General features: G+C 41.2%; 2 protein-coding genes across 2 annotated transcripts; one reads left to right on the forward strand and one right to left on the reverse strand.

The window, feature by feature from the left end:
* Nucleotides 1–30,397: 30,397 nt before the first annotated feature.
* On the forward strand, nt 30,398–33,554 carry LOC309960012 (UDP-N-acetylglucosamine--peptide N-acetylglucosaminyltransferase 110 kDa subunit-like; the record flags this gene model as incomplete). The annotated part of the gene is made up of 1 exon (XM_082836557.1): nt 30,398–33,554. One exon carries the CDS (start codon nt 30,398–30,400, stop codon nt 33,536–33,538), a length of 3,141 nt encoding a protein of 1,046 aa, XP_082692683.1. The 3' UTR covers nt 33,539–33,554.
* Nucleotides 33,555–46,959: 13,405 nt separating this feature from the next.
* Nucleotides 46,960–86,487, reverse strand: LOC309958863 (ferritin light chain-like; the record flags this gene model as incomplete). Its single annotated transcript, XM_082835005.1, is given in 5 exon segments — nt 46,960–47,432; nt 47,435–47,495; nt 83,279–83,475; nt 86,128–86,331; nt 86,415–86,487. Coding segments are annotated over 5 exon segments (1,008 nt in total).
* Between the last annotated feature and the right edge of the window lie 51,844 nt (nt 86,488–138,331).

Genomic DNA, 138,331 nt, shown 5'->3' on the forward strand with positions numbered 1-138,331 from the left:
ATATCCTGTAACAAACTGTACGGGAAAAGAATCTGAAAAGGAATGGATATATGTATAACTGAATCACTTTACTGTACACCTGAAAGTAACACAATATTGTAAATCAACTATCCTCCAATATAGAATAAAAATTAAATTAAACAAAAAAGAGGTTCTGTGCTCTGTAGCAGCAGAACTCACTTCTTCCAGAGCACTGACTCCTGTGCTTGTGTTTACTTGCTGCCCAGTAGAAGGGAAGATTACCTAGGGCAGAAGCATCGTCTCCAGCAGCCCTTGGTTCTGACATCTCATTCAAGTGCCAGGATACTTTACACACATAACCTGCTTAATTAATTCTAAGAACCCACAGAAAGAGTGATTTTTAATGTCATTTTACAAGTGTGGGGATTGTAGTGCAAAAGAAACCTGTCCAGGCCACAGAGAGCATCAGCCCTGGAATTCAAACCCTAAGCTGCCTTGACACCGGTGCTCTTTCCACTATATATGATACACCTATTGAAAAAAAATTTTTTTTTCCTGAGCCCTGTTTGAATGGAAAGGAAATGAAGCTGGGATATATCCATTTCCTAATCGCTTTGGTGTGTACCAGGCAAAGTCATTCAACAGACCAGGTAACATCTGTGCAACAATTAACGATGCTCCAAACTGTGCTAAGTGTTCTACTTTGTAGAGTCTAGAAGCATTAACACAGTGCATCCTTGTAACCGCCACAGAGGCTGGGTCCTGTGAAGCCCATGCTACAGATGAGAACACTGAGACCTTGAAGCCTTAAGGCACTCGGCCGGGGTCACCGAGCTGGCAGGAGTCCTAGGCCGCACGCCCCGTCTAGTGCACGTACACCCGGGCACTGGGCACCGGTTCTAGTGCCCACCCTCCACCGTTAACCATTTAAAACCCCGCTTCTCAGCGCCCACACGAGGGCCCCTGGAAGCGGGAAGTACAAACCTGTCTCGACAAGCCGTGGCTGGAAGAAGCTCTGGATACAGATCAGGGGCAGAGGGTGCTCAGGAGCGGCGCCCAGTCTACCCGCGGAGGCAGAAGGCGTTAAGTCCAGCAGGCCCTCCCTCAGGGAAGCCCGCACGGAGGGCAGAGGCACCGAGTCCTGCAGCGCGCACAGGTCCTCAGAGCGCGAGAAGGAGTCGGCCGCGCTGTCCGGGCGCAGCTTCACCGAGTGTTCATGGCCTGAGCGCGGCCTCGGGGACGCTGGCTGCAGACAGGATGCCCACACCCTCCTGTGGGTCCCGGCTCGCCTCCAGGCCCCTCGGGCGCCCACCGCCCGGCGGCTGCGGCCCGAAGACACAGGGCCACGGGCCCCAGCTAGGCCGGGCCCTCCATGCCGCGCTCCGGAGCCCACGCGCGGTCTGGTGTTGGCGCGGGCATCAACGCCCTCCCGAGCCGCGGGGCTGCGCTTTAAGCCTCCGGGCGGGCCCGTGGGGGCGGGGCTCGAGGACTTCTGCGCGCTCGCCGTGCGTCCGCACGCAGACCCGCCTCCCTTGACGACGCGGCCTGAGGAGCAGCACGCAGACCCGCCTCTCCTGACGACGCAGCCTGAGGAGCGGTGTCGGCAGCCTCGAGACTAGGGCAGCGCGAAAGGTAGGAGGTGTGGAGAATTTGGGGTTTCCAAAAAGCGTTTGCTGACTGATCCAAACAAAAGTGAGACTAGTTGTATCAGCGCATTTTAAAAGTAGTTAAACTCCCGCAAAGTGTCTGTGCTCGCCCCGCCCAGGAGAGAGCGTGAACTCCGTGAGGGACACAGGAAAGGCTGAGTGAACGTCTGCCTGTGGTCCCTTACCTGGTGCACGGGTGTGTGAATTTCTGCGGAGAGCTCTTAATTTCTGTCGTTTCTGCTGGCTTGACACGGTGGTTGGCAAACGGTGACGTGTTCCGTGCATTCAGGACATGATCGTGGTTCCTAATAATCACTTTGTTTTGTCCTGACACCTCCACAGAGAATTTACTACTGAATAACCACTTTAGAGAAGAGAAAGTGAGGCGTAGGAAGTGAAGTGACCGAGTAAGAGGAAGGACTCAGACAATTGGTGTTAGTAAATTAACCCTGCAAGGAGGCCGTTAGCCTGCGGTGGCTCTAGCGATGCGGCCGCCCACTTAAACCAACCCAAATCGAAGCCTGTCAGCGCCTCAGGGTGACGAACACCGCTGAGGACACCCAGTCACAAACCACCAACTAGGCGTTAAAGCCATAGCAAATCACTCGTTTCCTTGCTTTGCTTCTGCCCTTTTAAAATAAACATCTGTGCAGCTCCTGTGGCTGGAGTGCTCCTCACCTCTTCCGCTTTGTGGTGCATGAATTGAATCTATTTTTGCGCACATAAAGTGTTAAAATTTTAAATATGCCTCAGTTTGTCTTCTAGGATTGGCCGTAGAAGTTGGATTTGTGTCCAGTTTCTAGAGCGGTGGTCGTCCTCTGGTCAGGCCTTAGGCGTTACGTGTACAACGTTCCTCTTCTACCACCACCTTCTGGATGCCTCCACCCACTACCAGCTCCCACGCATCAGTTCCCCTAGATGTGGTCAGCAATGGCTTTTACATGCAGCGTGCTCACATTATAACATCGCAGACACTCCTCCGTCCTCCAGCCAGTGTGTGAAGTGAAACATTACCATTCCTCTTGAAGAGTCTCTGATGTGACCACTTTCCCAAACACAGCCACTCCCCAGCTGACCCTGGGTAACCACTCTTCTGAACTTGGTCTCCATCAGTGGCATGGATGTCTTTCTATGTGTGCTACATGTTTAAGTAGTCTTAAACTGCATATCGTATTCTATTTTGTTTTCTCTTGTTACTTGCTTTATTTAGCGTTATCTTTGCTAGGTTCATCCATGCTGACACGTAAAGATCTGTCTAGTTCATGTACTTTCCTTGCTACGTAGGATTCCCATGTAGGGAAATCCAATAATTTATATGTGCATTTTCCTGTTGATGGACATTTAAATTGTTTCAAATTTTAAGTATGATTTCTTTTTTAAAAAAATTTTATATCCTATTTAAAGGTTACTTTACATTTACAGTTATTACAAAATATTGGCTATATTCCCTGTGTTGTACAATACATCCTTGAGCCTGTCGTACACCAGTAGTTTACATCTCTCACTTCCCCACCCCTGTATTGCCCCCTCCTCCCCCTCCACACTGGCAACCATTAGTTTGTTCTCTATATCGGTGACTCTCCTTTTTTGCTATATTCGTTCAATTGTTGTATGTTTTAGATTCCATTTATAGGTGATATCCTACAGTGTTTCAGAGTTCAAGACTCTCACGACAGAAGCCAAAAGGTAAGAGCCATTTTACATTGATAAAAAGCATTTTAACTATGTAGAAGCAGAAAATGAAAAGAAAGAACTTTGCATTACATTTAATAAAAGCTTAGGGAGATCTTTGTGGTATATTAGTGAACTTAGTTGTGGAAATTCAGCCATGTACATTGTGTTGGAGAGGCACCAAGAGTTCAAGAACTCTCACAATTTGAGTACACAATTGCCTTACTTGTAGGCATGGTGGCAGCCATTTACATAACAATGATTTGGAGGATGTTGTGTTAGTCAGCTCTTGCTGTGATAATGCTTTGGAACAAATCGACCCAAAACTCAGTTCCATAAAGAAGAATTGATTTTTCTTGGACCTATTGGCTAGCTGCAGTGTCTCTCTTTTAGACCTCTAGATGGCTGGTTTTGCTCCGTGTTTTGGGTCAGTTTGAGGTCTGTAACACACATCTTCCTCTGGAGCCCAACTGTGAGGCCGCAGCTCCCAGGCCCTGTCTTCTCACAGAGTTCACTGAAACATAAGAGGTGAGCCCAAGTGCACAAGCCCATTTAAGGCCTCTGCTGCTCATTGAAGGCCGTCATGTCTGCTCACACTTCATTGGCCAAAACATGTCACAGATCTAAGCTGTATTTAGAATATGTGTATTTGTTTAAAGTTGGGTGCCCTCACAGAAGAATATTGCATTTTGGACAGTGTTACCTTAGCATTTTCATTGGCATTTGCAAACGTGATAAACGCCGTGTGCACTTTTTCACCTTTGAGAACTTTCTGAAATTGTGGGACCATTTCTATTGGAAAAGAGGAAGGTACACTTTAGAACTCAACTCTAGTTACGGCATTGTTGGGAGAAGAATTATTGAGATAAGGTCAATACAAGTGAAAGATTTGGGATCACATATTCATCATTAACATTAGCATTCTACAGAACATTCCTGGAGAATTGTGATGCTTGCTTTATGTGATTTCTATCATAAATCATTAGAATTTGACCAAGACACTTCAGTGAAACATACATCATACAGCACATCGCATTTTAGTTTTTCCCACCACTCCACAACTTATCATCAATACTTCACCATAACTCAGAAACAGAAACTGAGTGAGTTCATTGTTAGCAGACGGGCTTCACAAGCAATACTAGTGGAAGTTCTTCAAATGATAGCAGACAGTAACTCAAGCCATACAAACAAAACAAAGAATGCTGACTAGAGCAGTTGTGTAGGGAATTATAAAAGATACTGTAATTTCAAATTTCTTCTCCTTTCTTCTCTTAACTAATTTTAAAAGTAAGTGCCTAAACAATATGACTATATTTGGATTGTTCTCTATATAACATAAAAACATATCATATATTTAATGATATGGCACAACGAAGGCAGTGAGAACAAAGCTGTGTTAGAATAAAAATGACAGTAGATCATAAGCTGAATCCGCAGGAAGAAAGGAAGAGAACCAGAAATGGTAAACAGATTAACCCGACAAACTCAAAAATATTTATTTGCTCAACTTTCTTCTCTAAGCTCTTTGAAAAAATAAGCTTGTGAGAAGTAATTATTATAATAATATGTTGTTAAGTATGTAACATATATAAATGTAATAAAAACAAAAAAGAGGGGAAGGCATACAGCTCTATAAAAGTACAGTTTCTGTTTCTATCTGGAATGAACCTAGTAAAAATCTGAAGAGATTCTGAGATGTATTACATAAGCCCTAGTGCAGCCATTACTCAAACAATGTGGTTAAAAATCATTAAAGGAATTACATGTTACGGTAGAAAATATCTACTTACTATAAAAGGAAACTGGAGGAACAATAACAAAAAAGCAAAAACATGAGACATGTAGAAAACCAAAGGTAGAATGATAGACATAAATAAATCCTACCATATCAATAATAAAAACTAAATGTAAATGAATTAAACAATACAATCAAAAGGCAGATATTGTCGAACTGGGTATTAAAAAATGTTTTCTATAGGAGACACTGCTTGGATTCAAAAGTCTAATGTGTACAAAGTAAAAGGATGAAAAAATATATATCATGCAAATAGCAACCGTAAGCATTGCTGAAGTGGCTATACTAATACCAGAAAAAATAGACTTTAAAACAAACAAAAAAGTTACTAGATATGAAAAGGGACATTTTATGATAAAGAAAGGGAAGATACAAAAATCTTTACCCTATTTGCCCTGAATAAGGTAAAACCAAAATACACGAAGAAGAAAATACCAAAATCCATGAAGAATTGAAGGAAGAAATAGATAATTGCACAACATTAGGTAGAGGCTTCAGTACTCCACAGTCAATAATGGATAGAACAGTTAGGCAGAAGATCAACAACGATATAGAAGACTTGGACAAGACTATGAATTAACAAGACCTAATAAATGTTTACAGAACACTCAACCAAAGAGTAAAATACTCATCCTGCTCAACTACATGTGAAACGTTTTCCAGCATAGATGACATGCTAGGCTGTAAGAGAAGAGATTGAAACGCACATACATTGCTGGTGGGAATGTAAAATGGTGCGGCCATTTTACAAAACAGCTTGAGAGTTCCTGCAAGTGTTAAACATAGAGTTACCCTATGACCCAGCAGTTCCAGTACTAAATATATACCTAAGACAAATAAAAACTTATGTCTGCACAAAAGCTTGTACGTGAATGTTCATAGAAGCATCTTTCTAAAAACAAAAGGTGGAAATAATTCAAATGACAACTGGATAAATGAATAAACAAAATGTGGAATATCCATACAATAGAATAGCATTCAGCTATAGAAAGGAACGATCTACTGATCCATGTTACAACATAGATGAACCATGAAAGCATTATGTAAAGTAAAAGCAGCCACTCACAGAAGATCACATATTGTACGGTCCCATTTATATGAAATGCCCAGAATAGCAAATCTGTAGAGACAGGAAGTAGATGAGTGGTTGCCTAGGGCTGAGAGGGTTGAGGAGATTGAAAAAAGCTTGTTAATGTGTAATGGGTTTTTTGTGGGGGGACAGAAATCTAAAATTGGATTGTTGTGTTGCTTACCCAAGTCTTTTAGTGGTTACACTCAGAACCACTGAATTGTATACATTAAAGTGTTGAAATTATGGTATGTAAATTCCATCCCAATAAAGCTGTTTAAATTATGATAATTTTATATTTATAAATTTGAAAATTCATCGAAAATGACAAATTCTTTAAAAATGCAAGCTAACAAGACTAACCCAAGAAAGAAAACATATCTCAAAAACCTATATCTACTGCAAAAGTTGTTTGTATAATTAAGTACCTTTACAGAAAATGATTTCCAGGGATAAATGGCTTTCCAAGTAAATTCTTCCAAATATTTAGGGAAGAAATATTGGTAATCTTACATAAAAATCTTCCAGGAAACAGAAAAGTATATATTGCTCAAATATTAATAAGGCCAACATAAGCTTCAGATCAAAACTAAAAAGAATATTACAAGAATAGAATCACAGGCCAGTTTCTCTTTTGAACATGCATGCAAAATGTGTAAACAGAAGCACAAACTGTATCCATGGTATGTAAAACAATCATATATCACAATCAAAGTAGCTTTATTCTAGTAATGCAAGGTTGGTTTAATGTTCAAACATGAAACTGATCCCAGGAATGAATTAGAGTGGGGAAAAAAGTCATTTAAAACAGAAGTCTTGGGACTTCCCTGGTGGTCCAGTGGTTAGAACTTGGCACTTTCACTGCTGGGGCCCTGGGGTCCCATTCCCGGTCAGGGAACTAAGATCCTGCAAGCCATGAGGCAGGGCCCCCCCCACGCCAAAAAAAAAAAAAGGAAAAAAAGAAGACAACCAGGAGAAGAACAAGATCGAATAAACATAACAGATAACACCTTATGAAAAGTAGGTGAAGATTATGGAATATTCTAAAATTTTAAAACAAAAAGAAACATTTAAAGATTCAAGAGGATGTGACAAATATTGTACATAGGCAAAAAATAAAATAAAATAAAATAAACGGATGATGGGAGCCCAAAAATCCAGATGCCCATGTCCTGTCTCTGAAAATTCTCATTCAATGGGTTATGGATTTCCTCTATGTTTAAAAACGTACAGGTGTTATAAAGCAGAAACTAACACACCATTGTAAAGCAATTATACTCCAATAAAGATGTTAAAACACAACCAAACAAACCTACAGGTGATTCTGATATGATGCACAGACAATGTAAAGCTTCTGCTTTACAGGAAATAATACCAGATTATTTTGTTATTTTATAGTTATAGTAACAGGTTGTACTATTGACCGGTAAGTCTGATGTCAAAATGCACTCCCCACTAGGGATATAAAAGGAACTAATAGTCTGTACGGCTACTTGGTGGCAGCATGCATGTATTGCAAGGGCAATTATTGTAGGAATCCAAATGAGTGGAACATTTTAGAATTGGAAGACTACATACAGATCATCTAGTCAAGCTTCCAACTATTATAGTTGTGAAAACTAAGGCCCATATAAAAGAAATGATTTATCTCCAAAGAGCGTTAGTGAAAGAGTATGAAATTAAAAATATCTCTGAACTTTTAATTTAGTGCTGTTTTTATTAATCTCATGTATTAGCTTAAACTTCAGTGTGACAGATTTGGGATTGAATTCTTGCTCAGATTTACTGATTGCGTGCCTTTTAGTAAGTTACTAAAACACTTTAAAAAAAAAATAGATTTATTTATTTATTTTTGGCTGCGTTGGCTCTTCCTTGCCATGCGCGGGCTTTCTCTAGTTGCGGTGAGCAGGGGCTACTCTTTGTTACGGTGCGCGGGCTTCTCATTGTGGTGGCTTCTCTTTGTTGCTGAGCACGGGGTCTAGGTGTGTGGGCTTCAGTAGTTGTGGTTCACGGGCTCTAGAGTGCAGGCTCAGTAGTTGTGGCGCATGCTCTTAGTTGCTCCGTGGCATGTGGGAGCTTCCCGGACCAGGGCTCAAACCCGCGTCACCTGCACTGGCAAGCAGATTCTTAACCACTGCACCACCAGGGAAGCCCTACTAAAACACTTTTAACTTCGCTTTTCACATATGTAAAATGGTGAGCCTTGGCTGATATAGAATATGAGATAACCTAGCACTGTTCTTAACACATACACGTAGTTAACATTTTTTGGCTCTCATCCCTCTTAAACAGCCTCTATCCTCTTAACAATGAAAATGTGTTTCAGCTAGCAAAGCACCCCAGAGCTGACCACATTCTGGCAAGAGATACAGGATTCTTTTTCTTGCTGGTGGTTCTTTATACCTGATATTTGAACTGCACTGAAACATGAACATCTCTTGTTTATACTGTATTAATGGATTTGATAGATGAATTTTAAAAAGTAATATGCAGGAAAAAAAAGTAATATGCAGGAATTGAGCTGCCTTACTCTCAAGAAATATAATTCGATAGTGGTGGCTAAAACGATAAACAGTGTTTGCACAGGGAGTCCATATTGGATGTGAACTACCTGTACTCCCATTCGTCTATTAAGAATAAATAGAATCCTTTCAAAATCTGTTTTAAAGCGCAGTTATTTCCTTCTGACTCATTTAAGTTACCTGCAAGAAAAAGACAATCTCCTGAATCCTTGCTTAAAAGGCTTTTAATATAAAGCAGATAATTTTTTGCAACATTTCCCAAACTTTTCATTATCAAATTGGCTGAGGCTTCTCAACGATTATCATTTCACAACAATATCTCCCTTTTCACCTTCTTTAAAAGAATTGGCCTCGTAGATATGCCCTTAAAACAGAGCTTCACTCTCAACTTATTTTAAATTTTGTATTCAAACAGTATGAAGAAAACAGGATCAGGGAATTCAGCCATAAAAGTGAATGGATTACTGATACATGCTACATCATGGATGCAACTAAGTGAAAGAAGTCAGGCACGAAAGGCTCTATATTGTATGGTTCCATTTATATGAAATGTCCAGCAGTGGCAAATCCATACACACGGAAAATATTATACATTAGTGGTTTCCAGGGGTTTGGAAGAGAGGGAAATAGGGAATGACTCCTCAAAATGGGTGTATGTTTCCTCTTGGGGTGATGAAAATGTTTTGTAGTTGGACAGTGGTGATAGTTGCACAACATTGTGACAGTAGTAAATTCCACTGAATGGTACAGTGAATTGTAAAATGATCAAAATGGTGAATTTTGTGTTATGTTCATTTTACTACAATAAAAAGGAGAAAGAATTAGGGAAAGACTTAGACTTTGGGAAACTAAGGTGAACTGGTCAAGAAAAAGACAGCTCTACTGTTCAGTGTTCTCTCAGCTCTCCCAGTGCATTAATCCTCAGCAAAAAGTAGCCTGAACTTGTCGATGATAGTCATTCAACACAGTCCAGGGAAAAGTAAATAAAATAAAACCCAACTCTTCTTCTTTAGCACATCTATGAAAGGTTAACTTGCTGCTCAGCCACGTGGACATTCATGAAATCGTTTCACTTTAGGTGTCCTCTACTTCAGTACTTTACTCACAGCTCATTCACACCTGTAGGCAACAGCATTCCTTAATTGGATGGAATCTGCAGTGCTGGTTGTGATCGGTCTCATGAAAAGAAAAGGGAAGGAGGAAAAAGCCTCCACATTGACTTGGTGGTCTTGACAAAATGGATGCAGAAGACAGCTTGAGTGTCAAACTGGAAAGTGTTATTTTCCTTTTCCTTTTCTTTTTATCTTTCCTATGAGGTCTTCTGCCCACTTCCCACCCCCTTCTCTCAAACAGGAAAGACACTAATTAGCTGCTTTTTTGTGTTTTTGGTAAAACACCTATTGTTTTGCGTTTCTTGTTGTTCGGTTTTTACTGCCAAATGAGCTTCAGTGGTTGATGTAGGGGGTCTCTTGGGAACTTAACGTTTTCCAGTTTAAGTGGAAAAGCTTTTTTGTTTGAATTGGCTTTTACTGGGTGCTTCAAGGTTTGCTCTTGGCTCTTTGAAGGGGGACTGAATAGCACTGTGTTTCCTTTGAGGTTCCAATGAAGAAAGGATCCTATGTCCTGGGCACTTTTTGTTGATTTTGCTGTGTGTCCTCTCTAGTAGCCAGATGCAGATTCCAGGAAAATGACATATAAATGAATATAAGTAATCTAATATTTTTACAATTTGCTTTGGCCATACTCCTGGTCTTATTCTACTTGTAGCAGATGGCTTTAAAGAGCATTAGCTATGTATATATTAAAAATAATATAAATATACCAATATTAAATATTATATTGATGTATAAATGTAATATACTAATATTTATATTAGTGTATAACAGTTATGTATTATATTAATATATTTTTTTGCCTAGCCTATATTATAGACAAAATATATGAGTAATGAAATGTATTTATATCGTTAATATGTTCATAATATTAATATGATATATCCTGTAATATTGATTATAAAACAATTATATCATAATATATAAATATATGATTATTATTATCTGATATAATACACTATAGTTAATATATTCTATATAACACAATATATAATGTATTAGTATAATTGTATTATATAATATAAATATAATACATATATAAAACTATATATCTTTTGGTTATACATTACACATACGAGTATGTATAGCTAATTATAATTTTATTTACATAGGAATCTGGTCATCATAACAATTGATGTAAAAATATGCAATATTTTCAATCAAATGGGCCTTAACCTCACTACCTACACATAACTACTTTTAAAATCTTGAACCCTGTCTAACTCATGCTTCCATATCTCTCAACCTGCTTTTCTACACATGCACGTAGACACACATTTCTACACGATATATATGTATACTACCAGTTTTCAGTTCAATGTATATAAATATATAATATATAATTATATTCCTGTGTATGTATACAAATATAAATCAAAGGTATGTGTATAGGTATGTATTTCATATGCTTATATAAATATATCATACAAATAATGTATGTGTATATAAATACATGACTGTATACATACATACACAGAAATACACTTATTTAAACAAAAGGGACCTAAATAAACATAGTTCTCTAAGAATAAAAGGTTATGTCTCACTCTTTCAATAACAGTTTATAGTTTTCTACTGTATGTTCTTCTATAATTGTTATGAACATTTCCCATTTTTGTTGAATGTTAAGTTGTTTTAATTTTTTGCCTTTTTTTGTTTTTTGTTTGTTTTTCTGGTACGTAGGCCTCTCACTGTTGTGGCCTCTCCCATTGCGGAGCACAGGCTCCGGACGCACAGGCTCAGCGGCCATGGCTCACGGGACCAGCCGCTCCACGGCATGTGGGATCTTCCCGGACAGGGGCACGAACCCGTGTCCCCTGTATCGGCAGGCGGACTCTCAACCACTGCGCCACCAGGTAAGCCCAGTTTTTTGCCATTATTAATGAAGTTCTGAAGAATACGGTGGGCAAGATTACTTGAAAAACTCTCCTAAAAGAAAAGGGTTAGGTATGCTAGGTTAAATGTACACAACTTATTTTTAAGTGCGTGGTTGATTTTGGAAGTGTGCAGTCGAAATGTGCAGGACCCATGAAGGAAGGGTGGTCCATGTGTGAGAGTGATAGCTCTATTAAGAGTGGATTGAAGATCTTGATAGCTTAGAACAGAAGCTGGAAATCCTGTTTTTATGGAGCCAAATGGCAAATATTTTAGGCTTTGTAGACCAAAGAGGCAAAATTGAGGATATTATTTAGGTACTTAGGTAACCATTTAAAATGCTACCAGTTAAAACGTGAAAATTATTCATAGCTCATAGGCCATAAAAAATAGGCAGCTGTCTGGATTTGGAATACAGGCCGTAATTGAATGACACACCCGGTATAGAGACTTGTTTTTAAATGGCCATGACCACATGGGAGGCAGGAGGTAAGACTCCATCCCTACTAGATGGGAAGTTAGAACTAAAGCTATCTATCCCTGGCTTCACCTTTAATGAAAGGGTGTGCCAGGAGAAAAAAATATCTGCTGGCAAAGGGAGACTAAGAGCAAATTCTCTTGGCCTCTGCTCTGGGTAGGAAACAGGTAGGAAATCTTGAGAATTCTGAACCGCAGATCTGTGTTCACAGTGTTTGGGTTGCAAATTTATTTGCGGTCTTGCAAACAGAAGCTAAGAAATTAATTTACAATGCTCCCAAATCGGTGGTATTCCAAACACAAAACTAAACCCTTTCTGGAGAGGTAGACCTTCAACACAGGCCTGTAGCGTTCCCACAGATAAAGTTTAGCTAAACGTGAGCTCATGATCTAAATTTACACAATAATGAAGAAATCAGCTACAAGTGGAGAGAATCAGCAAAAACAATCAATAGCAGAATTAGATTCCCAAGGCCATCCATCAGATGTTGGAATAATCAGGTGCCAGGCAGAAAATATACATAAAACTAGAACTGAAACAAGGAGCAAGGATGTTTTAAAAGACTGGGTAGGATCTTTCAAACATTTTTAGAGTACATGTCATTGTTAAAGCTAAAAACTCGAAGGTCGTGTAATACAGCAGATTAATCGTGGAGAAGAGTGAAATTATGCTGTTTTTAAAAATATGGCAGGTCAGATTTCCTGCCTAATTATATAAGTTGATTTATCTTAAAAAATACACAGTATTTTAAAGACTTATTGGCTGTAAAATAAGTTAAGGGTATTTCAAAGGGCTTCTCTGCAAAGAAAAGTGAGAAGTAGCAAAACACAGAAAGTCGAGGGGAAAAAATGTCAATATATACATGGCTATAGGGTGAACTAAGCCTTAGGCCAGCAACTATGAGGAGGAGCTGACCCTTAGATACGTACAACTAAGCTGGAACCTTCAAAAAGTTCAACTGTTTATAAGTCAAAAGATTTATTAAAATTAATAACCAAGTGTTTTAATTGACATCAGAAGAGTAAAACAATAAACCCTGAGAACATAGAAAAATAGACAGTAAAGATATGAGCAGAACTTAATAAAACAGAAAAAAGTATAAAATTGAGGTGATTTAGTAAGTCAAAGAATATTCTTTGAAAAGATTTAAAAAAACAAACTTTGATTAAGCAAAACAAAAACGTAACTAAACAATATACAGAAAGAATCAGGACAATGTTATAGCAGAGAGTACAAACAGAGAATATATGAAATGCCAGTAAATTTGAACATTTCTGTAAAGTGGACAATTTCCTAGCTCCTAAAGTTTACCAAAACTGACACAAGCGGAAAATTGTAGCTGGAGTTCTTACACCAGTAAAGGAATTAAGTCAATAGTTTACAAGCTTTCACCAAGAAAATACCAGACCCGGCCAGATCATTTGGGAGGTGAATTCTATCAAACTTCTGTTAAACAGATAACATCAATATTAACAAAGAAAAACTTCTAGGGAGTAGCAAAGAAGAATGCTCCTTTATTCATCTTATGAAGTCTATATAATCCTAATACTGAAAATAGATTAGGACTGTAAGGAAAAAGAAATTTACAGGTCAAATTTACTTGTAAATATAAAAGGAAAAATTTTAAACTATGCTATTAGCTACCCAAGTTCACTAGAGTAAGAAAAAGCACGAGCAAGTTAGGTCATCCAATGTAGTTTAATGTCAAGAATATATATCAATAGATTGAAATCACCACATTTTATTTCTTTCATGTGTCTCTTTAACAAATTGGGAAGTACTTATATTGATCTCTCTTGTACTAGGCACTGTGCCAAGTCACTTACATATTTACTCCTTTAAACCTTCTATCATCCCTGGGGGAAAGTTCTATTTTGCTTCCATTTCTTAGCTAAGACTCTAACCCCCAGGAAAGTAAAGCAACATTTGTAAGTTTTTGTGGATGGTCAGTGACGGGACCAGTACAGGAACATCCAAAGTCTGTGCTTGGAAACAGTGCCCCATGTTGACACTCACATTACAGATGAAAGGAAAGGAACCATGCACTTACCATATAGATTAAATCTCACATTACAGGTTAAAGGAAAGGAACCATGCACTTACATTATAGATTAATACCCACATAACAGGTTAAAGGAAAAAGAAACATGTGCTTCTCTCAAAAGTTGTAAAGAAGGCATATCCATTTCTAAATATATTTCCCAATTTCTTTTGCTTGTTTTCTGACCTTTGTAGTGCATTTTGCCATGAGGAAAATTTTAATTCTTATATAATTAAATGTATCCTTTTTTTCTTTGTATCTTAGAAAGGTATTCCTCATGAATAACTTATTTCAAGTCTCCCAGGTTTCTGATAGTTTTACACTTTCATTATTTTTTAACTTTTAACTGGTTGCTGTATCTAGAATTTAGTAATTCTATGATAGCCATATTTTCCCACTTTTGTTGAATAATTTTTGCTACTGATCCAGAATGTGAATTTTATTTTAATCTCAATTCCCTTACGCTCTTGCATCTAATTTTAAGATGCTTCCTATTCCACTGGTTGTTTTGTCTATCTAAAACAAAATGCTACCTTAAAAATAATGAAATTATAATATAATAAATGTCATTAGTAAACAGAATACAATATATAATAAATAGCATAATATAAAATAACAAAATATAATTTACCATATAACAAGGTCAAAGGAGAGCAAAAGTATACAATCATTGAAATATCCCCCAAAAGATATTTTATAAAATTCAATATTCATTTGTAATTTAAAAGAAAGAGTAAAAAAGGGATTGATGAATGCTTCCAAAATAAGAAGAAATTATATGTCTAAAAGAGAAAGAGGTAAGTGATAGACTTTAGTAACACTGGCAATAAATGCAGGACAAGATGAGGATGCCTGATATAATGTTAAAGAAAAAGTATTATGTAACATTGTGTTGCAGCACTGATGAGTTCAGTGAAAAGAGAATCTCATAGAAAAGAGTATCTCGTTCTTCTTAATGTATGTACACTTGTCCATTGCATGAACATAACAGCTTATTTAACCAATATGTTACTGATCTGCATCTGGATTTCTAGGTTTTCATGGAATTTTATTATGCACAGTTGTTTCAAACACTAGGACTTCCTCTTATGTTTATATCTTTTGAAAGAAACAATATCTCCACAGATGATTTATCTGTGCTGGCTGCTAGCTGACTTTGGGTACTACTCAGTTCTTCCCTTTACCTTCCTAGTCAATATGAAAAGGGAAGGCAAGAAGGTCTCCTGTTTAGAGACTGTAAAGATGGGTCTTGGTGATAAAGTCTTGGTGGTAAAGGCTAAAAGTATTAACCCAGAACAAATGTTTTTCCAGCTGTAACTGTGTGTGATTCCCTTGGCTTGATTCCATAGAGGATGTAAGACAAGACTGTAGAATCTGCCCTCAAAGTGCTTCCAGTAGGATGAGCTAAGTCAAGTATGGTGGCATATCCAATTCAAGACAAAATATCACGTCTCCTTTTCTCTCCTGGCAAAACTTGGTGGAGTGAATGTAGAAGTCACTGTATGCTTTAAATTAAAGCAACACAATAAATCTTGTATTGGAAGGTGATTATTCTGGTCTGTTTGTGGAGATGAATTGGAAATTGTCTAGAAGAAGGAAAATTAGGTTAACCAAAGTTAAACTCATAAAAAATTGAGCATTAATTAAATATCTGTGGTCTATGTTTCTCTTTGATCATAATTTCTCCCAATTTATAGACCTCTTTGATACCTGATTAATCCTTGTCAAAGATGCAGTTAACAATGATTATTACTGTGTATTAGGTTTTGCCTGGGCCCTGAAGAAACTATCCTAAATCACCAGCTATGATTGTCACTTGATTTCCTCACAGAGAACAATCAGAACTCCTTGTCTTAAGTGGCTTGGGATGTGAAACTAGTTAGTCTCTTAGATACTGTTAGAGGACCCTACAGAGCCCATTGGTGAAAGTTTGGAAAACACTGGGCTTCTTAAAATTGATTCTTGTAGTGCTTCAGGAAAGATCACTGAACCAAAAGGATAATGGTGTTTCTGGTTCTGTTGTTAGTGTTCTCCATGGAAACATTGCTGAAGCTTCTGCACTCAATTTCCTTCCCCATGTGTGAATGTCACTGAAAATATCCAACTCCACTCTATCCCCATGTAACTTCAGAAACTAAGCAAAATGAAGACTCAAAATTCATTTCAAATAATGAAAGGAATATATAACGTAGAATGGAAGTGGGAAAATACTTGGTTTAAATTCTGGAAAGTACCAACTATACAATTCTGGATAAGTTGCTTCATCTTGCTTAGTCTAATTTAATGCCCATCTCACAGGATGTTATGATGATTAATTTAATATCTTTGTATAACGTACAGTGTTATGTAATTTCTTCTTGTTTTTCTTGAGTAAATTCATATCCTTAAGCAACTCACTGTAAACAATAGTTAGTTACTTGCTTAAATTACTCTTATCTTCTATTATCAGCTGAATTGTGTCCTGCTCTAGTTGATATGTGGAAGTCTTAACCCCCAATACCTCGTAATATGACTGTATTTGGAGATAAGGCCCGTAAATAGGTAACTGAGGTCAAATGTGTGGGCTCTAATCCAATGACTGGTGTCCTTATAAAAAGAAAATATTAGGACACAGACATGCACAGAGAGAAGACCATGTGAAGACAAAAGGAAAACATGGCATCTACAAACCAAGAAGAGATACTTGAGAAGAAATCAATCCTGCTGACATCTTATGTCAGATTTCTAGCCTCTAGACCTGTGAGTGAGTAAATTTCTGTTGTTTAACCTCCTCAGTCTCTGGTACTTTGTCATGGCAGCTCTAGGAAACTAATACAACTTTTTATGGCCTCCTTGTCTCAAGTTGAAAGTTCAATATTTGGCATCATAGCTAGGAAACAAAAATATCATCTACATTCCTTGTTGTAGTCTTTCTTCCCCATTCTCATTGCTAGTAATTTCCATATTTGGGTCTGTTTTCTGTGCCTTGTAAACAGAGCGTTACGCTCATTTCTGGTCTTACTGCTAATATACAGTAAATGTGCAGATACTGAATAGATTTTGGAGAAGTGCAGCATATAGTTGGCACATGTGTGTATGTGTGTGTATTCATATAATTTATACTTTTTCTCTATTTTCTTCCTTTGGTGAGCTAAGATTCTCTGCTTTTGTGACTAGTACTCCTGAATACTAATCCCTGAATTTAATTCACCAAAAATTGCCAAAAATAATAATAATATGGGGAAAGAGAGAGTGATAGAGGGAGAAGAACAAACAATCAGGCAAGGGCAGTACTGTGAATTATTAGGGTCTTATTAATAAGATTATATTAGTCTAGAGGAAATGACCGTAAATATCATCAGTGAGCCCAGTTGGTCTTTACTGACTGCTAGACACATCCCTGAGTTCTGTTCTTAGTCTCCAACTGTGTGATTACTACTGTCTGGAAGTATCATTTGAACAACTAAAGTCACTTAATGGAAAAGGAATATGTCTTTAGAGAATCAACAGTAATTTTTCTATCTGATTACAAAGGAATGTTGACTGTCTGGAAACCTCAGTCATATTTGTAAGCAGGAAAGCATTGGCTATTAAAAGTGGATGATGTAAAGAGATGAGCAGAAACTTTGGCGATAGGTATACCTGGATTTAATTCTCACTCCTACCGCTTGGCAGCTGGATAACATTAGGCAAGTTTCATACCTCCCTGAAATTCACTTAATTCAGTCTGTAAAATGGCATAATAACTTATTATAGCATCCTTTTAGGAATTTTAAATCAGTTATTGAAATAAAAGTACACAATATATAGACAAGTATGGATTCCTCAATAGGTGTTTGACCTTTCATTTCTCCAGTATCCCACCCGCATCAAATAAAGAAAAATACTTTTTAAACTTTACGAATATTTCATTGTTCTAAAGTTAAAGCCATTAAAAATAGAAATAATCAAATGGCCTACTATCATACCATTAGAAGAAAAAAAAGTGTTCATGAGAGTTCCAGATTAGAATACAAATTTTCCTTAGGCACCTGTTGATGTATGCTATTCTGCTCTTTACAATAAATAATTAAATTTAAAACACTTAATTCCTCACTTTTAAGACCTTATTAGTTTACAAATTACATATTGACCTATGCTAAATTTTATACCGACCCATGCTAATGAATTCAATACAGAAAACAAAAAACACTGCACTCAAGCAAACTACATATATATATATAGATATAGATATAGATATATATATATATATATATATATATTACCTAAATGCATTTATATCCTACCATATCTCATAAAGCATTGTGGTAACTCACCGGAATACAGACAATCAAATATAATGGCAAAAGCACTTAATATAAACAGGGCCAAGGAAACATAGAAGATGAAGAAAAGATGAGGGAAATGTGAACAGGAGGAAGTGTAGTTAATCGAGTTGTATGTTTTGACCTTAAGATTCTCTGTGTGGGGACTTCCCTGGTGGCACAGTGGTTGGGAATCCTCCTGCCAGTGCAGGGGACATGGGTTCGGGCCCTGGTCTGGGAAGATCCCACATGCCGCGGAGCAACTAAGCCCGTGCGCCACAACTTCTGAGCCTGTGCTCTAGGGCCACTGAGCCACAACTACTGAAGCCCACGTGCCACAACTACTGAAACCCTAGCGCCTAGAGCCCGTGCTCCGCAACGAGAGAAGCCACAGCAATGAGGAGCCTGCACACCACAATGTAGAGTAGCCCCCACTTGCCCCAACTAGAGAAAGCCCATGTGCAGCAACAAAGACCCAACACAGCCAAAAATAAATAAATTTATTAAAAAAAAGATTCTCTGTGGATAAAACAACATGTAAATAATTGGTTACAAAGCCATGTTATTTGAAGGTGCCAGACTGCACATTAACAGTCTGACACAAAGGGACAGCACAGGAAAACTATTCAAAGATAAAGATTTTTAAATCTTTGCAGTTTGAAACCTTTTAGAGCAAGTATAATGAGCTCGACACACATTTCAACACTCCACGTGTTAATCACATTTTCAAAGCATGTCTCAAAGTCATTGGAAATAGTTGCTGTCTCTGTCTCTGATATGTAAAACAGACCTGTGATGTGTAAAACTCAGGAGGTATTGATATCCACTTTTTGGCATCTGAACAGGAAACAAAGTTGTTTCGCAGTGATAATAAAGAATGAAGTAAATGCACCAGTCAAATAAAAGACAAAGTACTGAGGGAATGTATTAACAAAACGAATCCAACTAAATTCTGGTTACCTGGGGCCTACGATTGTACACACTGCATGGAAATACCCCAGCCTAAATACTGGCATAGGAGGAAGGGTACTGCTAAGCCCATCACAGTATAATCCTTTTAAATGTCCCTTTCAAGGTTGTCTCCACTCAACACTGAGTATAGGAAAACTTCCCATCAGGCAGAAACACTGGCTGTGCAATGATTGACCAAGAAATTAACACACTAATGAATAAATGATGCTAATTTATTTCTATCCCTGACAACGGGAAACAGCACACACTCTGTGTCAATGGTATGTCCTCTTTCCCACTTTTCTAAATGGTCAAGTATGTTTTTCCCTTCATTGCTTTATATCATGTGTGGCAGGCATGATGGGAAATGGCTACCAATGGTTCTGTTATTGATTTCTACCTTCATTTCACTGTGGCTAAAGAAGATACTTTGTATGATTTCAGTTTCTTAACAATGTATTGGTACTTGTATTGTGGCGTAACATATGGTCTTTCCTGGAGAATGTTCCATGTGTACTTGAGAAAAATGTGTATTCTGCTGTTGTTGAGTGGAGTGATCTATATATGGCTGTTAGGTTTAGTTGGTTAAATGTGTTATTCAGTCCCCCTACCTCTCTACTGATCTACTGTCTAGATGTGTTATCCATTATTGAAAGCAAGGTATTGATCTCGAACTATTATTTTAGAAGTATCTATTTCTTCCTTCAATTCTGTCAATGTCTGCTTCACATATTTGGGGGATGTTTGGTACATATATGTTTATAGTTGTTATATCTTCTTGATAGATTGAACTTGTTATCAACATATAGTGGCCTCCTTTTCCTCTTGTGATAGTTTTTGATTTAAAGTTTATTTTGTGTGATATTAACATAGCCATCCCAGATCTATCTACCTTCCTTCCTTCCTTCCTTCCTTTCTTCCTTCCTTCCTTCCTTCTTCTTTCTCTCTCTTTATTTCTTTTTGTTACTATTTGCATGGGATATTTTATTCTGTGCTTTAACTTTCAACCAACTTGTGTCTCTTGAAATCAAGTGAGTTTTTTGCGGACAGCATATACTTGGATTATGGATGTTTTTAAGGTCCATTCTGCCAATATTTATCTTTTTATTGGAGAGCTTAATCCACTTTTTCAAAAATTACTGATGAGGAAGAACTTAATTCTCTCTGTTTCCTGGCTGTTTTCTGTATGTCTTATGCATTTTTTGCCCCTCATTTACTCCATTACTGACTTCTTCTGTGCTTAGCCGATTTTGTTGTAGTGAACTCTTGATTCCTTTTTCATTTCTTTTTGCATATAGTCTATTGATATTTTCTTTGTGGTTATCAAGAAGATTACATTTACCCTTCTAAAGTTCAACCAATATCCTTTGAATTGGAACCAACTTCAATAGCACACAGAAACTCTGTTCCTCTACAGTTCCATTCCTCCTCCTTACATTATTGTTGTCACAAATTACACCTTTATACTTTGTGAGCCCAATAACATGGATTTATGATTATTTTATGCATTTGTTTTTTCAATCATGTAAGAAATGAAAACTAGCGTTACAAGCCAGTAGCACAATACTGGCTTTAGTATCTGCCCATGGAGATTTCTATTTCTTTATACACCTTCGAGTTGCTGTCTAGTGTCCTCTCATTTCAAGCTGAAGGTTCAATTTAGCATTTTTCATAGGGCAGTGTTAGGAAGTTGTAAAACAAACGCCCTCAGCCTTTGTTCATCTGGGAATGTGTTAACTTCTCCCTAAGTTTTGAAACCATTTTGGGCAAATATAGAATTCTTGGTGGACAATTTTTTTCCTTCAGCACTTTAAATATATATGTCTGGCCTCTTGCTTCCGTGGTTTCAGATAGGAAATTAGCTATGAATCTTTTTGAGGATCCCTGCTTTGTAACAAATTTGTTTTTTCTTTCTCCTTTGGGAGTAGAGATTCTTTCTCTGTCTTTTGGCATCTGAGAGTTTGATTATATTGTTTCTTGTTGTGGCGTTCCTTGAGTTTCTCTTAGTCCTGAAATCAGGCAAAGATTTACAGCAACCAAACACATACTGAACCAGGGAAGAGGCAATTTGAAAATGGCAGGAAAGCTTTGTGGCATTTTTACTTGCCCTTGCCCCATCTACTGTTAGTGTAGTGGTGGTCTTAAAGTGGTGGGGTCTTAATGCAGTGATAGTCTTAAAGTAGCAGCAGACCATTCCTAGTATGGGACCCTCAATCCTGCTTCAGGAGGGAGCAGAAGAGACCATACTCTCGGATTATTATGTGTATCTGTTCTAACCTGTCTTGGAGTTACCTGAAGGACTGACACAAGATGCTTATCTCTGTCTTAGCTAACCTGGAACACAGTCTGGAAAAGCAGCGGTCATTGCTCAAAAAAAGTGCAAGGTGAACTGACAAAGCACAGATGGCTGGGGCAGAAGACTGTGCATTGAAATACAATAGACCACATAAGATGCAGGAGCAAAAGTTGGGGGAGATTCTTTGGGAACTTAGAACATACAAAAAGTACACATGTGTCCAGAGAAATTAAGAAAGCCACATGCATACTCAAGATCAGATGCATGTTCTGAAAACACCAGAGGAGTCTCTAAGCTTTTACCATGGGCTGAGCCCTGAACTCAGTGCAGGTCAGCTAAATGTTGAAGGAGTGATCCAGCAATCTGCACAATGGGGAGAGGTGTGTGGTTTTGAGTGTGCGTGTGGATGTGCTTGTGTATATTTGTTTTTGTTTGTCTTAGGTGCAGGGATTCAAGGACATCTCTGTCAAAACATTAGGTAAACATGAACTAAAGGAACAGAGACTTCAGTGCCTACATACGATAAGGAGTACACTCATTGCAAAACTAGTTTGGAAAGGTCCCCAAACAAACAGACTACTACAGCCTTCAACAATCCAAAGCCAAGAAAACCCTGGGAAAGTGGGAGAATCTGATTTCCATAGACACCACATTATAATATTTGAAAGCCAAATGTTCAACCAAAAAACTCACAAGGTATACAAAGACATGGAAAAGTATGGTCCATTTAAGAAAACAAATTAATTGATGAAACCATCCCTAAGGAAGCCCAGAATTTTCTCCATTGCATATTCTTGCCTCCTTTGTCATAGATTCATTGACATAAGTGCATGGGTTTCTTTCTGGGCTCTCTATTCTGTTCCAGTGATGGATGTTTTTGTGCTGGTACCATACTGTTTTGATTACTGTAGGTTTGCAGCACAGTCTGAAGCCAGGGAGCATGATTCCTCCAGTTGTGTTCTTCTTTCTCAAGACTGTTTTAGCTATTCAGGATCTTTTGCGTTTCCATACAAACTTTAAAATTATTTGTTCTAGGTCTGTGGAAAATGCCCTTAATATGTTGATACAGACTGCATTGAATCCGTAGATGTCCTTGGGTATGATGGTCATTTTAACAATATTAATTCTTCCAATCCGTGACCATGGTATATCTTTCCAGCTGTTTGTGTCATCTTTCATTTCTTTTACGCGTGTCATATAGTTTCCTGGGTACAGGTCTTTTACCTCCTTAGGCAGGTTTATTCTTATGTATTTTATTCTTTTTTATGCGATTGTAAATGGGATTGTTTCCTTAATTTCTCTTTCTGATAGTTCACTGTGAGTGTATAGAAATACAAAATTTATATATAGAAATCTAGTGTATCCTGAAAATTTACCAAGTTCATGTTTGAGCTCGAATAGTTTTTTGATGGTGTCTTTCAGATTTTCTATGTATCATGCCATCTGCCAACAGTGACAGTTTTACTTTTTCCTTTCCATTTTGGAGTCCTTTTATTTATTTATTTTTTCTTGTCTGATTGCTGTGGCTAGGATTTCCAAAACTCTGTTCAATAAAAGTGGTGAGAGTGGGCATCCTTGTCTTGTTCCTGATCTTACAGGAAATGCTTTCAGCTTTTCACCATTGAGTATGTTAGCTATGGGCTTGTCATATATGGCCTTTATTATGTTGAGGTATGTTCCCTGTATGCCCACTTTCTGGAGAGTTTTTACCATGAATGGATATTGAATTTTTTCAGAAGCTTTTTCTGCACCTATTGAGATGATTGTATGGTTTTTAGTCTTCAATTTGTTACTGTGATGATAAGAGACCTAAGATAGCTACAGAGGCTAAGTGACCTTTCCTTCCCTGAATGGGTAGGTATCCTTGTTCTGCCTTCTAACTGAGTTAGTATCTGAGTAAACAACTGCCAGGTGTCATTTAGTTCACAATACACTGCTGTGGCAATATAGAAATGAATTTGCCTAAGTCATTTGGCTTTTCTCAATTATAGTAAATGAATATACTGAATGAATACTTCAACGTAAGGAAATGTTCTTAAAAATATATTAATGTAGGCAACTTCAGTGGAGAACTGAAAACAAAACATTCAGGTAAAGGGCTGAAATAAAAGTACACTCAGTTGTATCCAGTTTCCTCTTGTAAATCTCTCTTTTTAATTTGAGTGGACAGTCACTTGAGAATATCTGACTTGGGGCTAAGGAAATCTAAGCCTTCTTGGCCACACTGTATTCTCTTATGTCATTTACTAAAGACACCAGGTGGGCTGCTGAAAAAAGAGTGGGAAAAATCAATCCCTCACATCCAAAGGGCGGCTCTTGAAAATATGTGTGTTGTTGTAGTTATTTTGCTCTTCTGGCCTCAGAAGTTCTAATCTTAACCTTAGCCCCTCATGGAGAGAGACTTTGTAAACGAATTCCCACATTACTCATTATGTGACCGTTGAAAAAGAGAAACCCAGCTCTTTCCCTGTGCTTTCAACCAGTTATCTTCTTCAAAAATCTGTTTGGATTGTTATACCTTAATCTTGCCTGGCAAGGGACTTATGGGAAGGTTCTTATTGTTTGAAAGTTTGGTGCCAGTATCTGCAAAGAAAGAAGAAAGATGTGTTTATGAAACATCCCAATAGTGAAGGTGTGTGAAAGCAACTTTTGAAAAAGTTAATTTGTCAGAGTTTAGCCGTATTATTACATTTTATTTTATTCATTGAAAATAAATAATTATCAATGAATCCTTTCTACATTTTCTAGTTTCCCAAAGTTCCCTGTATTCACATTCTAAGAGGAAAAATGGTATTTTAAGTCACTGCTCTCCACCTTATATTATTTATAATCACTCCTCGTGACCTCTTCCTTCCAAGAAATGTGATCCTGAGAAGTGTCCTTTGTTTGTCTTTGTGGAATAAGTGATGAGGATGCATCCTGGAGACCTGTGAGATGTTTAACTTGTGGCATAATGAAAGTAGGAGAGTTCTGGAAAGATCTGGAAAGGTGGCTGGTAGAGTGTGGCCAGATGTGGTGGGGAGAAGAGAGACATACAGAGAGAGGGAGAGGAAATTTTCAGAAGGAGAAAATGAAACAAATAATTAAATAAGTTTTGTTGTGTGGTATGGGACGCAAGCCTTTCTCTCCCCCTTTCCTTCACAATGTCTTTGTTAAAGACTGTGTTTTTCATTAGTTTTACTAAGATAGGATTTGCCGTTTTGTTTGGATACTGAGAATGGACCCATGGAAACAGTTACATTTGGGTTATCTCTGACTGTCTTTAATGAAGAACATAAATATTGGCCACACTATCCATGCACATGCTATCACCATGTCTTTTTTGTTCTCTGTTCATATATCTAAGTCCTCTTCTTTCTTTAAGGTCAATCTCAAATCTCATCTGAAATGTACATTTATTGATAGATTCAACCCATAATGAACTGTCCCTTCTTTGTCCTCCTTAGGCTCTGATTATTTACAAAAACTCATTTTTGAACTTAGAAACTGTCCAATATGATATATTAGTTATTTCACAGCATATGTTATATCCTCAACACAATTATACGCTTTTGTGGGGCTGGGATCATACATTCTGTAATTTTTCTCAGTACTTACACTTACTTTGATAAAAAGCGCATTCATTCATCTAAACATCATTTATTGGGTGTTAATTAAATATCTCAACTCAGTAAATATTGTTTGAATGAATGCATGCATGAATGAGGGAGTATGCAATAGGTAGCCTAATGTACCGCCCAATGTGAGAAAACCAAAAACATAAACACAAAAGCAAGCCAAAAAGTGGACCAGGACTTTCTGTAAAATATCCTGCTTTTTGTTGGATGATGCCATGAAAATCAAGATGCTCCTGAAAGGTCTTAATAGCTGACCACGAATAGTAAACAATTGAAATTCTCTCAGGCTTCTTCAACCCTATCACTGGACACATTTATACCTCTCAGGAGTGGTATTAAAAGAAGAGATTAATAAAGCTTTTATAGATGAGTTGATAAATCTCTAAAGATTTAAGTCTTCATTGCCTGCTAGGTTTTCTCTATTTTGGGTTTCCAAAAGATTTCAATAAACCACAGGATAATTAAAAATTAGACATTATCTTTCTTACCTTGATGTTTTTTGATGGTAAATACCTTTTTATTGTCTCCATAGTGCTGCCTAGTTTCCACCAGTACAGTACTTAAGTGAATTTTGCTCTGGATATTGAATATTACTTAAATAACTAAAGTAACTTCCTCAGAATTATTATTCTATTCTGGTTAGGATACTATCTGCTCTGGTTTGTTAAAATTTCCCTTTAGAGTGGTTTTAATTTTGTTTCTGATAGGGTCCTAGGATTTATTGCCACACCCATCCTGCATCTGTTTTTCTTTGAATTACTCTCCTTGCAGTTTCTGATTCATACAGGGCCTTACAGGTTAGTGACAACCTGGCCATCACAACGCTGGGAAGGACAGGCCTACTTTTCAGAGGTGTTGATGTTTTCTGTACCTGAAGGTTTTCAAGAGATATCAATCTTCCTCACCACCGCCCTTGGCCCTCTTAATGGACTAAGCAGTTCCTCATGAAATTTCTGTAGGATATCTGTACCAACTTCTCAATATTGTTCCATCCTGAGTCTATAAATTCCTGGCCTCAAGGTAATGTTAGATTTCTAGCTCCAGCCCCTATTTACATAAGGCCTATACTAAGGAACGGAACCCACAGACATCAGTCCACTCTTCTTTCTCTGGATTTAATTTCTCTGTTACTTTCTGAAACATGCAGGTGTTCCTTTCTTTCTTTTAATCTCAGCTATGTGCTTTTAACCTTTTCAAAATTGACCCAGAATTTACATGTGTCTCCAGTAAGAGTACATTAAATTGAGCTTAGTCTGTTATTCTACTGGCATATTTGAGATCCAGATAATTTGCTACTTAACTGGATTCAATGACCTGTATATTTCAGGCATCTAACACTTACCATGTTCCAAATTTCCCTCCTTATAGTTAGTAATTTTCTTGGGAATCTGGATGACATAAAATGGAATAAAGTTAGTGAGTGGCCCAGGAATGCCTGAAAGTTTGTTTGTCAGAGTGGCCAGGGAAAGTTAAGCAAGGAAGAAAAGCAAATGAAAAACAGAATCCCATTATTATGGCTAAGTTTACTCCCAGGATTCCATGCAGAGCTCTCTGTAGAGCTGGGTTGGGTTATAATTTATGCCAGAGCTCTACATGGGGCTGACACCATCTCATGCCAAGCTCTCAGTTCTGGGCTAACGTCATCTCTGGTCCACTCTGTGGAGTGGAAACTTTGGAGGAATGGCCAATGTGTTCCGTGGTGTAGGAAGAGGGAAATTATGAATGTGACTTTCTAAATTGTGGAGGAACTAACCACTGTAAATGTGCCTTGAACTATGTTGTTTAATTTGACCAGTCAGATCAATGACATTCCCCTTGAATGAAATGCTGCTACGTATATGAGCAGAAAAACAAAACTGGTATAAGGAATAGATAGCTAGTGGGAAGCTTCCGCATAGCACAGGGAGATCCGCTCGGTGCTTTGTGACCACCTAGAGGGGGTGGGATAGGGAGGGTGGGAAGGAGGGAGATGCAAGAGGGAGGAGATATGGGGACATATGTATAACTGATTTACTTTGTTATAAAGCAGAAACTAACACACCATTGTAAAGCAATTATACTCCAATAAAGATGTTACCAAAAAAAACTGGTATAAGGAGATGGAGAGACTGGGAGTCTTATTTTCCCACCAATTAACTTTGCCTCTGACCATGACCTTCCCTTTGAGTCTCCTAGACCTTGGGGATGATCGCAGCCCCTTGGGTTGGGTGACGGCAACCCCATCTTCACTAGAACCTCTATAGTTAACTTTGATTTTTCCCACTCCGTCTATCCATCCCATGTGTGCAGTCAGACATTTGATCTTGGACTTTTCCTGGCAAAATATGCTTGAATATAACCATTTCTTTTCACTCCCACTGCTACTGTTGTCACTGCCTTAACTAGGGCTTTATCTTTAAGTTCTTTATATAAATATATAAATATCTATATATAAATATACAAATAAAATATAATATTAATTCTGATGATTTTAAAGTCTTTTCTTGATAAAGACTTTTCCTGATAAAGATACACAATATCTTATGTAAATATTTTTGTATTATCTGTTCTTTTCTTAGAAGTTTAGTCATATGATTCTATCTCTTGGTTTGTCTAGAACTTTTTGATTGAATGCTGGCTATTTTATTTGGCTTTTTTTGTTTTTCTCAGTGGAAACGTTGTTTTGCTTCAAAATATTTTATTCTACCTGGAAGTAGCAAATCTTCAAATTACAATTTTTTAAATGCTTTCAAATATCAATACTATAGGTGTCACAAAATCTAGAAAAATGACATTTAAAAATGAACTACTGCCAGATGTGTCTCTATAAAACTTTTCCCCCACTCTTTTAGCTATATATTCTTTAACTGCCTCCTCATACGACAGTTTATGTATTTTCGAAATCAAATTTTAAGAAATAAACTTTGTAGTTTTTAGACATAGATTTCTTGTACCATGGTTGATTAGAATTTGCTTCTAGTTATTAATAGTTTAGAAAAGTTTATTTCAGCTTCACAATTTATTATTGATAATGTCACATTAATTTTCATTGTTAACTTTGAGCAAACCTCTATGGATTACTTCCTCATAAGTATTTACTATTATAAATGCATTACTGATTTCAGTACTGCTATAGGTTTGTGCATTACAGGGATTCTGATAAAATACTCATTCATACCATTCCATTACACACATTGTTGATGGAGTATATTCATTCATTCATTCATTCATTCATTCATTTATTTATTTTTGGCTGTGTTGGGTCTTCGTTGCTGTGCGCAGGCTTTCTCTACTTGCAGGGACTGGGGGCTACTCTTCGTTGCGGTGCACAGGCTTCTCATTGCGGTGGCTTCTCTTGTTGCAGAGCACGGGCGCTAGGCACGGAGGCTTCAGTAGTTCTGGCTCGCAGGCTCAATAGTCGTGGCTCACGGGCTCTAGAGCACAGGTTCCGTAGTTGTGGCACACCGGCTTAGTTGCTCCGTGGAATGTGGGATCTTCCCGGACCAGGACTCGAACCCTTGTCCCCTGTATTGGCAGGTGGCTTCTTAACCACGGCGCCATCAGGGAAGCCCCTGGAGTATATTCTTGACAGAAGAAAATTTCCGTTTTGACTAAGCATTGATGAGAACTGAATCTTTGACTTATCTTTCACATGCCTGATGATTGAAATAATTTTCCACAGATTAGCTTCTGGTTTTGTACTTTTCAGTTCTTTTTTTCTTCTTCAAACGCACATGCTTTGAGAGCTGTGAAGTGCAAGACACGGCTATATTGTAAGGTGGGTTTTGTCCTTATGCTTCTGTGTCTTGTGCTAGGTTAAGTCAGTAGAGCAGTCAGTATGAGTACTGGAAGTTATTCCTGTAATGCGATAGTATATAGTCAATTACATATGGCGGTGTCTGAAAATCACATAATAGCCTCACTTAAAACATCTCTTTAGGGCTTCCCTGGTGGCGCAGTGGTTGAGAGTCCACCTGCCGACGCAGGGGACACAGGTTCGTGTCCCAGTCCGGGAAGATCCCACATGCCGCGGAGCGGCTAGGCCCGTGAGCCATGGCCGCTGAGCCTGTGCATCCAGAGCCTGTGCTCCACAACGGGAGAGGCCACAACAATGAGAGGCCCGCGTACCACAGAAAAAAGAAAATCTCCTTAGCCAGATTTCAAAAAAGCCTGTGGCCATTCCAATATGATCCAACATAGCGGAATATGATAGAAGGAAAATTGGCAAAGAAAGAGACGCTGGTCTTACCTGATGGAAATTAAAATATCTCACTTTTGACAATTTTGCAAAAACTTATAATTCCATGAACTAATTTCTAGGGTTCTTCATAGGACCTAAAAAGGAACCCATAGAGTTGTGGAACAACAATAGAAGCTGCTGTGATGAGAAGCCCAGGCACTGCAACAAAGAGTAGCCCCCGCTCGCCACAACTAGAGAAAGTCTGCACGCAGCATTGAAGACCCAACGCAGCCAAAATAAAAATAAATAAATAAAGATAAATAAATTTAATTTTAAAAAAGTAATACTCAGGTTTGAGGCATGAGAGGTATGATGAGGAGAAATTAGCTAATCCTTTCAGAACTTTTAAAATATCAAACTCAGTCTCTAAGATTTTAGCATTATATACAACATTGGTTACTTATTAGTGGTTTGGGAAGGCCAATTTAAAATTTTCTGATCTTACTGTATTGAAATTCACGGCCCTAATGTTTTCCACATTGATTATATGAATGATGAAGTAAAGTCAATCATGTATTTCCTTTCCAACTGGACAGAAAACAAAATTTTAAAAAGTGTTTGGACTACTGACTTCTGATTTCTTCTAAGGCAAGTGTATAGGTAATTTTTATTCCCTGATGAGGAGAAAAATGGTGGAAGAGGGCAGGGTTAGGAATTAAGATTTCAAGAGCGTGAGAGGTAGATGGCCAACCAGAGTTCCTAAGGTTCGGTGCCTGTAACTGTTGCCGCCGCTTAAGCCTGCCAAAGCAGTGGTACGGCTGCTGCCCTCGTATTTGCTACCTCTAGAAACATTCTTGCCAGTACTGGCGGCAGCGGGACTCAATTACCCCCTTTTATCACTCTCTGCAGACCCTCCAGATGACGTCTTCTGTGGGCAACGTGGCCGACAGCACAGAACCAACGAAACGTATGCTTTCCTTCCAAGGGTTAGCTGAGTTGGTACATCGAGAGTATCAGGCAGGAGATTTTGAGGCAGCTGAGAGACACTGCATGCAGCTGTGGAGACAAGAGCCAGACAATACTGGAGTACTTTTATTACTTTCATCTCTACACTTCCAGTGTCGAAGGCTGGACAGATCTGCCCACTTTAGTACTCTGGCAATTAAACAGAACCCTCTTCTGGCAGAAGCCTATTCGAATTTGGGGAATGTGTACAAGGAAAGAGGGCAGTTGCAGGAAGCAATTGAGCATTACCGGCATGCATTGCATCTCAAACCAGATTTCATCGATGGTTATATTAACCTGGCAGCCGCTTTGGTAGCAGCAGGCGACATGGAAGGGGCAGTACAAGCTTACGTCTCTGCTCTTCAGTGCAATCCTGATTTGTACTGTGTTCGCAGTGACCTGGGGAACCTGCTCAAAGCCCTGGGTCGCTTGGAAGGAGCCAAGGCATGTTATTTGAAAGCAATGGAGACGCAACCGAACTTTGCAGTAGCTTGGAGTAATCTTGGCTGTGTTTTCAATGCACAAGGGGAGATTTGGCTTGCAATTCATCACTTTGAAAAGGCTGTCACCCTTGACCCCAATTTTCTGGATGCTTATATCAATTTAGGAAATGTCTTGAAAGAGGCACGGATTTTTGACAGAGCTGTGGCAGCTTACCTTTGTGCCCTAAGCTTGAGCCCAAATCATGCAGTGGTACATGCCAACCTGGCTTGTGTATACTATGAGCAAGGCCTGATAGATCTGGCAATAGACACCTACAGGCGAGCTATTGAGTTGCAACCACATTTCCCTGATGCTTACTGCAACCTAGCCAACGCTCTGGAAGAGAAGGGCAGTGTTGCCGAAGCAGAAGATTGTTATAATACAGCTCTGCGGCTGTGTCCCATCCATGCAGACTCTCTGAATAACCTAGCCAATATCAAAGGAGACCAGGGAAACATTGAAGAGGCAGTTCGCTTGTATTGTAAAGCATTAGAAGTCTTCCCAGAGTTTGCTGTTGCCCATTCAAATTTAGCAAGTGTATTGCAGCAGCAGGGAAAACTGCAGGAAGCTCTGATGCATTATAAGGAGGCTGTTCGAATCAGTCCTACTTTTGCTGATGCCTACTGTAACATGGGAAACACTCTAAAGGAGATGCAGGATGTTCAGGGAGCCTTGCAGTGTTATACTCGTGCCATTCAGATTAACCCTGCACTTGCGGATGCCCACAGCAATCTGGCTTCCATTCACAAGTATTCAGGGAATATTCCAGAAGCAATTGCTTCTTATCGCACTGCTCTGAAGCTTGAACCTGATTTTCCTGACGCTTATTGTGATTTGGCTCATTGCCTGCAGATTGTCTGTGATTGGACAGACTATGATGAGCGAATGAAGAAGTTGGTCAGCATTGTGGCTGACCAGCTGGAGAAGAATAGGTTGCCTTCTGTGCAGCCTCATCATAGTATGCTCTATCCTCTTTCTCATGGCTTCAGGAAGGCTATTGCTGAGAGCCATGGGAACCTCTGCTTGGATGAGATCGGTGTCCTTCATAAACCACCGTACGAACATCCAAAAGACTTGAAGCTCAGTGATGGTCGACTGCGTGTAGGATACGTGAGTTCTGACTTTGGGAATCATCCTACTTCTCATCTTATGCAGTCTATTCCAGGCATGCACAATCCTGATAAATTTGAGGTATTCTGTTATGCCCTGAGCCCAGATGATGGCACAAACTTCCGAGCGAAGGTGATGGCAGAAGCCCATCATTTCATTGATCTTTCTCAGATTCCATGCAATGGGAAAGCAGCTGATCGCATCCATCAAGATGGTATACACATCCTTGTAAATATGAATGGTTATACCAGGGGTGCTCGAAATGAACTCTTTGCTCTCAGGCCAGCTCCTATTCAGGCAATGTGGCTGGGCTACCCTGGGACCAGTGGCGTGCTTTTCATGGATTATATCATCACTGATCAGGAAACTTCACCTGCTGAAGTTGCTGAGCAGTATTCTGAGAAACTGGCTTATATGCCCCATACTTTCTTTATTGGTGATCATGCTAATATGTTCCCTCACCTGAAGAAGAAGGCAGTCATCGATTTTCAGTCCAATGGGCACATTTATGACAATCGGATTGTGCTGAATGGCATCGACCTCAAAGCATTTCTTGATAGTCTCCCAGATGTGCAGATTGTCAAGATGAAATGTCCTGATGGAGGAGACAACGCAGACAGCAGTAATACGGCTCTTAATATGCCTGTCATTCCTATGAATACTATTGCAGAGGCAGTTATTGAAATGATTAACAGAGGACAAATTCAGATAACAGTTAATGGATTCAGTCTTAGCAATGGACTGGCAACTACCCAGATCAACATTAAGGCTGCCACTGGAGAGGAGGTTCCCCGTACCATTATTGTAACCACACGTTCTCAGTACGGGTTACCGGAAGATGCCATTGTGTACTGTAACTTTAATCAGTTATATAAAATTGACCCATCTACTTTGCAGATGTGGGCAAATATTCTGAAGCGTGTTCCCAATAGTGTACTGTGGCTGTTGCGTTTTCCAGCAGTAGGAGAACCTAATATTCAACAGTATGCACAAAATATGGGCCTTCCCCAGAACCGTATCATTTTTTCACCTGTTGCTCCTAAAGAGGAACATGTTCGGAGAGGCCAGCTGGCTGATGTCTGCTTGGACACTCCACTCTGTAATGGACACACCACAGGGATGGATGTCCTTTGGTCAGGGACACCCATGGTGACTATGCCAGGAGAGACTCTTGCTTCCCGAGTTGCAGCTTCCCAGCTCACTTGTTTAGGCTGTCGTGAGCTTATTGCTAAAAATAGACAAGAATATGAAGACATAGCTGTGAAACTGGGAACTGATCTAGAATACCTGAAGAAACTTCGTGGCAAAGTCTGGAAGCAGAGAACATCTAGCCCTCTGTTCAACACCAAACAATACACGATGGACCTAGAGCGGCTCTATCTACAGATGTGGGAGCATTACGCAGCTGGCAACAAACCTGATCACATGATTAAGCCTGTTGAAGTCACTGAGTCGGCCTAAATAATGACTGTGTGCACAGGAGAATTACCCTGTACCTGAGCCTCAACCTTCTGGGGGAAAGGGAACTACTTTTTCCTTATCTGTACAATACCATGCTGCAGATGGGTGACAGACAATGATAAGAAATAGCACAGCCAGACTTGCTTCCTGCATGATCATGATCATGATAGGGAGAGACACAAGAGATGGGAAACTGCTGTTCCACAAGGAGTCTCCATAGAATTTTGCAGCAGCCAGGTGTCTGGAAGGTCTGGAAGGTAAGTCTGGAAGGTCTGATCTCCCTTGGTCTTCCATAGGATGGATGGTTAGTGTGGAAGGGAGATAGAGATTGCCCAGCCGTTTTGTGATTATCATGGATTGATTGAGTCTTCTGAATTAATATTTTTCTTTATATTTTGGGTATTGGAGCTTTTAAAAATGTTTGGTTTCAGGTATTTTTATTCATGTGAAGTGTGTATGATTCTCTTGAGATAAGCTTTTAAGCTAAAATATTCCTTGTTTTAGTTTCTGAACTCTACAGATAAATGGGGACTTTGCTGGTATAGTCTTTTTATAGGTTGTGTAAACCACTTGAGCTTATATCAGTCATTTTAGTGTCTGACATAATGTTCGGAACTATCAGTGCTTTGTTGGTTTATAGATGATGGCTTAAATTATTTTCCTGGTCCGTTTCCTTCTTCCCTTCCCCCCACTTTAAAAATTCTCCTGTAACTTGGCTAACAAAAAACCAAGTCTGATTCAAAACCTCCCAGAGTGTTTCTCTTAACCGCGTCATCTGGTGCCGAATGAAGATTCTTAGGAGTGATTATTAATTCTGAAGGGCACAGTTGTGGTACTGTCACTGATGATAATAATAATGGATTTTTGGCCTAGAGTGTTGACCTATTTCACCAGTGTTTTACCGTTGACTGCCCCTCTATGCTGCTTCCAAAAGTGATAGTGTGTGTTAAGATTTTTACTTTCATTTCTAATGTATGTTTGTTTGTTTTAGTGAGTCCTGTTCTTCCTTTTTCTTTCAGCAGAAATGAAATCCCAGGTAAGTATAAGTATTCAAATATTTGATCAGTAAGTCACAGTTATCTCCAGTACATTAAATAACTTTCATCAAAAAACATGTTCTAGGTAAAAAGCTCTGAAGGACCAGCTATGTATATGATAATTATGTTTCAGACCTTCTAGGGTATTATATATAATAACTTGTCTTCTGGACGTGGTCTTGAAGTCTTTATGGATTCAGTCTCAGTAGTAGCGAACTGCACTGCTACTTGGTTTGGAGTACAAATTAGACTTTAGCCCTCTTGGAGGTTGAGTTTTTGGTATTGAAAACCATAGGAATGAAATTATTGTATTTCAACAAAGGATCGAGGGCTTGAGGCTTAAACAAGGCAACATACGTGTGGGAAGCAGTCAGCCTTGAGGGCAGGTAAGGACATGCCAGGCATGCGGCCGCTGCTCGAAGGGACTGTCCCTACTTGTTCCCCTCCTTGTTCCATTCCATGGGAGATAAATCACCAGGGCCCAGAGATCAGAAAGAATGTAAAATGAGACAAGCAAAGCTGTCTCCCCCCTGCACATGCAGGTTATTTTTGATGCTTCTGGGTTTATGGGTTTCCTCCCAGGGAAGTTTATCTTGAGCCGAGACAGTCTGTAGATAATGTAAACCACCATCTGGCAACCTTCCGATTTCTAGTCTAGATAATCTGCAACTGTAGCATAATAAAATTTGCCTTGCAACCATCAGTTGTCTTGGTCCTTCTGACCCCACCCTTCGGTGCCTCTTCAGTTCCTTACCCCTTCCCTTCTGACCCTGGGGGTGAGATCCTCTTTCTCCGGCTGGTCCGCGGCAAGTGGCACTCGAACAGGGACCTGAAGCGTGAAGGCAGTTAAAAGAAAAAGAAAGTGCAGGTAAGAGAACCCTTATGCAAAATATGTGTGGCCACCAGTAAAAGTGAAACGAATAGAGGCATAAGGCAATAGTCAGAAGTAAAATAAGATGGGGCAAAAGGGCTCAAAGATGTATGAATTATTTGCTCAGGTTTTACTTTTGATGCTTAAAGCTCGGGGTAATAAAGTTTCTGAACTTTATTGTTGACTGAATTTTTACAGCATATCCATGGTGTATCTCCCTGGTTTCCTGATGGTGGCTCTGGTGACATAGAAATCTGGCAGAAAGTTGGAGAAGATTTAAAAAATTATTACGAGTCTCGAGGGCCTACTCATACTCCTGTTGTTACATATAGTTTGTGGAATCTGATAAAAATATGTTTAGATTCTTCTCATGATAGTGTTGATTTGAATGTAAAGTCAGAAAAACATAAGCCTCTGACAGAAGGAGAGACTGTATTATCAGCTACTGTGTCGCCGCTTCCTAAACCGAAAGAGCTAATTAATTTAAATATTTTAGATGAAGAGGAACATTTTGACTTAACAGATGAGGCTTGTAAACATAAAAGAGAGAAATGTCCTGAGGATGATTTTCTAGTGGCTGTGATAGATAAGTCAGTGAGAAAGCTGCAGGTTAATAAGGACTGTCTTCCTCAAAAATCTACATCTGTAAAAATGCTCAGTCCCTTGCAGCACGCTGTACAAGGAGCCATAAAACGAGGAGAAGATCCTATTTTCTGTTGTCCCGTCATAGAGAGACCTGATCCTAATAATCCTCAACAAGCTACTAGGGAGCATCAGGCTCTCCCTTTTAAAGTTTTGAAAGATTGAAAATCTGCCTGTGCTCAATATGGGCCCACTGCTCCTTTTACTGCTGCTATGGTTGACAGGAGAAGCTCTTCCCCCCGCTGATTGGAAGTCTATTGCACGAGCTTGTTTAAATGGTGGAGATTATTTAATATGGAAGTTTGATTTTTATGAACGGGCTGCTGAACAAGCAGAAAAGAATGCTGCCCATAATATTCCAGTTGATTATCATATGCTGATTGGGGAAGGACAATATCTTTCTTTACAAGATCAATTAACTTATCCCTTTGTTGCTTATCCTCAAATAAATCATTTGGCATTACAAGCCTGGAGGAAATGTCCTTCTACACACAAAACTGAGGACCTTTCAACAATTAGACGGGGACCTGATGAACCATACGCTGATTTTGTAGATAGGTTGTCACAGGCGGTGGGGAGACTCATTGTGGACGGACTCACTGGTACGATTGTAGTTAAGCAGCTTGCTTTTGAGAATGCTAATAAGGCATGTCAGGCTGCGATTCGACCTTGGAGAAAACGGGGAACATTGGAGGCTTATATTCGCCTTTGTGCAGGCATTGGGCCTACTTATATACAGGGTGCTGCTGTGGCTGCAGCATTAACTAACGTGGGGTTTAAAAACAATCAAAAGAAAACAAAGACTTGTTTTAAATGCGGAAAGGGCAGGTCCTTTTGCTAGAGAATGTAGATCTTTTAATTCTAACCCTAGTCCTTCCTTCCCTACTCAGAAACCTCCAGATGGTCAGAAAATCCCTGGTTTATGCCCTACATGCAATAGGGGGAAACATTGGGCACAAGATTGTTGCTCAGTGGCCCACAAGGATGGGCCACCACTGTCGGGGAACTCCTCCCGGGGCCTTCCCCGGCCCCAACAAATAATAAGGGCAATGTCTGTGTATCCTCCTCAAATTATCAATCAGACATTAACCAAAAACAGAAACATACAATATCCTCGCTCTCCAGAGCAACACCAGGAAGCGCAGGACTGGAGCTCAGTACCTCCGCCCGATATGTATTAACTCCTGAAATGGGTCCTCAGGCCCTCTCTATGGGCATCTGTGGACCTTTACCCAAGGGTTTGATGGGACTATTATTGGGAAGAAGTAGTGTCGCCATGAAAGGTTTAACTGTTATGCCAGGAGTCATAGATTCTGACTACGAAGGAGAAATAAAAGTCATGGCACAAACTATTAAAAATATAATAACTATTTCTCCTGGTGATAAAATTGCACAATTGCTACTTTTGCCCTTTGTACCTCATGGACAAATTTTACAACATCAAAAGAGAGAAACAAAGGCTTTTGGATCGTCTAATGCTGCCTACTGGATTCAGAAGATAGGGAAAGAACGTCCAGAAATGAAATGAACCATTAATGGAAAGGTTTTTTCAGGTTTGTTAGACACTGGAGCTGATGTCTCTGTTATGACGCAGGTACACTGGCCTAAACGTTGGCCCATTAGTCCTACTATTACAGAACTTCACGGAATAGGACAAAGTTCTTCTCCTATGCAAAGTAGTCAGTTTTTTTTAATGGCAAGATAGTGAGGGCCATTCAGGATATTTCCAGCCTCATGTTTTGCCTGGGCTGCCTTTAAACCTCTGGGGCCGAGATATATTAAAAGAAATGGGAGTATTACTTTATAGTCCAAACTCTCAAGTCTCTAATATGATGTTGTATCAAGGATTTCTTCCCACAAAAGGGCTGGGAACAAATCAACAAGGAACTGTCTGTCCTATTGATGTGAAAATAAAAAGTGATAGACAAGGTTTGGGTTTTTCTTAGGCGCCTTGGATTCTCCACTCACTGCTGATCCAATTACTTGGCTGACTGATGACCCTGTATGGGTGGACCAATGGCCCCTCACAAAGGAGAAATGAGAAGCTGCAGAACAATTAGTACTGGAACAATTAGGGCATTTAGAAATTTCCAGTAGTCCTTGGAATACTCCTATTTTTATTATCAAGAAAAAATCTGGAAAATATAGGTTATTACAGGATCTAAGAGCTGTTAATAAAACTATGCTAATAATGGGAGCTCTTCAACCAGGCCTACCCTCTCCAACAGCCATACCACACAATTATCATCTTTTAGTTATAGATTTAAAAGATTGTTTTTTCACTATTCCTTTGTTTCCTGAAGATAGAAAACATTTTGCTTTTAGCTTGCCTTCCTTAAATTTTAAGGAACCCATGAGGAGATTTCAATGGAAAGTATTGCCTCAGGGCATGGCAAATAGTCCTACATTATGCCAAAAATATGTGGCTCAGGCCTTGACTCCTGTGAGAAAAAGGTTTCCATCGTTATATCTCATACATTATATGGATGATATACTTTTAGCCACTGATAATATTTCTTTATTAGAGACTGCTTTTCAATTTTTACAACAGTCCTTACAATCATTTGGCTTGGTCATTGCCTCAAAAAAAATTCAAAGACAATCTCCATTTTTATATTTGGGAAAATATATTGATAACACTACTATTAGGCCTCAAAAACTGCAAATTCGAGTTGATAATTTAAAAACATTAAATGCTTTTCAAAAATTACTTGGAGATATTAATTGGCTAAGGCCTTCCTTAAAACTTACTACTGCTCAATTACAGCCTTTGTTTGATAATCTTAAAGGTGACTCAGATCCTTCTTCTTCACGCTCTATGACTCCAGAAGGATTTCAAGCTTTACAAATAGTGAGTAGATCTATCAGTTCTACACAATTAACTAGAATTCATACTCACCTTCCAATTTTCTTAATAATTTGTCCAACTCCTCATGTGCCTACTGCCGTCTTATGGCAAACTGTTGGAATTATTGAATAGATTCATATGAAATCTACACCCTCTAAAGTTATTAACCCTTATTATGAACTTATTAGTAATTTAATAATGCAAGGTAGAACTAGATGCTTACAACCTATAAGTATAGAACCTTCTCAAATTATTATCCCTTATTCAGTTAGTCAACAAAATTGACTTTTTCAACATAATAATGAATGGGGTCTTGCTCTTGCAGGATTTTCAGGTACCTTGGAACGCCATTACCCTGCTGATAAATTGATCCAATTCAGCAAACTTAACTCATATCTTTCCTTCTATAATTAGGCAACAGCCTGTTCCTCATGTACCTTTGGTTTTTACGGACGGTTCTTCTTCAGGAGTGGCTACTGTAATCACTGACCACGGAACAAACCTCGTTAAAGAAACTTCCTTGACTTCAGCTCAACGTGTTGAACTGTATGCTGTCATTATGTCTTTTAAACATTTGCCTTCTATATCTTTTAATTTGTTTTCTGATAGTAAATATCTTATTAGCTTGTGATTTCTTCTGGAGACTGAGAGCATAGGACATACTAATGACCCTGAATTATCATCCTCTTTTTGTTTGCTTCAACAGCTTATTCGTTCCCATGATGGTCCTGTTGCAGGTCTGTATATCCGTGCTCATTCTAACTTGCCTGGTCCATTGACTAAACTTAATGCGACTGCAGATGTTTTAACTCGATCTAAACGTGATCTTTATCCTGTACATTTTCCTCCCAAGAATAGAGTTGAAGTTACTCCTCCTCCTCAATCTCTTTTCCCTAAAGCAGGACAGGTCCCAATTTACCGTACTCCTCCTTTCCGTTCATCATGCTGTCAAGAATGGCTAATGTACTGCATTCATTATCTTCATACTCTTGATACTCATGGTCCATGTCCTGGACACCCTCATATTATGGTAAGTTATGATCAAACTGCTTCACAAGCAGCACAGCCGTTGCACGCTTTACACCGTCAGTCGGCGGCTACATTACACGCACAATTTTCCCTTACTGGTGAAGCCGCCCGACAAATTGTTAAGCAATGCCCACAATGCTTACCTCACCTTCCTGTTCCACATTATGTTGTTAATCCTCGTGGATTATTACCTAGACATTTATGGCAAATGGATGTTACTTGTATTCCGTCTTTTGGGAAATTACAGTTTGTTCATGTCACTATCGATACTTATTCTGGTTTCCTCTGTGCTACAGCACAGACCGGAGAAGCTACTAAACATGTTATCACTCATTTATTACACTGTTTTGCTTTCATGAACCTTCCCAAAATTATTAAAACAGATAATGGGCCCGCTGCTTTTGCAACATTTTGTAATTCATTACAAAATTACCCATATTACAGGCATTCCATATAACCCTCAAGGACAATGTATTATAGAACGTGCAAATAGATCTTTAAAGCTAACTACTGAAAAAATAAAAAGGGGGGAATTGTATAGAACAACACCACAGAACCTTATAAATCATGCTCTGTTTATTTTAAATGTTCTCACTGTTGACAAATTTGGCTGCTCTGCAGGGGGAAGGTTGGTGGCTGAGCCAAGATTGGCCTCTCAATCTCCGGAGGTCCTCTGGAAAGATCCGTCAACCAGCACTTGGCGTGGTCCTGATCCTGTGTTGATTTGGGGACGTGGTCACGTGTGTATCTTTCCCAGATCAGTGCCTGGACTTTGCTGGCTTCCTGAGCGCTTAGTCAAGCAAATAGATGGCTCGCCATAGCTCACCTAGTTCAGAAGATGAAGAAGCTCTGCACCTCTCCTGAAAATTTGACAGTGTTGATTCAGAAGAAGAAGAAGAAGAGGAGACCACTTGCCAGGACGACTCAAAGGAGTGCTGTTCCAACTTGGGGACAAATTAAACAACTGGTTTCATGAGCTCAAGAGTCAGTGAAACAACAGAATAATCCTGTTACACCTGTAACTTTATTTTTGGTTATGTTGGCAACCATTTCATGTGTTCCCTCTGTTAATGCAGCAACTTACTGGGCCTATGTACCTTATCCTCCACTATTACAACCCATATCTTGGTCTGAAGCAGAGTTTCCTGTATTTTACAATGATAAGTGTTTATGGGCCTCTTATTGGGAATATAAAACAAATCAATATGTCTGTAAATTATACTAACTGGTTTAGTACCCATCCTGTCTGTCTTAGCCCATTGAATCTGGAAACTGGATGTGTAAAGGCTATTAGTTATGAGCATACAGATGTTTATGAGGGAACGGATCAATCAATTAGTTTGTCAGGCTCTCCAGGCATCCTTCGTTTTACAGGAACCAACATTACTCTTACATGCCCGGCTACCAGCCGACGAGAGGATCTTAAGGATACCATCATTTGGTATAAAATGGGCAAGCTATTAATATTAGAGGTCAAATCTCATACGCCTCACCACTTAGGGATTCCGCTATTACTATAGCCAAGGTTACAGGTGAAGATTCAGGAAATTATTTCTGTATGAAGTGTTTACTTGGAGGACAAGGGATACTTATAGCTGGACGTAAGGTTACTATGCTTAACAGAAAATCAAAAAATCAATTGCCTCCCCTTACGACCGTTAACTTTCCTGGATCCAATTTTGAACATTGCAATGCATCTGGGAATAATAACCAAATATGGTGTACTATAGATTATACCAAGGTGTCAATTCTTATCTCTTCTTTTCCCATCATAGATAGGTTTATCACATTTCAAAAGAACTGGGATATATGGAAACTAGCTCTAACTTATTCCAATACACCTGTTATAACTTGTGTTGCTCCTCCATATACACGTTTGTGTGGTTCTATTAACATTGGTAATTCTTCCAAAGGAGGATATAATATTAGCTGTGTTAATTGTATTTTTAGCAGTTGTATGTTCCCTTCTGCAGGAACGCAATCTGTGCTTATACTAAAGCAACCCATGTATGTTATGGTGCCTGTACATCTGAGAGAACCTTGGTATGAAGATACTGGAGTACAGGCATGGGTGGAAGTCTCTAAAGCCTTGCAGAGGAGACGCTTTCTTGGGTGGCTAATAGTAAGTTTACTTGCGTCGGCTGCTCTGTCTGCTACTGTGGCTACTGCCGGTCTTGCTCTTTCACAGAGTATTAATCATGCTCACTTTGCTAATCAGTTATCTCAACATACCAGTCTTGCTTTATCTTTACAAAGTCACATATATTTATGGATTAATAACAAGTTAGATGAATTTAAAAACGCAATTTTGGGGATTGGAGATCAGATGGCAGCATTAAAATTGAGGATGCGTTTAGCTTGTCATGCAAAGTATACATGGATGTGTGTTACTCCTTAAAAGTACAGTGACTGTATTTGGGAATGGGAAAAAGTAAAAATGCATCTGCTGAGTGTTTGGTCAGATAATAATATTAGTCTTGATCTTAAGAAATTAAATGCTGAAATTCAGGATATACAAAATACACATCTTGATGATGTTTCGCCAGAAGATGTAATTCAAACTTTACTGGATCATTTAAAGTGGTTAAACCCTCAGTCTTGGATTACTGGAAGGTTGTCAGGATTTATTACCCTGGCCATAATTTGCCTATTATTGATAATAATCTTCTCATGTCTGTTTCGTATCCTCATGCAACAGTACACTACTCTCGGCACTAAACTTCATGGAATTATTTTGCAGCAAAAGTTAAAAAATAAAAAAGACCTGTGGGAAGCAGTCAGCCTTGAGAGCAGGTAAGGACATGCCAGGCATGCCGCCGCTGCTCGAAGGGACTGTCCCTACTTGTTCCCCTCCTTGTGCCATTCCATGGGAGATAAATCACCAGGGCCCAGAGATCAGAAAGAATGTAAAATGAGACAAGCAAAGCTGTCTTCCCCCTGCACATGCAGGTTATTTTTGATGCTTCTGGGTTTATGGGTTTCCTCCCAGGGAAGTTAACCTTGAGCCGAGACAGTCTGTAGGTAATGTAAACCACCATCTGGCAACCTTCCGATTTCTAGTCTAGATAATCTGCAACTGTAGCGCAATAAAATTTGCCTTGCAACCATCAATTGTCTTGGTCCTTCTGACCCCATTCTTCGGTGCTACTTCAGTTCCTTACCCCTTCCCTTCTGACCCTGGGCGGTGAAATCCTCTTTCTCCGGCTGGTCCGCGGCACACATGAATATATGTTTTTGTCTTGCTGTACTGCACCTGTGCTGTCTAGTAACAGATATTTTGTCTGCTAGTAGTGTTCTAGATTATGTCTTTCCAAAGCGCTGAGGCAGTGCACCTATTCTGTAGTTGCAGCTGATGCCTGAATGTAGCCTAGCTGACAAATTATTGATTAATAAGAACTTGAATTTCTCAAAGATTTGTACTGTTAACCAAAATCTGAGCAAGGAGTCTCAAATGTAATTCTTAGCCAGAATTACATGTTAATGAACCATTTAACAGTGTGAATCAAGGAACATCAGTGTAAGGCTTTCTTTTAATTTATTTTTTACCTGCTTGAAATATCAGTTAAAGTTTGCCAGCTTGGTTGCAGATGAACGGACGTTTGAAGTTCACCAAACTACTTAATGTGGGATAGGATAATAGACTTCCAGCGCCCTCAAGGCTGTGACCTTGCAGCCATTTTACATAGCACATCCTCCTCCTATAGGGATGAACCTTTCCCTGGCCCGAAAAGTAGCAGCTCTGTTGAAGCTTTGCTTATTGTAACAGGATTTTGTTTCCAGGTTACATGTCTGTGGAAGACTTAATTCTGAATAGAGATATAGATATTACTGGAAACTAATTGTTTTTTCTATTATACTCTGATTTATCAAAACAGTAAAACATTTAAACTGTGCTACAGAAATTCAGAAGTTGTCTTGCAATCTTTAAACAATAAATGAATGAGTTGCCCTTAAAAAAAAAAAAAGGATTAAGCAGTTAAGCTGTTGGTCCCACATCAGACAAATTTTCCTATACCTTCTGTCAATATTGTTAACAGAGACTGTTATTTTATTAATCCTTATGATCCCGTGATTCTTTCTTTCATGTTTCAGGGCACAGCAGGTGAGAGAGTGGATTTGTTAAGCTGGGTGGGTTTATCCTTCTTTTATGCGTTCATTCAATTTATGTTCATTTACTTATTGTACACACATGGCAATAGAAGCTGCTAAAGCAATCATTGCTATTCTGCAAAACAACAAGGCACAGAAGCAGATGTCTTATTTCTGAGATTTCTCCCCCCAGGATTATTATGATTAAAGATCCTTTCCCCCCACTCCCTGGAGAGGACAAGGGGCTGCTCGCTGGAGGTTTTTTAATGACTTGGGGAAAGGCTCAAATATCCCCCCATTATGGTAATCCACCCCAGGGGCAAACCACACGAGAATATTATGAATTTCTTTTATTGTTCTATCCTTGCAAAGGTAATACTCAGCCCATTAGAATATGAAAACTATACTGTCAAATTTCAGAATTACATGGATGAAGAAAATCACCAGTGGCATCATATCACGTGTGTTATAGTTGTATTTACTATATTGACTATATTAACTATGTTGTGTTAACAATATATTGTATAACTATATATTGAAAAGGCAAAATGCTGTAACTTATTTCAGAAAAAATAATTATGTTGGCAAACCCCAAATTGTACACTGTAGACAGGTCCTAGGAAAAGAAGATTTAATTCATAGTGGACAAGAGGTTAGCTTCTGTTTTCAGCCATGTGCTATTTCAAGAATTAAACGTCATGAATAATACAGGATATAAGAGGAATAGTCTAAAGACGGAAAAGCACATTTTGATTAGGAAAGAGAATTTAAGGCTTAAGTCTTTTTTTTTTAAGGAAAACTGCCTTATTACTATGAGATAAGAGAATTGTTTCCTTCTTTTCTTCCTTGCTTTCTTCTTTTTCTTTTTTTTAACCTTTTTAATTTTGGATATTTGACCTCTAAGCTGAGATGACTGAAAATGCCTCCTCTGGGCATCAACATTTTTGAAAGACTTTTTCCCCCTCCCTAAGGGCTGTTTGTCTCTTGGAGGCATTGTCCACATTACTCACCAAGAGGCAAGCATTTGTCCTTGCACTAAATGCTGACATGTCCTGATAAGAGGGAAGCTGCAAAGTAGAAGAATTGAAGGTCAATATGTTGATATTGGTCAAGAGCATTGATGTACATTTGTGTATTGGGGAAGGGGAGAGAAGCTTGAGAGTGGGCCAGTGGGGAGGGGTAAATATTTTGTGATGCTGTCTACCTATGGGCTTATAAAGTTTACAGCTGCATTAGGAGGACAAGCATTACCATTAGCATGAAAAGTAGGGCAGACCTCAGTTGCAAAAGCTTCTAGCCATACACATAGGGCAATACGTAAATGATACACCTTATTGCATTCACCCATTCACCCTCCCCTGTTCATGCTAATTGGAAATTTCAATCCATTTCAGAGAAGTAACACAACTATCGATCATTTTCCCTGGCACAAATCTTCCTAGAGCTCACGCACTAGCCCATGTGTCTTAGATTTAATATCTGATCACTAGCTGGATTGAAGCCAAGAGGTGGTTCCCAAAGTTGCTGCACACTAGAATCACCTGGGGAACTCTGAGACCTCCCTGTGCCCAGGCTCCTCCCTAGACCTACTGAATCAAAATCTCTGGGGCTGGGACCCAGACACCAATGTTTTTCTTAAAAGCTCTTTAGGTAATTCAAATGAGCAGCAAAGCTTGAGAAGCAGCCCAATAACGGGAACAAACTTATTTCACACAGATAAAGTGGGGCAATTCATATGTTAAAAGAACATGAATATATGTCCATGCCTCTCTCACGCTTTGTCACAGTTTACCCTTCCCCCTCCCCATATCCTCAAGTCCGTTCTCTAGTAAGTCTGTGTCTTTATTCCTGTTTTACCCCTAGGTTCTTCATGACATTTTTTTTTCTTAAATCCATATATATGTGTTAGCATACAGTATTTGTCTCTCTCTTTCTGACTGACTTCTACACTGTTGGTGGGGATGTAAATTGGTGCAACCACTAGGGAAAACGCTATGACAGTTCCTCAAAAAGCTAAAAATAGAGCTACCATATGATCCAGCAATCTTACTCCTGGGCAAATATCTGGACAAAACTATAATTCGAAAACATACATGCACCCCTATGTTCACAGCAGCACTATTTATAATAGCCAAGACATGCAAACAACCTAAATGTCCACTCACAGATGAATGGATAAAGAAGATGTGATATATATAAAATGGAATACTACTCAGCTATAAAAAAAAATGAAATAATGCCATTTGCAGCAACATGGCTGGACCTAGAGACTATTATACTAAATGAAGTAAGTGAGAAGGAGAAAGACAAATACCATATGATACCACTTATATGTGGAATCTAGAATATGATACAAATGAACTTATCCATGAAACAGAAACAGACTCACAGACATAGCACACAAACTTGTGGTTCCCGAGGGGAAGGGGGAGGTGGGGGAGTGATGGATTGGGAGTTTGGGATTAGCAGAGGTAACCTATTATATATATGATGGATAAACAACAAGGTCCTACTGTATAGTACAGGGAACTATAGTCAATGTCCTGTAATTAACCATAATGGAAAAGAATATGAAAAATTATATATATGTATAACTGAATAACTTTGTTGTACAGCATAAACTAACACAACATTGTATATCAACTATACTTCAGTAAAATAAATTTTTTAAAAAAGGAAAAAAACATGAATATATATATATATACTTATAGATATATATATATATTTCTTTTTTTCCTCTTTATTCTGTTTGTGTTTCAAATAGGCTTTTTTTTTTCCTTCTGCAAAAAGCGTTATTGTTTCCATTTGGTCCAAGGCTTGGGAGAGGGCTCCAGGGCGGTTACAAAGCTGCCTAGTAGCTGCAGAGCAGGGCTTCAGGCAGAAGCTCTGATGCCAGAGGGGCTCCTCAGAGGCGGCTGGACTTCAGAGACTCCTGTTTGTGCTCGAGGGTGAGCCTTTCAAAGAGATACTCGCCCAGCACAGCCTGCGGACCAGCCAGCCTGCGGAGGTTGGTCAGGTGGTCGCCCATCTTCTTGATGAGTTTCACCTGCTCCTCCAGGAAGCGGCTCTCCAGGAAGTCACAGAGGTGGGAGTCTGCGCGGGCGGAACCCAGAGCGCGCAGATCTGATAGTGCCTGGTGCAGGCTCTTCCCCCTAAGAATGGCAGCTTCCACAGCGTCCTGGGTTTTACCCCACTCATCTTGAGAAGGCTTCCGCGCATCCTGGAAGAGGGCGCGGCCACAGCACTGGTTTTGCATTTTCAAGAGACGCTGGGCGCCCTCACACTTCTCCTCAGCCAGTTGGCGAAAAATGTGGCCCACACTGTCCAGAGTCCCATTGTTGCTGTCGAAATAGAAGCTCAGAGAGAGGTAAGTGTCCCCAGATGCATGTTGAACAGGCGGTGGACAGCGGCCTCCACCTCGATGGAATAATTCTGACGAACCTGGGAAACTCGTGGTTGATCAGTGATAAAGAGCTAAGCTCAAAAAACGGTGTTGGCCTGTCCTGGAGGCTGAGGATAGCTGAGTGGCTGATTCCAAAGGTTGCGACAGGAAGAAAGGTTGGAGGGTGGTCAGGGGCTGGAGCAAGGAGCGTCCCTGGGTCTGTTCATTCCAAACACTGTTGAAGCAAAAGACAGAACTGCAGGACTGCCGAGCGCACTGCCTCAAATAGGCTTTGATATAAATGAACAAGAAGTCCAAGCAAGGACAAAACTTACCCTTCCCCCCACCAAAATAGCTGGCGATACTAGAATCTAGACCTGGGAAGGGATTCTTCCATTACTTTCTGAACATTCCAAGCCACTAGAGCAGTGGTTCTCAAAGTATGGTCACCTTGTAACCAAGCAGTACCCTATGGGGCCTTCCTAGGACAGACCCATCCCCCATATCCTCTGCTGTAGTTCCTCTCTGAAGTACTCCGATAATAGTATCTCAGGCATATTTCTTGAGTTTTCAGATGCTAAAAACCACCACCCAATGGAAGAAATTAACTCCTTGATGATCATGAGCACGTAGCCCCCAGACCTTCTGGCACCTAAGGATGGATAATGTTACCTGCCCTGTGGCCTCAACATCAACCAATCAGAGGATTGTGCACGAGCTGATCACATTCCCTGGGACGTCCCTCCCTCACCTGGCCTTTAAAAATGCTTTGCTGAAATCCTTTGGAGATTTCAGGGTGTTTTGGAACTCGGGCCACCCCTCTCCTTGCTCGATCCTGCAATAAACCTTTCTCTGCTCCAGACTCCAGCCTTTAGGTTTGTTTGGCCTCACTGTGCTTCAGACAGACGAACCTGCATTCGGTAACAACCTGACCAGTTTTACCAGCGTCCCCTGATAATGTGTCAGATATTCAAGTTTTAGGGCCCTGTCCCAGCCCTATGGAATCAGCAGCTCTGGTGGGGCTCAGTGATCTCTGTTATAACAGGCCCTCCAGATGATTTTTATTCACCTTAAAGTTTGAAAATATCTGCATTGTCAGCTGGCCAAAGCGTCCACCAGCAGGTGAAGGGGATTGGTGCCTGGAAAAGATAGGGACCAGCCAAGGCAAGTACAGCAGCATTTGCCGTGGTAGTAATGGAGAATGCCTTTTCTCCACTGGTTGGCACAGACTAGGATCTGGGAGCAGTGGCAGGGTTATTTAGGATGCTTTACATTTCAATGTAGAGGGACCGCTGTCCTGGTTTGCCAGGGACTTCCCCTGTGTGAGCACTTAAAATCTCATCTTGGCAAACCCCTTAGCCCTGGGTTTGAAAAACGTAGGGAATAACATGAAATTTAGGGGAAACATGATCTAGGTTTTGGGCAAGTCACAAGTGCTAATTAAAGCTAAGCAAGTATGGACAACACTAGCGTTCTTTAGCCCTTTGCGGGGAGGTAAATCTGATTGGGTGAAAGGACTTATTGTTGAGAGATCTTTGTAGAAACATCCCCTTCTGCTTAGTCCGCTGGTTCTCAGTTCTGGCTAGACATTGGCATCGTCTGAGGAGATTTAAAATGATTTTATTGGTCTACGATGACCAACCGTCAGTGTGAGGGTTTTTAAAAAGTGCTTCAGATGATTCTAATGCACAACCAAATTTAGGTGCCACTGCTTAAGCTTTTGAACCGCTGCTGCATATTTGCACCTCATCTTCCTATGAGAATATCCAACTGTAGTTGAGGTTTGTTTTTTTTTTTTCTTTTTCTAACTGTCTTATAAGATTTACTGTCTTAAATAAGGTTGAATGTACAGAAAATCTTGCTAGTCCATCTGGTATAGCTGGATACTTAGAATAATATAGTTAAGATATATACCATTTAAGTATTGTGACTGGCCTTTTTTTGAAATTAACATATGCATTGAATTAGTATGTTCTCTTTTGAAGTTGTTATGTTGGGGAGCTATACCTCTAATCTGCCATTACTAAATATCTGGACACCTCTTATTAGGAATTGCTTTTAGAAATCTTTAGGGATTAAAACCAAGATTGCTGTATTATTTGTACTGGAACCACAAAAACCTCACAGAGTTCCCCCGCTGTACCTTCTACCCCCATCTCTAACCCTTGGCAACTTCTAAACTGTTCTCCATCTCCACGGTTTTGTTATTTTAAGAAAAATATGTAAACATAATCATGAATTACTTAATCTTCGGAGATCGGCTTTTCAAAATTTTTCCCTCGGCATCATTCCCTTGAAGTTCATTTCAATTTTTGCATATATTAATAATTTGTTCCAGAAACTTCCGGGAAGATGGCAGAAGAGTAAGACGCGGAGATCACCTTCCTCCCCACAGATACACCAGAAATACATCTATGCGTGGAACAACTCCTACGGAGCACCTACTGAACGCTGGCAGAAGACCTCAGACCTCCCAAAAGGCAAGGAACCCCCCACGTACCTGGTTAGGGCAAAAGAAAAAACTAAACAGAGACAAAAGGATAGGGACGGGCCCTGCACCAGCGGGAGAGAGCTGTGAAGGAGGAAAAGTGTCCACACACTAGGAGCCCCTTCGCGGGCGGAGACTTCGGGTGGCGGAGTGGGGGAGCTTGGGAGCCACGGAGGAGAGCACAGCAACAAGGGTGCGGAGGGCAAAGCGGAGAGATTCCAGCGCAGAGGATCGGGCCGAACGGCACTCACCAGCCGAGAGGCTTGTCTGCTCACCCGCCGGGGCGGGCGGGGCTGGGAGCTGAGGCTCCGGCTTCTGTCGGAGCGCCGGGAGAGGACTGGGGTTGGCTGCGTGAGCACAGCCTGCAGGGCGTTGGTGCGCCGCGGCTAGCCGGGAGGGAGTCCGAGGAGGGGTCTGGACCTGCCGAATAGGCAAGAGACTTTTTCTTCTCTCCTTGTTTCCTGGTTCGCGAGGAGAGGGGATTAAGAACGCTGCTTGGGAGAGCTCCAAGGACGGGCGCGAGCCGCGGCTAAAAGTGAGGAGCACAGAGACGGACATGAGACGCTAGGGCCGCTGCTGCCGCCACCAGGAGGCCTGTGTGCGAACACAGGTCACTGTCCACACCCCCTTCTGGGGAGCCTGTGCAGCCCGCCACTGCCAGGGTCCCGGGATCCAGGGACAACTCCCCCGGGAGAACGCACGGCGCGCCTCAGGCTAGCAACGTCACGCCGGCCTCTGCCGCCGCAGGCCCACACCACACTCCGTGACCCTCCCTACCCCCCCACCCCCACCCCGGCCTGAGTGAGCCAGAGCCCCCGAATCAGCGGCTCCTTTAACCCCGTCCTGTCTGAGCAAAGAACAGACGCCCTCCGGCGACCTACACGCACAGGCGGGGCCAAATCCAAAGCTGAGCCCCTGGGAGCTGTGAGAACAAAGAAGAGAAAGGGAAATCTCTCCCAGCAGCCTCAGAAGCAGCGGATTAAAGCTCCACAATCAACTTGATGTACCCTGCATCTGTGGAATACATGAATAGACAACGAATCATCCCAAATTAAGGAGCCCTGTGGATGAAAGGCTCTTGGTGCTGCAGCCAGGAATCAGTGCTGTGCCTCTGAGGTGGGAGAGCCAACTTCAGGACACTGGTCCACAAGAGGCCTCCCAGCTGCACATAATGTCAAACAGCGAAAATCTCCCGGAGATCTCCATCTCAACGCCAGCACCCAGCTTCACTCAACGACCAGCAAGCTACAGTGCTGGACATCCTATGCCAAACAACTAGCAAGACAGGAACACAACCCCACCCATTAGCAGAGAGGCTGCCCAAAATCATAATAAGTCTACAGACACCCCAAAACACACCACCAGACGTGGACCTGCCCACCAGAAAGACAAGATCCAGCCTCATCCACCAGAACACAGGCACTAGTCCCCTCCACCAGGAAGCCTACACAACCCACTGAACCAACCTTAGCCACTGGGGACAGACACAAAAAATAACAGGAACTACGAACCTTCAGCCTGCAAAAAGGAGACCCCAAACACAGTAAGATAAGCAAAATGAAAAGACAGAAAAACACACAGCAGATGAAGGAGCAAGATAAAAACCCATGAGACCTAACAAATGAAGAGGAAATAGGCAGTCTACCTGAAAAAGAATTCAGAATAATGATAGTAAAGATGATCCAAAATCTTGGAAATAGAATAGACAAAATGCAAGAATCAGTTAACAAGGACCTAGAAGAACTAAAGATGAAACAAACAATGATGAACACAATAAATGAAATGAAAAATACTCTAGATGGGATCAATAGCAGAATAACTGAGGCAGAAGAACGGATAAGTGACCTGGAAGATAAAATAGTGGAAATAACTACTGCAGAGTAGAATAAAGAAAAAAGAATGAAAAGAACTGAGGACAGTCTCAGAGACCTCTGGGACAACATTAAACGCACCAACATTCGAATTATAGGGGTTCCAGAAGAAGAAGAGAAAAAGAAAGGGACTGAGAAAATATTTGAAGAGATTATAGTTGAAAACTTCCCTAATAAGGGAAAGGAAATAGTTAATCAAGTCCAGGAAGCACAGAGAGTCCCATACAGGATAAATCCAAGGAGAAATATGCCAAGACACATATTAATCAAACTGTCAAAAATTAAATACAAAGAAAACATATTAAAAGCAGCAAGGGAAAAACAACAAATAACACACAAGGGAATCCCCATAAGGTTAACAGCTGATGTTTCAGCAGAAACTCTGCAAGCCAGAAGGGAGTGGCAGGACATATTGAAAGTGTTGAAGGAGAAAAACCTGCAACCAAGATTACTCTACCCAGCAAGGATCTCATTCAGATTTGATGGAGAAATTAAAACCTTTACAGACAAGCAAAAGCTGAGAGAGTTCAGCACCACCAAACCAGCTCTACAACAACTGCTAAAGGAACTTCTCTAGGCAAGAAACACAAAAGAAGGAAAAGACCTACAATAACGAACCCAAAACAATTAAGAAAATGGGAATGGGAACACACATATCGATAATTACCTTAAATGTAAATGGACTAAATGCTCCCACCAAAAGACACAGATTGGCTGAATGGATACAAAAACAAGACGCATATATTTGCTGTCTACAAGAGACCCACTTCAGACGTAGAGAAAAAGGAAAAAGGTATTTCATGCAAATGGAAACCAAAAGAAAGCTGGAGTAGCAATTCTCATATCAGACAAAATAGACTTTAAAACAAAGACTATTAGAAGAGACAAAGAAGGACACTACATAATGATCAAGGGATCGATCCAAGAAGAAGATATAACAATTGTAAATATTTATGCACCCAACATAGGAGCACCTCAATACATAAGGCAAATACTGACAGCCATAAAAGGGGAAATCAACACTAACACATTCATAGTAGGGGACTTTAACACCCCACTTTCACCAATGGACAGATCATCCAAAATGAAAATAAATAAGGAAACACAAGCTTTAAATGATACATTAAACGAGATGGACTTAATTGATATTTATAGGACATTCCATCCAAAAACAACAGAATACACATTTTTCTCAAGTGCTCGTGGAACATTCTCCAGGATAGATCATATCTTGGGTCACAAATCAAGCCTTGGTAAATTTAAGAAAATTGAAATTGTATCAAGTATCTTTTCCGACCACAACGCTATGAGACTCGATATCAATTACAGGAAAAGATCTGTAAAAAAATACAAACACATGGAGGCTAAACAATACACTACTTAATAACGAAGTGATCACTGAAGAAATCAAAGAGGAAATCAAAAAATACCTAGAAACAAATGACAATGGAGACACGATGACTCAAAATCTATGGGATGCAGCAAAAGCAGTTCTAAGAGGGAAGTTTATAGCAATACAATCCTACCTTAAGAAACAGGAAACATCTCGAATAAACAACCTAACCTTGCACCTAAAGCAATTAGAGAAAGAAGAACAAAAAACCCCCAAAGTTAGCAGAAGGAAAGAAATCATAAAAATCAGATCAGAAATAAATGAAAAAGAAATGAAGGAAATGATAGCAAAGATCAATAAAACTAAAAGCTGGTTCTTTGAAAGGATAAACGAAATTGATAAGCCATTAGCCAGACTCACCAAGAAAAAAAGGGAGAAGACTCAAATCAATAGAATTAGAAATGAAAAAGGAGAAGTAACAACTGACACTGCAGAAATACAAAAGATCATGAGAGATTACTACAAGCAACTCTATGCCAATAAAATGGACAACCAGGAAGAAATGGACAAATTCTTAGAAAGGCACAACCTGCCAAGACTGAATCAGGAAGAAATAGAAAATATGAACAGACCAATCACAAGCACTGAAATTGAAACTGTGATTAAAAATCTTCCAACAAGCAAAAGCCCAGGACCAGATGGCTTCACAGGCGAATTCTATCAAACATTTAGAGAAGAGCTATCACCTATCCTTCTCAGACTCTTCCAAAATATAGCAGAGGGAGGAACACTCCCCAACTCATTCTACGAGGCCACCATCACCCTGATACCAAAACCAGACAAGGATGTCACAAAGAAAGAAAACTACAGGCCAATATCACTGATGAACATAGATGCAAAGATCCTCAACAAAATACTAACAGACAGAATCCAACAGCACATTAAACGGATCATACACCATGATCAAGTGGGGTTTATTCCAGGTATGCAAGGATTCTTCAATATATGCAAATCAATCAACGTGATACACCATATTAACAAATTGAAGGGGAAAAACCATATGATCATCTCAATAGATGTAGAGAAAGCTTTTGACAAAATTCAACACCCATTTATGATAAAAACCCTGCAGAAAGTAGGCATAGAGGGAACTTTCCTCAACATAATAAAGGCTATATATGACAAACCCACAGCCAACATCGTCCTCAATGGTGAAAAACTGAAAGCATTTCCACTAAGATCAGGAACAAGACAAGGTTGCCCACTCTCACCACTCTTATTCAACATAGTTTTGGAAGTTTTAGCCACAGCAATCAGAGAGAAAAGGAAATAAAAGGAATCCAAATCGGAAAAGAAGAAGTAAAGCTGTCACTGTTTGCAGATGACATGATACTATACATAGAGAATCCTAAAGATGCTACCAGAAAACTACTAGAGCTAATCAATGAATTTGGTAAAGTAGCAGGATACAAAATTAATGCACAGAAATCTCTGGCATTCCTATACACTAAGGATGAAAAATCTGAAAGTGAAATCAAGAAAACACTCCCATTTACCATTGCAACAAAAAGAATAAAATATCTAGGAATAAACCTACCTAAGGAGACAAAAGACCTGTATGCAGAAAATTGTAAGACACTGATGAAAGGAATTAAAGATGATACAAATAGATGGAGAGATATACCATGTTCTTGGATTGGAAGAATCAACATTGTGAAAATGACTCTACTACCCAAAGCAATCTACAGATTCAATGCATTCCCTATCAAACTACCACTGGCATTTTTCACAGAACTAGAACAAAAAATTTCACAATTTGTATGGAAACACAAAAGACCCCGAATAGCCAAAGCAATCTTGAGAACGAAAAACGGAGCTGGAGGAATCAGGCTTCCTGACTTCAGACTATAATAAAAGCTACAGTAATCAAGACAGTATGGTACTGGCACAAAAACAGAAATATAGATCAATGGAACAGGATAGAAAGCCCAGAGATAAACCCACGCACATATGGTCACCTTATCTTTGACAAAGGAGGCAGGAATGTACAGTGGAGAAAGGACAGCCTATTCAATAAGTGCTGGGTAAACTGGACAGCTACATGTCAAAGTATGAGATTAGATCACTCCCTAACACCATACACAAAAATAAGCTCAAAATGGATTAAAGACCTAAATGTAAGGCCAGAAACTATCAAACTCTTAGAGGAAAACATAGGCAGGACAGTCTATGACATAAATCACAGCAAGGTCCTTTTTGATCCACCTCCTAGAGAAATGGAAATAAAAACAAAAGTAAACAAATGGGACCTAATGAAACTTAAAAGCTTTTGCGCAGCAAAGGAAACCATAAAGAAGACCAAAAGACAACCCTCAGAATGGGAGAAAATATTTGCAAATGAAGCAACTGACAAAGGATTAATCTCCAAAATTTATAAGCAGCTCATGCAGCTTAATAACAAAAAAACAAACAACCCAATCCAAAAATGGGCAGAAGACCTAAATAGACATTTCTCCAAAGAAGATACACAGACTGCCAACAAACACATGAAAGAATGCTCAACATCACTAATCATTAGAGAAATGCAAATCACAACTACAATGAGATATCATCTCACACCAGTCAGAATGGCCATCATCAAAAAATCTACAAACAATAAATGCTGGAGAGGGTGTGGAGAAAAGGGAACCCTCTTACACTGTTGGTGGGAATGTAAATTGATACAGCCACTGTGGAGAACAGTATGGAGGTTCCTTAAAAAGCTACAAATAGAACTACCATATGACCCAGCAATCCCACTACTGGGCATATACCCTGAGAAAACCATAATTCAAAAAGAGTCATGTACCAAAATGTTCATTGCAGCTCTATTTACAATAGCCCAGAGATGGAAACAACCTAAGTGTCCATCATCGGATGAATGGATAAAGAAGATATGGCACATATATACAATGGAATATTACTCAGCCATAAAAAGAAACGAAATTGAGCTATTTGTAATGAGGTGGATAGACCTAGAGTCTGTCATACAGAGTGAAGTAAGTCAGAAAGAGAGAGACAAATACCGTATGCTAACACATATATATGGAATTTAAGAAAAAAAAATGTCATGAAAAACCTAGGGGTGAAACAGGAATAAAGACACAGACTTACTAGAGAATGGACTTGAGGCTATGGGGAGGGGGAAGGGTAAACGGTGACAAAGCTAGAAAGAGGCATGGACATATATACACTACCAAACGTAAGGTAGATAGCTAGTGGGAAGCAGCCACATAGCACAGGGAGATCAGCTCGGTGCTTTGTGACCGCCTGGAGCGGTGGGATAGGGAGGGTGGGAGGGAGGGAGACGCAAGCGGGAAGAGATATGGGAACATATGTGTATATATAACTGATTCATTTTGTTGTGAAGCTGAAACTAACATACCATTGTAAAGCAATTATACTCCAATAAAGATGTTAAAAAAATAATTTGTTCCTTTTTGTTGCTCGGTAGTATTCTATCATCAGATTTTATCACAATTTGTTTCAACATTCATCCACTGAAAGACATTTGAGTAGTTGCCAGTTTTTGGCTATTATAAATAAAACTGCTATGAACACTTATGTGTAAGTTTCTGTGGGAACTTAGTTAATTTTTTGTTTCTTTTGGATAAATGCTCAAGAGTACAATTACTGCGTTGTAGGGTGAATCTACTTTTAGGATTAAAAGAGACTGTCAAGCTGTTGATCAGAGTGGCTAAACCATTTTATTTTCCCACCAGTGATGTGATATAATTTTTCTATGTACTCGCCAGCATTTGATGTTGTCACTATACTTTAATTTTAGTTACTCTCTGACATCTCATTATGGTCTTAATTTGTATTTCCCTAATGGCTAATGATGCTGAGCATCTTTTCATGTGCTCCTTTGCCGTGTGTATATTCTATTCCATGAAATGTCTGTTCCTGTCTTCTGCCTATTTTCTAGTTGGATTTTTTTAAGTTGTTTGGAGAGTTCTTTGTATATTATAGATACAAGTCATTTGTCTCATATGGGATTTTCAAATATGTTTTCCTACTGTGTAATTTGAGTTTTCATCCACTTAAAAGGATCTTCTATGAAGCATTTTTAACTCATTTTCATGAGATCCAATTTATCAGTTTTTGCCTTTATTGATCATACTTTTGGTGTCAAGTCTAAGAATTATTCCCCTTGTTCTAGATGCCAAACATTTTCTCCTATTTTTTTTCTAAAAATGCCCTGCTTTTACATTTAAGATTATGATCCACTTTGATTTAATTTTTGTGTAAGGTGTGGAGGTTAAGGTTCATTTTTTGTTTGTTTTTGTCGAGGGATGTCCAACTGTTTCAGTACCATTTTTTGAAAAGTCTATTCTTCCTTGATAGCTTTTGCACTGCTGTCAAAAACAAGTTATATGTATTTATGTCAGTCTATTTCTGGGTTCTCTATTCCATTCCATTGATCTATGTATCTACCCTCCATCATTACTGCAAAATCTTGAAATTGGGTAGATTAATTCCTCCCATTTTCATCTTCCTTTACAAGTTGTTTTAGCTATTCTTCAGCCTCTTCTTACCATATAAATCTTAGAATAAGCTTGTCTATATCCACAGAAACCTTGAGGGCATTTTAAGAGTAATTGTGTTAAGCCTCTTAACTTGGGGAGAATTGACATCTTTACCATGTTGTGTTTTCTAATCCATGAACAAGGTATGTCTCCCTATTTGTTTGGGACTTAAAAATTTTTCTTCATCAGCATTTTGTAATTTTCAGTATAGAGGTCCTATAAATGTCTTATTGGGCTTATATTTAGGTATTTATTTAGGTCAGTTGTAAATGGCATCACATATTTTTATTTAAGCTTCTACACATTTGTTATTAATATATAATTTGATAAAATTGTGGTGATCTTGTACTCTAAATCATTTACAAACTAATATTATTTCTCAAGCTTTTTGTGGATTCCTTGGTATTTTCTCCATTTAGATTATCATCTCATCTTCAGATACAGACAGTTTTACTTTTCCTTATTCAGTATAATAGGATATATTACTATTCAACATTCAGTAGGATATGTTCCTTCCTATGCAACGTAGTAGGAATAGTCCTTTTATCTTTTAAATAAACTTTTTAAAAATTTAACTTTTAAATTTATGTATTTATTTATTTTTGCTTTATTTTCTTACTAGACCCTCCAGTGATATATTTAATAAAAGTGGTGAGAGCAGATATTGGTGCCTTGTTTCTGATCTTACAGAGAAAGCATCCAGTCTTCCACAGTTAAATATCAGGTCGGTATAGGTTGTTTGTAGATCATCTTTATGAGTTTCAGTATGCTCCTTTTCTATTCCTAGTTTGCTTGGAGTTTTTTTTTCTTCTTTTTTTAAAATCATGAATGGGATTGGATTTTGTCAAATGCTTTCTCTGCATTAATGGATAGGATCACATGACTTTTCCCCCTTAATCTATTGGATATGGTGGATTACACTGTTTAATTTTCAAATATTTAACCAACTTTGCATAACTGGAATAAAACCCACTTGGTCATGGTATATTATTCTTTTCATATATTTCTGGATTTAATTTGCTAATATTTGGCTGAGGGTTTTTCAGCCAATTTCATAAAAAATATTGGTCTGTAGGTTTCTTCTTTCTATACTATCCCTGTCTGGTTTTGGTATCAAGGTAATACTGGCTTCATAAAATTAATTAGAAACTGTTCCCTCTACTTCTATTTCTTATCAAATCATGTAAAATTGGTGTTAATTCTTTAAGTCTTGGGTAAAAGTGAAACATCTAAGCCTGAACATTTCTTTTGGGAGTTTTTAAATGAAAAACCAGTGTTTCTAATGGTTACAGGAAAATTGAGATTATCTATTTCATCTTGGCTGAGTTTTGGGTGTAGAAACATTAGCCCATTTCATCTACATTTTTGAATTTATAGTGTAGACTTGTTCATAGTAACTTGTCCCTCATTAACCTGCAGGATATGTCATGGTATCCCTGGTTGCATTTCTGATATCTGTGATTTGTGCCATCTCTCTGTTTATCTTTATCAGTCTTGCTAGATCTTTATTGGTTAGATTGCTTATTTCAAAGAACCAGCCTTTTGTTTCATTGATTTCCCCCCCTATTTTCCTGTTTTCAGTTTCATGGATTTCTGTTTCATCTTTATTATTTCCTTCTTTCTGCTTGTTTAGTGTTTTTTCCTCTTCCTTTTTTACTATTTTAATATAGAAAATTAGATTATTGCTTTGAAATATTTTCTTTCCTAATTTAGTGCTATAAACTTCCCTTTCAGCATTGCTTTCACTTCATTCCGCAAACTTTGATCTGTTATATCTCCATTTTCTTTTATTCTATGCATTTAAAAATTTTTTCCTTGATGCTGTCTTTTTTACCCATGAGATATTTGGAAGTGTGATGTTTAGTTTTCATGTGATTGAAGGTTTTCCTGTTGTCTTTCTCTTATTGATTTCTAGTCTGATTCCATTATGGCTAGAGAACATACTCTCTATGATTTTAATTCTTTTAAATCTGCTAATTTTTTTTATCGCCCAGTATATGGTATATGAGTGAATGTTCCATGGACACTTGAATATGTATTCTGCTCTTACTGAGTGTGTTCTTTAAATGTCAGTTATATCCTGTTGATTGATGATGTTTTCAGTTCTTCCATATCCTTGCTGATTTTTCTCTCTGGTAGTTGTATAAATTGCTGTGTTGAAGTCTCAAATAATAATTGTGGATTTAAAACTTTCTCCTTTTACCTTTTTCAGTGTTTGCCTCATGCATTTTGAAGTTCTGTTGTTTGGTGCACACACATTTAGTATCACTAGGTCATCTAGGTGGATTATTCCTGTTATCTTTATGTAATGACCCTCTTTGCCCCTAATAATTTCCTTTGCTCTGAAGTCTACTTTGTCTGATATTAATATAGCCATTCCTGCTTTTTCTGATTAATGTTCACATGATATATCATTTTCATCCTTTTACTTTGAACTACCTATATCATGATGTTTAAAGTAAGCTTCTTATAGACAGTATATAGTTGGATCATGCTTGCGATTTTTTAATCTACTCTTCCAATCTCTGTCTTTGACTTGGTTATTTAGATCATTTACCGTTAATGTAATTATTGCCATGTCAAAGATTTGGTCTACCATGTTATTTTTTGTTTTGTCTTTTACCTTAGTTTCTCAATCCTGTGTTTCCCTTATTTTGCCTTCTTGTGGGTTACTTAAACATTTTTTAATAAGTCCATTTTAATTTAATTCATTTATAATCATTTGTGTATACTGTTTGTATAGTTTTCTTAGTGGTTGTTTTTGGCATTACAGTATACATATGTAACTTATCATAGCCTACTGGAATCAGCGTTTCATTACTTCAAGTGAAGTTTCAAAATTTTACTTCCATTTAGGTCTCTTAATATTCCCCAGTTTTAAAGTATGATTTTCTGTAGTATTTCCTTTCTCTACATTGAGAACCCCATCAGATGGTGTCATCATTTTTGCTTTGACCATCATATAGAATTTAAGAAACTCATGAGGCTAATGATAGTCTCTTATATTTACCCCATTTGTTTTCACCCATTCCATTGTTCCCCTTTTCTTTCTGAAGTTCCCAGTCTTCTGTTATTGTTTATGTTTTCATAACAGTAGGTGATATTTTGGATTTCCAGTGCAACTGGATATGAGTTTCAGGAAACACTGAGCCTGGCTCACTTAATGCTACTGAGTTGGAGGGTTTGTATACATTGGGCCTGTTGGCACAGCAGATGCTAGCAGATTAGACTAATGTTGATGGGACTAGTGCCACAGGAGGATGGGTTCCCATTCAGGCTATGCTGCTGCTACAGTAGATCAAGTCCCCCTCTACCCCAAGTGTGGGGCAGTGACCTGCTGCTGTCACTGCTTTGTATTAGGCTCCTTTTGCCTCAGGTGTGTGGTGGGATCCCTTGGAAGCTGCTGCTGCTACTGCTGTCAATCACAAGGTTAAATTCATTTCAGAAATACTTAAGTATAAATATATAGCCTGGCTCTTGTAGGACCTCTGTTTTTTTTTTATTGCTTTCATACAAATTATCCCAATTTAGTGACTCAAAACAACATAAATTTATTGCCTTACAAGTCTGACATTGGTCTCAATTAAGTAAAAGTGTTGGCAGGATCAACAGATGAATGGATAAAGATGTGGCACATATATACAATGGAATATTACTCAGCCATAAAAAGAAATGAAATTGACTTATTTGTAGTGAGGTGGATTGACCTAGAGACTGTCATACAGAGTGAAGTAAGTCAGAAAGACAAAAACAAATACCATATGCTAACACATATATATGGAATCTAAAAAAACAAGAAAAAATGGTTATGAAGAACCTAGGGGCAGGGCAGGAATAAAGACGCAGCCATAGAGAGTGGACTTGAGGACACAGGGACGGGGAAGGGTAATCTGGGATGAAGTGAGAGAGTGGCATGGACATATATACACTACCAAATGTAAAATAGCTAGCTAGTGGGAAGCAGCCACAAAGCACAGAGAGACCAGCTCTGTGCTTTGTGTCCACCTAGATGTGTGGGATAGGGAAGGGAGGGTGGTAGGCAGATGCAAGAGGGAGGAGATATGGGGATATATGTATATGTATAGCTGATTCACCTTGTTATGAAGCAGAAACTAACACGCCATTGTAAAGCAATTATACTCCAATAAAGATGGTTAAAAAAGAAAAAAAAGTGTTGGCAGAGCTACATTCTTTTCTGGAGGCTCTTAGGGGTGTTTCTGTTCCCTGGACTTTATCCGCTTCCAGCGGTCACTTGTAGTCCTTGACTCAGAGTCCCCTTTCTCCACCTACAAACCCCAAAATGTTGCATCTCTCTGATTCTGCTTCTATTAGGACATCTCTCTCTTTCTCTTTCTACAGTTGGGAATGGTTTTCTGCTTTTAAGGACTCATGCAATTAGATTTGTTCCATGAGGTAATCCAGGATAATCTTTCTATCTCAAGGCCTATAACTTCAGTCATATCTGCAAAGTCCTCTTTACCATGTAAGGTAACATATTATTAGGTTCTAGGGATTAGGGTGAGGGCATTTTTAGGAGCCAATATGCTGCCTACCACACCCTTAACAAGTGACCTTGAGCAAATTACTGAGACTTTAAAGCCTTACTTTCCTCAAACATAAAATGGAAAGAAAGATAACTAGGTAATATCATGAAAGTGAAACAGTATATATGAAATCAACTAATTCAAAAAATAAGATTTCTTCTTTTTCTTTATGATTGGCATGATTCTCAGAGTTCAGTTACTTGAAGAGTTACTTTTTTTTAAACAGAACTAAGGAATTTCAGGGTTCAGGTGCTGTAAGATTGTCTGAATTATCTGAGTAACAATTAGCTAAGCACAGGTGTAAAGCATTTGATTTACTCCCTGGTGTCCTTTATCTTCTCATCCCACTAAATCCATATCCCTTGTCTAGCTCCAGCCAGTAGAGTCAGAGCTTGTTTTACTGTTTAACTAAAGTTCAATTTAAATTTGCTCTACCTCTCCAGATTCTCAGCCCTGGTTGCATATTATAATCACCTGGGGAGATTTCAAGACCTACTTGATGCCAGAGTTTTACCTATCATGGATATTTGAGGAGAGACCTGGAATGAAATGCTCTAGTTTATGGTTTTGGGAGCCAAATCATAGTCTACACTGAGCCAAATCATTTGCGAGATCAGCTCTAAAAAGCAATTTATCTGTGGTGACTGATGCTCTTCCTTTGTCAGTATGCTTGTCCCTCTTTGGGGGAAAAGAAGAAGGGGAAAAAAACCCCAGCGGTTGGGCTCCCTGAATTATAACCTGATGCTGTGGAATTAGTGTTGGCTCAGAGCGCACATCTTCGGATCCCCATTCTCTCTCCTGCTTCCTTGCATGAGCTTATATCCTTGGGCAGTTTTTCATCCACCACCCTCTTTTGCTTCTAATCTTAGCAAGTAAAGTCTCTCCTTAATGAAACAGCATTTCATGAGACTTACTGGGAGCATAGGTCTGTTCCAGACCTATCCTATGTTAGCTAAAGCAGATATAAGTGATGTATTTTTGGCATTCATCCTTGTGGGTTGGAGAGAGAAGACAGAATTTTATCCTTTAGGTGTCATATGACTGGGCAAATGGGCTCATTCCCTCTACTGCCTACCATGTAAAATACTGAGGGTATTACCTCTAGAAGGTATCTTCTAGGTATCAAAATAGCTCAGATAAGTCATATTTCTCAGTAAAAGGTGACAAAACTATGGCTTAGGTGGTGAATTTTCCATGTCAATTTGTCTGGGCCACCATGCCCAGTTATTTGGTCAAATATTATTCTGGATATTTCTGTGATGGTGTTTTTGTGTTTTTAAAAATTTTTATGTTTTATTTATTTATATTTTTGGCTGCATTGGGTCTTTGTTGCTGCACATGGGCTTTCTCTATTTGCAGCAAGCGAGGGCTACTCTTTGTTGTGGTGTGCGGGCTTCTCATTGCGGTGGCTTCTCTTGTTGCAGAGCATGGGCGCTAGGTGCACGGGCTCAGTAGCTGTGGTGCATGGGCTTAGTTGCTCTATGGCATGTGAGATCTTCCCAGACCAGGGCTCAAACCCGTGTCCCCTGCATTGGCAGGCGGATTCTTAACCACTATGCCACCAGGGTGTTTTTGGATGAAATTCATAATTAAATTTGTGGTGGACTTTGAGTAAAGCAGATTATCCTCCATAATATGCATGGGCCTCATCCAATCAGGTGAAGCTCTTAATAAAACAAAGACTGACCTCCCTGTCGCAAAAAGGAATTCTGCCAGAAGACTTACAGAAATTGAACTGCAACTCTTCCGAGTCTCTAGACAGCCTAACCTGCAGATTTTGAATTTACCAAGCCTCTATTATTGTGTGAACCAATTGTTTAAAATCTCTCTCTCTTTCTCTATCTTTATATAGATATGGATATAGATCTAGGTATCAATATCGATATCTAGATCTATATCTGTCAGTATATATGGGCACATTGTATACACATGCTGTTGGTTCTGTTTTTCTGGAGAACCTTGACTAATACAGTGGCCCATATAAATAAAAGGATGAACCCAAGTTCACCCAGGTAGAAAGTAGTACAATGAGAACTGGAACTTAAGGCCTCATGACTCATTCAGCTGTGAACACTGACCCAGAACTGGCGTCCGCACACTCTGGCCCACTGATCAGATCTCGCTTGACTCCTGGTTTTGTACATAACGTTTTGCTTGAACCCAGCCGCACTCATTCATTAACGTATTGTGCATGGCTGTTTCTGTGCTACAGCAGCAGATGGGCAGTTGCAATGGAGACGTATGGTACAGAAAATCCAAAATATTTACTATCTGACCCTTTACAAAGAAGATCTGCTGACCCCTGCTCTAGGATGCCATCTGATTTCTGATAGCACCAAGGAGAATAATTCATGCACATTGGGATAGATTGTTAATCTCATGTCCTCCTTAGGTCAAAGATCTCTTAAATGCTCACCCTTGCAATAGCTAGCTTGGGGAGCATTGTCTGAGGATGCAGAAATTTTTCTTGCCAGGTCTTTCCAATCCACACTGCTCCGTGACTATGGTTCTTAAAACCTTTTTTTTTTTTTTAATTTTTATTGGAGTATAGTTGATTTACAGTGTTGTGTTAGTGTCAGGTGTACAGCAAAGTTAATCAGTTATACATGTACATATATCCACTTTTTTTTTTTTTTTCTTTTTTCAGTACGCGGGCCTCTCACTGTTGTGGCCTTTCCCGTTGTGGAGCACAGGCTCCAGACGCGCAGGCTCAGCAGCCATGGCTCACGGGCCCAGCCGCTCCGCGGCATGTGGGATCTTCGCGGACCGGGGCACGAACCCGTGTCCCCTGCATCAGCAGGCGGACTCTCAACCACTGTGCCACCAGGGAAGCCCCACTTTTATTTTTTTTTTGGAGTCTTTTCCAAATAGCCCATTACAGAGTACTGAATGGAGTTCCCTGGGCTAATAAGAAGAGCAGGTTCTTACTAGTTATCTATTTTATGTATAGTAGTGTGTATATTTCAGTCCCAATCTCCCAATTTAGCCTCCCCGCCACAATCCCCTGGTAACCCTAAGTTTGTTTTCTACATCCGTGCCTCTACTTCTAAAACCTGTCTATTTTAACCAACTACCACTCATTGCTTACTGTCTCTGGCTTCATGTACTTGATAATAAATCTCCTTCTTGTTCTATCCTGGATGACATGTTCCAAGGACTGAGATAATATCTTATTCTACATAATTTGTCCTTGATATTGTCTATCTTGGGGTCTTCATCTATGTCCCAAAGAAGACAGTCACTCTGTCTTCTAGTACTACTATTAATACCACATTTTATGGCATGAAGTTGACCCAATGCACTGAACTATCCCTTTAGAAGCTGTATGCAACCTGTCACTGGGTTTTAGCACAGGGGTAGAACTCAGATTAGTGATCATATATAAACAAATCTACTTGACCAGAAACTTTTTGTCTCACCATTTATTACACAAGTAACTTCTGTCTTTGCATCTATGATGTAAATATTTTTAATCTCCTAAATTATCTGAAAAATTATTTAGAGCTTCCATTTCAGTAGGCATTGGAATTGCTGTGTTATGACTATTTCATTATTTTATTTCCAAGTGTTAAATTAGGCTTCAAGCTTTGGCCAAGAGTAGACAGGAAAGGGTTTCAAAGAAATGAAGAGTGGGAAAAACTTCTGATGCAAGGGAGACTTAATAAAGATTTGATTTTGAATCAATAATTTATAATAAAAGTTTGAGTTTGAATCAATAATTTATGTCATTGCAAAATAGCTCCCTGGTAAAATTCCATTCTTTGGTAATCATTAAGTACAGAAATTAACAATCAAAATATGCAGTGACCTTCTTCATTTTCTAAAAACAAACCTATATCTAGATGAGAGGAGAATTCATCTCATAACTCAGGCTCTGGACTTACGACTCCAAGTTCTGTCTTCTTTCAACCATACCTGCTAAGTTTCTGTCTAACTTCTTGAGCATGAGGTAATGGTGTCAGCTTTCATCCCCTTCCTCAGTATATAGCTTGGTGAGTATGAGTAAGGGATCTAAAACTTGAGAACCTGGGTTCAAATCTTGACTCTAAAATTTACTTGTTGAGTACTCTTGAGCATGTTATCTGTTTTTGCCTCAGTTTTCTCATCTATAAAATAGAGATACCATTACTTCTCTCAGGGAGTTGCTATGAGGGTGAAAGAGAAAATTCATACAATGCAAGAATTTATCAGTTCTTGGAACACAATAAATACTGAAAAATAATGTTAGCCATTATCAAGGCCCCCTCATTTTATGGATAATATAGATTAGTTTATATAGGTCTAATATTTACATATGCATAAACATTTTGTACCTATGTGTGTGTATACGTTCTTCTTAGAAATTGAGCAGTCAACATTCACATCTAAAAATCTGTGCTCTGTAGATATCCTGTGTACAGACACAGTGCTATAGTTATCTATTGCTACATAATAAAGAAGTCCAAACTTAGTGGTGAAATAAACAAAAGTTTTAATATGTGCCCAGATTTTGTGGGTCAGCAATTCAAACAGTACACAGAGGAGATGGCTTGTCTCTACTCCATGACTGATGTCTGGAACCTCAGCTCATGAGGATTCGGATGGCTGGAGCTGGAATCATCTAGATAATTTTAATTCACATGTCTGGCCCTTGAAGACTGGGCCCAACAAGAACTGTTGACTGGAGTGCCTATAGATGGCTGCCCAGGTGGCTTGGACTTCTCATAACGTGGTAGTTAGGATTCAAGATAGAGTATCCCAAGAGAATGAGTGTCCAGGGTTGAAGCATTCCACGAGAATCATGCAAAAGCTGCATGACCTTTTATGACCTAGTCTTAGATGTTACATAGCATCACTTTCATTATATACTATTGCAGGCGTTGGAGACCTTTTTCCATAAAGTGTCAGACAGTCAATATTTTAGGCTTTACAAGCCATACAGTCTCTTTTGCAACTACTTAGCTCTGCTGCTGTGATGTGAAAACAGACATAAACAATACATATACTAAGGAACATGGCTGTGTTCCAATAAAGCTTCATTTATAAAAGCTGGTAGAGGCCTAGACTTGGCCCACCAGCCATAATTTACTGACCCCTGCTCTATTGTTTGAAGCCATGGAAAGCCTGCCTAAATTCAAGGGAAAACACCCACATCTGGATGCGAAGAATGGCAGTGAATCTGAGACCCTGTATTAAAACCACTACATATGGGATATTTATAAGAGGATCTGTCTGCATACCTTGTTTCTCCCATGTATGGTGGGTATGAGGTATTGGGACATCTTACATCTCTGTAAGCCTGGGTCAGGGTCAAAGTTGGAATCTGAACTCAATGACCTTGATTTCTGGAATAATCGGTAACTCTAATTATGATTTGCTTACACTCCTTACCCCAATAAATATACCACAAAAGATAGATTTCAAGTAAACAATTGCTTTATGGCAAATTTTTATCAAGTCTCCATTGACTGAATTATTCCATTTTGGTTGGAAAGCATGAGCTTTTTTCTTTCCTAAAGAGATCTGCAACTTTTCAGATGTGGCATTTCATTCTACTGAGAGGATGATGTAGGTTTTTATAAACGGAAAAAGCAGGGCAGGCTGAGTTCACTCAGATCGTACTAGTGCTTAAAGGAATAACCGAAACTGGAACACAGGCTTCCAGGTTTTCCTGTCCTGTGCTCTTTCCGGTAGGTGCCATTGTCTGCTGGGTCTGGCAGTAATAATTTCTGACCTTTACCTCTCTACGCTCTTGTGAAGTGGTTTGGGGCTTTGTTAGCTTTCTTATGAGTTTGTACTAAATTGTGTCCATAAAGTAGGCTGAATTCCTCAGGGAAGGATGATAGCTGTTACTGTGTTATTACTGCAAATGTTGTGTTGGTTACCTTTTTTTCTTTTCTTTTGTCCAGTTGTATCCTGAACTTAAAAGTTATATTATCCGAAATGAAAGATGTGCATCTGGTAGAAAAGACTAATTTAAGGGATGAAAATTCCTGATGATTGCTTCAGTCAACCCTTAATACACACTGAGCTTCATTAGTAAATAGACAACTCTCAGACCATTCCCTTGGAAGAGGTCGCACAATCAGGCTTTGTGTTGATTTCGCATTCTGTTCGGTAGAGACAGAACAAATTAGAATAATTAGCTGGTACAGGAAAGCACAAAGAACTTTCTTCTGTTTTTGTGATGCATCCCATAATAAGGGTTGAAAATGAGACTGGAGGTAAGAACGTGAAACTCAGAAGAGCAAAGGAGAGAGGATATTGTTTCTTTGAAAATATTCTTTCAGTGTTGGCCCAGAAGAAATATGAAGCTGAGGAAATTTCTTTTTAATGATGGTTTTTGTGTTGATGATGTGAGTGTGGAATTAGTAAGAATCAGGAAGCAAGCATCCTTTTCCACCAAGGACTTGGGAGCAAATGAAGCCATAAATACTCCCTGTTCTTGGAAACCCTTTTGGAGCAGTAATCAGAGAAGGGTAAAGGCAAAGCCTCAGGGCAGAGGTGTTCAGAGCAAAGGGATAGGAGGAGAACAAAAGGAGAGTGGATATGTTTAGAGCTGTCATTTTGAAATTTACCTGCTTCTGATTCAGTGCTGCTTTGCTGCTCTGTTGGTCCAGTGGAAATCCTCAAAGCAGGAGCAGCCGTATTTTAAAATAATAAGGTTAGAACAAATGACTTTAATCCACGTCTCTTTAGCTCAAAAGCACAGAGGAGAGTGTGAGGAAAGAGTGAGGCCACAAGGAATTGTTCACTGGGTACCTTTTCCCCAAACCTCACTAACTGGGAGAAACTGACCACTGGATTATGTGCCTTGAAGGAAAGCAAATATGTTGAAAGCAAACAGTGTGGAGCTTGTTTAGAAAGCAAGCTGTATCATTTGGTCACCTGCTGATGATAATAGCATTGGCTGAGACCTGACCATTTACAATGAAGGCACTTCTGTAGGTAATAAGTTCCAGGAGGGCCCGAACTGAGTATGTCTGTTTCAGCATTTAGCATGGTCTAGCATCTGAGAGGCCGGTACATTATTGGCATATAGTAGACTTAAAAATGAATATTTGTGGATTGTCTGAATGAGTGGATGTGTGTGATTCATATCCTATTTGCAGGTCCTATGCCCTACAGTGGATTTTCAACGTCAGGTTGTGAAAGTATTTATGACGGGGATTGGCATTGTTCCCTATCTAATGGATAAAGATTACACATGAAAGGACTTTACATTGACATCCCAACAGCCTCATAGGAATTACTTAACAAAAAAATAAAATTGGATTCTGTATAATTTCTAATTTGTAAGCTGGCCAGAACACTGGTATTTCAGCCAGTCCTCTGGTAGTTCCGATGACGTCCCCATGATCACCCAGGCATAATCAGAATGGCTTTAGGATTTGGGAGCCAAAATGTTTCTCAGTATTTATGGCATTGCTAGTCCATTTAAGAAAATGGAGTATTGAAAAAATAGCTTCAGACACAATATGGCATTTTATGATTTAGCATGAAATCTGAGAAATATAGAGGTTATCGGAAGCCTGCAATGGTAAAGTTTCCTCTGCTATTGAAGTTACTGTCTTTAAACAAAGCTTCTACATCACTAATGCTATATATATATATATTTTTATGATATTCAGGTTAATTTCCTATTCTCTCTAAGGAAGTAATTGGTTGGTTGGTATGGGAGATGGTGTGGCTTCCAAAGGTGAAAAGTATTATTTTGTTGTAATTTCCAGCTACCTAAGGATGGGAGAGGCCCAGGACACTGCAGTCAGTATATTATGTGGAGCAGGTTATATTGTGGTTTATTTATGAACTTTTACATGTTTATTTTCTATGCAAGTTTGTGTGCTCCTTTTTGAGTTTTGGTAGATAAGTGTTTTGTAACTTTGGAATACTTGGAGTTTATATATATATATATATATATATAAAACATATATATAAAACATATATATATAAAACATATATATATATATATATATATATATATATATATATATATATATATATATATATATATATATAAATGTAGTAGTTAAAGCCGTGGAGAGTGTACTAGTCTACCTAGGTTCAAATTCTGGCTTTACCCTATGACTTCCCTGTGGCTTCCTCTGCTCACCTATTAAAATGGAGGATAATAAGACTGCTGTGGTGAGTTACATACTAAGTGCTATTTAAGCATTTGCTATAATGATCATGTATACTCGAAGGCAAGGAACTTGCCCCTTGATCGTCTCTGTATTCCTAGTGCTTAAGAATTCCTAGTGCTTTCCTAGTGCATTGTCTTAGGATAGAGATAGCTCAGTACAGTTCTTCTCACTATAAAGTACTGTTACGTTGAAAGTCTTTGCTTGTGTACTAATAATCTATGACATATCTGCTGAGGACAAAGAAAGGAATAGTTTTAAAACTGCAATGGATAACAAAAGATTGTATGATGTAATGCCTTTATTATGTAATTATAAAACTAACAAATGATCATGGTAGAAAATTTGAAAAACTCCTAGACAAAAGAGAGATCAACAACATTTGGAGTAACTTTCAGAGTGTAGAGCTGTCCATGAATATTAGTGCTTTCATATTTTCCAGGACTTTCAGTAGACTCTGCTTCTTAAGAGTCTATTCATGATATTTTACATGATATTTTACATGGGGACACACACACACAGAAATCTGTTAAAAGAAAAAGAAAGACATGTAAATCACTGATGTTTCAGATAGCCACATGAAATAAAGTGAGAAAGGTCAACAAGCTGAAAGGATGTGGAGTAGCATCTCCTTAATTGCTTACATAATTCTGATAATTACCTCTTTGTGGATAAAGTAATTAATGGGGAATCTAATTTAAGAAAAAGATATGAACTGCAAGCCTTCTCGAAGCCAAGTATTTCTTTCCACAAAAGGTTACTTTCCACGGCCATTCTTCCTTATTACCAGACAGGGAAAGAGTATTGTATGGCAAAGGATCTTCCTGAAGGAGGGTGCTTCCCACACTGATTGTCATAAGTGACTTCGGGATTACTGTTGCTGTATTACCAAAATCTTAAACTAGGATATTTTTGACAAATTTGGTCCTTAGTTAATTTTTAGAGCTACAAACTGTCAGATGGCTCTGAAATAACAATTGTCTGGCTATTCTTCAGGGTGATCACAATATGGAAATGACCTTGAGGTATCACTAAAAAGCAGGAAGGTGTGAGTCTTCCTTTGGTTCCAGAGTGAAATGCGAGTTGGAGTTGGAGTTGGAAAAGAGGCCCACAACCAAGTGATAGAGAAGGAAATGTGAGGTCGTTAGAGAAAAACCAGGTTGAAGTTAAGGTGAAGAGGCATGAGGAAATGGTCAACTGTTACAGTATTACAAAGATCATCAAGAAGCATATCCATGAATGTGGTTTGTATTGCAATCTGCTGAAAAAGAGACAAATATCCTGGCCTGGCCTTCATGGAGATTATATTTTATTGATTCTGATAATAGATTATTGTTGAAAAGGGCCTCCTATAAATTATAACCATGCAAAGGCAGCAAGATAATGTTTTTTCCTTTATGTATGTGTTTCTCATTCCTACTCACTTCTCTCTTAGGGGAAGAGAAAATCACAAAAAGCAAAAATGTCAATTCTCAGCTATTCATTTTCAATATAATTTTTTTCCCAAATTCCAGTGGAGGCAATAGGTTAACTGTTAAGATTTGTAAGGCTCAAAAAGCTAGATTTTTACAAAGTGTAGCCAAATTTTATTCTATAAATAATAGCTTTGCAAATAATATATGGTGATGCAAAGTTGGAAAAAGCTGGTTTTTCTTCCGTGAATGGCTTCACTGTGCTGGGAGAAGAGGCACAGAAGAAATCAAAGTAATTAAACATGCGGTGAGTTTTCCTGATAGGGGACTCTAGTGCTTTAAAATAGACTAGATAATCCTAGGGATAATCTGAGGGTAGAACAGACCAATGCCTCATTTCCAATCTGGTACCCTGGAAGAAAACAGTGTATTTTCTTTAAGGTCTTGAGAGGTTTTTCTTCTGCTTTGTTTTGGTTTTGGTTCATTTTGTAATCAACCTTATTAAGGTATCATTTACATAAAATAAAATGCAGACATTTTTAGTCAACGGCTCAGTGACTATTAATGTATACATTTGTATAACTAGCACCCCATAAAGATAGATAACAATTCTAAAACCCTAGAAAGTTTCCTCCTAGGCTTTTGCAAAAGTATCCCCATCTCCCACCCCAAGGCCACCACGGATCTGTTTTTTATCTTTAGAGATGACTTTTGCCCAGTTTAGAATTTCATGTAAGTTGAATAATACAGTGGGTGCCCTTCTGATCTGGCTTCACTTGCTCAGCATATGGTTTTTGAGATTCATTCATGTTGGGATGTTTTAAACCAGGACTTTAGCCTGGGTGGCTGATGTTGTCTGAAGGCACCTATAGGTACATCTGAGTCTCTGGCATTGTCACTGTCTGTTCTTGGCTCAGTATTTTCAACTTTCTAAGAAGCACAAGGTTGAAGTAAGGAAGATCATTGTCAGTATAATGGAGGTGAAGTGGGTTCTGTTATATAATATTCTCAGCAAAAATTGACCTGCTTGGAATCATTGTGTTGATAATGGACAAGGATACTCCTCCTCCAAAAACCTTGATACTATAAAACTTCTAAAGGACGCTGTCCTAGGACTCTTTTAATTTTCATGTTTTGGGAAACATTTCTGGAGAATTCAAATGCTCGCAACCTGAAAGAAACAATTATTCACCTGAAAGCTGACTCTGCTAAAGTTGAGTTGTCTGACCTTTACATGCTGATAGAACCCAAACAGTCTTGCAAAACAATGCTCTCTTGTTGGATATAAGCATATAGATTGTTTAAGATGGACGTGTATATGCAGTAAAGTGAAAAAGCAAAGAATCTTTGAGTTTCCCTTGCTGGATTTTTTTATTTTGTCATTTAAGTTTCTATAGCATATGCTAATAATTCAGGGAAACCTCAGGTTAGTTTTAGGTCCACTCTACATAAATTATGAAGTACTCCATATCCACCTTTTTTCTACCTTCCTTCTTTTCTTCCATCTTTCCTTTCTAACTTCTTATAATCGATTATACTTAATCCTGCATTTGCTGAGGTGGCAATTAGTGTAGGAAAATACTGTGAACTTTTGCTGTTCAGAATGCATGTTGACCAAATTCTATATTGAGAAAAGGTCTGAATTTACCCAGAGTAACCCTTTCTGAGCGTCTTTGAATAAAGGGCATAGAAACTGGGCTATATATAATATCCTGACAGGTATGTAGAACTCATATCAATTGCCCTAAAGAGCTTACCTAGCGTAGATGCATATGAATGCATTTAATAATTGCTTTATTGGCAGCAGTGCCAACCTACACAGTCTGTTTGGTTTTATATCATTCTCATTACCTGCTGTTTACCACTGTATACATTGCTAATGGTGTGGTTTCTATGGCTTGTGAATTTCACGGCCAAATAATATGTAATTTATTGCACACTTCAGTGCAGAAGATGGAGACTCCATAACTTTTCCTGTGCTCTTTGCCCCTTTAGAATGTATTACACTGAGATCAGGCAAAGTAATAAATTTATTTCAAATGTGCGTGATAGCTAAACATCAATTAGGACTGATGGGCAATATTTCTGCTTCCAGCAACATAACAGTTTTTAAAGACTAAGCCATTGAACGTGGAGTTACTGAACATGGGACTCAGTTCACTGGGATCCTTCTTAGAAAACTAAAGGAAAACTTGGATTGGATTTGTGTGGTTTATTCAAGTAGTAACTAATCACCTACATCTTGGTGAACTTAATTTGTCACAATTGTTTGGTATTTTATTAACTCACTTCCCCTTCTTCCCCGAATCTCACGAGAACGGATCATGAGTATCTTAAAACATACTAAGTCGTCTTCCATCCCTGTTTATCTAACTACAAAAGCACACTTTCCTTATCCAATGTAACTTACTGTCTTTTAGAGTGGCTGGGGTTTTAATTCTCTACAAAATTAAAACCAGCAAAGAGAAACATTTTCAAGGAGCCACCACATTGTAGCGCTTTAGAAAGAAGACTTTAGAATTAAGGGCAACTATATCATTTTATAGCTAAAGCACCTGAGGCCTAAAGTAGGCAGGTAACCATCGAGGTCAGGGAAAGGGGGTGAAGATCAGGTTTCCAGAAAGAGTCTAGAGGGACTCAATCTGAGCAGGTCAAAAACTGAAAGGAGGCCACGAATGTTCTGGGAAGGCTGGCATCTGGCCTCAAGTGTGGGATTCAGATGGGGAGTGGGTCCTGGGGGAACTGAGCTTCTGCAGTAGGCAGAGAAGTCCACCTCCCCTCCGGAAAGTGCCACTGACATCAGGGAGTTGAGGGGAAAGAGCAATGAGTTCCAGTCCACCTGAGAAAGCAGGCCAGTCTGATTAACTCTGAATTTAGGCTTATTTCAGATACTTCTTGAGAAAGAACTTGGACAAGAGCAAGTCCCCCGCAGCCTCTTTTAAATCCATGCCCAGTATTTTCTGGTGGAGCTGCTTAAACCCTCCAAGTGACTCCAGTATTTTAATTTCACTCTACATTTAATTCCGACAGTTCTATGATTGATTATTTAATGGGCAAATAAGTAGGGTCACAAAAGAGTGTGAATGTATTTTACAGGATGAGGATGGGCGGAGTGGAGCAGTCTGGAACGGGACACCAATAAAAAGGGATCTTGGTAAAGAAGAACGTCTATTAGAAATGGAGAGGAATTCGCAAGGAAATTAGTGCCCGACACCACGCCCTTCTCTCTGCATGTTTAGAAGCTAGTTTCTAATTTTATTTTCATAGGAGATGTGCCTGTGATGAATTCTCTTTTACCTCCACACCATTTACCACATGGACATATTGTGAAGTTTGTGTGAGAGAAAGCAAGTATTAGAATGTGTCTTGCAAGCAGCTATAAACACTTCCTGGAACAATCTAGGGTAGAAGGAAAAGGAAAGGAAGGTGGAAACAAAGGAGAAAGACAGCTAATGATGCTGGAGTCTCTCGCTGGGATTTGTGGTATCTCTTTTTGAAACTAAGTACAGAAAGTCAGAACTTGACTGATTGTTTCTTGATCACAGTTTGTTTTCATTTTTGTTTTTCTCTTGCTCTCTCATCAGTTATTCCAGCCAGTGCCATGTCATTTTCAGTTTCAGTAAGCATGCCTGTCTTGTTTCCATTTGCATTATTCATGCAAACGTTGATTGAACTGATGACCCCGAGTTATCAAGGAAACATTAGATACACCAGTGGATACATTTCTTAATTTTAGAAAAACATTACCGAGTGAAGGTTAAAATAACTCCTCTTCAATTTGTCATTTTAAAAAATCTTCTCCTAACATACAATACCTCATTGCCTAACAATGCCAGATAAATGAAGAATTCCTATGTATTCTTGAATGCAGGCTAGTCTGTATATTTTTTGGCAGGTATGACCGTTACCGAGGGTAACGGCCTGGTTTGCCGGCCATGTCCTGTCTCCTAGATAGTTGTAGTTTCTGTTGTCTTTCAGTTGGTCCATTGGATATCAGAGGTGAATTGATAAAACTATACTTCCCTTTACACTTAGTTTTTTGTTTTGTTTTGTTTTACTTGAAGTATAGTTGATTGACAATGTTGTGTTTCAGGTGTACAGCCAAGTGATCCCGATATATGTATTTCTTCTTCAGATCCTTTTCCATTATAGGTTATTACAAGGTATTGAATATAGTTAGTTGCCTGTGCTATACAGTAGGACCTCGTAGTCTATCTACTTTATATATACACTTACTTTGTGTGATCCACGCTGGTCAGACCACATGATTATTTTCACTTCTGATATAATTTTTTCAGGTCCAACCTCAAATCTTTGATAAGAAGATATTTTTTAGCATGTGTGTGCTCTAAATCCAACAGTAGTTATTAGAGATATGGTTTTGCATTAGGTATTCTTCACTTTTTTGTTCTCGGCCAACCAACTGAAAACTAGCGTTTATTTTCTGGTTGGTTTGCTAGATGTTTATGACTATAATAAAAGTCTTACATTTTGTCTCATATCTTAAAACACAATCTGAATTAGCAATGGGTATTGTGCTATACATAGGGCCTGTGATATAAATATTGTATCTAATTTCAAAAACATATAGCCTAGAAGGGAACACAGACACCTAAGCAGCAATTATGGCAACTGCATTTGTTTACTAAGTGAAATAGTACTGAGATGGATAAAGTGCTAGCAAGCCTTGAAGAGGCAAATCAGTTTCAAAAACAGATGCGCAGTTCTTTAAAAATCTTTTTAACATTTTTCCATCTACATGTAGAATATAACTTAGCATAAAAACGGTACGGGTTTTAAGTAATGTAGCATTTTGACATCCTCATAATGAAATTAAATCCAGAAGGAGGTTTCTCTCCATGATCTCTTGAAATGGTCCTTGATCATCCACAGTATTTCCCATCAACACAAAGGTGTTACCAAGGGCAGGAAACTCCAGCATTATTAAAGTTTCATAAAGCAAAGTCAATTTTAAGAATATAATGTCCCCAAACTGATAAAGGTCTTGACAGAAAATTTCAAGGGAAGCATAAATTATTTTTTGTTTGTCAGAGGGCAAAAATATTTAGGTTGAGTTAATGAATGGTAGAGTTTTTGAGTGGAGAGTGTCCTTAAAATATTATGTAGATCTGTACTGTCAACAGATGCTAGCCACATGGCATTATTTATATTTAAACAAATTTAAAAATAAGATTAAAAATTCAGTTCCTCAGTTGCATTTGCCATATTTCAAAGATGTTTATTAGCTCCATGTAGCTATTGAATACTGCATTGCATGGTACAGATATAGAATATTTTCATTATCACCAAAAATTCTATTGAGCAATACTAAAATTATACCCAGATATTCACAGAGGAGGCAACCAAGTCTCAAGGAAATAATATAACTTCCCCAAGATCACACAGCTGTGTTTTTAAAGAAAAAGAAAACGACACAAAGGAAATAGTAACAGAGGCATTAACGAAACCCAGTAAGTTTGTGGGGCAGTCAAAGTAGGGTTTAAAAGTGCATACTTAGCTGTTAGCAGGGTTGAAGCTCTTGATGGTTGGTAAGATCTACCTGCCTGAATTTGGACATTAGCATTTTATGCAATGAATTGAAAGCAAAAAATCCTTTCAGTGAATGGCTGCCAGCTCCATAGTTTTAGCCACTGCCGTGCTTCCAGGTTATGTTTATCATTTTCATGTACAGGGCACCACTGTGAGATGTGATGGTTTATCTGACCCCAGAGAAATCAAGAAATCTTGTGGGGGTTATGGCTATATTTGAAAAGGTTGATTTTTAAATGCATCATGCAGACTGGCCGTGTTGTAAAAGGGATTCCTGCCATCAAATAATCAAAATGTAAACTCTCTTCTTACCTTGCAAAAGTCAAAGATAGTCCCTGCATCTTTATTATTTCGTTGAAATCCAAATATTATTTTTCCATTCTCTAACTTGTTTTCCTCACAGTGTGATCAACTATTGCCAAGGAAGGAAAGGTTAGATTTATCAGTCAAAGTTTGCTAAAGGCCCCCTAGGTAACTGAACCCTCAGGAGAAACAATTGTCATGTATTCTTTTTCTGTTGTTTCAGTATCTTCGTAGAGTCATTTCAATATGTTTGGTTCTGTAGCAGAGGTTCTGTGAAGTGCTTATCTTCCTCTGAGGTCCAGAAAGCCTGCGAGTCTGTGGGTAAAGATGGGTAAGGAGAGAGAGGGAAGGAGGCTAGATAGAGGCTCAGTGCTGAGATAAGGACAGTGTTCTAAAGCCTCCTGGGGGTGAGGCTGGGGTGCACAAACACCCACGACTAATCTAGACAGAAACTGAATAATCAAGGGGACGACCAGTGTGAAGTCATGTGGTCACCTCTCCCTCTAGAAATAAACATTGCCCTCAGTAAGTCTCCCCCCTGCCCCAGAAGAGCATTAGGAAGGTCTGGAGAGGGGGATTATTGGCAGAAATGGGAAAAGCAGGTTGAAGGGATTAGCCTGGAGCAGAGAGACCAAGAAACCCAAGCCAGTAGATGGAAGGCAGACTTTTCCTGGAAGTCTCCAAGCCCAAGTCAAGTTCTGGGACCACCAAGTACAAGTCAAAGAGTGCTCATTTAACCCCTTTGGGCCCCCACGGGAGTGGAGGAAGACTGGACAGAGAGGGAGAAGGGGCCATTGAAGGTACAGTATTTACTATGGGATTTAACTCCTCAAAGGCCTCCCAGTAGCTTCAGATCTGCTCAAGAATCCTTCATGTCCTGCTGGTTTGCAGCGAGTGGCTCACAGCTTCAAGGCCTCCTCTGCCAGATGGAGAACTATTTCAAACATCCTGCCTCTATTTTGTACTCTAGCAATGCAGACCGGAAACCTGACCCCATTTTCAGGTTCTAAAGAGAAATTCTAAGTACCTGAAAGACTGAGGAACATGGTGGCTTTTATTTAAGATGTGGAGATACAGAGCACATACCTGGACTTGGGCCTGCAGCAGCACCGGATTGCACCAAGAGTTCCCTTTATTTTCTCTCGCATCTCTGTTCCTCCTTTTTTCTCTGCTGGATTAGCCATGGGGACTCCAAGTTCTTCATTGTGTGGTCCTGGTACCAAGATTCTCCTGGGAATTATAAAGCTATTCACCTGCTACATCGAGCACTTCTTATTTTTTCCCCAGCAACGTAAGTCATCCTTAAGAGGGGTCAGGGTGCTAGCTCTTAAATATATTTTAGTCATCCTTTTGTACATTAAATTCTCTTTCTTGGAGACTCCTCCTGACATGGTGTTCACCGTGCTCTCAGCTGGCCTCCTGAAGTTCTGCCCTGCCTACCCCATCAGGTACAGTTCAGGAGCTGCCTACCTCAGGGTGATAGGTTATCTTCTAGTTGCTTTATTCCTTTCCCTTTTACATTTAGAGAGTATAATTGGAATACATAAACTTCTCTGTGACCACAGCTTTATTTGCAACCCACAGGTTTTGTTATGGCATGTTTTCATTATCATTCAATTAATAAAATTCTAATTCCCATTGCAACTTTATCTTTAACCTACATAATGATCAGAAGTATGTCTTTAATATCCAACTATTTGCTAAAATATTGGTTATATAGTTTTAAATTTCTTGCTTATTCGGAGTCTTGTTTTATAACCAGAATACAGTCAATTTTATAAATGTGCCACGTGCACCTAAAAATTTCTGCGGGATATATATATTCCATCATTGTTGGTACAGTGTTTTATATAAATTTAGGCCAAAGTTTTTAATGATGGTATTCAGATCTTCTATAATCTGCTGATTTATTGTTGTGGTTCTATGTTACTGATCTAGGTAATTCAGATTTTTCTATTTCTACTTAGATTTTTGGAATTTCCCTTCATATATTGCATTGAAGTTTAGATTTATAATATATTCCTTGTAAAGTAACAGTGGGTTTTATTATCCTGCATTATCGCCAGTGATACTTTTTGCTTTCAAATCTATGTTAACATTAAAAAATCTTCTTCAATTTTGCTTATTGTTGTTATGACATAATTGTTGAATCCTTTCATTTTGAATCTGACTCTTGTCTCTTGTAGGTGGCACAGAATTAGGTTTTTTGTTTGTTTCAATAATCCTTGTCATTTGAGTATTTACAGTTAATGTATTTTCTTACAGACCGTTTACTCCTTGTTTACTATTTGTCCCACCTTGTTATGTTCCTTTTGCTCTTCTTTCTTCCTTTGAGATTTCTTCAAATTCCGTTTTGCCTTGTATTAGCTTGTTATTTTTATATAAGTAGCAGTTACACATGTACCATGACTTATTAGCTCTTTTACTGCTTCTCAGGCAATGCTGAGATCTTAAATTTCTTTTACTATATTTTCCTCTTCCATTTGTTTTAATGCATTCTAATTTTTGATATATTTTATTACCCTTTTGTGTTGTTAGATTTTATTTAGGTTTATCCACTTATTTATCCTTTCTGTTATACATAATTCTTTATAAAGTCCTTATTTTCATCTGTGATAATCTTCCTTCTGCCTGCAGGTCTCCCTTTATAATTTAATTCAGTCAGTTCTGATGAGAAAATATTTTCTAAATTTTGTTTGTCTGCAAATTTCCTTATTGCATCTCTCCTTCCAAACAACAATTTCTCTGCCTCTAGAATTCCCAATGGGCAGCTCTTTTCTTTAGCTCTTAAAAATGTTATTCCATTATTTTCTAGTATCCATTCAGTTTCGCTGAGAAGTAAACTGTAATCTTAATCCTATTGTTCCTTTGAAAGTAATCTCTCTCTTTTTCGTCGGGCTGCTTTTAAGATGTCATGTTTTTCTTTGCTGTTCATGAATTGTACTGTGGTGATCTTAGGTGTGGTTTTCTTTGTATTTGTTCTTGTTGCTTTTTTTTTTAGTGCTTGTTGAATTTAAGGCTCCATAGATTCCTTTTAGTTTTAGAGAACTCTCAGCTGTTAATATTTCTGAAATATTGTTTTCATCCCAATCTCTCTCTCCTTTTTTCTTTGGACTCCAGTTTACACATATGATAAAAATGTTTACTGTGGCCCATATGTCTCAAATGCGCGTATGTGTACTTTTTATTCTTTTCGTTTCCCGTGCTTTAGTCTTTATATTGTTACTACTCTCTATCTTCCAGTTCACTTACCTCTCTTTACCTGTGTCCAATCCACTACCGAGTTTTAAATTTCGTATAATTTTTAACTCTATCAGTTCAACTTCAATCAGTTTCTAGTTTCTAGTTGTCAAGTTAAATTCTTCACCTTGTCATCTATTTTCTTGAACTTGATAATATTTACCAAAATATGTATGAAATTTAATGTTTAGGTCATCTATGATTCTGATTCTGTTTTGTTTTTTATTCAAATTCTCCTTTTCTTGGTAGTCTTGGTGGTTCTTCAGTGAATACCAGACTTGGGATATGACAAGTTGTAGAGAATCTGAATGACATTACAGTTGCCCTTTGGACAACCTGGGTTTGACCTGCACAGATCCACTTATACATGGATTTTTTTTTCAATAAGTAATACAGTACTACATGAGCTGTGGTTGGTTGAATCCTCAGATTCAGAACCACAGATAAGAAGGGCCGACCATAAAGTTGTATGTGGATTTTTGACTGCACAGGGAATCAGCGGCTCTAAATACTACATTGTTCCAGGGTCAACTGTATTTTCTTGAGGAGAGAATTTCCTATTCTTAGGTAGGGGAAGATCACCTCAGTCACCTGGACCAACTTCATACTCATTTTCCTTCTTTATAAGGTTCAATGTAGATGTTGCATCAACCTTCCTAACACACAGACACACAGACAGACAGACACACACACACACACACACACACGTATGTAGAGACTTCCAGTGTCCTAATTCGTATCATTAGTTTTCCATTGGGCCACAAATCTTTCATAGGTTCTGAACCCCAATTTTGTCTCTTCAGCATTATGAGCCAACTAAGTCTTTGCTTTGACTTCAGTTAGCTTTTGTTTGACTTCTTAGCATCTTGTCTTGTCTACCTTTTATACATGGAAAATACTGCAAGGGAACACTGTTGCTGAATGCAGCTCCGTTCTCTGAATCTTTACTCTCTCTGTGATTTTGGTCCTTAAAATTCTAGCTGCCTTGTTATTTCTCAATTCCAACTCTGGTTTCCTTAGTCCTATGACATTGTCCTACGTTCTACTGGCTTTTCTACCTCTTAGGAGCCACGTTTGGTTTCTCAGACTTTTGCTCTTCATCAGTAGTTTCTAAATGACTGGGCTAGAAACGCATGTGCAGAATATTGTTCTCACTTCAGTGAGTTTCTTTCTCTATTTTACTTTTCTAGGTCATGGTTACCTCAGTAGCTTTCTAACGCTCACAGTCAAATGTTGCTTATGATTTATCTGGCCTTTCTAGTATGTTTTCCTAAGGTAAACTGATATAGTTGGAAACAGAAGTTTGTACCCACCATTTAAAAAATTCTGTTTTGTCTTTCTATGAATTCTTTTTGTCCCATCTTCTGTCACTTTTTCCTACCCAAAATTCCCATTCTCACAGATAGATTATTTGAAGATTAAAAATTATTATTAAGCTAATACGTTAATTTTGAAAGGAATTAATTTTGCTTTGAACAAGAACACAGATTGGTGAATGGAATATGGAAGATTCCTTAAGACCTTTTTCATCTCTAAGAGTAGTATCCAACCATCAGTACCATCATAAGTTTGTCAACTATGGAAGAAAGCAGTCTTTATAAAATCAGCATTTTTTTTCTTTTTTTATTTTTTTGGGTGTCACCAGGACTTGCCTTAGACCACAACTCCTGGCAACACCAAATATAAATGAACCCTGTTACCCATGGGCGTTTACTTGGCTCTGCCACCCTAAGATTGGCCTCCTGGCTCCTTAACCCCAGGGGACTCTAAGCCCTGGGCCACATTCTTGAACCCAAGCCCTGCTCCTCTGTCAGTGGGCAGAATAGTCCTGATACCCCCTGGACCATGGACTGGGCACATGGCCCACATCTGCCACCACACGGGTCAGGGCGAGAGGGAAGAGGGACCTTGACATTCTCTTCTGGTTTCCCTCTGGGGCTTGGAGTCAGATCCAGGCAAAGACCACTCCCTTCCGTGTGGAGCTCCTGGCCCCTCATTTGCAGCGCCCAAAACCTGCCTCTGGGGAACCCCTCATTTTGCTCCTTTCTTTGGCTGAGGGTGCTCAGGAAGGAAGCACTGCTGAGACCCAGAATCCCAGGCCAGAAGATGCCCAACGAAGTAGGCTAGGCCAGCCCCAGGACATGATACCGGAACTCCCTCCTAAACAAGACTGAACTCATCACACAGATGGGGAAACTGAGGTCGAAGAGGGCAACGGCTTACTGGCGGAGCCTGGAGCAGAGTCTCTAATGGACACATTCCATGTTACCACCAAAACATGGGATTTCTAGAGTGCAGCTCAGCCCGTGCTGACCCCCCCTCTTAGCCTGGCCACCAAGGTCTCGCCTCCATAATCCCATCCCACGACACCCCCTTCCTGTGTCCCGCACAACAGCCGGATTAGACCCCTTGCCCTCAGGCTGTCGTTCACAGGGCTCCTTCTCTCCGAAGCTCCTTCTCCCACCTCTGCCTGCCCAAGTTCAACCAGCCTCTTTAGGGTCCGGCTCAATGCCAGCTCCTTCGTGAGCCACCCAGAGCCCTCATGCTCCTCTAACCTTCCGAGGTGCTTTGCCTCCACCCGCACACCCCGCACTCTGTTGTCCACGTGAGCTGTGGTTACGGTGTGTGAGCTTCCTGAAGCCGCAGACCACCTCCCCTCTGGGCCCCAGCACCTGGCGCAGTACCCAGCACTCAGTAGGTGCTCAGTAAAATCTCCTCCTCATCTGATGCCCTGCCGTGTCCTACCGATAACTGACAATAATGCCTATTGTTTACCGAGCATATACCATAAGCCCGGCTCTGGTACTGTCTCCCATCCTCATGTGATGGACCCAGGTCACAGAGGTTGTGTGACTTTCCTGAGGTCACAGCTCTGGAACTGGAACCCCACTGGTTCTTGTGCCTAAATGAGTCTCCTTTCCTTCCCACTCACCTCTTCTAGGTCAGACCACCATCATTTCCTCACCCTGTCCTGTCACTAAAGACTTCCCATGACTCCTTGTGGCCCACTAGACAAAATCTAAACCCCTGAGCATGGCATCGAAACTCTGTGACATCTGGCTTCTTCCCTCTTTGCAGCCTCTCTTCTAGTCTCTGAGCATCACCTCAGTTTCCAGCCTACTGTACCTTCATTTACTTGTAGGCTCTGCACATGCTTTGCCCTCTGCCTAGAACACCCTTCCCCTACTTTTCCTCCTGTGAACTCCTACACATCTCTCAACATCCAAGATCAAGGGTTACCTTCCATTCTAGTCAGATGAGACAAGCAGCAAACGAATTGGACACAAAATTGAGAGCTCTACGAGGGAAGGACCTGTGTCATCATAGTATCCCCAATGCTTAACCCATAATCAGTGCTCAGTCAACATTTGTTGAATGAATAAATGAATACTCTCTATATTCTTGTTGACTAAACAGAGAAATGGCAAAAGAATACAAGGCCACAGTATGCAGGGCTGGAGATGGAAGGGAAGAGACTGAGGCCAGGAAGGCCAAGGACGTGGTGGAGTAGAGTGACAAGTACTTCAGGGGCTGCTCTGCAGCAGAGCCACGCTCTTGGCAGAGGGAGTGTTTGTGAGAGACAGAGGAAGGAAAGTGATGGTGTGAGGGAGGCTCTGAAAGTGTGTGTGTGCACGCACACGCGCATGTGAGAAGGCGGTGGGGATGTATGCGGGGGAGCGTGCGTGTGTGAGTGTGCTGCATTTGTGAATCAGTCTGTGAGAGTGGTGCTGAGGAAGTATGTGAAGGAGCGCGTGTACGTGGCTTGTGGGTCTGTGGCGGAGAGCCCGTGCGTTCTATTTGTGCATGGGGGTCTGCGTGAGAAGGCGAGGGTGTGGGCCACGAAGGCTGTGCTGGAGGTTGTGCATGTCTGCGGGGCGAGGGGGTGGGGACAGTGATTGAGAAAGACAACAAGGAGGGGACACCTGAGGGGGGTGTGAGGGAGAAACCATAAGTGTGCGGGCGTGGAGGGTGTCGTGAGCACGTGCAGGAGGAGACGGTGTGACCGTGAGTGTGCACGACGTGGAGGGTAAGGTAGGATGTCAGGGCGCTGCTGAGGGTGTGGCTGCATGGCCTCGGCCACGGGCCGGGAGCCAGAGGTGGGGGCTGGCCCTGGGCCCAGGGTGGGGGGCTCTGACCAAGCAGAAGGTTCCTCAGAGTTCTCCCTGGAGCCACGGGCGCCAGATCACCACGTCCCCAGGTAGAGAGGTCGAGCAGGAGGCCCAGATGTGTGTGTGCGCCTCACATTTTGTCCACAGCAAAACCTCTGGGCATTTATTTGTCTTTGTCTGTGTCCGGGTGTGCACGCCTGTGCTTGTGTGCGTGCTGCCGGCTGTGTGTCTGTGCCTGTCTTTGTCTCTGTATGTATCTGGGCCTTTGTCTCAGTGTGTGTGGCGGTTGGTCTAGGCTTGCCCACAAGACTGTGTCTGGGGTTGTGTGTGTCTATGTGTATCTGTGCCTGTGGGGCACCGGGCGTCCTTGATCTGTGCATGTCTAGGTAGGGCTGCGAGCATCCCCCTGGACCGCCTGTTTGTATCTCTGTCTGTGTGGCCTTAGTGTGAGTGGGAGAACGTTGTGCTTTGGAGACTGTGGATCTAGGTCTCGGTGTATCTTTACACACTGTATCTCGGTGTGTGCTTGTGCATCTGCATGTGAGAGTCTGCCATGCGTTGTAGCATGGAAATGCTTATGTGTGTCTGTGGAAGGTGCGTTTGTGAGACCAAGGATCTCCGTGTGTCTCTGCCTGTGTGTATGTGTGTGTTGGGTGTGAGGGGTTTGTCACAGACTGGTGAGCAAGTTAATCTCAGACTCCGTGACACGTGGAATAAAATCACGCTCCCGTAATGGAAGAGAACCAACTCTTCACCCTGTGCCCTGGGGGAGCCAGTGGGGGCCAGGGCCAGGCTTAGGCCCCTATGCAGGGCCCCCTGTGGCCTCAGCACCCTACCCCCACCTCTCCTCTGCCACACCAGGCTCATTCTGCCTCCAGAGTGCCCCGGTGCCCACTGCTGGCTGGGCTAGGCTCCAGGACATGTGACGGAGCCTTAGAGGCCTGTCCTGGGCCCCCCAGCCCCACCCACTGCTGAGGAGGGCCCTGCCCCAGATGGGAGGGCAGGTGCAGGAAGGAATCTTTGGGCCCCTCCTCCTCCCGGAGGGGAGAGATGAGCTGCAGGCCCGACCTGGATCTTCCATCTCTCAGCAACAAGATTCCTGGTGAGCAGGCTGCGAGGCTTGGCAGGGCGCCTGCCGGAGACCCGCCCTCACCCGCCAGGACGCCTGGGTCCCCAGGGCCGGGCAGCAGCGGGTTCCCTGGGGAGCTAGGAGGGCCCCAGAACTTCAGGCTACAGCTGCCCGGGACTATGGGAAAGCCAGACCCTTCCAGGCTCCCACCCCCAACCACAGACAGCTCCTCAGGCCCCCAGGCAAACCTCCACCCTTCTTCTGGCCTCTCCCCAGCCTCGGCCTTTGCTTCAGAAAACAGACCAGCCACCCAGCACCACCCATCCCTACCTGAGCCTCAGCGCACACCCAGCCTGAGTTCAAGACCTCACCTCTGGGTTTGAGGGCTCTCAAGGCCAGGACTGTGCTGCTTATCTCAGAATGGGGCTTCTGAGACAGGGCCATGTGTCCCGCAGCTGTGAAATCCCTCTTGGTCTTAGCACTCCTTCCTGACTGAGCAGTCAGGCATCAGGAGAGGATTTCAAACCCAAGGCTGGGGACACTGAGGCAGTGAAGCTCTCTGCCCTGCCTACCGTTATGAATCAGAGGCCAAATCCAGTAGTCTAGACACACAAGTTCTTAATTCTGTCCAGCGGCAGTGGCTGCAACTTGTTCTTCCCCATAGGGGGTGCAATTTCGGGTGGGGGGAGGCATCAGTTGGAGGGAGAGGGGAATGGGCAGGTGGACCCCCCTCAACCCTCAGACTTGGATGAGCAGCCGGAGAGCAGGTTTGGTAAGAGATTAAGGTCGAGGAGAAGAGAACCCAGACGCTCCAAGATTTATGACCCTCATTCTTCTCCCTTAAATTCCCCTCCAAGCCCCCCAGCCCTAGCCTGGTCCCTCCAGGGTCATGCTGTGGCCCCAGGCCAATGTCAAGGCCTTAACCCATCCATCAGCTGTTGCCAGGGAGTTTCCACCCCAATGGGTCCCAAAGGGAGGAGATCAACTGACACTAGGGGCCCAGACTGACGGGGAAGGGGCATGGCCCTAAAGAGGTGGCCAACAGCCCCCTGCCCCCTCCCAGGATGTAGGGGCTCACAACCTCCAGGGCAGAAGCTAGGCTGGTGGGTGGGGTCCAGGAGGAGGTGACCTCCAGCTCTGGCACCACTCCCAGCCCCGCCCTTCCAACAGGCCAGGAGACCTGGGATCCCACGGGGCCCTACAGCTTACAGGGTGTGTGGCCTTGGGCCCTTGCTGCTCCTCTCCAGGCCTCAGCCTCCCCACCACACAATGCAGGAAGTGGTCTGGATACCCCAGGTATCCCCCCTTCAGCTCCGCTCCCTCAGTGCTAAGCCCTGCCCTCTCTCCAGTCCAGGGGTGTCACCTAGAATCTGGGCCAGATGGGGTGAGGCTTTGGCAGTTAACTGGAGGAGCCCCTGAAGCCACCCAAGTCAGAGCTGAAGAACGTATGGTGCTCACTCCTCCACCGCACATCCATTTTCCAGAAGAGTGAAACCGAGGCCCTGAGAGAAGGTCGGGGTCTGCGCCAAGTCCTGAGTGTTACTGGTGGGATGGTTAAGAGCACGGGCTCTGGGGACAGAAAGACTTAAGATTAAAATGTCAGCTGCAACAGAAACTTGTTACGTGAAGTCCCTTGCCTTCTCAGCCTCAGATTCCTCATCCATAAAATGGGCAATAGTGCCTCCCTCCTACGACTGCTGAGTTGAAATAAGAAAACGCATGTAAAGGGCTCAGCCAGTGTAGCAAACGCTTGGACAATGGTAACTATCATGACTGTGGGTAGTATTAACACAAAGCCAAGTGGCCGGGGGGAAGATTGCTGCAGGCAGGGGCCCCGACCTGGCTCATCCTCCAGACCAGGAGGGCCAGCCGAATTCCTCAAAGCCCCCCAGCTGTCTCCCCTCTTCGTTAAAGGCCTCTCATTAGTGAGCCTGGGCACCTGCCCCCCCCCACGTAATAAGCCTCATTAGTATCTTAGCCCCAAGCTCTGAGCCCAGAGTCTGTGCATGTGCACACGCGTGAGGGTGGGGGGCTGCGACAGGCCACCAGCCAGGAGACAGCATCCCCGCCAACCACACCCCCTGCCTGTCATCAGCAGGGCCCGTCACCACCCAGCTTGTTACCTGCCTGCCTCGCACCCGCACCACCTGTCACCCACCCAGCTCGTCACCCACCCAGCCCATCACCTGCACCACCTGTCACCCACCCAGCTTGTCACCCACCCAGCCCATCACCTGTACCACCTGTCACCCACCCAGCCTGTCACCGGAGCTGCCTGACAGGCCTCTGGGTGAGGGACAGGAGATGGGGAGGAGAAGACCACAGGGGTGTGGAGCTGGGGGCCCCAGAGACCCTGTAAGACCCCCACTTCAGCTCAGCATCCTGCAGCATCGCCATGGCAACGTCTCAGCCGCAACCACTTTCCCAAACATCCCCCCCGCCCTCCAGGCCCTGCTCTTAGCTGAGCTGAGGCTGAGAAGAGCCTTGACTGACAGCAGAATGGGACAGGAAGGAGCTGCTCATCAGCTGGCTGGCCTTGGCCATCCCTGCCCTCTCTGGACTTGGTTACTCCATCTGCAAAATGGAGGGGCTGGAACTGGGGAGGCCCCTGTACAGCGGGTCATCCCTTCCCAGCCTGGATTTGCTGAGCCAGTGGCCAGTTAACCTGTGAAGGCTGGTGGGGGCGGGGTACAAAAGGACAGGGGGTTCTGGGTTCTTCCACACTCCTTTGCCCTGGCCCAGCTCACACAGGCTGGGCCTCTGGCCCAAACTCACATAGCAAAAGAGGAGGAGCAGGCTGGAAGGCAGAGGGGCTCTGCCACAGGACTGCCAGCTGGAGATGATGCCACAGTGGGTGACCCAAGGCTGAGTGGGCCCCCACCTCCAAGCTGCATTATTTATAAAACCCAGAGCTCCTAGCCGAGCAACAGCTGCGGTGCCGCCCCTCCAGGGGGCACAGGCAGCGGTGGAAGGGTGGTGCCTCCCGGGGGGAGCCCCCTGGGGTCCCGGGCTCCCTCCACAGCTGGCTGGGGCAGGGGCTGAGGTGGGAAAGGGGCGGCTGCGCCATCCTTCCCCTCCCAGCCCCCTCTCCTCTCCTCTCCTCCAGGCAGGCAGCGATAGGATTACTTCTGCATGACTGCCCGCTCCACAAGGTTCCAGAGACCCTCCTGCCTGCAGCAATCTTTAAAATTCCTGTAGCCCGGCCTCTCTCCCTTTCTCCCCACAGTGAATGCTCCAGCTTCTACCGCAGCGTGCCCGCGGCCGCCACCACCACCGGCGAGCTGGCCGGGGCCCCAGGTCCCCGGAGCCACAGGCAAAGGTAGACCCATCCTCGGGGTGTCCCTCGGAACCCTCTGAGGCCCAGGCCCTGGCCCATCCCCTCCGGCCCCTGGTGCCCGTCCAGCCCCACAGGGCAAGGCTCAAGCTGGGGTCGGGCCTGCCAGCTGCGCCAAGGAGGACGGGCACATACGTGCAAACACACCTGCTGGGTCCTGGCGTGCCTGGCCACATCCTCTGCTGCCAAAACCTGGATGTCCCCACCTCTGCTCTAACCGCCCCCTCCCTAACCTCACTAATCCTTGCTACCCCTGGGGTGGGCAGACACCTGGGCCAGGCCAGCGCCTGTGGCTCCCCAGGGCACAAGAAGCAGGCAAGAGATCGATCCACTGAATTTTTTAAGGCTCTAATGGAGCCTGCCTCCCCAGACTTGGGGCCTGGGACACAGGCGATCTCTCAGGGACCCCTCCCTCAGCATTGCAGTTGCTTCCTCTTTCAGCTCTAGGGGGTCGGGGCACCTTTCTAGGAGCCTTTCCCCCAACAAGAGAAGAGGCACGAGGGGCCCCTGGGAAAGAGATGGGATTGGGGGGCTGTGAGCAATACCCAGAGGCCCCCCCAGTCTCCCCAGCCCTAATGCAGGCAGAAGCAGCTCAGCCTCTAAATCACTCCCCTCACGCTGCCCTCTGAGGCGGATTCTGTGCATCTGTAATTAGGGGGTGGAACAGATGGTGGAGATTCCATTTAAAATCATGCATCTAGTAAAGTAACCTTCACTGTTGGAACTGACTCCCAGGGAGACCAAGCCCCAAGCCCGGATCTGGGGGTGGGGTGGGGTGGGAGGGGAAGCATATCAAGCCAGCACCTTCTCCATCTTTTTTTCCTGAAGCTCCAGACCCAATGTCCCCCTCAGGTGAGCCCAAGAAGAGGGGGATTTGGCAAGCACCTGAGAATGTGCAGGCTGGGGGTAAATCCCTCTGCCCAGACCCCCCCACCCCCACCCATACACGACAGAGTCAGGGCATGGCTGGGTACTCAGAGTTCTTGGCTGACACACCAGGATGACCAGGTGCCAAGAGCCCCCAAAGAGGCCCCAAACCCCCAAAGCCCAGGCCAGGGTGCCCAGAGCACAGGGTCTTGGGTGGGGCAGCTTTGAACCAGATGTACAGCCTCACTGTCCAGGAATGAAAGGCCTGGGGCAATGAGGGGGGGTGGAGATGCCTCCCCAGGCAGAGGAGGCTCTGGGAAGTGGGGGAGGACCAGGCAGCCGAGAATGAGAGAGAGCACGGAAGAGTGGGCCAGTGTGTCTGCAAGGCTGAGGCTATCTGGGGGGAGTTTGGGGGAGGGAGGCTGGGGAGGACAAGGTGGGGTGGGGGAGCGGTGATGGAGAGCGCTGAGGAGGGAGGCTGTGCTGGAACGTGTGATGGTGGGAGTGCGGCTGCAGGGTGAGGTGTGGGCGCAGGGCGGAGCTGCTCTGAGGGGTGACTGGGCTGGGGCCCTGTGTGTCTGTGTATGAGTGCGGGACTGGTGTTTGGAGAGGGGTGGGGGCTGTCCCTGGGCCCTTGGATGGCTGAGGAAAGTACTGGAGCTGCAGCTTGCTGGGGAACACACAGAGGACTGCTTGTTTGCGGAGGTGCTGGGATCTGGGGGGGGGGGGGGTGTGCGTGTGCGGGATGCACATGCACGTGCACGGCCTGGAAGGTACGAGAAGCTGAGGGGACATTACTGTTCAAAGATGCACCGTGTCTGTGTGTTTGAGGTAAATGGTGTGGCTACAGGGGTGTCCTCCTCTGCGTGGGTGTTGAGGCGGTGTGTGTACGTGTATGTTGTGGGGAGAGTTTGGAAAGGTGTAGGGGGCTGTATCGGTGTGTCTGGGGACGTGATGAGCTGCAGCGGAGGGAAACGTTGGGGCCGTCGGGAGAGTCTGTGGGTGTCTGGTTAGGTGCTGGGACTCTGAGAACCTGGGTGTGTGGAAGGTATTAGGGCTACAGTAGGGTCCTGGGTGTATCTGGGGAGGTGCTGGGACTGGAGGAAGAGTTGATCTGTTTCAGGATGTGGTAGAAGCCTTGTGTGTGTGTTGGGGTGTCTGGGGGTATATTGGGGGTCATAAACATCTGGGTTTTGGTTAAGTACTAGGGCTGTAATATGTGTTTGGGTGGGTAGGCATGTGGTGGTTGTGTGTTTGGGGGCGTGCTGGGGCTGTGTGTTTAGGGGTGCTGGAGCTGTGAGTGGGGAAGTGGTTGTGTATTTAGGAGGTACAAGGGGCTGGAGTTGGGCCCCTGTGCCCAGACAGGTGATGGGGCTGCGGGGTGAGGGCGGGTGCCCCTCTGAGGAGGTGAAGGGCAGAGTCCTGGCCTTTGCTCGGGCCCACCTGGGGGCTGCCCGCTAGAGCCCCTCTGCCGGTGGTGCCCGCCCACCCCCAGACCCCACGTCCGGGTGTCGAGACAGGCAGTCCATCTGTCTCTTCCTGTGCCCAGGCCGAAGGAGCAGTGCCGCCTCCTCGCTCCCTGGGGGGGCGGCAGCAGATCCCAGCCCACCCATCTGCCTTCAGATGGTCGAGGCAGGAGCCTCCACAAAGCTGCCTGGGGGGCATCCCTGTGTTTGAAGAGGCACGGGCTGGGGGGTGGGGGGAACTGCACAGCAAACAGTCCTCGTGGAGGCTCCTTTGAAAACCACTGACGCCAGGAGAGACCAAGAGGGAGGACAGGGGCGGGTTTGTCTGTCCTCGTACGTCGTGTGGGTCAGCGCCCAACTGTGTGCCTTGGAGCCCCTTCGCATGTGTTCATGCCGGTGGCCTCTGTTCACGCAGCATCCTTGCCTTGGAAAACAGCCCTCCAACCCAGGCTACGAGCTCACAGCCTCACACAGCTACCCCCTCATCCATGCACCCTGCCTACACTACACTCATACGCAAACATCTCCCACACCTTCACATCTGCAGAACACTGCACCCTGGTACACATGCCCCTCAGCCCCAGAGTCCCAGTCCTTCACATGTGTACGCCCATGACACACACCCGCACACTGCAAAGCCAGGTACAGCCACATGCACCTGTCACATATGCATGCCTCCACACAGACATACCCGACAAGTAGCTGTCACACCCACACCCACACACTCCACACACCTTGGGGAGTGGATCTTCCTGTCACACCCATATCCCACCTCATATGCACTCAGTCTCTCTCATACACATTGTAACAGACACTCATCATCCCTTATACCTGTACATACGTGCACATGTTTGTACACGTGCATACCCACTCTCACCAGCTCTCAGCTCTTTCACACCAGCCAGTTTCTCTGTGTCCAGGCCAGGCCCTGCAGGAAGGCTGCCACCGGCTGAAAGTGTCTCCTGCCTCCCTGCCCTGCCAGCTAGGTCAGAGTGGGGGGCATACCCCCCCACCATGGCTCTCTGGGAACCCTGATCTTCTCCTCCAGAGAGAAAGAGTCCTCTCTCTGCTCTGGGGTGTCTGCCACTGTTGTGTGAGAGTGTGACTGTGTATGTGTGTGTATCAACATGTTCTGAGAAGCCACGATGAGGCCTGTGTGTCACTGCCTGTATGGGTAAGAAAGCATAGGGACAGGTTCACCGGTTATGTTTGTGAGATTCAAGATGAGTGTGAGAGCAGAGACATGTATGCCACAAAATGTGTATTTGTGAGTGTGTGTGAGGCCAGGCCCCTGTGGACAGGCGTGAGTATGGGGGGGTGCACTTACACAAGGAGACACACAGTGAGTGTGAGTGGGGAGTGAGTGGGAAGTATTCTGGGATATTTTCTGAGACAAGGGGTATGTACATTTGTGAGTAGGGGTCAGGGCTAGGAGAGGCACCCTCCGCAACTCCCTCCCCCTACAAAGAGATCAGGGGAAAGGGGTCTCTGGGATCTGGGGGAGTGTGTGTGTGTGTGTGTGTGTGTGTGTGTGTGTCTTCCTCTCTCTCTTTCTCCCTGACCTCTTTAGCAGCTGGAAACTGAGCCGGGGGTGGAAGGAATGGAGACTTGGCTGGCCTGGGGGTTTGGGGAGGGAAGCAGGAGAAAACACCTTCCAGATTCTCATCAAATCCTTGTTTGTGGTTTGTAGCCTTCAGTCTCTCCTCTCTCTTTCTCTCAGTCTGGGTTTCCCCCTTTCTTTATCTCTTCCTGCCCCTCCCTCTCTACCCTGTATCTCTCCTTCTCCCATCTCAGTCACCTTGTCTCCCCCCTTGGATCTCCCTGTCTCCAAGTCTCTGTCTCTGCCTGTCTGTTACTCTCTCCCCAGGCCCTTCCATTTTTCTGACTCCTGTCTCTGCCAGCACCTCTGTATGTCCGTCTCTCCCAGTCCTGGTCCATCTGTCTGTCTCTCTCCGTCTGCCTGTGCGTGGGTGTCTCTGTCCATCTGCTCCGCCACCCATCTGTCTGGTTGTCTGTGCTAGTCCTTCTAAGGGTGCCCACTCGCTCACCAAGACACCCTCCCCCAGGTCAGCAAAGGCCTCTCCTGGCTCAGGGGGCGGGGAGGGGGTGCAGAGCTGCAGCTTCTGGAAGCTTCAATAGCAGCTGGCTGAGCTGGGAGTTCGGGGCCAGCCAGCTGCAGAAGTGGCCCCTCCCCTGGGCTCCCAAGCCAAGGACCTCAGAGCAGAGAGAGGAGAAAGCAGGGCCTCACTGCAGCTGAGTCTGTGTGTGCGCACGTAGGGGGAGGCAGGGGGCCTCACTATGCCTTCACTTCACCGTTCCCCCCAAAGCCAGGCCCTGTAGGAGAGGAAGCTTCAGTGCCCACCTCCCTCATCCCCTCACCAATGGAAGAGATGCTGGGGATCCAGGAGGGAAGGACTGGGGGATGCCAGGCCTTGGACGAAGCCATAGCTTCCTGTCAGATGGGTGGGAGGGGGGCTCCTTCCCTCCTCCCTCCCAGGCAGTCCCTGGGGATCCCTCCAGTGCTGGTCCCAGCTCCGGACATGAGGGGCCCCATAGGCAGTTCTCACCAGCTCCCACAGGGACCATTCCTACCTCCCAGCTGCCCCAGAGCCTCTGACCCACAGGGATAAGGCGGAGGGGGGTGGATCACAAGGGTGTCTCCTCCCTCCCCAAATGGAGGTTGGCTCTGGACATCTGGAGTTCGTGGCCCTGTCTACACCCTGGCCATCCTGAGAGGCCCCAGGCAGTCCACCTACCATTGCCAGCCCGGCACCACACACACACACACACACACTGCACCCCAGCACTCGTGGCCCACCACCGCCACTCCCTGGCCCAGCAACTCTGAGGGCTCAAGAGGAGCCCTACCGCGGAGACCTGCACCCTACACTGACTGGTGGCAGCCTCCAGCAGGGCCCCCGGCACAAAGCCAGCAGCTGGAGAAAGTACCCCACAACACTTCCCAGGAGGCTCTGTTCCTCCCTCTCTAAGAAGAGCTCACAGTCCAAATCCCACAATAGATGGGGAAACTGAGGAAGGGATGGGATGACACAGTCAGTCATTCTTCCTGAGACCCTGGGGTGGGATCATAAATAAGGAATAGGGAATGAAAAGGACGCCGCAGGGGCAGAATCTGGCTCCTTCCTGACCTGCCGCGGGCAAAGTCCATGTTGGCTGCACAGCCCTGCACAGCCCTACCGCTGGGCCAGGGCCAGGGGCTGGCTCCCTCCCTCTAGAGCTCTCCTTGCCCCTGGCTGGGCCCCCTCCCTCTCCTCACTTCTGAGCAGCCCTCCCTACCCTCTCCCTCCCAGCTCTGGCTCTCTCATCCTCAGCTCTTGGAAGCCTGACTCACTGTTTCCCCTCCTCTCTCCCCTCCCTCCCTCTCTCCCAGCAGCGGTGCCTCCCCCTCCCCTGGGGGGGCTCTGGCCACAAGGGTGCCCGCCTGCTCCTCTCCTCAAGCTCTGGCCCCCTCCGCACCCAGGAGGCCCCCTGCAGCTGTTCCAGCTCTCTAACTACAGAGAGGTGGACGGAAAGAGCCTAGGTCCCAGGCAAGCAAGGGGAGGGGGCCCCTCTAGACTGGATTTCCTCCTGTCAAACAAGGTGGGGGGCATCCAACCGGACGACACCCCTGGTGTCTCTAACAGTCCTAATGTTCCCCGCTTTTAAAAGCCCGGTGCCTCCTGACAGAGCGCCCACAACCTGTGGGGTGCTGTACCTGCCTCAGGCTCCGCCCCCAGGTCCAAAGAAGAGGTCGGCTCTGTTCCCAGACATTTGGGGAGTGGGGAGACGCTGCCCTGGGGCAGGAGCATTAGTCAAGTGACCCCTGGAATCCCCCTGTCTCCCCGTTCTCCCTCCTCCTGTGGGAGAGCTTCCTTCTCTCTCTCTCTCCCACCTGTCCTCCTCCCTTTTCCCAGAGACGTTTGCTTGTCTCTCCTTCAGATACTATCCTAGCAGCAATTGATCTTGGGTGAGAGGCTCTCAGTGCCCGCTCATTTTGGGCTGTGGGGTGGGGCGTGGCACATGCCTAGGCCTTCTTGGTCCCCTGGATGCCATCTCCAGGGGCTGTGATCCTGGCTCTTCTTGACCGTTTTCTCTCTCACCCCCTCATCACTGGCTTCTGTCACCATCTTTTCCTCTTTCCACCTCAAGTTGGGCTCTCTGGGTCTCTTTCCTCCCCACCTCCCCCTGCTCTCTCCCTGGGGGGCCCATCTGCTGACATTAGCAACAATGTTACTGTTGCTCCCCCCCTTCAGTTCCCAGCTCCACCCCATCCTGGCTTCCCCCTCCCCGGCTCTGTCCCAAGAGACCCAGGGGACCCAGAGGCAGAGCTGGGCTCCATCCCATAATGGTGAGTCTGCTTGACCTCACTAATCACACCAGAAGTGCCTGGGCATCTGGTATGAAGGCATGGCACCCTGTGGTCTTGGGTGGCTGGCCTGAGGCACAGAGCTCTGTATTCCACAAACCAAAAAAAAAAAAAAAAAAAAGAAGTTGACTTGGGGTGGGGCAGAGCAGAGAAGAGGGGAAGTGAGGGGGATCAGGTTTGCCTGGAGGAAGCCCCTGTCCAATGGGGAACAGAGGCAAGAGGAGGTAGTGGCTCGAGCCAGCGCTCCAGGCTGATTGAGAACAAGCAATGTCCCTCTGGGGCTCTGCCGGTCCAGATCAGCCCCCCCTAAAAAAAAGGTCTTCTGCCAGGGACAGTTTGCCCTCCAAGCCTCCAGCACAGCCACACCAAGCAGGTAAAGATCCCGCGTCTCTGTCTCTTAATCTCCTTTAGAATCCAAATCCATCCTCCCTACAGTACACCTCCACTTAGCTCAGCAGGGGGTTCCATAAGCCTCCCTGCCCCAATCTAACCAGTTGGAATGGGAGGGGACAAAGCCCCCCAGCTCCCAAGCCCCCTCACCAAAGGCCCCATCAAGGGCTGGGAAGCAATGCAAAACAATCCTGGAAACCACGCACCTTCAAACCGAGAAGCAACCCTGTCCATCCACAGCACCTGGGGGTGCTGGGGCTCCCTGCCCCCACGACCCTGTTCCAGACCCCCCAGCCCAGCAACAATAATAAACAGCAAGCTCTTTTTCTTTATGACACCAAATTCCTCCAAGCCGAACAGCTCCTTCCATCACTACCTCAGCCATAGATCACATTAAAAACTCACAGAGGGCAACTTAAACACATCACATTTGTTTCTCTCTATATTATTTCAATAGTAACGGCATTAAAAATGGATTTTACTACAGAAAATAAATATCAACACGTGGGCTGGGAGCCCAGGCAGGGGGAGAGAGCCCACCAGGAGAAGGTCCCTGAGGGCTTGGGCACAGCTTAGGCACTGACCAAGGAGGTGGCTGAGAGGACAGACTACACCTGGGCTGGGTGGGGTGTGGGGGGAATGCCTGGGGAGGGGGCAATGCCCGCCCACCTGGGCACCTGCCCCAATGCCAGACCAAGAGGGACAAGAGTCACTGGTTTGAACTGGACCCCCAAAGCTCATGCCCTCACTGATCTTTGCAACCTCTGGAGGGTAGGAGCTCTGGGGCAAGAAGTTCACTAGTCTCTAGAGGTTATTCCAACTATTGACACAGCAGAAGAAAAAAATGAATTCAACTTACTATCCAGTTTGATTTTCCATTACTATAAAAATATACATCTGCTCAAAGGAGGGAGATGGCAAGCTGCAGGCACATGCCACCTGGGGGGTCCCCCTGCAGCTCACCACCACAACCCAGCCTGCCCCTCCAGGCGGCAGGGGTGGGGGCTGTGTGTGGGTGGGGGACGGACCAACTGGTAATCTGTCACCTACAGCCCCAGCTCACACAGCCACACACACCGGACCACACGGAACAGGAACAAGCCAACAATAGCAACACCCCAAATGCTCCTGGCAGGACTCTGCCCAGGCCCGGGCGCATGCCCCCGCCCCGCCGGCGGCAGCAGCGGACGAAATGTGGCCACCCTGACCCGGAGGCAAACTTGTCCTCACACCCTGAGCTCTGCCCAGGGAACTGGGGCCAAGTCCCGCCTGACACCAACTGGTCCGGTGGGCAACGCCTGCCCAGCCAGACAGGCACAGGTCCCCCAAGGGTCCCTCCTTGTGCTCAGGGGCCAGGCTGGTGCAGCCTGGCCCTACCTCCCAGGGTGACGCCTGGGCCCAAATTCAGCTGGCCCTGCCAGTCAGGCACTGGAGCAGAACGGAGGGCACCAGGCTCAGCCCCGCCCAGCCCCAGGGCCCCCAAGCTAGGAGGGAGGGGGGACTCCCCACCCCTCCACATCTGGCCCTGGCCCCCAGGGTCTGCGGTAGAGAATTCCCGCCCCCGCTTCTCTCTCTCTCCCTCCTCCCTCTCAGTGCCCGCTGCCCGTCTCGGGGACGGCCCCAGCTCCCGCCTCCGGCCAGCAAGGCCCACATCCTTCCTCCCTCAGCTGGCCCCTTCGCCTGGCAGGAGGCTGGGGGGGTCAGGCTGCTGGGGAACCCCTCCAGCTCCCATCAGTCTTCATCCCCAGCCCCCAAACTCTGGGTTGCTGTCCCTTTTCCTGTAGAACAGGAAACAAGGTTATTTCCTAGACTCAGAGCCAGCCCTCTGCCCCTCTGGCTCTGCCTGGGGACCAGGACCCAGCAGGGGAATGCGCCCTTAGCCAGAAAGCAGAGGGATTCTGCAATTCACCCCCAGCTACCGGCCCAGGGGGCTGACAGCTGTCACTCAGCACCCCACCCCCTGGGGAAGAGGGGGCCGATTCAATCAGAGCCTCAGAGGAAACGCATTGATAGGCGATTATTTATTTATTTATGCAAAAGTGAGCCGACTTTGTTCACCAGGTAACCGGGCACGCGGCCCAACCCCTACGGCCCTGGCCGCCCCCAAATCCCTCCTCCGCCCCACACCCGCTCCGGGTCATTTGGTCCCCGCCTCTCAACTCCCAGAGCACCAGCAGAACCTTGGGATTTGGGGGTTGAAGGGGAGGGGCTCCTCCCTCCGCAGTCTCCCCCTTTCCCAGGGCCGTTCCTAAAATCCAGCCTTGTTCTCCGGTCCCACGGTCCCCCCCTTCACCCACCCCCGCCACACACTCAGCAAGCTGGAGAGCAAATTGCAGTTTTAAATCCAAAGGCGGAAGGAGGGGGAAGGAGGAGGGGGCGCGCGGCAGCGCGGGGCGCGCACCTCGCCCCCGAGCCGGGGGAGCCGCGGGGCGGCCAGGAAACCCGGGAACCCCCCCTTCCCGCGCCCCCTTCTCGTCCACCTCCTCCTCCCCCTTCCCGGCGCTGCCTGCCAGGCTTCGAGCCGAGCCCAGCCGAGCCTCGGGCCCCGGTGGAAACAAAGACCGATCGCACCGCGGGCACCGCAGCCACGGGGTCCGGCGGACCGGACCCGGGCGCGCGGAGGGGGCGCAGAGCACCCCCGGTGCGCTGCACAAAAGAGCCCGGCCGGCCGGTCCCCAGCGGGGGTCTAGGGCTGGGGATGAGGCGCCACTCACCGGAGTGCTGGGCTGCCGGCTCCGTTGGTCCGAGCCAGGCGAGGGGCTTTGGGGGGCGTCTGTCTTCCGGCCGCGGCAGCGACGCGGGCGCTCGGCAGCTTCGCCGCTCACCCTAAAATCGAGATCATATTTCCCTTTGAGTCCTAACACTATGATAATATCATCTCAGTTATGGTATAAAGCAGGTAACTGATTTGAGAAGGGTACTGAGTTTGAGGACATATTGACTGATTCATTCTACAAATACTTTACTAAGCGACTATGCTAAGGGCCTGGGATCCCATGAAACAAAATGCCAGCAGAAGTGAATCTCTTTAATGAAACAAAGTATGTGGAAGACAAATCATTAAATGCTTACTTACAGTAAAGCATGCAATGTATCCTGAAATAGGATATATAAATGACTATATGTCCAGGGCTTGCCCCAAGAGCAAGTCTTCTCTAAATGGATTCTTTTCTTTTCTCTTTCTTTACCTTGTCTTCCCCACTTATACCTCTACTCTCTGCTTCAGTGAAAGACATTTCTCCTTTCCACTTCTAGCTGAAAAAAAAACAAGTCTCAGGTGTCAATTTACTATGTAACTGTGGGTCCCTCTCTGTATTACAAAACAAGACTCAGGAGACAGTGAGTCCTGATATCATGACCTCCAAAAGGGTCACAAGGGATCTCTGAAAATTTCAATAGTTTTAGTGTCTTTTCTACATCTTTTCCAATGATTCAGGTATGGAGGTTTCTGTATCTTGGGCCTAGAATTCCTTCTACTGAGTGGTGAGTCGATGTGGTTTTAGTGCTTATATCCTATAAGTTCTTTTAATTAGTGTCTTATAGCCTCCCAAAGTGTTTATATATATATATATGACTGGCCACCATTTAAAATGAAAAAAATAATTTACATTGCTACTTATCCTCATTGAATTGCCCATTTAAGAAGCAGAACTACACTGTCAGAGTATCCACTTTTGTAATACCTTAGCCATAGTATTTTAACATATATAGTAGTTCTCAATATTTACAGTGTATTGGAAGCACCATAGTAGTCAGGGTACTCCAGAGAAACAGAACCAATAGGAGATATATAATAAATATAATGTAATATATGTAATTGCTTTAACATATGTAATTGATATTAAACATATTAAATATTAAATATATTGTATATGAAATATAAGCTGGAAGCTAGGAAATCCAGGGGTGTAGTTTTCAGAACTGACGTAAGCCACAGTCAGAGGGCAGGGGATCAGATCAAACACTCAGGCAGAGAGAGCAAATTCTCCTTTCCTCTGACTTTTTATTCTTTTGGGGCCCTCGAGATTGGATGAGGCCCACCTACACTGGGGAGGGAAATCTGCTTTACTCCATCTACCAATTCAAATGCTAATCTCATCTGGGAACAGACCCACCCAGAAATAATGTTGAGCAAAATATCTGTGTATCTCAGCATATAGTTGAATTGACACTTAAATATTAACCATTACATTCTGCAAACCTTAAAATATACCAGTGCCTCAGTCCAACCCCCAGAAATTCATATTTAATTGGTATAAATTACAGGCTGGGCTTTAAGATTATCAAAAGCTCCCCAGGAGATTTTAATGAATCACCAAAAGTTAAGAACCATTAACATCATAGAACATTTCTTTCTTGATGAGAAATCAAAATGCTTCTCACTTTTAGCGTTGATGCCCTGGGAGAGATATTATCTACCTCTGTAAGGTGCCTTCAGAGTATCCCACTGTACCCCATGTAGTCAGTATTTACAAACAGGCCACTGCAAACATGTGCCTCCAAGTCTGGTCAAAGTCAATCCAAATATTTTTCCCCAATATGGTAGTAGATGGGTAGAATTTCTTTTATGATCACCACGTTGTATATGGTAGGCATAATTATTCCCATGTAGAGGGTGAACTGAGATTCAGAGAAAAATAGGGGTGCATATTGCCACAAAGCTAGCAAATGTAAAAAATTAGGAAAAGGTCAAGTTTTCTGATCCGAGTTAAATAAGTAGTAGGTATCATTATTTTATTTATTCCACAGATACTACTGTCAGGGGTGAGTAGAATAAAAGCAAATGAATAAAAATGTAGTCAGCCTATGAACGGGAAGATTAGCTAGCATCCTTCACACAAAAGACCTGATACGTATTCGGCCACTAGAGAGGTTTAGTCAGCTGTATTTACAGTCCCATAAATGGAAAGAACCATCATGACAAAAGGAAATTCTATGAATCCAGGAAAAAACACATCAAATTAAATAAATAATTCAGAGCGAAGATTACAGAGTTGGCTCTGATAACAAAGTATCTAAAATAAGTGGTGATGTGTTTCTCCAACCACACAGGCTGCCAGTCCAGGTGCAAAGGAAAATAAATAAAACTATTATAGATCTAGTAAGAGTTAAACAGACAATAAAAACCAACAATGGCGATGAATTTTAAGTTGGTGATTCTTTGAACAATCTTCAAAAGATTTCATTTGCTCTGTTAACGCAATGTCAAGTCCATTTTAGAAATAAAAGAACATTTTTCTGCTTGCTAGAGTTTAGACATAAATCCTCAAACTGTATTAAATCAAGATGCTTCTAGAATCATAGCGCTAAAGATCATCAAGGATTATTAAAGAACTATAGTCACTCCCTCATTTTACAGGTGAGAAAACCAAGGTAGTAAATGACTGTGTGATGGCCTTAAAGTCCACATGATTCCCATCAGTGGCCAAAACAAGATTAGAATGCAGGTCTCCCATTTCCTCTTCACTTAATTATTCATCATTCTTTAGTCATTTTGAGCACAACTAGTGCACTGCTGTTTGAAACCTGACCTTTCCAATGGCAGTCAAAATGCCATACTTTAATAGTGCTTCCATTGTCTTTGACCAGAATATGAAATAACTGGCAATCATGTTCTGAGCTTCTTTCCAGATGAATTATATGTTAAGCTCTATTTCAATATTGATTTGTAATATACTTTAAAGCATGTTGATCTTCCTCTGGTCTCTTCTTACAGTTCTGAGCTACATGAACGCTAGAGTTCCTAAAATTTGTGATTTTCTGAATGGCCATCTCTACTATGTCCACCAACCCAACAACAGTCACTGCTTGTTGCTAGACAGAAAAGAAAAAGTTAATAAATTTACAAGTGAAATCCTGTGTTCGTTTTTTTTAATGAAAAACAGAAACCTATTTGATTTAGAATCTAAACCCTAGAAGCATACACAGGGCTTAAAGAAATGTATGATTCTTCTATGGAATACTGGAGATTCTTGTTTAATCAATGGAAGCACATCGTTAGTTTACTCAGGTCCCTAAAAAGGCGGAGGACCTCACTGAAAAGAAACAAGTGACTATCTTAGTTAATGTAAATAGAAATGCATTTCCAGCTTATTTATGGTTGTTCATTTCTATACCATACAGTGGTCTGTTTCTCAGGACATCAGTATAAAAGGCAAATTGATAGGTGAGAAGGGTAAGTGGTATAATAAAAAAGTTAAAAGCATGGGCTACATGACATGGACAAGTTACTCAGCCTTTCTAATCTTCCATAGGCACATCTATAAAACAGGGAATAAAACATATTACAAAGAGATATGCTTCTCCTCCCACCATGCTTTGGCCTTCACATGTTTGGGAGGCATAGGAGATCCAGTGCCTTTCCCCTCTATCTTATTCTTGGAAGAGGAATTGTTAATGTTATTGGTCAGTAACCAGAACATCCATGGAGCAATGGGTAGAATTATTACATTTGAAAGGGACAAACGTGTCACATGGTTCTGTCCCAGTAGCTCAGCTTATGATTCACAGAATAAGGCATGTTAGCTTAAGCTTGTCCCATGACCTAGTCAGCTGTGATTTGGGGGCAAGAGAGAGAGAGAAGGAAAGCCTCAATTAGAATTCCAAAATGAAGGAACAGCGGCTAGCTCACTAGTAATAAGTAATACTTTGGTCTTTTCTGGTTATCGTTTCTTGTGTATGGATCCCTTGGCAGGAAACTTAACCACCCACTTCAGAGGTCTGTTATGAAGTCCGATATGGTATAAAAAGTGCACAGTGCAGTGCCTCATATGCAATAAGCTGTCAAAGAATATTATCTAGATGACCTTGGATTTGCACTTAAATGTTTGTTATTAAATCAGTTTGCATGGGACTAGTATCCAGAGCCTCAGGATAAAGTAGATTCATGTGAGTTAATAAATGAAAAGCTCTCTGAAATTCTAGATGGCAGGTCATGCTAACTCAGGTAAGTGGAAGCTGGTGGCTGGGCGTTCCCTCAGGACACGTGTTTTGATGGAATGAGGACTCAGGGTGTAGAAACCAGCTTGGCAGTGGATGGTAAACCATTGCCCAGCACATGCTGCCTCCTGTTAAGCAGAAGGCTCTCATGCAAATTGCTTTCCGAATCGTTAGCTGTCAGCAACCCTCATCTCTCCTCCTGCAGCTGTTCTTTCTGATTTTGCCTGCAAACTTTTCATATTGGGCAGGCTCCCAAGCCAAACAAGTTGCCCCTCTGCAGGCTTTGTTCCTGGGGGCGAGAGGTGAACCTCACAGATAAGTCAAAGTAAGGATGCACCATGGACTAATACACACTGAAGGAACAGACTCCTGTAAGCTAAGGTGATGAATGCCTTTGAAAGTAATTTTCATGCGGCTTCCTATAAGAATGTCAGCCAGGCTCCAGAAGTTATATGCTGCAATTTTAAAATTATCTGCCTCTGTAGACTTCTAAAGCTTCTATCAGCTAAGAAGTATCTTTTTTAAAAAAGAAAATATTTTTATACAATTTTCAAGACTACTTTCCATTTATTACAAAATATTGGCTATATTCCCCCTGTTGTATAATACATCCTGGAACCTACTTTACACCCAATAGTTTGTACTTCCCACTTCCCAATTCCAACTCTTAAATTGCCTTTCCCCCCTCCCCCACTGGCAATTACTAGTTTGTTCTCTATATCTGTGAGTCTGCTTCTTTTATGTTATATTCACCAGTTTGTTTTATTTCTTAGATTCCACATATAAGCGATATCATACAGTATTTATCTTTCTCTGTCTGACTTGTTTCTCTTAGAATAATGCCCTCCAAGTTCATCCATGTTGCTGCAAATGGCAAAATTAATTTCATTCTTTTTTATGGCTGAGTAGTACTTATATATATATATATATGTATATATATATATATATATATACACACACATAAAATCTTCTTTATCCATTGATCTGTTGATGGACACTCAGGTTGTTTCCACGTCTTGGCAATCGTAAATAACGCCTCTATGATGCTGCGAACATTGGGGTGCATGTATCTTTTTGAATTATAGTTTTGTCTGGATATATGCCCAGGAGTGGGATTGCTGGATCATATGGTAATTCTATTTTTAGCTTTTGAGGGACCGCCGTACTGTTTGCCACAGCGGCTGTACCAATTTATTACATTCCCACCAGAGGAATGTGTGGGAAATCTCTGTACCTTGTGCTCAATTTTACTGTGAACCTAAAACTTAATTAATTCCCAGCAGCATTAGCAAATAAGACCATGCATTTTTTTAAAAATCTCTTTTTAAGGCAGAGTAAATATTTGCTGAATAAAATGAGAAACTCTATCTCGATTGGGTGGATTACATCAGCAGAAACTAAGCTTCACCTGTGATTTTAGCAGCTGAACTGTTGAGAAATTCAGAGCAGAACAGGCACAAGTCCTCTCTGAACAAGGTAAGGTACAAGAAAAGGAAGGATGGATGTTGTAGGCAAATCATAACACTCTCTCATGGCTAAATATAATATCAGGAATTAAATAACTTGAAATCATATAAAAGTTTCCTTTACTCGTATGCCCCTCCCGCATAAAGTGGAAGGTGAGCACAAATGTAAATCAAGCAGGCAGAGGCTCCCACTAGCTTATATATGAAATCAAAATTTTAAAGTGTTTTCTTCAGAATCCCTTTTGCCTGGGTGCAGAAGAAAAAGTAGCTGATCAGTGCACCCAAAGGTAAAATGAAAAATAGTAAAAGAAAGTTTTTCTACATTTTTGAATTTAAAATCTGAAATACATTTCTTTAACACTCTTCTTATTTATACCCATGTACCTGAAAAACCAAAATTAAAATTAAATTGTATTAGAGCAGAGGAGCAAAAATTTCCAGCCAATCCAAAGGTTAAGTGGTGCCTGATACACTGTTTGAATAAAGTTACGAATCCATATCCAGACTCAGCTAGAAAATTAAAGCGTGCTGTGATCACTCGGTACGAAGAGGGGTCATGGCAATTGATTTTATTTATACATACTTTCATACATAATAATTTATCAAATTTGTCCTATGCCACTTTCCATGCTTATTTAATCCTCATTTAATCTCTACCAAATGAATACTGTGAAACATGTTTAATCATTATTCCCATTTCCAAGATGTGGGAACTGAGGCAGGAAGTATGGTACATCAAAATTCAGAAATTTTGTCACTCCAAATATATCCAGGTCTAGCTCTTTAACCTGTATAATAGTCTTTTTCTCTTTTCCTTGCCGTGTGAACCTTTCATCTTCTCCCACTGTCAAATTCAAGTGTTAACTCTAACCTCTCTTGACCTCCGCTATCCACTGAAGGATGCCTTCTGGCTTCCTAGAAAAGCTTCACCATTCTTAGCAGAGTACTTGAGATCTAGCAGGTGCTTTGTTAAGTGAATGAGTTAATAAACATATAAGAGAACATTAAAATTACCATTTAAGGGATGGAGAAACAGGCTCTGAAAGATTAAGTAATTTCCTTCATGTAAGGGGTCAAGCTGGAATTCAGATTCTGAAGCCCAAGTGATCACCCTCAGAATAATCTAAGTTATCTTCATTGGGATAGAATATGCTCAGTCTATATCCCTCACTAGACGCTAAGGAACAAGAAGGCAGTACTAGGCACCTAATGCACTTCATTTTGGGTAAATTTTTCATTTATGCAAAAATACTTGTGTAAAGATAGACTAAAGCCTTAAGCTTTCCCTGCTGGATTCCCTGCTCAACTGTGAGTACTCCTGTGATGAAAACGCGCCTAACGCACTGAATGACCTTGACCAAGCAGCTTTCCTTTACAGCCTCCATTTTCTTTTCTGTAAAATACTGTTGACAGGACATGTTCCACCTGCCTCATAGAAATGCGTTTATAAAGCACTTTGGAAAGCATGAAGCTTTCTTTTTTTTTTTTTTTTTTTTTTTTCCGGTACGTGGGCCTCTCACTGCTGTGGCCTCTCCTGTTGCGGAGCACAGGCTCCGGATGCGCAGGCTCAGCAGCCATGGCTCACGGGCCCAGCCGCTCCACGGCATGTGGGATCTTCCCGGACCAGGGCACGACCCTGTGTCCCCTGCATCGGCAGGCGGACTCTCAACCACTGCACAACCAGGGAAGCCCAAGCATGAAGCTTTCTTCAAAAGCAAGCAAGTACTTTAAATGTCATTATTATAGGACTCCTTAAAAGGAGCCTTTTTATGGTGAAAAGAAACCTTAGCTTATCAATTGTGCAACGCAACCACAGAAAATTTAAGGCGGAACATGCATGACACAATAATAATTCCAAATAAATCCTTCTAATAGTTAAGTAAAGAGAAGTCAAAATTCTTCTCTGGACTATTTTGATTTCATACAAAGGGCATCCCTTTAGAAGTTATGGAAGTTCAGATACAGAGCCTCAAACTCTAGATTGCAATGCGACATTTGTTTCTGAACTTCTGCTGCCAGTCTTGCTAACAGTTCACTTGCAATGTAATATATTACTGCATTTCATTTCTAGGCAAGAACATTATTTACTCACAGGAGAAATACTTTCCTGAGGAAAGACTGTCTTTGGAAACTTTCAAGGACATTTGAGAAATGCTTCAGCCCAAGCCACAAAATTATGAGCATGCTTTTGTGCCTCTCTGTTCCCAGGGCACCATTTTTAAAAATTTTTCATTTAAGTTTATTGCAAGCATCCATCTTCCCTTTCCAGAAAAAATAGCAATTAACACAACTTCATTGATTTCCAGTTTTCCTAGGTGTCATTTCATAATGCATATATTGTATGCAGTTCACATCATCATTTTCTTCGCTTTCAACATTTTCCATGTTGTCTCCCTACCTGAATTGTGACTTTTTGTATGGAAAGTTTTATTTATCACTTGCATCTTACTTTGAATAAATCTGAAATCAACATTCAGTATTATTTATTTTTATTTTCTTCAGTATGTTTCTAACTTAGCAAACTATGGGTAAAAATGCCATGTAACAACAATATGTAATATTTACATAGAGCCCATGTAGTGAACATAGTCCTAAACTCTTACCAAATCCTCACCAGACCCTATAAAGTAGGTACTATTAACCTTGTCATTTGATAGATGAGAAAACTGATGCATAAACTAGTTAAGTAACCTGTCTGAGGTCAGATAGCTAGTGATTACTTTCCCCATCACCGCCATTGTTTAGTTAATGCGTCCTTCCCATCTCAGTTCAAATGGCACTGACACAAAAAAGCCTTTCTTTGACCTCCTGAAAATACTGGGTCTCATTGCTTTTACAGCATCATATGTTTATTATTCATTTCACATATTTGTGTGATTATCTAATTATATTTGAACGTATTTTTCCTAAGGGTAACTCTAGTCCAGCTGTGCTTTCCAAATTATGAAATCCGGGACTACGTGGGCTATGTCTGTTTTGCTTATTACTGTACTTTCAGTATTTGGTGCATGGTAAGTATTCAGGAAATGTGATGGATGGATGAATACAGGACTTTGTAAGAACAAATAAATAAATGACTGGATCAATAAATTTGGTTGATCATAACATAAACAACAGTGCCATGTTAAAAGTTTTCTTGGGTCTATACACAAACTCTTCTCAGACAGGGTTCCTGTTTGCTGTCTACACCGCCAGTTGGAAGAGAAAAAAGCCAATCAAGGTCTGACTGTCATTATGTGTACAGGCTGAAGCTGACGCATTAGGCTGAGAGACAGGGTGATTTAGGAATAATTTTACTTCTGGCTGAACTATATATAGAACCAAGTCTTACATAATAAAAAAAAAAACCTACTTTTAATATGTTTGTGTGAAGAATGAAATAGGAGCATCAAGCCCATTAATTGTGATATTTAATTATATTGTCCCATTTCCACATTCATTTCCATGAATTTGGATGCCTTTAGGTCAAGCTAACCCAAGCATTTACACCACCATGATAAATAGTGAAATATCAATGGATACACAGAAAGAAAATTTCCCAAATTTAGCAGAGAACACATTAGCATGAACTTGTAAATTTGACATTCAAGTTCATTGGTGCGCAGAGAACCAAGTGACTTTTGTTCAAGTAGGAAACTTTATGACTATGTGAGGATATGAACATTGAGAAAGTGCTCCCTATTTTAAAACCAGGACATTAGAAATATTTTAATGAATTTATTTTTTGCATATCTGCCATCTAGGTGACAGTAAAACTCAATATTTATACATCAGATTTTTAAAACATTGTGCATATATACTGTATACTGCTACAGAATATAAGTTGCCCCCAAATCTCCAAGATACAATATGGGATCAAACAAACAAACAGAATGACAAGAAAAACCAACTGTAATATTTTGACACCTCTTAATTATTAAATAATTATGTTTAGAGAAACAAAAGTTAAAAAATTGTGCTCTGAAGAGTATTTAAAATATGAATGAACCTTCAAGATGGCAGAGGAGTAAGACGTGGAGATCACCTTCCTCTCCACAGATACATCAGAAATACATCTACATGTGGAACAACTACAGAACACCTACTAAACACTGGCAGAAGACCTCAGACTTCCCAAAAGGCAAAAAACTCCCCACGTACTTGGGTAGGGCAAAAGAAAAAAGAAAAAACAGAGACAAAAGAATAGGGATGGAACCTGCACCTCTGGGAGGGAGCTGTGAAGGAGGAAAAGTTTCCACACACTAGGAAGCCCCTTCACTGGTAGAGACAGGGAGCAGTGGGTGGGAGGAAGCTTTGGAGACACGGAGGAGAGCACGGCAACAGGGGTGCGAAGGGCAAAGCGGAGAGCATCCCGCACAGATCGGTGCTGACCAGCACTCACCAGCCTCAGAGGCTTCTCTGCTCACCTGCCAGGGCAGGTGGGGGCTGGGAGCTGAGGCTCGGGCTTCAGAGGTGAGATCCCAGGGAGAGGACTGGGGTTGGCTGTGTGAACACAGCCTGAAGGGGGCTAGTGTGCCACAGCTAGCTGGGAGGGGGTCCAGGAAAATGTCTGGATCTGCCTAAGAGGCAAGACACCACTGTTTCGGGGTGCACAAGAAGAGGGGATTAATAAAGCACTGCCGAAACGAGCTCCAGAGATGGGCGCGAGCCGCGGCTATCAGCGCGGACCCCAGAAACAGGCATAAAATGCTAAGGCTGCTGCTGCAGCCACCAAGAATCCTGTGTGAAAGCACAAGCCACTGTCCACACTTCCCCTCCCGGGAGCCTTTGCAGCCCGCCATTGCCAGGGTCCCGAATTCCAGGGACAACTTCCGCGGGAGAACGCACGGCGTGCCTCAGGCTGGTGCAACATCACGCTGGTCTCTGCTGCGGCAGGCTCACCCCGCACTCCGTACCCCACCCTCCGCCCGGCCTGAGTGAGCCAGAGCCCCCGAAGCAGCTGCTCCTTTAACCCTGTACTGTCTGGGTGAAGAAAAGACGCCCTCAGGTGACCTACACGCAGAGGCGGGGCCAAATCCAAAGCTGAGCCCCAGGAGCTGTGCAAACAAAGAAGAAAAAGGGAAATCTATCCCAGCAGTGGAATACCTGAATAGACAATGAATCATCCCAAAATTGAGGCGGTGGACTTTCTGTGATTTTGTCTGTATAGCTTTGCTTGTACCATTTGTCCTATGGTTCTGTCTGTACGTCTTTTGTTTCTTTGCTTTTTAGCATAGTTTATAGGGCTTGTTATCATTGGTGGATTTCTTTTTTGGTTTGGTTGCTCTCTTCTTTCTTTCTTTTTTTAAATTATTTTAATTTTTAAAAAATTTTAATATTTTTTTATTTTAATAACTTTATTTTATTTTTTACTTTCTTTTTTCTCCCTTTTGTTCTGAGCCGTGTGGCTGACAGGGTCTTGGTGCTCTGAAGGGTGTCAGGCCTGTGCCTCTGAGGCAGGAGAGCCAAGTTCAGGACATTGGTCCACAAGAGACGCCCCCCAGCACCACGTAATATCAAAAGGCGAAAGCTCTCCCAGAGATCTCCATCTAAACGCTAACACCCAACTCCACTCAACGACCAGCAAGCTACAGTGCTGGAAACCCTATGCCAAACAACTAGCAAGAGAGGAACATAACCCCACCCATTAGCACACAGGCTGCCTAAAATCATAATAAGGTCACAGACACCCCAAAACACACCACAGGATGCGGTCCTGCCCACCTGAAAGACAAGATGCAGCCTCATCCACCAGAACACAGGCACCACTCCCATCCACCAGGAAGCCTACACAACCCACTGAACCAACCTTAGCCATTGGGGGCAGACACCAAAAACAGCAGGAACTACGAACCTGCAGCCTGCAAAAAGGAGACCCCAAACACAGTAAGTTAAGCAAAATGAGAAGACAGAGAAATACACAGCAGATGAAGGAACAAGGAAAAAACCCACCAGACCAAACAAATGAGGAGGAAATAGGCAGTCCACCTGAAAAAGAACTCAGAGTAATCATAGTAAAGATGAGCCAAAAGCTTGGAAATAGAATGGAGAAAATACAACAAATGTTTAACAAGGACCTAGAAGAACTAAAGAGCAAACAAACAATGATGAAGAACACAATAAATGAAATTTAAAATTCTCTGTAAGGAATCAATAGCAGAATAACTGAGGCAGAAGAACAGAAAAGTGACCTGGAAAATAAAATAGTAGAAATAACTACTGCAGAGCAGAATAAAGAAGAAAGAATAAAAAGAATTGAGGACAGTCTCAGAGACCTCTGGGACAACATTAAACACACCAACAGTAGAATTATAGGGGTCGCAGAAGAAGAAGAGAAAAAGAAAGTGACTGAGAAAATATTTGAGGAGAATACAGTTGGAAACTTCCCTTATATGGGAAAGGAAATAGGCAATCAAGTCCAGGAAGCGCAGACAGTGCCATACAGGAAATATCCAAGGAGAAACATGCCAAGACACATATTAATCAAACTATCAAAAATTAAATACAAAGAAAAAATATTAAAAGCAGCAAGGGAAAACAACAAATAACATACAAGGGAATCCCCATAAGGTTAACAACTGACCTTTCAGCAGAAACTCTGCAAGCCAGAAGGGAGTGGCAAGACATATTCAAAGTGATGAAAGGGAAAAACCTACAACCAAGATAATTCTACCCAGCAAGGATCTCATTCAGATTCGATGGAGAAATTAAAACCTTTACAGACAAGCCAAGGCTAAGAGAATTCAGCACCACAAAACCAGCTTTATTACAAATGCTAAAGGAAATTCTCTAGATAGGAAACACAAGAGAAGGAAAAAACCTCCAATAACAACCCCAAAAGAATTAAGAAAATGGGAATAGGAACATACATATCAATAACTACCTTAAATGTAAATGAATTAAATGCTCCAACCAAAGGACATAGACTGGCTGAATGGACACAAAAACAAGACCCCTATATATGCTGTCTACAAAGGAACCACTTCAGACACATACTAGGGACACATACAGACTGAAAGTGAGGGGATGGAAAAAGATATTCCATGCAAATGGATATCAAAAGAAAGCTGGAATAGCAATTCTCATACCAGACAAAATAGACTTTAAAATAAAGACTATTACAAGAGACAAAGAAGGACACTACATAATGATCAAGGGATCAATCCAAGAAGAAGATATAACAATTGTAAATATTTATGCACCTAAAATAGGAGCACCTCAATACATAAGGCAAATGCTAACAGCCATAGAAGGGGAAATCAACAGTAACACAATCATAGGAGGGGACTTTAAACACCCCACTTTCACCAAAGGACAAAATGAAAATAAATAAGGAAACACAAGCTTTAAATGACACATTAAACAAGATGGACTTAATTGATATTTATAGAACATTCCATCATAAAGAACAGAATACACTTTCTTCTCAAGTGCTCATGGAACATTCTCCAGGATAGATCATATATTGAATTGTCACAAGTCAAGCCCTGGTAAATGTAAGAAAATTAAAATCATACCAAGTACCTATTCTGACCATAATGCTACAAGACTAGATATCAATTACAGGAAAAAAAACTGTAAAAAATACAAAAACATGGAGGTTAAGCAATATGTTACTAAATTACCAAGAGATCACTGAAGAAATCAAAAAATACCTACAAATGAATGACAATGAAAACACGATGACGAAAAACCTACGGGATGCTGCAAAAGCAGTTGTAAGAGGGCAGTTTATAGCAATACAAGCCTACCTCAAGAAGGAAGAAACAACTCAAATAAACAATCTAACCTTACACTTAAAGCAAATAGGGAAAGAAGAACAAAAAACCCCCCAAAGTTAGCAGAAGGAAAGAAATCATAAAAATCAAATCAGAAATAAATGAAAAACAAATGAAGGGGGAAGGCGGAAGATGGCGTAAGAGTAAGACGCGGAGATCACCTTCCTCCCCACAGATACACCAGAAATACATCTACACGTGGAACAACTCCTACAGAACACCTACTGAACGCTGGCAGAAGACCTCAGACCTCCCAAAAGGCAAGAAACCCCCCACGTACCTGGGTAGGGAAAAGAAAAAACAGAGACAAAAGGATAGGGACGGGACCTGCACCAGTGGGAGGGAGCTGTGAAGGAGGAAAGGATTCCACACGCTAGGAGCCCCTTCGCGGGCGGAGACTGCGGGAGGCGGAGGGGGGAGCTTCGAAGCTGCGGAGGACTGCACAGCAACGGGTGCGGAGGGCAAAGCGGGGAGATTCCCGCACAGAGGATCGGTGCCGACCGGCACTCACCAGCCCGAGAGGCTTGTCTGCTCACCCGCCGGGGCGGGCGGGGCTGCGAGCTGAGGCCGGAGCGCAGGGAGAGGACTGGGGTTGGCGGCTTGAACATAGCCTGAAGGGGTTAGTGCACCACAGCTAGCCGGGAGGGAGTCCGGGGAAAAGCCTGCACCTGCTGAAGAGGCAGGAGACTTTTCCTTTCCTCTATGTTTCCTGGGGCGTGAGGAGAGGGGTTTAAGAGCGCTGCTTAAAGGAACTCCAGAGACGGGCGCGAGCCGCGGCTAAAAGCGCGAACCCCAGAGGCGGGCGCGAGCCGCGGCTGAAAGCGCGGACCCCAGAGACGGGCGCGAGCCGCGGCTGAAAGCGCTGAATCCAGAGACGGGCGCGAGCCGCGGCTGAAAGCGCGGAATCCAGAGACGGGCGCGAGCCGCGGCTGAAAGCGCTGAATCCAGAGACGGGCGCGAGCCGCGGCTGAAAGCGCGGAATCCAGAGACGGGCGCGAGCCGCGGCTGAAAGCGCGGACCCCAGAGGCGGGCGGGAGACGTTAAGGCTGCTGCTGCCGCCACCGAGGGGCCTGTGTGCGAGCACAGGTCACTCTCCACACCCCTCTTCCGCGGAGCCTGTGCAGCCCGCCACTGCCAGGTTCCCGGGATCCAGGGACAACTTCCCCGGGAGAACGCACAGCGCGCCTCAGGCTGGTGCAAAGTCACGCCGGCCTCTGCCACCGCAGCCCCGCCCCGCACTCTGTGCCCCTCCGTCCCCGCCGGCCTGAGTGCGCCAGAGCCCCCAATCAGCGGCTCTTTTAACCCCATCCTGTCTGAGCAAAAAACAGACGCCCTCCAGCGATCTACACGCAGTGGCAGGGCCAAATCCAAAGCTTAGCCCTGGGAGCTGTGAGAACAAAGAAGAGAAAGGGAAATCTCTCCCAGCAGCCTCAGAAGCAGCAGATTAAAGCTCCACAATCAACTTGATATACCCTGCATCTGTGGAATACCTGAATAGACAACCAATCATCCCAAATTAAGGAAGTGGACTTTAGGAGCAAGATCTATGATTTTTTCCCTTTTCCTCTTTTTGTGAATGTGTATGTGTATGCTTCTGTGTGAGATCTTGTCTGTATAGTCTTGCTTCCACCATTTGTCCTAGGGTTCTATCCGTCCATGTTTTTTTTAAATTTTTTTTTCTTAATAATTAATTTTAATAACAATATTATACTTTACCTTCGTTCTTTCTTTCTTTCTTTCCGTCCTTCCTTCCCTCCTTTAGACAACGAATCATCCCAAATTGAGGAGGTGGTCTCTGACAGCAAGATTTAGGATTTTTCCCCATTTACCTCTTTTAGTGAGGGTGTATGTGTATGCTTCTGTGTAAGATTTTGTCTGTACAGCTTTGCTTCCAACATTTGTCCTAAGGTTCTTTCCGTCCCTTTTTTTTTTATAAATAAGAATTTTTTAATTCAATAACTTTATTATACTTTATTTTATTTTTACTGTATCTTCTTTCTTTCTGTCTTTTTTCCTTCTTTCCCTCCTTCCTTCCTTCCTCCCTCCCTCCCTCCCTCCTTTCTTTCCTTCTTGCCTTCTTTCCTTCTTTGCTTCTTTCTTTCTTCCTTCCTTCCTACCCTCCTTTCCTTCTTTCTTTCCTCATACTTCTACTAATTCCCTCTACTTTTTCTCCCTTTTATCCTGAGCCGTGTGGATGAAAAGCTTTTGGTGCTCCAGCCAGGAGGCAGGGCTCTGCCTCTGAGGTAGGAGAGCCAACTTCAGGACACTGATCAACAAGAGACCTCCCAGCTCCACATAATATCAAACGGCGAAAATCTCCCAGAGACCTCCATCTTAACATCAGCACCCAGCTTCACTCAACGACCAGCAAGCCACAGTGCTGGAAAACCTATGCCAAACAACTAGCAAAACAGGAACACAACCCCACCCATTAGCAGAGAGGCTGCCTAAAATCATAATAAGGCCACAGACACCCCCAAACACACCACCAGACGTGAACCTGCCCACTAGAGAGACAAGATCCAGCCTCATCCACCACAACACAGGCACTAGTCCCCTCCACCAGGAAGCCTACACAACCCACTGAACCAACCTTAGCCACTGGAGACAGACATCAAAAACAGGAGGAACTACGAACCTGCAGCCTGCAAAAAGGAGACCCCAAACACAGTAAGATAAGCAAAATGAGAAGACAGAAAAACACACAGCAGATAAAGGAGCAAGATAAAAATGCACCAGACCTAACAAATGAAGAGGAAATAGGCAGTCTACCTGAAAGAGAATTCAGAATAATGATAGTAAGGTTGATCCGAAATCTTGGAAATAGAATGGACAATAGATTGGACAAAATGCAAGAATCAGTTAACAAGGACCTAGAAGAACTAAAGATGAAACAAGCAACGATGAACAACACAATAAATGAAATTAAAAGTACTCTAGATGGGATCAATAGCAGAATAACTGAGGCAGAAGAACGGATAAGTGACCTGGAAGATAAAATAGTGGAAATAACTACTGCAGAGCAGAATAAAGAAAAAAGAATGAAAAGAACTGAGGACAGTCTCAGAGACCTCTGGGACAACATTAAACGCACCAACATTCGAATTATAGGGGTTCCAGAAGAAGAAGAGAAAAAGAAAGGGACTGAGAAAATATTTGAAGAGATTATAGTTGAAAACTTCCCTAATATGGGAAAGGAAATAGTTAATCAAGTCCAGGAAGCACAGAGAGTCCCATACAAGATAAATACAAGGAGAAATACGCCAAGACACATATTAATCAAACTGTCAAAAATTAAATACAAAGAAAGCATATTAAAAGCAGCAAGGGAAAAACAACAAATAACACATAAGGGAATCCCCATAAGGTTAACAGCTGATGTTTCAGCAGAAACCCTACAAGCCAGAAGGGAGTGGCAGGACATACTGAAAGTGATGAAGGAGAAAAACATGCAGCCAAGACTACTCTACCCAGCAAGGATCTCATTCAGATTTGATGGAGAAATTAAAACCTTTACAGACAAGCAAAAGCTGAGAGAGTTCAGCACCACCAAACCAGCTTTACAACAAATGCTAAAGGATCTTCTCTAGGCAAGAAACACAAGAGAAGGAAAAGACCTATAATAACGAACCCAAAACAATTTAGAAAATGGGAATAGGAACATACATATCGATAATTACCTTAAATGTAAATGGACTAAATGCTCCCACCAAAAGACACAGATTAGCTGAATGGATACAAAAACAAGACCCTTATATATGCTGTCTACAAGAGACCCACTTCAGACCTAGAGACACATACAGACTGAAAGTAAGGGGATGGAAAAAGATATTCCATGCAAATGGAAGCCAAAAGAAAGCTGGAGTAGCAATTCTCATATCAGACAAAACAGACTTTAAAATAAGGACTATTAAAAGAGACAAAGAAGGACACTACATAATGATCAAGGGATCGATCCAAGAAGAAGATATAACAATTGTAAATATTTATGCACCCAACACAGGAGCACCTCAATACATAAGGCAAATACTAACAGCCATAAAAGGGGAAATCGACAGTAACACATTCATAGTAGGGGACTTAAACACCCCACTTTCACCCATGGACAGATCATCCAAAATGAAAATAAATAAGGAAACACAAGCTTTAAATGATACATTAAACAAGATGGACTTAATTGATATTTATAGGACACTCCATCCAAAAAACAACAGAATACACATTTTTCTCAAGTGCTCATGGAACATTCTCCAGAATAGATCATATCTTAGGTCACAAATCAAGCCTTGGTAAATTTAAGAAAATTGAAATTGTATCAAGTATCTTTTCTGACCAGAACGCCATGAGACTAGATATCAATTACAGGAAAAGATCTGTAAAAAATACAAACACATGGAGGCTAAACAATACACTACTTAATAATGAAGATATCACTGAAGAAATCAAAGAGGAAATCAAAAAATACCTAGAAACAAATGACAATGGAGACACAACGACCCAAAACCTGTGGGATGCAGCAAAAGCAGTTCTAAGGGGGAAGTTTATAGCAATACAAGCCCACCTTAAGAAGCAGGAAACATCTCGAATAAACAACCTAACCTTGCACCTCAAGCAATTAGAGAAAGAAGAACAAAAAAACCCCAAAGCTAGCAGAAGGAAAGAAATCATAAAAATCAGATCAGAAATAAATGAAAAAGAAATGAAGGAAATGATAGCAAAGATCAATAAAACTAAAAGCTGGTTCTTTGAAAGGATAAACGAAATTGATAAGCCATTAGCCAGACTCATCAAGAAAAAAAGGGAGAAGACTCAAATCAATAGAATTAGAAATGAAAAAGGAGAGGTAACAACTGACACTGCAGAGATAAAAGAGATCATGAGAGATTACTACAAGCAACTCTATGCCAATAAAATTGACAATCTGGAAGAAATGGACAAATTCTTAGAAATGCACAACCTGCCAAGACTGAATCAGGAAGAAATAGAAAATATGAACAGACCAATCACAAGCACTGAAATTGAAACTGTGATTAAAAATCTTCCAACAAAGAAAAGCCCAGGACCAGATGGCTTCACAGGCGAATTCTATCAAACATTTAGAGAAGAGCTATCACCTATCCTTCTCAGACTCTTCCAAAATATAGCAGAGGGAGGAACACTCCCCAACTCATTCTACGAGGCCACCATCACCCTGATACCAAAACCAGACAAGGATGTCACAAAGAAAGAAAACTACAGGCCAATATCACTGATGAACACAGATGCAAAAATCCTCAACAAAATACTAGCAAACAGAATCCAACAGCACATTAAAAGGATCATACACCATGATATAGTGGGGTTTATTCCAGGAATGCAAGGATTCTTCAACATACGCAAATCTATCAATGTGATAAACCATATTAACAAATTGAAGGAGAAAAACCATATGATCATCTCAATAGATGCAGAGAAAGCTTTTGACAAAATTCAACACCCATTTATGATAAAAACCCTGCAGAAAGTAGGCATAGAGGGAACTTTCCTCAACATAATAAAGGCCATATATGACAAGCCCACAGCAAACATCATCCTCAATGGTGAAAAACTGAAAGCATTTCCACTAAGATCAGGAACAAGACAAGGTTGCCCACTCTCACCACTCTTATTCAACATAGTTTTGGAAGTTTTAGCCACAGCAATCAGAGAAGAAAAGGAAATAAAAGGAATCCAAATCGGAAAAGAAGAAGTAAAGCTGTCACTGTTTGCAGATGACATGATCCTATACATAGAGAACCCTAAAGATGCTACCAGAAAACTACTAGAGCTAATCAATGAATTTGGTAAAGTGGCAGGATACAAAATTAATGCACAGAAATCTCTGGCATTCCTATATACTAATGATGAAAAATCTGAAAGTGAAATCAAGAAAACACTCCCATTTACCATTGCAACAAAAAGAATAAAATATCTAGGAATAAACCTACCTAAGGAGACAAAAGACCTGTATGCAGAAAATTATAAGACACTGATGAAAGAAATTAAAGATGATACAAATAGATGGAGAGATATACCATGTTCTTGGATTGGAAGAATCAACATTGTGAAAATGACTCTACTACCCAAAGCAATCTATAGATTCAATGCAATCCCTATCAAACTACCACTGGCATTTTTCACAGAACTAGAACAAAAAATTTCACAATTTGTATGGAAACACAAAAGACCCCGAATAGCCAAAGCAATCTTGAGAACGAAAGAAGGAACTGGAGGAATCAGGCTCCCTGACTTCAGACTATACTACAAAGCAACAGTTATCAAGACGGTATGGTACTGGCACAAAAACAGAAAGATAGATCAATGGAACAGGATAGAAAGCCCAGAGATAAACCCATGCACATATGGACACCTTATCTTTGATAAAGGTAGCAGTAATGTACAATGGAGAAAGGACAGCCTCTTCAATAAGTGGTGCTGGCAAAACTGGACAGGTACATGTAAAAGTATGAGATTAGATCACTCCCTAACACCATACACAAAAATAAGCTCAAAATGGATTAAAGACCTAAATGTAAGGCCAGAAACTATCAAACTCTTAGAGGAAAACATAGGCAGAACACTCTATGACATAAATCACAGCAAGATCCTTTCTGACCCACCTCCTAGAGTAATGGAAATAAAAACAAAAATAAACAAATGGGACCTAATGAAACTTCAAAGCTTTTGCACAGCAAAGGAAACCATAAACAGGACCAAAAGACAACCCTCAGAATGGGAGAAAATATTTGCAAATGAAGCAACCGACAAAGGATTAATCTCCAAAATTTACAAGCAGCTCATGCAGCTCAATAACAAGAAAACAAACAACCCAATCCAAAAATGGGCAGAAGACCTAAATAGACATTTCTCCAAAGAAGATATACAGACTGCCAACAAACACATGAAAGAATGCTCAACATCATTAATCATTAGAGAAATGCAAATCAAAACTACAATGAGATATCATCTCACACCAGTCAGAATGGCCATCATCAAAAAATCTAGAAACAATAAATGCTGGAGAGGGTGTGGAGAAAAGGGAACACTCTTGCACTGTTGGTGGGAATGTAAATTGATACAGCCACTGTGGAGAACAGTATGGAGGTTCCTTAAAAAGCTACAAATAGAACTACCATATGACCCAGCAATCCCACTACGGGGCATATACCCTGAGAAAACCATAATTCAAAAAGAGTCATGTACCAAAATGTTCATTGCAGCTCTATTTACAATAGCCCGGAGATGGAAACAACCTAAGTGCCCATCATCGGATGAATGGATAAAGAAGATGTGGCACATATATACAATGGAATATTACTCAGCCATAAAAGGAAACGAAATTGAGCTATTTGTAATGAGGTGGATAGACCTAGAGTCTGTCATACAGAGTGAAGTAAGTCAGAAAGAAAAAGACAAATACCGTATGCTAACACATATATATGGAATTTAAGGAAAAAAAATGTCACGAAGAACCTAGGGGTAAAGCAGGAATAAAGTTGCAGACCTCCTAGAGAACAGACTTGAGGTTATGGGGAGGGGGAAGGGTGAGCTGTGACAGGGCGAGAGAGAGTCATGGGCATATACACACTAACAAACGTAGTAAGGTAGATAGCTAGTGGGAAGCAGCCGCATGGCACAGGGATATTGGCTCGGTGCTTTGTGACAGCCTGGAGGGGTGGGATAGGGAGGGTGGGAGGGAGGGAGACGCAAGAGGGAAGAGATATGGGAACATATGTATATGTATAACTGATTCAGTTTGTTATAAAGCAGAAACTAACACACCATTGTAAAGCAATTGTACCCCAATGAAGATGTTAAAAAAAAATGGATTAAAGACCTAAATGTAAGACCAGACGCTATAAAACTCTTAGAATAAAACATAGGCAGAATACTCTATGACATAAATCACAGCAAGATCCTTTTTGACCCACCTCCTAGAGAAATGGAAATAAAAACAAAAATAAACAAATGGGACCTAATGAAATTTCAAAGCTTTTACACAGCAAAGGAAACCATAAACAAGATGAGAAGACAATCCTGAGAATGGGAGAAAATATTTGCAAATGAAGAAACTGACAAAGGATTAATCTCAAAATATACAAGCAGCTCATGCAGCTCAACATCAAAAAAACAAACAAGCCAATCCCAAAATGGGCAGAAGCCCTAAACAGACATTTCTCCAAAGAAAATATACAGATTGACAACAAACCCATGAAAGGATGTTCAACATCACTAATCATTAGAGAAATGCAAATCAAAAGTGCAATGAGGTATCACCTCACACCGGTCAGAATGGCCATCATCAAAAAAATCTACAAACAAATGCTGGAGAGGGTGTGGAGAAAAGGGAACACTCTTGTACTGTTGCTGGGAATGTAAATTGATACAGTCACTATGGAGAACCGTATGTCGGGTCCTTAAAAAACTAAAAATAGGACTACCATATGACCCAGCAATCCCACTGCTGGGCATATACCCTGAAAAATCATCATTCAAAAAGAGACATGTACCAGAATGTTCTTTGAAGCTCTATTTACAATAGCCAGGACATGGAAGCATCCTAAGTGTCCAGCGACAGATGAATGGATAATGAAGATGTGGCACATATATACAATGGAATATTACTCAGCTGTAAAAAGAAACGAAATTGAGTTATTCATAGTGAGGTGGATGGACCTAGAGTCTGTCATACAAAGTGAAGTAAGTCAGAAAGAGAAAAACAAATCCCATATGCTAACACATATATATGGAATCTGAAAAAGAAAGAAAGAAAGAAAGAAAAAATGGTTCTGAAGAACCTAGGGGCAGGACAGGAATAAATATGCAGACATAGAGAATGGACTTGAGGACATAGGAAGGGGGAAGGGTAAGCTGGGACAAAGAGAGAGTGGCATGGACATATATACACTACCAAATGTAAAATAGACAGCTAGTGGGAAGTAGCCACATAGCACAGGGAGATCAGCTCAGTGCTTTGTGACCACCTAGAGGGGTGGGATAGGGAGGGTGGGAGGGAGATGCAAGAGGGAGATGTGGGGATATATGTATATGTATAGCTGATTCACTTTGTTATAAAGTAGAAAGTAACACACCATTGTAAAGCAATTATACTCCAATAAAGATATTTTAAAATAATAATAAATAAATAAATAAATAAATAAAATGTGAATGACTGTTTTACATGTGGTTCATCACAAAATCATAAAAGTGCAATTCTCCATTGTATATGTTTAAGAATATATTCATGATGCTGACTAAGGTCCTCATATGACTGTGGCTTTGGTCTTGAAACATGTAGAAATTTTTTCTTGAATTTCTATCAAACACAACTACCCAGCTGCCATTAACAAGTGATGTGCAAAGTCAGACAGGGTCAACGCTTGTAGGATTTGCGAAAATTTTCTCCATTCTGTGAAGTGTTGAAGTCATTTATTGAACACCCACTAAGTGTAAAACAGGGCAGGATACTAAAATACTGAAAAAATGGACAACATATACTTTAAGTCTTCAAAGAGGTGATACTGACATTAAAATACGTGAAAATAACCAACAAAATGAAGAGTGCTATACTATCATTTTAGATAACAAATATGTGAGTTAAAATACATTTCTATGTGATCAAATATAAGCTGTTATTATTAAGGATTGACAACTATATTTGTATTGAGGAGAACTGTATTGAAGCAGCCTATGAACTTATTAATGGTTTATTGACTTATAGATCTTGGAAAGCAAAAATTTTCTTAAGGTCAAGTTGTAAAGGTAGGAAAGTAAAGACCATGTAGGATTTAAGATTGTGAAGAAGTTGAAAGACTTCCTAGGCAGATGAAATAGGGATATATTGGAATATAAGGAAAAGAACTTGTACTCCAGATGAGTGAATGCAGTGGGTGAATGGATATTTGCTGTATGAAAGAAGTGGGGAGAACTACTGGAACTGGATTTTGGTGGATTAGAGTATGAGTATCTTGAATGCCAAGCTAGGGGATTGAGATTCCATCTGGCAGGCTGTTTTTGAAGGATGGCATGCTCAGGAAGCCAGGGCTGAGTAGTTCATTGCTAGTCATAGTCAGGGACTCAATCATTCAGCCTGGTTGTCTAATTTTTCTACTGCAGGAAATTCATCTGAAGAAAGGTTGGGTGGAAGACTGTGACGGGCTGAAGACCACTTATCCTTACCCTTACTACTAAAATCACTAAAATGCTAAACCTTTAATGGAACAGCCTTCTGGCTTGACTAGGAACACTACTTCACAAAGAAAGGATGAAACCAAAAGGTTTATCCAACTCAGACCTAGAAGTGGGGAGAATGGTGGGAAGGCTGCAAATAGTCAATCATTTAGTACTGAATGGAGAATTAAGGACTCTAGAACTAACCTTTGGAGAAAAGTAAGAACAGAAAAGATAAGATTTGGAACACTCATTATTATTCCTGTTTTCATATAACAGGGTTTCTTGTCATCCAACTATTCGTTATCTACATCCTAATGTTAAGGTGTCTATAGATTCCAGCCCTTCTAAGTCAGCAAACTGCTCATCCTCTTTCAGAAAATTACTCACTGATGGATTCATAACATAAACATAATACCGTATAATAGAAATAAAATTCAAATCAACTTTAAAGTAAAATTCTGAATTTTAAAGATATAATATCATGAAGCCATTGTAAATAATACCAGAGATCTGCTGGGTTAAACAACAAAGCCATTGATAAATGAGGATGTCCAGTTAACAATTTAAAGAAGAGATACAATAGAGGTAAAAGAAAAAACAATTGAGTATCAAATAATTAAGAGAAGGCCTTGGAAAACTGTTGAATTTTTACCAGAATTAGCCTGTTTGAGCTGCTAACATTGAACATGCAGTGAAGGACAGTTTACTGTCCCATAAACCAGTTTTGCTGAAATATCACTCAAAACAGAATGTAATTCTTTTTTTTAATTGTAGAACTTGTGCTTAATTAAAATTTAACCTAAATTTTACTGGCTATAAGAGAAAATATACTGGATTCGTTTATATAATAACATATTTTGACATAAATTTCAAATGAAAATTATTTTCAAATGTATTTTCAATTACTCTTCAGTCACTATTTACAGATGATTTGAAGTATATGGATTTTTTTTTTTATGTACAAATCATCCTTGAAAAATAAGGATTCTTTTACTTGAGTAGGACTTATCTTAATCCAGAGATCAGATCTAGGTCCAATAGACAAAATTTTAAAACTTAAAATTTTCTAAGAGTAAAAGGCACTTAAAAAGTTAAAACCTCCTAACAGACCAGCATTCCGACTATAGAATCAGCTGATTTATGGGTAGTGAGCATTTTGTTATCAAAATACTCATCCACAGCTGAGTGAGCCTATAGCAATGGATACATGGTAGATTTCTGTACCAGAAATTGGATGAGCTTGTGTGTGGATCTCCTTCCAAATGCTAAGATTTCAAGGGCTTAACTGAGACCAGAACAGCATTTTCCAAAGTTGCTAGAAACAAAGAGTCCTTTAAAATGTTCCACTGACAAAGGGTTGTAGAGCCAAATAAAGTTTAAAAACACTTCAGACCAAACTCTACGTAACAGTGAAATTCACAGAGCACATTATAGCTCATTCCACATCTCAAAAGTCCTCCAGTCACGAAACATGTTTAAATTTCCTGAACCCAGGATTTCTCAAGTTTATTTATTTATTTTTTTTGCGGTACGTGGGCCTCTCACTGTTGTGGCCTCTCCCATTGCGGAGCACAGGCTCCGGACGCGCAGGCTCAGTGGCCATGGCTCACGGGCCCAGCCGCTCCGTGGCATGTGGGATCTTCCCGGACCAGGGCACGAACCCGTGTCCCCTGCATCGGCAGGCGGACTCTCAACCACTGCGCCACCAGGGAAGCCCCTCAAGTTTATTTTACTACAAAATCCTTTTTCTTACTTTTTTTTCTTTTTTGTTGACTTCACATTCACTAATGTCCCATGGGAGCATAGGTGATATTCAAAATATTTAACAAACTTCAAGTGAAGGCACTAAACAATCAGAAGGCTGTCTGACTAATTAGAATGACCGTAAAACTAGTGTTCTTTGGATCACTATTTAGAGGAAAAATCTGGTTTAAAACTGAGATCTTAATTGATAATCTAATGCCATCAATCTGCAAAGTTGCCTTAATTAGTAGAGTTTTTTTTTCTTTTTTTTGGTTACAGTTGCTGGACTTAAAATATAGCTAATATAATGTAAATCATTTCAAAAAGGTCAAATGTATGATGTCACATGTTCTCTAGCATCAAATCCATTTCACTAAGTCTAAAATAATCTCTTTCAAGAGACGCAATATTTTTTTTAACCCTGGAAGGTTCGGTTCTAACCTTAAAATAACTTAAAGACACTTTTCAAAACTAAACTAAAAATTGAAAAAATAATAAGTAGAAAAAGGCAAGAGCTAAAGTAAGAGACATTTTCACTGGCCATTCAAAAAATTCTCTTCTTAAATCTGATTTTTAAAAATTAATAGAAAAGACTGGCAATTAATTTATTTTCCCTGGTGACTACTGCCTGTTTGGGGTGATACAAACATTTACCTAGATAACTGTGCTTTAGGAGTAATAAGAATTATATGTTTGGTCTCTGTCCCAGTTTCTGCCACAGAGTTTCTAAAACCCTTGGGAATTCCTAAGTGATGAGATGATAATGATGCCTTTTGTTATGTTAACAAGGTGATCTTTGCAAAGCACCTAAGGATGGGAGCCGGCAGCATGTGGAGCCAACCTTGTGATTAGAGGTTGGAACTTTCAGTCCCACCCCCTTGACCTCAGGGCAGGGAAGAGCCACTCAAGATTGAGCTCAATCGCCCATGGCCAATGAGTTATTCAGTCACGCCTGTGTACTGAAGCCTCCATAAACCCCCAAGGACAGGGTTCAGGGAGCTTCCCAGTTGGTGAGCACATGGAGATTTGGGGAGAGTGGGCTCCATGCTTTCTCCCCATACCTCGTCCTATACATGTTTTCTATCTGGCTGTTGCTGAGTTTTATCATGTTATAATACACCGGTTAATCTAGTTAATAGAATATTTCTGTGAGTTCTATGAGTCACTTGAGCAAATTAATTAAAGCTAAGAAGGGGGTCGTTGGAACCTCTGACCTGTGGTACAAGGGTCAGAAGCACAGGGGACAACATATACTTGGTGACTGGCACCTGAAGTGTGTGTGTGCATTCCTGCTGGACTGAGCCCTTAACATGTGAGATCTGATGCTATCTACAGGTAGATAGTGCCAGAACTGAGTTGAATTATAGGACACCAGCCTTTTGAGCACTGCTACGCGCTCTCTCATTGGAAATGGGGTGCTCAGGACCACTTAATGCTTTCCGGTCTCTGCCTTCTGTGAATTCATGACAACAGTAACCTCTGAAACATACACATGTACCTTTGCCACAAAAAACTTCTGATAGACACATAAGAAATTAATAAAAGTTGCTAAGAAAGGGGGTAAGGGACCTAACATTGGTTGGATGAGGGGGAAAAATATTCCAGAAGGAATTACTACTATTTACCTTTTGATAGTGTGTGATTTTTAAATATATGTGATCTCATTAGATTTTCCAAATACAAATAAACAAGATAATTATCATTTGTTTAAAAAAAGGCTGAGGAAAATGTAGTTTTATATACTTCAGAAAAAAGAAAATTGAGGGAGGATTTGATTATAGTGTTCAGTAGGCCAAGAAATGTGAATAAAGAAAGAATTACTATAAAGGGGCCGGAAAAATGATTTAGGAGACAAGACTTTAGGAGACACTTTCTGATAAGCAGAGCAGTAACTCTTGCCCATTTCCTTTGTTTTTGGCCACGAATGGTTAAAGGCTCCTGTGACAGGGCTACAAGGGGACTAGTGTCCACATCAAGTGGATAGCTTAGATTCTGATACCAACTACTGGAAATTATCCAGGGCCCAGGAAGGAAGTACTGGTAAGCTGCAGTTGCCAGCACGGTGCTTGGTAGATGTAAATATTTGTGGGTCTGCTAAATTAACGGTAAGACTATAATTCATAATATCTTGCACACAAACTAGATTGGTAAGTTTTCAGTGGATGACTTTATTACCATTCAGAACTCAATTAGATGGAACAGTACTCCTCAATGATTGAGAAATCAATCTTCCTCAATCTTCATGTATCACCATCTGCAAACATTGCTCTCTCTCACAGATTACCTGCCTTTAGCTATGGATGAGATAGTGAGATGCATTTCATTCTCCTCTTCCTGGACACACAGAACAATTACCTTTTCTAACCTCCCTTGGAGCCAGGCAGAGGTCAAGTTTTTGCATTCTTGTTGAAAGGGTATGGGTCTACCACTTTCAGGCCTGGCCAGGAGATATTATGCATGATTGCCCATGTTCCCTTCTGCTGTAGTTTAGGTAGTCATGCATTTAAGACAACACCTCAAGGTGGAGGGGGCATGGGTTCCTGATTCACTACTTGAAAATAATCTGCTAAGAATGAACCACCTAATTCACACTGGTCTCTGACAAGAGAAATAAACATTTATTAAGTTAAGACACTTGACTTTCAGGAGTGTTTGTTAGACTACCTAGCATCAATTACCTTGAGTAATTAATTCATTGCTAAACTGGTACACTGGTGATAACCACGGACTAGTGATGAGTCTACTTAATTCCAATCCTCTCCATTTCTCATTGCTGATTTACTCTATACTCACCAGAAATTATTTTTCATAGGACTTTCTGATGACCATGTCAGTCTAGAATTATCCATAGTACCTCTATGTCTATCTCTTCCTCCAATTCAACTTCCCAGTAGGGGACCTGGCATTACCCCTCTGTGTAGATACAACCATGGAGGATCAGGTCCTAACAAGATCGTATCTAGAAGGGCCCTGTTCTGCAAGGTTTATGGTTTATTTTGCTATACCTTGGATTCATATGTTGGTTTAAAATAAAGTGACATGATTTTTGAAGGTTGAAGCTGAGTGGCTGAACCAAATTTCTATAATCAAGGTAACATATATTTTCCCCCTGAGTCTGTACTAGGTCATTTCTTAAAAATTATTTTTCTATCCTATGAATCTACATGTTTACATAAGCATTAGCTATTATTCCCAACGTCTATGTTATGGACGGAAAATAGGATTCTTCTCGTGTCCCAACTCAAATCAAACAGTAAAGCATTGTTTACATTATACAAGGTTTACATTGCACAGGACTGTTTATATTCTACAAGGATCCTGAGGTCACGTCTAGACCCAATGGGAAAAAATGTCATAATAGATTAGTAAGGACTGTAATGAAGATGGAAGGGGAAAGTGGTGGCATATGTGCTAGGCATTTATTTCCCCAACTGAGGTCATTTCCTTGTCATGTATCACAATGCTACTGTAGTTGCTCATGTGCTGCAATCCACTGCCCACCCATCCACCCATCTAACATTTTTGAGGACTTAATCTGTGCCAAGGACTCTACTCTCTGCCTGAAATGCAAGTGAAAAATACAACCCAGGTCTTTCCTGAAAGAGCACATAAAGGAAGACTGATCTCTGAATAGTTAGTGACACAAGATAATGGCTGAATGGGTGGTTTCTTTTATCGTGCACTTGGAGGATAGAAAGCAGAGAGAAAAATAGCTCCAAAGAGTTGGACACTTATATTATCATTGATTTTCGAGTGACTACCAATTAAAGGGCATGCTTAGCAGCTAGAAATGAGAACCTCATTAGATGACTACAAGAGCCAGACACTTTCAAAACTTTCCCCTAAACTTGCAGTTCCATTTTCATTTCATGAAGAGACAGCTTGGAAGTCGGAGGTCACGCTCTTGTATGTCCACAACAGGGATGATTTAAGGCACCGGTAAGCTCCTGCTGAGCTGCCACCTAAGGTCATACGACTGTGAATCATGGCGGGATATAATGACTTGGGCAACATTCTTTCCTGCAAATACGTACAAGATGGATGGTGAATAGTATTGAAGTATAATATATGGTGCCGATCATGAATTTAAATTCCCTCAGAAATGGAGGAGAAACAATTAGCAAAGGGCATTCTTGACTTCGTTGAGCAGCAATGCCTCTCTGACTCCTGAGACACTCATTTTCAGCAGTCAGGCCACAAGATGTGTCTTCAATTTCTGCAAAATCTAGTTCTAGCTAGATTTTGGGAACTCATGGGAATATGATCTTAATGGATGTCTCATGTTTCTCATGCAGTGTGGCTGTGGAAGTTTATGGGATGGAGTCAACAAAAAAGACAGGTCCTTTTTTACAGCATTCTTTATATCTGTTCAATCTTGTCACTACCATCGTGTCCTACTAAAAGGACGTTTCAGGGACTGTGTGAGGCCTGGTACAGTGTGTTTTTATAGTCAGAGTGGGTCAGCGCATGGAGAATCACATGAGAGAAAACAAGAGGATGAGGTGCTATTCCTGGCTCTGGCTTCACCTCAGAGAATGACCTTGGCAGAAGCACTTAACCTCACTTTGAATCTTTGAACCTCAGTTTTCTCATCTGTGAAATGAGGAAAGAACATCTGCCCCTTTGCTCCCTCTCAGGATTCTTGGAGGATTAAACAGATCAGGGCTATAACCTGAACTACGGTGAACCCATGAGGAAAAAAATTAGACATCACTTAACTATATAATATTCTTTTTAATCATTACTCATTTCCAAAGGTGAAGAAAACCTTGTTAAAAAAAATATGTAAGCTGATTGTTTTTCTGGAAACAAAATAAAGGCTCAACTAGCAACCCTGCATTAAAAAAGAGAACCTGAAATGCACATTCCAAATCTACTTCGAGACAGAAAGACCCCCAAATTCCTTCCAGTTTCCTAAGATTTTTCCACTATAATTTTTTTCGTTATTGTCTTCTTCATAAAACGTTAGTTATATTTTGGGGGTTTGCTATTGCACAGTTTAGCGTATATAAGGAAATCGTCTTTCCAATTCACTAATAAAAAAGGGAGTACAGGACAGAAGAAGGAAGAGAGGGAAGGAGGAAGGAATAAACAGAGAACAAACCCACGTGGCTAAAAGAAACTGACCTGAGAAGACAAAACAATTCATAATTTAAAATACTATATAATACAAAGGAATTGAAAGATGTGTTTGCCCAGAAGAGGACTGACTTGAAGTAAACTGATATGATTTTCTGGGTAACACCCTGTATTTCCCTGCTTTAGTGAAACAGTCAGTCATAGAAGAGCTCTATCTACAGGGAAATTATGAAAGAAATAATCTTCATTTCTCCATGATTCTTTAAAACCAAATTGGACTTTATTCCTTCTTATTTCTCTCTCAAACTCCACTCCTCGACATAGAAAATAGCATTCTGGAATGACTTAGAATTAGAGATCAGTCAATATTTCGTGATTTTAAGGTTCTTCATTAGGAACAATGTGAATTTGGGCCCAATAATCCTAATCCTAGCTTTTTCTTTAGTTCTATAGTTCTATTAGGCCATGTTGTTAGAGCACTGTTTACACTTATTGCCAATAGTCTCTGGATTGGAGGTCAAACTGTCACTTACCTTCTTCAGCATACCCTTCGATGATTAAATGCCCCCAAGGACTTTGAAGAATCATTTTCATCTTGTAAATATTTTTTAATTGACATCTTAACTTTATAGTTGCTTCCCCTGTGAGGGAAAGAGACTAGGGTGATGGAGGGTTTTTGCTTCTTACTTTGTATTTTTTCAAGTACTCATTACTTTTTAAATTAAAATCAAGGAACCAGCACAAGAATGCTAGTAAAGTATAAGTGAGATGTAATGCTTGGTGTGCGTAAGGGTTCAATAGTCCACTGTGAGAGTGCAGCCTGTTGAACAACCTCAGTGATAAGTGGGAACCACTTGTCCAAGACTATTTTATTTAAGATGCAATACTCATTTCTATCCCCTTCAATACATTTTAAGTACCCCAAGCTAGAATAATGGGGCTAGAGGTGCAAGAAGAATATTATACCAAACAGGGGCAATATATAAAAACATTACAATCAAATTTTCCTTATTAAAAATATAAGTCAAAAACCTAAATACACTATTATTCCACAGAGCTTTAAGGTATATTAAAAACATTGTGATAGGATGTTTCAAAAATTATGGTACAATCCCCTTCTGGCACCCTCATTCCTGAGTCACCACTTCAGCAGGACTGGGCTTTGGCATACTCAACCCACATGATGAGACAATAGCAAAAGAGCTTGATGGCTCAGTTGCCGAGGACTAGCCCACTAGGTTCTGAAGACAAGTGGACCAGGTGCTCCCACTGTCCAAGCCAACCACCAAACCTGTGAGTGAGGCTGTCTCAGACCAGCTCTCACTCAGCTGATCCATCAGTTGACTAAAACTGCATGAAGGAGCCCAGATAAAACCAAAAGTAAAACACTACCCAGATGAATCCAGTCCCAAATGGCCAAGTAATTGCTATTTTAAGCCACTAAGTTTTTTGTTGTTGTTGTTTTGTTTTTTATATCTTTATGGGAGTATAATCTCTTTACAATGGTTTGTTAGTTTCTGCTTTATAACAAAGTGAATCAGTTATACATATACATATGTTCCCATATCTCTTCCCTCTTGTGTCTCCCTCCCTCCCACCCTCCATATCCCACCCCTCTAGGTGGTCACAAAGCACCAAGCTGATCTCCCTAAGCCACTAAGCTTTGAGGTGGTTTGTACTATAGCAAAAGCTAATCTATACTATAATACGATTTGGTCAAGTGGGTTTATCCTTGAGAATGCAAGGTTGGTTCACTATCAGCCAGTCAAATCATGTGATTCACTATATTAGTTAAATAAAAGGAGAAAATCATATCATCATTCTTTTTAGATAGAAGAGATAAAAAGCATCCCATGAGGTTCAAAATCTATTGGGTAGGGTAAATTTTATAAAACTAGATCCAAATAATAACTATCTTTCCTTGATAAAGGCTATATACCAAAAATACATGGCACATGTATACACTAACAAAAATTATTATACTACTAATTTTTTTTAAAAATTAGCATTTCCTTTAAGGAGAGAATTGAGATAAAGATTTCTAACATTACTGGTCTATTGGAACCGACCTTTTTGGAGCTGTGTATTGAGAGAAATAGAAAGAGAGAGAAGGTTTAGAAGAATACAGACAAAAATGTCATATTTATAGATTGTTTTGATTATGTATTTCATTGGAAACACAGGAAAATCAATAAGCTATTAAATCTAAGAAAAGAGCTCAACATAGGGGCTGGAAAAAAATTAATACACCAAAATCAATTGTGTTCCTCCATAGCATCAATATCTAGATACAATACAAGATGAATTTACCACAGTAACAAAACCTATAGAGAGTATGGGGTTTCACCTAATAAATTATGCAGAAAATCTTCATAATGAAACCTTTATTAGAGGACACATGAGTAAAAGAAATATATATCACAGGTATGGATGAGATGATTTACTATAATAATATAAATGTCCTTATATTAATCTATAAAATTAAATGCAACTGTAATAAAAGGCCAAGCTCTTTTTTTTTGAGGGACAGCATAAAAAAGTGATTCTAAAATGTATCTGGGGGACTTCCCTGGTGGTGCAGTGGTTGAGAATCCACCTGCCAATGGAGGGAACATGGGTTCAATCCCTGGTCCAGGAAGATCCCACATGCCACGGAGCAACTAAGCTGGTGCACCACAACTGCTGAGCCTGCACTCTAGAGCCCACGAGCCACAACTACTGAAGCCCACGAGCCTGGAGCCTGTGCTCCGCAACAAGGGAAGACACTGCAATGACAAGCCTGTGCACCACAACAAAGAGTAGCCTCCTGCCCCACCCCTCGCTGCAACTAGACAAAGCTCACACGCAGCAATGAAGACCCAACACAGCCAAAAAAAAAAAAGAAAGAAAAAAAAGAGCAGATTGCTCTATCTCCTATAAAAACACTAAATTAAAATAAAATAAAATAAAATAAAATGTATCTGGAAGAATAAGGTTCTCCATACAGCTAAGGTAGTTTTGAAAAATAAGCTCAAAATGGAGAATGTGCCCTACACATTAAGATATATTGGGAAGTCATGATAGATAAGAACTGTGTGATGCCCGTGGAAGAAACGGCAAACAAGAAAACAAATCAAACAGGCGGCCTAGAAATAGAGCTATATACAGATAGGAAGTTGGCACATGAAAGAGATGGAATCATAGTCCAATGGAGGAAGCTGAATTACAGCTTTTGGGGAAACAGTCTCATTTTCAAAAGAGAGATGAGACTGGATCTTAACCTAGTGATATCACTTATGTTGTACCCAGTCCTATATAGCTCACCTAATCTTCATAAAAAAATCCACAAGGCATAAACTATTATCCTCATTTTACAGGTGGAAAAACTGAGGTATGAGAGATAAAATGACTAGCCTAAGAAGTACATGGTGGAGCTGGAACTTAAACCCCACAGAAATCATTCTATTAACCATTATGTTATATAATTCCACCTAATGTACAAAACTAAAATACAATAGTTTTAATATCTAAATGTGAAAAATAAAATCTAGAGAGAATAAAAGAAATTGCAAGGTAATATATTTGTGATTTCAGGGTAAGAGATGCAATACATCTTTGAAAAATAAAGAAGCATACATTGTATGAAGCAAAAGTGATGAATTTAACTATATTAAAATTATAAATTTATTAAGATAAAAAATCTGATTTAAAAAAATGGGCAGAAGAGCTGAATAGACATTTTTCCAAAGAAAACATACAGATGGCCAACAGGCACATGAAAAGATGCTCAACATCACTAGCCATCAGGGAAATGAAAATCAAAACCACAATGACAGATCACCTCACACATGTCAGAATGGCTATCATAAAAAAGAACAAAACTAACAAGCCTTGGTGAGGATGTGGAGAAAAGGGAACCCTGGTACACTGTTGGTGGGAATGTTAACTGATGTAGCCACTAGAGGGGTGGGATAGGGAGGGTGGGAGGCAGACACAAGAGGAAGAAGATATGGGGACATATGTATATGTATAGCTGACTCACTTTGTTATAAAGCAGAAACTAACACACCATTGTAAAGCAACTATACTCCAATAAAGATGTTAATAAAAACAAAAACAAAAACACTGATTTGAAAAGATGCATGCACCCACATCCAGTGTTTATAACAGCATTGTTTACAATAGCCAAGATATGGAAGCAACCTAAGTGTCCATCAACAGATGAATGAATAAAGAATACATGCCATATGTACACAATGGAACACTGCTCAGCCATAAAAAATGATTAAATTGTGTCATTTGCAACAACATAGATGGACCTGGAGGGTATTATGCTTAGTGAAATAAGTCAGACAAAGACAAATACTGTAATGATATCACTTATAAGTAGAATCTAAAAAATAAGACAAATGAATGGATACAACAAAACAGAAACAGATTCACAGATATAGAAAACAATCTAGTGGTTACCAGTGGGGAGAGGGAAGCGAAAGGGGCAAGATACAGACTGGGAATTAGGAAGTACAGACAACTTATGTATAAAATAAATGAGATACAAGGATATATTGTAGGGCATGGGGAATATAGCCAATATTTTATAGTAACTTTCAATGGAGCATAATCTATAAAAATATTGAATCACCATGTTGTACACCTGAAATTAACATAATATTGTAAATCAATTATACTTTAATAAAAAATTAGAATTTTATGTACAATAAAGGATACCAAAGTCAGACTGAAAAACAGTTGATGGGTAGAAGACATATACATTATCTAAAACCCAATAAAGGACTCAACATCTGAATACAAAAACTTCTACATCTCTAAAGACACAGAATACTCAATAGAAAAATGAGCGAAGGTCATGATAGGCAATTCATAGAATGGAAAACATGAATAGCAAGAAAGTATATGAAGACCTAACTTTTCTAGAATCAGAGCAATGCAGAATTAAAACACCTTACTTCATATGAATCCACACATGCCAAATGTCCAGAAGTTAAAATGCAAATTATGCCGTGGAGCAACTCCACCTGCGCATCACAACTACTGAGCCTGCGCTCTAGAGCCTGGGAGCCACAACTACTGAGCCCGCGCACCTAGAGCCTGTGCGCCGCAACAAGAGAAGCCACTGCAATGAGAAGCCTGCGCACCGCAACGAAGAGTAGACCCCACTCGCTGCAACTAGAGAGAGCCTGAGTGTAGCAACGAAGACCCAATGCAGCCAAAAATAAATAAATTAATTAATTTTTAAAAATGCAGATTAACAGCATGTGGTGACAAAGGATGTGGCAAGAGAGAAATTCCAAGTATTGCTGGTGAGGGGAAAATGGTACAGCTATTCTGGGGAGGAATCTGTGAAATAAGGCATATATATGACTTCTACCTCAGCTATTCCACGGCTGTACTGTTACTCTGCACTGTTACTCAAGGGGACATGTGGAAAGAGTGTATTAATGCTTTATGGTGGACATAAAGTGTTGAAAATAGCCTAAGTATGTATCACCAGGGTAATGGATAAGCAAAACATGGTATCAACATATGGTGGAATATTAGACAGTGGCCAGAAGCAATAATTTCTATGGAGCAACACAGACAAATTTTAAAACAATAATTTTGTGTAGAAAAAATAAAAGAATAGGATGTGATTTTTAGTCGATACTACTTTTGCAAAAATTAGAAAATACAAAACAATTCGGTATTTCAAATATATACATATGTTTAAAATAACTATGAAAGGTGAGTTGGGAAATTACATATTAAATGGCCCAAATGGTGCTATATAGGGGAAAATAAAGGAAATAAATCTGGCAGAGGAACGTCGGGGCCAAAACCAGTCTTAAAAGTATTAGAAAATAGAGTGACCATACACACTGATGATAGAGTGACATGAACTGAGGCATATGGTCCCTTTTGAGTAAATGCCTTAAATACAAACTAAAAAAAAAATGTCATAAGATTTACAAGCACTATAAAAATATTTAGCAGTATTGCAGTAGATAGTAGAAATATATAACCTTTCAACTTAAATAAAAACAAGACTGATGAAATATCATCTTTGTTCCCACGTCGTCCATGCTAAGGAAGAAATAATAAATCAGCTTTTAAGATAGAATTTTTTACAATGAGAGATAAAAAACAAACAAAAAGAAACCCTAACTGTTTATCCCATGAAGGGAGAAAAAAACAATTTGAAAAGTCAGAGTAGAACTCTCTGAGGACAATATTTAACATCAATTTTTGTAAAACAGAATTTTAAGAAGCTGGTTTTGAATTGTTTATAGAGTTTCTAATTAGCATGCTGAGGAAATACAGGGTCCATCTTAATCCAGAAGCAAATAAAAAGTTCTGACTCTTAAAATTGTAGGCTCTAGAGTAGGTGTGTGCTGGTGTGCTGGTGTGTATCTGTGTGTGTGTGCACATTTGCTGTGTGTTTTCAATAAACTCAAGAGTACATAAGGGTGTATGTTATTACATTGTAACAATTCTTGAGCAAGTCTAACTGAAGGTCAGTAGCAAACAAGTAGATGCCGCTTGGGTGGCCCCCCAAACTCTCAGGTAATGTGCAGATCTGGCTTGGCAATCATGTTCTGCTTTTAGACATAATGCATTTTTATGTTCTTGTTAGCATTGAAAGACTAACTTGAATATTCTGCAACTGATGAAATGGACAACAGAGCAGTAACCTAGAGTTTACACGTATTTGGGGCAGTAACACTTTAGTTCTAGATTTAACTTGGATTTTAGTCCTAATTTAACTTGGATTTTCTACAACGCATTTTTTTTCTATAAACTGGAGGTATATACCACCATAATCCTAAAAAACCTGTGACTCTGGGCTTCAGGGGTCTAAGCCTTCTCTCTAAGTGACTGAAAGGTACAACTGGATATTAGACCTGTCTAAAAATTGTCCTTTTCTGTCCTCACATACAAGGGTTCAGCTTGATTTTTGGATAGCTGTCAGTAAAAAAAAAAAAAAAAAGTGCAAAGACAAAACAATTTCTCCTGGACATGCAGTAATAGGAGGCAATGCCATGTGTTGGAAGCATGCACATATTTTATAATAGATATTAATCTGGAGGTTAACAGCTAGATGCTCTGGCTGAAGTAGTTTATTTCAAACATACATATAATGTTAACCCACTTTGTAACAAAGCCTTCAACATTTCATATGCAAATTCGTTTTTCTTTCTAGTTTAAGCCCAAGGAAATCCCTATAAATCTTGTCTCCAAAGAGAAAATATAAAGAATTCATAAGATTAAAGACTTCTTATCAATTGTATAAAAATCTAGAAATGTACGAACTAGACAAAAATGTAGATGTCTAAGAGAACGTCCAACAAATAGAAAAGTAGAGGACTGCACTGAGATTGTAATCCTGAGAGAAATACATTATTTCTAAATGAAGAAGTAAAAGGAGATAGTATAAATTAAAGCCAGAAGAAAATTTAAAACCTACAAAAATACGAGTCAATACAAAGTTAAAAACCCATGAATTTTACTATATACCCAAAGGCTTCACAAAAGATCTCATGAATATCACAAATTAAAATAAAACAAACAAAAGCCAGAAATATTGTTTTCCCCAAATTGTACTACTACCTGCTTACTGCTTCAGTGGTAAGAAGAAAAATTATCTTCAAATAGTTAAATTGTATACCTACTTATATTTTAACTCTTAGGTGGATCTTGTTATATAATATATATGATCTTTAAAGAAAACTTGTTGATTGTTTATTTTGGCATCTCTTAGGAAATTCCTATTTAATTAGATAAATCTCCTTAGATAACTCTTAAATAAAAATAGATGCAAATATAGTATGTTTCATATCATTCATTTTAGACCTCTAAGAGTTGGAAAAGCTCAACCTGGAGAAGAAACTAGTTTTATTGAGGGAAGAAACTACTTTCCAGTTTAGAAGAGGAGGGATTATCCCATTTTTGTAGAGGAAGCAATCAGGAAGATACAAAAAGAATGATCCTTGCCTAGTGCTAAGGCCAGAACTACTGTGCATATTGTACCAGATCTTGTAAAAACAGTCACTGTGCTGGCACTCACAGGCCTGGGTCATGGTGTGTTCAACAATAAAACTTTGTTCCAAAGGATGGAACTCCTTCGGGCCAAAAAGCTTTCACCTGTATTACATTAACCTCACTGTTTTGTTATGGGAAATGCGTTTATTTTTTGAAATGACATTGAAATATATCCTTAAAAGAACACTTTAGGTCTCAACAAGATTCTCTTCTCTTTCAGCCAACACATTACCTTTTAGAAATCAACAGTCTACTTCTTTCTTTAAATCATCACATTTCTAAGCTGTAGCAGCTAATAAATGTTAATATGATTTTTCCAAAACTGCAATCTCCCTAAATTTCTATGCTGTCTTCTTTATCCTGCCTTTTCAAGGTAAAGGTATCTTTCCAGTTTTCTTAGCATTATCAGGATTACGGATTTTGTTCATTGTTAAAGTTCGTTATTTACGGACATAAGTTAATGTAAATGCAAAAATATCTCGTATTATTCACAAGCTGGCTGACTTAAATCACTCGCTCTTAAAGCAACTTTACTGCTCTCCAATCTGTTCAAATGCACGGAAATATAAATTCAGGATGATGTGGCTTTTCTGCAATGCTTTCTTTTCAGGCTGCAGTCTACATGACAGCGTTATACCTTGTCCTTGCTGCTGTTGTTGTTCAATCTATAAAAT

Source organism: Leucopleurus acutus, assembly GCF_964270905.1.
Source record: "Leucopleurus acutus genome assembly, chromosome: 3".
Lineage (NCBI taxonomy): Eukaryota > Metazoa > Chordata > Mammalia > Artiodactyla > Delphinidae > Leucopleurus > Leucopleurus acutus.